Source organism: Nelumbo lutea, chromosome 4, assembly GCF_056320005.1.
Source record: "Nelumbo lutea isolate HS-2025 chromosome 4, American lotus-T2T, whole genome shotgun sequence".
Taxonomy (NCBI): Eukaryota; Viridiplantae; Streptophyta; class Magnoliopsida; order Proteales; family Nelumbonaceae; genus Nelumbo; species Nelumbo lutea.
The window spans coordinates 6,165,118-6,309,296 of record NC_142687.1 but is presented as its reverse complement, the minus strand read 5'-3'; the positions used below and the strand labels follow the sequence as shown (position 1 = coordinate 6,309,296).

Genomic DNA, 144,179 nt, shown 5'->3' with positions numbered 1-144,179 from the left:
ATGCTGATCTTCTCCTTCTGGACCTTGTTTTTTTCTTTATTTCTATATTTCTATCTCTCCTCTCTTCTGATGATGAAAGTGAGACTTAGACAAATGTTGGTAAGGAACTAAGGATGGGGTTCAATAAAGAAGAAATCAAGTAACGGAGAAGGGCATGACGTAGAAGAAAGATGCAAAACAAAAGAAGAACGTAGTGGTGGCGACTGTGCGTCCTTGGAATAGGTGATAACAGTAACGACGGTACAAGGGAAACCCTAGATCTTCGAATTTGATTTAAGGTTAAAACGGGTACTTTAGCCTTTCTATTAATATTTTAACAGTGATAGTAATTTTTTGAAATAGTAGGGGTATCACCAGTCAATTTTTGAACAATAAGGGTACACTTAGTCAATTAGCTAAACTATAAGGGTAGTTTAAGTAATTTACCCTTAATTTTAATGGGATGGGGACGGGGAGTGAAATCTTTGCCCTCATCCAATAACAACATTAATATATTAAATATTTTAAAATATTATCTCTCTCTCTCTCTCTCTCTCTCTCTATATATATATATAAAGCAATCTTTTAATTAAAAATAAAAAATAATTTGGAAAATCCATCACCATCAAAGATTGAGGATTGGGGTTCGTTTCTCTCCCCAACAAATGATCAGGGTTGTAGACGAGGAATTGCTTTATAAATCTATTATTTGTATTGCGCATATATGTATGTCCACTCTTCCCAAACTAAGCATTAGGCTGTGTTAGTTACTATTATTGCTCCTATGTGAAATATTTTAGGTTGATTAATACAAATTGATGAAAAATATGTATTGTTACGTCATATATGAGTCATTTCATCTAAAAAATGCAAGTTGAACTGATCATTGGCATTTATAGTTGAAACCCCAAATTATACTAGACAATGCAATAGCTTAATTTTTTTTTGTCTCAATTTTGTTCAAGAAAAACTTTGTTGGGACAAATATTTATTAAGGGGCTATTTGACAAATCTTTCTACGTAGATCTTTCAACAACCCAATAGACGAGAAGACACGGTAAGCTTTTGGGGTCTTGTTTTAAAAATCAGATCTGTTTTGTAACTGTCATGGTCTACCAGGCTGTTAAAAAGCATACGAGAAGGCCATTTTCAGCGTGGAAAGACCAAAAAGTTCAGTTTAAACATCTCAATTTTTGTCTTTTTTGGTCTTTCCGCATGCTTGTTTTTGGGTCTTTCGGTCTATTTGATACGAAATGGAAAAAGGTCCATTTTTAGTTTTATAAGCTTCTTAGAGACCAACATATATGCCAAACACCACCTATATGGTCCAATATGAGTCCATTACAAGTGGACCAAGTCCAATATGAGTCCATTACAAATGGACCAAGTCCAATCCAATCCAATGAATACTCCGCACCATTTTGGACTTGTCCAATTCAATGCCTGAACTGTCTAATATGTTTGATTTGGTTTTAATTTATATTTATTCCAATCCAAACCCGGTTCATTGACTCCTGGTATTTTTATCTTTTAACAATGGACCAAATATTAGTTGAATTCAACCCATCCAATATAAATCCATTACAGATGAACCAGGTCCAATCCAATCCAATAAATATACTTTGGACCATTAAATCTATACTGATTCAATTCAATATGTACTATTCATGAACCAGACACTGCAACAACATGACACGCTTGTTTGTCACAAGAACAATCCTTTGGTTGGGCACAGGGAAATGGTCTTCATAGTAATCTGACCAAGCAAATTTTGAAGGCTCCTTGAAAATTTCTGTGCAACCAAAATGTCTACTTTCTTCTGCTAGGAACAGGATCATCTGTCCGGTTGCTTCTCGCTCTTAATACTCCCTAATTATACCATCTGTATGTGGCCCGAGGATTTCTAATTCTTTCGAAGGTGGCCTTATTACTTAAGAGTTAAGACCTCTGAACATCTAGAACAACTTCACCAATTCCGTCTACTGTCAATGAGAAAAATCTAATGCCCCACTCACTGGCAGTACTACAAATCCTACAAAAGCTCGTCCAAGACCACGGGCGATCCCTAGAAGACCATACTGTCGGGCACTCTCCACAGGTTTTGTCACAACACCAGACACTCCAAAAGCTACGCCTTGTGCTAGAGCTTCAGTTCCTTGAGGAATTCCATCACTTACCCCAGTGATTCTCCTTGATGGCACCTGCTTTGAACGTAACTGCAGGAACTGTCCATCTGTCGAGAGTTCAGCAAATCCTTTACTCAGAGAAACCAATGTTGACCTTGTCATATACCAAGGACATCTACTGAGAGTATCAAATGTAAAGGATTATGGGTCAAATCTCTCCAGATACGTTTCACAATATATAGCAGGAATAACAGAACTTTTCCTCATAAATCTGTTGTTGTGCATGACCTTCCTCGGATGAACCTGGATTTTGAATGCATTTTCGACAGAAGACAATATGGGGCTCCAAACACCTAGAACCCCGTGGGGCCTCTGAGTTGGTGCTGTCTCCAGTGACAACTTTAACCTTACTTCTGAAACATCTATTAGGTCTACTCTTATCTCTGGATTAATTCCGGTGATGCTAGAGGTTTTGGGGATCCTATCCATCTGAAGATTATTATAGAAATCCACAAAGGTCTAAATAATTGGTTCGTGAATAATGCTAATCTTCCAACACTTTTCAGTTACCCGTATATAAACATATGGGTAGAATTGGGTGCCATCACTGCTCTGGTTCCTCATTGTAATAGTTGTTTTGAAAACTGGATGATGCATTTCAGTTGCCTGTTCAGGTACCAAAAGTTCAGGCATCAACGTTAGAGGGAGCTGGTTGTCAAGCTGCAAATGACCAATAATGATCTTGAACCAGCTGGTAGTCCCACCAGGCCACCATCATAACCAGTTGAATATATGAAATAAAAACTCTCTCCAAATATAGATACAAAAGCTCTCATAGTCGGTAGTCTATTACAGAAACCCCAACAGTTCCCAATTCAATTATAATTTCTATAGGTGTAATATTGCTCTCCTCTGTTCTCTGAGTGCCCCAATTTCCAGAGGATGCTAAGGTTTTACTTTCATCAGGTGAACTTGATGACTTGTCATTATTGAACCTAACAACCTTGATATTACCCAAGATCTGAAACTTTACTCCTGGTGTCGACGTGTTGTTTCATGTATGGAATATTCAACAATCTTATCCAAATTGAACTTATGGACAGTAATGTTATACCCACTGTTGATTTCAGCATCAATAAATCTTGAAACATATGGATCCTCCCAAGACAAATTTGTAGTTGACAGGTGTTCTAACTGGATCCAGGCGTCATCATCAAAGCCAGATTGCCGAATTCTGATCATCTTGCTCATTGTTCGGTTCTCAATCCTTATAGGGCCACTTGTGGATCCTAAATGGAATACAACTACAAATCGTGATCCCTCTTCATAGCCTCGAATTTCAATCCTTATAAGGCTCAGTTTGGAAGGAGTATAAACACAAATATATATTGTATAAAATAATATAAAATACAAAGTTTTGCACTTTATATATCTGTATTTGTACTCCTTCCAAATGGAGCCTAAAAACCTCCTTGCACCAATTTCTTTGTTAATTTTTCTCGTAAGCAGTCTTTTTTAATTTTTATTCAATTAAATTAATGTTGTATACACGCGGCCCAAGCCTAAGTGTCTCAACGTTGGCAACCAGTGAGGCAGTCACCCAAGCTGCCACATGTAAAATACCATGAGAAAGCGTGAAGAGACGATGAGATGGGCCTCCAATCTCCATCTGAGAGAGATTCTAGATGTAAGCGAGACAGTATGGTCACTGTAGTAAAGCCATAGTCTAAGTGTAGTCAAAGTAGACTTAGACTGCAGCTTTTTCCCGCTGAGGCGACAAGAGAACAATTGTGATCTTGATTATCGTAATGTATATCCTCATCTCCATTTTTAGATTGAAGCCTAGAAGATAGAGCTTTCCCTCAATAATACGAGTCCTCGAGTTCAATAAGAATCCGCCAAGTGGCTACATCAAAGCCATCGTACCCTAAATTGCTTTGATTAATCCTACCAAGGCTGCTGGACGAAGCTAGTACATGTCACAAGCGTCATCTCTAGTGTCAATGAGAGGCGGGGGAAAAAAGAAGAGAAGCATCAAAACAAGGAGGCATTATTCCTGAAGTGTGTTAGGTTTCTCGTTTTAAGCGGACGGAACCTTTAAGACATACCAAAAGAGAAATCTGACCCATTAAACAATGTTGATAGATGGATTATGGGAGAAGTTTTATTTTATTTTATTTTATTTTACTGAGCAAAACCCGACTCCAAGGAAATCACATTGCCTTAAATTGGTTGAAAAGAAAAGGATCCAACATCCAAGAGACAAGGTACGGGGAACGAGAATTTTCCATTTTGGTGGTAGTTTTTTTTTATTGAAATAAAAGATAAGATACCGAATTAAAGGTCCGTTTCACGCCAATGACAATTGGCGTCAGTTGCTGGTACATCTGTACGAATCGCCCGCGTGTTTATTTTGGATTAAAAGTATTATCTTGTGTTAGTTTCTTTCAGACTAGGAGACTGCGAGAGAGAGAGAGAGGGAGAGTCTTTTGTGGTGACTGTGACTGTTCCATTTCATACTTTCATTCTACTATTTATATAATACGATTTAATGGGGTGCAGCCGTGCAGGATCCATGCGCCCTGCAATAAAAATGTTGGGATTTTTTTTTTAATATAGGGAATATGTTACTATGTTAGAGAGAGATATTATTTAGTAGTCTATATCACTCAAACAGGAATACGATGGGCCCATATTATTTAGGGTCAACTGCTGAAGGTGGATTGTAATAGGCTGATGATATACTCTTCTGGGCCTTATTGAGGGCCTAAGATAATTTCCCTTTCGTAACTCTACTGCAGTTTAAAAACCATTAGGCTCAGTTTTGAAAAAGTAGAAATATAAATATGTACAATATAAGTATATACAAAATAATATAAATTATAAGGTTTTACATTCTAGATATTTGTATTTATACTCTTTTCAAATTTAGCCTTAATTGCATCATCAGTCCATCACCTTGCCACAGGCCCATCGGATTCATGCCCATGCATAAAGTGTAATTTGGGATGACGGTTGGGCCAACCTTATCCCATACGCAACAATCCAATCGTGTTCCGACCAACGTCAAAACCAGTACCTAAAAAATTCAAATGGGGTGGGGTTTGGTCAACTTTGGCGTGAAAGGGTTAAACATTTGATCTACACTGATAAAAAGATAGAAACTTGCAACATCCGGTGTGTGCAGAAAATTTGGATCTACACTAAATTGATCACAACCGAGAGGTCAGTTGTTGGTAATGGAACTTTCTGAGCTACAGAACGAGGGGTAGCGCATCCCCAATACTCACAGCCACCCTAACCTGGGTGAAGGCTGGAATTAATCTTTAAGTCCCACCGCTAAAACCAGGAATAGACCTTACTGGTCTTCTGTATAAATGGGAGTGATGGCAAATACAGGCCGCCTTGGATTGCTCAATATTCATGGCTTCATGCGCCCTGCAGCAAAGGCACTCAGTTCCGACAACGAAACTTAAAGTTAAAAGGCCACTTCATTAATTCATCAAGTGGATCTGCTACAAATACGTGTACAACGGGCTGGGTAACCATTCAAGAGTGAACTCACAAGTGATGGGATGCACACAAGATGTCAAGGGCATGTTAGACGCTGTTTACAGTCCTTAACGCTATCAACTGCAGCCAATCTAGACTCCACTCAGATCTCTTCGGGTTCAGCCCCATCATGGCTGAGCTCCCTAACCATGTCCAGCCTCCATAGCCATCGCATCAAAATCAATCTCTTGATACCTGGGTAAGTGGGTATTAAACATCTCTTTCACCTATTAGGTTTCTCCACCGCCCCCCCCCCCCCCCGCACCTTGTTTCTCTTGGCCTCCTTACATTCAGAATTCTGAAGGCCTGATTCAAAGTTCGATTCTTGGGCTAAAACCAGCCGACTGAAATTAATCATCTTGGTTCTTGTGTATTTTGTGTGTGTTAGCGTGTAGTCTAGTTTAATCTATCAATTCCACAACTGAAAATTTCCAATTAAACAGTTTAGGCCCCGTCTTAAGACACTTTCCATTTGATGTTGCTGAACGGTAACGCTTATTGCTGTCTTTTAGTTGTTAAAATAATTGAATAATAAAATTTTCTAGGATATTAGTCTACAAACTTCAGTTTCAGCCATTAAGTGGATGTTTGGCATCAATGCCGTTTTCTGAAAAAACAGCACCACGCAAACACTACATCAGAGAAAGCGGTACTTTAAACAAATGTTGCTCTAAATCACGCTTTGAAAATCGGAAAAGTGTGGTTTGGAACAACACCAAATTCAATGTTTTCTGAGAAAACGGCATATTACTGCCAGCAGTGCAATGGCGTTGCATCAATGTAGCATCATCCTGGACGTTGGATAATATAGATCAATGTCTGAAACGTTGCGACCAGCACTATTACCAAATAAAACCAATGCTATTTTCTCAGAAAACGCCTATGCAACAGCACCAATTCCAAACAAAAAATAAATGCTCATAACTCCACATGCCCAGCACCATTTTTATGAGAAAACGGTGCAATGTTCCCAGCACTGATGGGTTCGATGCCAAACACCTAATAAGAAGTTAACAGCCTCAAAATCTTATTCACAAAGGCAATGTTTGGTTTGAAGGAAAAAGTAGGGAAAGGAAGGAAAAGACAGGGAAATCTATACAAGGTTTGTAAAGACTTTTCTACCTTTTCCCTACCTTTTCCTTCAAACCAAACACTGCCTAAAAGATAAAACAATAAGCTTTTCAGCTCAACATTTTCATCTGTTTTCAAATGGCCCCATAGTAGTTACTATTTGAAAATTGAGGTTTCGGCATCCGGTAACTTTCCTTGTACTCAATGCTGGATAGACTCCAGATACAGTTGACCATAAAACTCTTAGTGTTCATTTGGTTAATATAGTCAGAACCAGAATCAGAATCATAGTCCCTCAGGAATCAGAATCAGAATGGTTCATTCTCATAGTATGATTCAATCAAATCAACTAAAATCGGATTTCATTCCCAAGGGAGGGAGAGGGAATAGCCATTCACTCAAGTGGGAGAAGTCATTCCACCAGGAATAGGAATGAGATCTGACTATGTTCAACCAAAGAGTTAGAACCGGAATTGCCCATTCTGGATTCCGATTCTAGACCCCTATTCCGACGAACCAAATGGACCGTTCGTTTTTTTATCATATCCCGTATCTCAGCTGCTATCAGACACCGGTAGGGCAACCCATCCTCCTATGGCGGAGGCAATCATGAAAATAAACTCTCCAGTGACCAGTTGATGTTCTTTCTCATTTTGAAGCACTGCTGTTCTGAACAAGAAAGCTACGCGACCAACACGTCTACCTATATTTACCAACAAAAAAAATGTCTTCCTACACTAAACCCACCAAAATGTTGCCATGTTGACAATCAAATTATAAATAGGATATTTAATCCAACATGACAGCCACTTGAACATGAAAAATTCAGGAAACAAGATGATAAATATATATTTCTTAACTACGGATTATTAAATGCTACATTTGGAGTTGATGTACAAGGGAAAGGGAAACCTGGTCCACCAAGCAAAAGGTTCAAAATCAGATACTCTTTTGGATGCTCTTCTTGGAGTTGTTCTTTCGACGGGTCTTTACAAGGGCTCTTTCCAAATCCTGAATAACCAAAACAAGTTTGACAGAAGCTCAATATAACATAACCATTAGTTTTTACATAGGTGCAAGTGATACTGCCACACAATGCTACAACTTGTGTGGACTGAAAAGGTCCACCTTGTCAGCCACTCAGTTGGACTCGTCTTTTATTCAAAATATTAACTCCATCTGACTCTGCAGACTTCATAGATCTCAGAAATACCTTGTGAGAGGTTGTGGTTGTAAAACGAGTCCAGATCTTCTAGTGACAAACAACGGTAGGCACAAAATGCAGACTTGTAAAATATGTACATATTATTTGAAATCCTATAAAATGCATATAGGACAAGATTTGGACGGCTGAGTAAGCTTCTAGGCATAGCTGGCCTGTGACCTCATCCTCACCCAGCTGGTGCAAAGCTTACACCTTAACAACACATACTGCCAAGTGTCTGGATAAACTGATAGCATCATAAAACAGCACAAGCCAACCATAGCTCACTCATGAAATGGTGAGAGGAAATTACAGACAATTTCAAGATACCATTCCTTTTCTTTCCTTCCTTTTTTTTTTGGCTGGAAGATTTGCAGCCTTCATGTGACCAGGTGGGGTGGGGCTTTGTTGAGTATGTCAGAAAATTAAAAGGATTTGATTCCACCAAAGAAAAAAGGTTTTCTGAAATTGCATATTGTGCTCTTTTGGAGAGAGAGAGAGAGAGAGAGAGAGAGAGATTTTGGCAACAGGAACACCAAATGGTATGATGTTTTGTAAGAAGTATATGTTGAACCCTATAAAAAATATTATAAATCTTAGTATTATTACACAAGTCATTTGCATGATGGTCAACTACTGCTTGGATTCTGATACTGTTAGTGCATGTGCTAACCGGTTGAATCATACACCAAGGCAAAAATAACTTCAGCTTCAACTGCTCATGTTCTCAACTTTAATAGACATTTTGCTCTATATTATCATTCTAGCCTTGCTCAACAAAACCTAGAGCAGAAGCCAGATCCAGTGGCAGACATTTCATGGCTAAATCAGATGGATATTAGCCATTTACACCTTGAGACCAAATGTAGTTAATAGATGCCCTAGACAGATGAATCACTCACCTAGGCAATACTTCAACTCAATTGCTCAGATTCTTAACATGTAATGGGCATTTCCGGTGTTTTCATCTGGTATGAATTTTATCATTTTAACCTTGCTCTACCCACAGTGCTGGCCTATCTTCACCCATTAACATATAAACTTTCAACCAGCTTGCCCACAATGCCCAGCCCTTACGCTGATCAGATCCTTAACATGTAATGGGCATTTCCAGTGTTTTCATCTGGTATGAATTTTATCATTCTAACCTTGCTCTACCCACAGTGCTGGCCTATCTTCACCCATTAACATATAAACTTTCAACCAGCTTGCCCACAATGCCCAGCCCTTACGCTGCATCCTACTTCCTACCTTTTCTTTCATGTTCATGCATAACATAGCATGAAAATTATAGACAGGGGGTTTAGTTTTGCAGTCTAAACCTAAGTTACCAGATTGTATGGTAGAGTGGAAGCAAATTATTGGAGCATCAAATTTGATCTCCAAATACAGCTTACATTAATATATTGTATAGAATCAGTGTTTTAAAAGGTGTGGGAGGCGTACGCCTGGAGGCGCACCGCACACCCCCAAAACGCCCTGAGGTGTACACGCCTTAGGTGCAAAGAGGCATACACCTTTTTCATGAGGTGTGCTAGAGGCATATGCCTCATGCACCTTGCGCACACAAAAAAACCAAAAAAAAAAAAAGGAAAGAGGAAAGAGGAAGAGGAACATAAGAGTTACACAAGTGTGTACATGTATAATTTCCAATTTTATATTGCAACATGAATAAAGGAGAGCATTAAAGAAAAATCTGCAGCAACCAGCATGTCAGGGTGTTTGTCTCTCTCCTTGCATTTTAATGACATTCTGTATAAATCCAATTTCCTTTTTTATGGCATTTCCACCCTAAAATACAAATTGTAGTTAGTTCAGAAATGTTTCCACATCACAGTACTTCTGGTGACTACAGTCTAAACTCTATTGTTTGTTGACCATGAAGATTTTTTTGTTCCTTTAGGTTTTATTCAGTTGCATTAAGCTGCTTATTTACCAGACCTGTAGTTGGTGGGTTAGACGATGTTAGTAGTGACTTTAGGGTGAGGACAACGCAGAGTTGCACATAAGACCCATTGGCCATACCATGAAGAACCTACAGTTCCACAGGGTCAAAACTGCACCTCCCCTTTGGAAATGATGTTGAATTATCATCTCAATTACCAGATCAAAAACAAGGTCAAAGGTTCAGATGTTGGCCAAGCCCAACCCCCCCCCCAAAAAAAAAGAATATTGGGGTAAGCAATGGGTATTATTTAATACATGACGTATGTTGGCAGTGGAAGAGTGAAGGCAATACTCTACTCCATTTTCATGTACAAGGGATCTTATCACTCAGACTTACAAGGACCTTCCTTCAATTATATGGCTCCAGAAAGCTTAATCTTCAGAATCATTCCTGAGAGAAATCTGACACAAGATGCCTCTCTACCATGAAAATGCCTTAAATTTATACCCTTGCAGAACTTTAACCAAAAATGGCACTCTAGCACTCTAGGTCCTGGAACCCTTTCTTTTCACCAATTATCGGGCTTTGCTGATGATTTGGCGGTCACTAGAGTCAGAAAACTTTCAAACAAATAATTTTTACCTAATGTCACAAGAGGCCTCTCTACCATGAAAATGTCAACCCTTGCAGAATTTTAACAAAGAACAGCACTAAAACTCTAAGCTCCAGAACCCTTTCTTTTCACTGATTGTCAGGCTTTAATGATAATTTGGCAGTTACTACAGTCAGCAAACTTTCAAACGATCTCAGTGCCAAAAATGCATAGTGCACAATTTTTAAGAAGCAAGAGAGACTGCAAAGTCCTTCCTTCTAGATCCCTCCCCTAGAGTGCTTTGATCAACTTGTGTTAACAACCACATGTTACCCACCTAGGTAAATTTTAAAAAAACGACTTCCCACAATAATATTTTACTTACCCATCGCAAAAAAGTAAATAAATAAATGCTTTACTTGAAAAGCAATCTAGCACACTTTTTTTTCTTCTCAAGCCTCCTTGTGTGGGATCTATTTGTTCAGATAGGTAGTGTGTACTCACTAATGTGCCTATTTAGCTCTTGCAAGTTTACCCCTATTCCCCCTTTTGAAGAAACCTCAGCATATAAAAGAAGAGGAACAAGAAAACCTTCCAACGGAAAAAGAAATGTCTTAAACCTCCACACAACTAGGGGGAACAGCTGAAGTGGCTGAACTGAATGACTTAGTACTTTATCTTTAATAATAATTAAATATTCAAATTTACGGTAATCAACCCAACTTTAGTTTCATCAATTGAGGAGTTCACAATCTCCTTAATAACTTATTCACTATAAGACAAAGCAATAAGCCATGCAGTTCAGCCACTTCAGCTGTTATCAAATAGCCCCTAAGTTATCCCATTTCTCTGCATCCATAGATCAGTACAACCTTCGTTGAGCAAAACATGGAACTGATCAAGGCATCCTTCTACCCTAAAGCAGAGGTTCCTAAAACCTCATAACCCCAGTATCCCGTATAGTGTCTACACACATGATCATAAACCTTGTCTTCAAGGTACAATCCATGGTGTAAGTTAATCTTCTTTGATCCTTGGGATAAGTTTCTTGGACACAATATCATAAATCAGGTCCCTTTACAAGGTTTTCTAATCAAGTTGTACTCCTATAGTATCAATATGAATATGAAGAAAAGCTTAGGATCTCCAATTACTGCATGTAGATTGTCCCTTTTACAAGGCCGGTCAAAAGAATTACCCCCTTTATAACGGCCTAAAGTTTCTTTACAATGTTTGATACAAGTTGTACTGCTACCTTATATCTATTGTCTTATATTCTTATTGATGGAATAATAAGATCTTCAAGGTATTACCACTGGCTGCTATTTTATATACATGATTAATTTATAATATTCCCATATCAACTAAACAAAAAAAAAAAAAGCCTTTTAAGGTAAGCTCTGACGTTTTTATGGGTTCAGAATGAAAAGCTGACTGAATTTCAAACTAAAACACTAACCTGATTGGGTCCCTTTGGGGATATTTCTGTTGTCCAAAGGCTTTCCAAATTGTAGTAAGCTCTTGCTTTCTCATCGAGGGCATGAACTATAACCGTGCCTAAAGAAAACCAATAGCAAGAAGAGCGTGGCTCATGGTTATTGGTAAGTCAAGGAATAAAGCAGCAACTGAAAACTAAAAACAATTGGCTGCTGCTCAAGATGTGGTTTTCCAAGTGCATTACAAACCAGAATCGATGACAATCCATTTTCCTCCTTCACGCCCTTCTACACTGGGCAACAGCAACCGCTGAGCACCTTTCTGCTTCTGCTTCGTCTATTCACCAAAAACAGAGTTGCTTATTTAGCATTAATGAATAACGTAAAGTACTAGTTTTATGAGTTCGAATTTGGGATGAAGAAAACATATTCCGTGTGAGTGGATCTGTATAAATAGAAGCGAGACACTGAACCATGTGTGCTGCATTTAGGGTTACGATCAAACCAGCAAACCTGCCTTGTAAACGAGGGCTTCGGCGATGTTCCTCACGTGCCAGGTTGACCTACCGGTCGCAATCACCATGAAATCAGTCCAATCGCAGTGCTGTCGAACGGGAATCACCTTCACGTCGTCTGCCTTTACGTCGCTGAGAACCTTCTCCACCTCTTGCAGGTCCAGAAACCCTTGATTATTCTCCGAGGACGAGGATAGGGAACGATGGGTGCCCCATAACCCTAACTTCCGTGGCCGCAAAGCATGGAAGGAAGAACGAGCTTGAGATCTCAAAGCCGCCAACATATCACACATTCACACGTTCAATCTCGAGGAAATGCTATTGCTCCCTTAGTCCTATACTGGATTCCGCAGTGACTCCATATTCCATGACGAAAGGGAATGGAACGCAACAGTCTGAGACGAATCGGAATTTGCTCCTCACAAATCGCACCTCGCACCGACCTCACAGTTCTACGGGAAATATTTCCCATTAATAAAAAGTACGGGAGATATTCTCGATGTACGACTGGGACTCGTTGTGAGGTTGGTGATACAGAACCGTCAAACAGGTATTGTCGGTTGTATGGTCCGACCCGAAAATGCCGCTTCCTTCGGGTCAGCAGATCCTCTCTCCCCTTCCGTAGCCGCGCTGTTTCAAAGAGACCTGATTCATTGGACTGGATATCACATTGTTAACAAAAAAAATTTTGGCTTTGTGTCGTCCAAAGGACACGGGATCGAGTGAAAGGTGGGGCAAGGCAATCATTCTGCTGTTTAAATGGCCCTTGATGGCTGGTGATCCGAGTCTGATTCGGATCGGATCCATCCGGTTATTATGTTATATGCCGAATTTGGATTTAATCTCAATCATCTTGTTATTTGAAATGACCAAATAATTTAAAAATTTTTAACAAAACTTAATCATGTTTAACTTATAATATATATAATATTAAACTTAACAATTATAAAATTTATATAATTATTTATAATTATATTATATATAATAAAATAATATTTTTTATTAAATACCAAATATTAATAATATTAATAATAATTTTTATTAGACTCAAATTTTAACCGAATCGGGTGGGATTAAATTGCATCCCATATGATTATTAATTAAATGCAATCTGTAACTTCCAAATTCAGAACAATCGAATCAGGTATGGATTTTCAGAGTCCATTGACAGCCATTAACATGGATCTTCTTTGTTCGCTCTAAAGGGCATCTTGAACAACATCCAACGGGCTACCAGATGCATTGGGCAAATCCATTATCGTAATGGTCTCCACCATGCCTAATTCCGTGGCCCATAAACTGCGTACCAGACTAACAGGCCCAGCTTAGCCTCAATTTTTCTGGCGCGAGAGTTTATCAACATGCTTCCATGCCATATGCTATGATTCATGAAGGTTGTATATCCCCCTTAATTTATTTTCATATATCTGTTTTACAGTAATAAAGTTTCCTTTAATAAAAAAACAGTGCATTGGGTAAAAAATAAATTGAAAATTAATTGTATGAAATTTGAACCTGTGACAGTTAGTGCTATGTTTTACACAATATAATTGATTTTATTTTAAAAAATAAAAGCTACTGCCACATTAACAAAAACAATATGTAGCAGTTGTTTTTGTTTTCAAAAACAAAACCAATTGCATTGTCGAACACCCTTTAGTTTAAACATTTTTCAAATCATATATATAATCAGGTTTTATTTAATCAGATAGGGATCAATTCATATTATAAGTGGGTTGAATTCAGACCACCATTAATGCGATTGATTTCAAACTCAAATGCTGATGATCAAATATTTTGCAGTCCTAATATGAACTCTATGCTGAAGCAATTGGGTAAGATGATAGGGGGTGTCAATGAGCCTGGTGAATAGGGATATCAATTTTTTGCATTCCCACTGGGCACCTGATTTTTATGGCTCGATGGGGCTGGAATGGGGATTGTTTTGACAAGGTGGGGACAGAGATGAGGATTAATAGGGATCACCGACTGGAATATATATATATATATATATCAAAATAAATTTAAAATATTATTTATATTTTAATATTTTATTTTATTTTAAGTAAATTAATACTACTTTACAAATTTAGGAGATTTGGATCCGAACTCATCTCCATCTGGGATTGGGGATGGAGGACAACTTTTATCCCACCGTGGATCAGGTCTGGAATGGGGAGATTTTTTCAAAATCAGGAATCGATGATGAGAATATGATCCCCACTCTGAACCTACCCCATTTTCATTCCAATCGGTGAACTGAATTAAATCGACTCTGATGGATTAGGTGACTGGTTGCAATTGGGTCACCAGGCTCATACATTTCAGTTGTTCCGAAACGTTTAATGTCCAAATCAACCATATTCTAGAAAAGACACCCCCTGATATGTATATTTCTTATGATATACCCACAACATTATCATTATTAAGATTCTATTAAAATTGAAATTGATCTATACTTTTAACTTATAGTTTAACATTTTTTTTTGGTATTACGTATTATACATCACAGTTAAATTAAGGATTGGGATTAGAACAGGATGTACATGAAAACTATTAATCTTTACCATGGAGAGAGAGAGCCTACAATTACATGGGTTTGATTTCATGTTTTGATATTTGAAGGAATGCCAAGTAACTATATCATATCATGGGTCATTTTCCATTTTTTAGTTTGTTATTATATACCCTATAACATCTAGTTTAGAATTGGTTTAACATATCATATCCATATATAATATATTGGTTTGGGAGCAGGTCTATTGTGACTCAGATTAAATGAGATCTAGCCTGTTAACAGCACTGTATTGGGGACACATGACAATTTAACACTATGGTCACTATAACTTTCCATTTGTCCTATATTTTGTGTCATGCGGAGGAAGCTCTAAATTAAATAAGGATGTTTTTTTTTTTTTTTTCCAACAGCCTAAAAGTTTCTCTCACAGTCCAACCCCTGAGATGTAAACCTAGGGTGTTTCATTCTGTCGATTCAGTTCAGTTTGAAAATCGAACCTAAGTACCTAACCGATATTTTGATAAGGCCATTTCCATTTAACTTAATTGAGCTGAATTCAAATCGGTTTGGTTTGATATTAAATTACTTATTTAAATTAACTAAAATATAACATAGGCTATATTAAGATTTATAATTAAAAAACATATTAATATTAATGTATTTTGATTAATTTGATTTTCAGTTTAATTGAGAGATTTTCTCAAACCAAACCCAACCAAAGAATAAATAAATAAGTAAACCTAACCAAATTGCTGATTTAGGCTGCATTTGGCATTCCTTATTTTAAGGATTAATCTATTTTTTTAGTTAAAAATGCTCCTATAAATACTGAGTTTTTCACTGCAATAAAAAATGATAAATCTTTAAGATAGGGAATGCCAAATGCAGCTTTATTCAATTTGGTTTTTCATTCAGTAACCAAATTTGAACACCTGTACCCAAACTTAACTAAATAGTAAATCATGCTCATCATGCTTTTTTAAGGTTTTACTAGTGGGGAGTGGGGACTTGTGCAATGCATGGGATTTGTTAAGTGAAACAAAACAATCCAAACAAATAAGAGTATACAATTGTTTTATATTATTTTACTTTTAAATAATTAATAATTATTTATATTTTATATACTACTTTTAATAGGCTTTTACAATACAAAAATAACATTAGTTATTTTCATCTATGGTTATTCATCAAATTTTAAACAAACCAAATTATATATATATATATATATATATATATATATATATAATTGTGATTTTATATCATGAATTTATTTTTTAAAATTTATTTTGTTAATATATCCACTATAATTTTTTATTTAAATTTGATTTTTAAGTTTAAATATTTTGAACCGAACAACCAAACCGAAAATTGATCCAAATCGATACAACCTGAACTACCCAGTTTTCGCTAATGGTCAATCGGTTTTGGGTGACTAACTCTTTAACCTAACCAGGTCAATTTGGTTGGCCAAACAACGTGTAAACAAACTGAACCAACCAGTGAACACTCATAGTTTCATCAAAATTAATAGTCTAGCCTCTAATAAATAACAATATTTGAATATCCAATACTTATTGAAAATTTATAATGAAAATAGACAATTATTGAAAATATATTGATAATGAAAATACAATAAAAAACTAATTAAAATACAATAAAGACTAAAATATAAATTAAATTAGTCAATAAATAGTGTAATATCAATAAATTATAACAAAAATACAATAAGTACAATAAATTTAAATTTAAAAGTTAAATAATGGTAGTTTAATCTCCAGTAATTATTGATATATTTATCACAAAAAACAATAAATTACCCTATCAAGGCAGGGTGGGGACCACAATCCCTGTCCCTGCCTTTGCCCTGTCAAAACAATCCCCGTCCCCCGCCCCCATCAGGTCGGGGAAGTCAGGTCCCTCTTGGGGATGGGGAAAATTGCCATCCCTAAAGATGTGTTCTAGTAAATGACCCTAATAGATACACATAAGAGGATACCATTGTTTTATATTTTAAACTTTTAAAATAATTAATAATAATTCATATTTTATATACTACTTTATAATAAAAATTTTATAATACAAAGATAATGATAATTGATTTCAGTTAGGTTTATTCATCAAACTGATGAAACTGACCAACTCGATTAACTTGACTTGAGTTGGTAAGTTTTCCAGTATTTTAAGTTGGTTTTGGTTCAAAATTTTCCTAATTTGACCAAGTTGGATCAGTTTCACTTTGTCTATTTGTAAATGACCAAAATCGGATGACTTAACGATGGATATATATTAATATTTTATATTTTAATATGGAAAAGTGGGAAATTTCCCATATTTAATAGTATAAAATGTTTTATATCATAAATATAATTTGTAAATCTATTTTTTAACTATTGCACTATAATTTTTAAGTGGGTTGTGATGAAGGAAGATTTGGCCCGACCTCACAGTTATGTGACACGTGGCAAAAACAACAGCTCGGCAAAAAAGCAAGCCTAAGGCGTGAACACCAAGGGGACACCACTGGACCAAAATCCTTATTGGGGGCCCGAACTCACCCTTGGCCCAAAACCATAAAGTAATCCGAACTGGCCAACCTTGTAACAGTTCGGGATATACCTCGCCGAACTGGCCAACCTTGCAACAGTTTGGGATATACCTCGCCGAACTGGCCTGCCTTGTAACAGTTCGGGATATACCTCGCCGAACTGGCCTGCCTTGTAACAGTTCGGGATATACCTCGCCGAACTGGCCTGCCTTGTAATAGTTCGGGATACACCTCGCCGAACTGGCTTGCCTTGTAACAGTTCGGGATACACCTCGCCGAACTGACCTGCCCTATAGATACCTCCGAACTCAAGACTTCACCTCGCTCACCACTCTGCATCACCTTCTGGGCACCAAAACCAAACAAGTCGTACAATGCCTGACACTGAGGAAGTCCGTGCCCGAGGGCACCGCACCTGACTGACTTGGGATCTAACGCTTGGCGGCCGCACTCTAAACAACCACCTGCCACCGCCACTGACACCGCCATCTCCAGTTAGAGAGACGGTTAGGCAGTGACGGTTCTGTCCCAATAGAAAGGACGACGACCGAATTGACAAACGCAAGGGTAATCATACCCGACCTGACAAGGGCCTCGGAGCGAGTGCGCAAAGTGATTATAAGAGCCCCCTGCCCCCAACAAACAAGGTATGCAAACTTTGCGCTATCTGGTTTTGTCTTGCTTTTGAAGAATTCTAACTTAAGCTTCGGAGCCGTTACACTGGGTTCCCCCCGGAGCTTCCTCATCTCCTCCATTTCAGGTTCCCTGCTATTCAGTTCAGAAGCAAGGTCGTTGACAGCTAGGGTCAGCCGGATCGCGCATCATCAATTGGCGCCGTCTGTGGGAACGCTTCAAAAAGCCTCCCTCCAAGCTTCCATACCCCCTTTTCTTCAAAAAACCCAACACTCATGGCCTCCTCTAGCAACGCCGGACGTGGCACGGAGACAAACACCACCGGGGAACAACTTCAAGTCCCCGTGGTGTGCGTTGGATAGTTCACCATCCCCCTTTCGGTGGATGGGATCCCCAGCTTGAATGCGCCACAAGCAGTGGCGCCCGTAAACCTTCATGCCACAAGCATCCCCTTTCCTCCCCCTATTGAGACAACCTTTACTGAACCAACTGTCGTCCCCCTGGCAGCCAGCCAAAACCGGTTGGACGACCTGATGCAGTGCATGCGGGCAATGCAAGCCCAAATGCAACAGTTCCAGCAGCACCAGCTTCACCAGCACCAAGTGTTGCACAACATCTCCCAGTATCACTATCAACAGTAGTTCCCCCAACTGTCACTGAACCAACCACTACTTCCACCTCGCCACCCCGCTCCGAGGCCCGTCAAGGCCTCCCCGCAGGATGGACGCCCCCACCAAGGAAAGGCCTCCCGCCTCGCAGCTCGCAGGCGGGTCGGGAACCTCGCCCGCGAGATCGGCGCCTCGGCGCTCCAAGCCCGAGTTCCCGCTCACGGAAAACCGATTCGGCGCCCTGGCAGCAGACTACCAGCATTCCGGGCCCATCGAGCTCGGCAACACGGAGGCTAGCAGCGCCAGTACAAGGCCCACTCAACAACGAAGGCACCGGTGAAGTCGCCGAACCGCCACCCGTGTCTTGTCAGAGCTTAGAGGCAAAGAAGAGACGAGCTCGAACGAGGTAGGAGCTGCCCCAATTTTCTCGGTTCCTTCCCCCCTCGCATCAGAACTCCTGGCGGTCCCCTTACCCAAAAATTTCAAGCTCCCACCTCTGGACAAGTACGACGGGTCCTTCGACCCCAATGACCACGTTGATGCTTTCTAGTCCCAAATGCACCTCGCCAGGGCCAGCGAATCGTGCATGTGCATAGCCTTCACCACCACCCTTAGGGGGGTAGCCCGCACTTGGTACAGGAACCTGGCCCCCGGGTCGATAAAGTGTTGGGCCCAGTTCGTACATGTCTTCACCGCACACTTTGTCACCAGCCAATGGTGCCCCAGAACAGAGGAAAGCATCTTCGGAGTAGTCCAAAGGGAAGGAGAATCCATTCGGGGCTACATCAAGCGATTCAATGAAGCATGCTTACAGATACCACGGTTGGACCCCGCGGTGCAGCTCGCGGCGGCCAAAAGAGGGGTAACGCACAAAGAATTCAAATGGCACATGGTAGCTAATCAGCCCGCAACCGTGGCCGAATTCCTCAAGCTCGCAGACAAGTTCATGAAGACAAAGGAAGAAATCAACCAACGAAACGAAGGCAGGAACGAGAAAAGAAAGAGGGAAGGTGAGCTCTCCAACCCAGTCGACAGGAAAAACCCGGCCCGGGAGCCGAAGCCGAACTAGTCGTTCCGAGCTCCCCTAGAAGTTCGGACAGATTACATGCCGTTAAACACAAGGTGGACCGAGATCTTAATGACGATCAAGGACGCCCCATACGTGAAGTGGTCACCTCGCCTAAAGGGAAATCCGAACGAGAGAAATAAGAATTTGTATTGTAGTTTCCATAGAGACCATGGTCATAGTACCGAGCAGTGTAATAATCTCCGGGACAAGATAGAGGGGCTCATCCGTCGCGGATACTTGAGAAACTTTGTACAGCACAACAATAATAACAATAAGGCAGGTCGGCAAGGGGAGCACGAAAAGGATGCCCCCGAGTCTAGCAGCAGACCTGCCGAACCGTTGCAGCAATAGCCTCCAGAAGAGAGGCCAGTTTGGGGAACCATCCGTGTAATTGTGGGAGGTTCAGTGGTAGCAGGGTGTACCTCGGAACCCCCCAAAGAGACCAAAGACTGAAGAACCAATCTTCTTCACGGAGGGCGACGCGCGAGGGGTCCGCTACCCCCATGATGATGCGCTTGTCATTAAACTAAGGATCAGCGACTTCGAGGTCAGATGCGTACTCGTAGATTCGGGCAGCTCAGCGGGCATCCTCTTCAAATCAGCGTTTGACCAGCTACAGTTACAGAGGAGCGAGCTGAAGCCCGCGAACACTCCCCTGGTGGGTTTCAGCAGAGAGGAAGTCAGGCCCATCGGAAAAATAACAGTACTTGTGGAAGTCGGCACATGGCCTTGTGCGGTCAAACTCAACCAAGATTTCCTGGTGGTCGCGACACCCTCCCCATACAATGCCATAATAGGGTGGCCGATCATGCATATCCTACGGGCGGTGGTCTCCACCTACTATTTGGCCATGAAGTTCCCTACGAACTTCGGTGTGGGAGTAGCGCGGGGCAACCAGCTCGAGTCCCGCAAGTGCTATGTTTCCGCCCTGAAGGGAAAAACCAAGGAGGCCGACGACCTCAAACTAGAGTGGCCTGCGGAGCAAGGTGAGGAACGAGCTTCGCTCACAGAGGAAATGGTCACAATCCCGACTTCAGCTACGGACCCAGCTCGCACACTTCAGATCGGAACTTCCGTCGAGGAACCCCTACGAACCGAACTGGTGAGTTTTTTACTTCAAAATTTAGATATTTTTGCCTGGTCCACGGCTGACATGCCCGGCATTAGCTCCGGCCTGATAACTCACAAACTTAATACTGACCCTGTAGGCAGACCCGTTAGACAGAAGAAACGCAACTTAGCCCCAGAACACTGGAGGGCGGTTGGCGAGGAGGTCGAGAAGCTCCTCGCAGCAAACTTCATAAGGGAAGTCCATTACCCGAGCTGGGTGGCTACATTGTCAATCGGCGTGGTATTGAGGCCAACCCGGACAAGGTAAAAGCCATTCTAGATATGAGACCACCTCGGAAAGTAAAAGAAGTTAAGAGGCTAAACGGCCGCATAGCCGCTCTAAGCCGCTTCATGTCCAAATCAACAGACTGCTGCCTACCTTTCTTCAAAGCAATCAAAGGCAAAGGGTTCGAGTGGACCCAGGACTGCCAGCTCGCGTTTGACGAGCTAAAAGGTTACCTCGCTAGTGTGCCGACCTTAGCCCAGCCCGAGGAGGGCGAGGTCTTAGAACTGTACCTCTCGGCAAGCAACGAGGTGGTCAGTTCGGTACTAATAAAAAAAACAGACTGGGTCCAACGACCCATCTATTATGTTAGTACAATTTTCCAGGGAGCAGAGACAAGGTACCCGTAGATAGAAAAGCTAGCATACGCACTGGTGACAACAGCTCGGAAACTCCGCCCATACTTCCAGGCTCACACCGTCATCGTCCTGACTGACAAACCTCTGAGACAAGTTTTACTCAAACCCGAGGTTTTCGGTTAACTGACGAAATGGGCCATCGAACTCAGTGAGTACGACCTCCAGTACAAGCCAAGAACTGCTATTAAGGCCCAAGCTTTGGTAGATTTTATCGCCGAGTGCACATTCAGCCACGAAGCCCTACAGGTCGAGCCCGAGGTCCCCAGTTCGGGCGAACCCGGAGCTCCCGAGACAATTGAGTCTGAACCCCGTGAAGTAGCAGCCAGTGTGCCATCTCTCATGGTCAGGCAAAACGCGAACTGGGATGAGGAGCCCTGGATCCTTCACGTGGATGGTTCCTCGAACCAGCAAGGCAGCGGGGCTGGAATAGTCTTATGCGGCCCGGGCGACACAAAATTAGAATACGCACTATGCTTTGAGTTCGCGGCATTCAACAACGAGGCAGAGTACGAAGCACTGATAGCTGGGCTAGACCTAGCGCAAAAGGTAAAGGCAAAGCAGTTGGTCATCTGCAGCGATTCCCAGCTCGTGGTCAACCAAGCTACGAGCGAGTATGAAGCACGCGAGCCCTCCATGATCGCATATTTGGCGAAAGTAAAAGAGGCCCTGCTCTACTTCCAGTCACACTTCATCAGGCAAATCCCAAGGTCAGAGAACACTGAGGCCAACGCTCTGTCCCGGTTAGCCAGCACAAGTCACAACAACATGAGAACCGTGTACATAGAGGACTTACCTCGGCCTAGTATTCTCGGGGGGGCAGAGGAGGTCGCTCCCGTCCTGGAAGTAGAGCCGAGCAGGATCGACCCACTCGCGAGCTTCTTGATAGACGGAACCCTCCCTACAGAACGCAATGCGGCCAAGAGGGTGCAGCGCCAGACAACCAAATGCGTCATAATAGACGAATGGTTATACCGACGGTCCTACACGTTCCCCTACTTGCGTTGTCTGCGACTTGCCGAAGCCGAGTTCATACTCCGCGACACTCATGAAGGCCTGTGCGGCGGACACTTGGGGAGCAGAGCACTCACCCAAAAAGAACTTCGACAAGGATACTACTGGCCAACGATGAAGGCAGAAGCTGTCGAGCTCGTCAGAAAATGCGACAAGTGTCAGAAGTACGCCAATATCCACCATCAACCTGCCTCCGACCTCAAATACCTCACCAGCCCATGGCCCTTTGCACAATGGGGCATCGACCTCCTGGGGCCATTCCCACCAGCAACAGGTGGAAGAAAATTCCTAGTCGTTGCAGTAGATTACTTTACGAAGTGGATAGAAGCCGAACCTCTGGCAACTGTTATGGCCTGAAACATACAAAACTTCTTTTGGAAGAACATAGTATGTCGCTTTGGGTTACCTCGGGTACTAATTTCTGACAACGGCAAGCAGTTCGAGGATATCAAGTTGCAAGAGTGGTGCCAGAACATGGGGATTCAGCAAAACTTCACACCAGTCGCGCACCTGCAGGCAAATGGTCAGGCGGAAGTAATGAACAGAGCCATCCTACGCGGACTGAAAGCACGTCTGGATCGAGCTAAGGGATTGTGGGCCGAAGAGCTACCAAGTGTCTTGTGGGCTCACCGAACTACAGAAAAAACCGACATGGGAGAAACCCCCTTCAACCTCACCTACGCCATTAAAGCAGTGATCCCGGCGGAAATCGAAGTACCAACATTGCGACTAGAAACATACGACGATCGGACAAACGGAGATGAGTTACGTACCAACCTTGACCTATTGGACGAGGTAAGGGACCTCGCGCACATCCGGACAGCGGCATACCAGCAGCAGGTAGCTCGCTACTACAATGCCAGAGTAAAGCAACGAAGCTTCCGAGTCGGTGACCTGGTCCTTCCGAGCGCTCGGGGGGGCATACGAACTCGAAACCTTGGAAGGCAAACAAGTACCTCGAGCATGGAACATCGTGAATTTAAGGCGATACTTCCTATAAACTGCCAAGCGAAGTGGACGAAATCAGGTCCTATGGGCCACGATGTAGAGCCAAGAGGAACCTCGGCGTAAACAAGCAAAGAAAAGTCGGGCATATTATCAACTCGGCAAAAAATCAGTTCGCCGCAAAAGCCTTCACGGCAAAACAGGTCACGGAAGTATAATAACCCGGACAAGAAAGTGGCATATTCATGTCGACAAAGAATCAGTTCGGGGAAAAGGAACACGGGCAAAAAGATTATCTATTCCATTGCAAGAAACAAGAGTACATTGGCCATCAGAAGGGACTTAAAAAAATCTTTACATGCTCAGAGCTACTTCTTCGCCATCAGAAAGCACTTCAACAACACCCGAAGGCCCTGCCTCTCCTTCAGAGTCCGGCTCGCCATTGGCAGCATTGGCCATCTCCTGAGTTATACGCGAAGTGGATATGGCACTAACATCGAGGTTGGGGTACGTGTTCCGGATCATCCACCTGCTCAGTTTGAACCTCGTTCTGTAAGAATCCACCATCAGATCGTCAAAATGCGGAGAGGCAATGTAGTCTTCAACGGCCTTCTTCTTGGCGTCTTCAATGCCTTGGAAAAAATCTGTGTTTTCTCCCTGATGTCCTCCTGAAGAAATTCGACTTGATGCTGCAAATCCAACTTCAAGTTCGCCATGTGCTTGACAACTACCCCCATGGCCTCGGCGTCACGCTGAGACCTTGCCTGCCTGGTCATTGCGACGCGAGCAGCATCTTCGGCAGCATAAGCAGCCGCCTCAACAGCTCGGGTGTTAGACAGTTTTGTATGCCCTTAGCTTCAATCAAAATTGATGTACTTTATGAGTTTATTGTAAATGAATAAAAGTACATATTTGATTCATGTTCCCTTGGTATGTTTCTGTGTATTACCCTTAAACTGGACACTTATTGAGACTCGTGTTAGTTTTGAATGCTCACAGCCAGTGGGTCGGTCTGGGGAGACCTATCGTGACAAGGCTGACACTGTGGTGCCACCAAGTCGGTTGGGGTGGCTTGTCTCAGCTACCGGGGTGAGACCCTAAGCACATACAGTGTGGGATTAATTGAATCTTTGAACTGGACCAAATTTCTAGTATTGCCCTGGACCTTGGAGATTGATGGGCAAAACTGGAAAGTTACACCCGACCCCTAGACTCGATTATGATACTGCACTAGGTGTCGGATCGGGCTGTCTTTGATGTACCAATCAGTGAGATCCTTAGCGGGAGTCAAAACCTGGGTATGTTGGGAGAATCCGAGAATTCATCTGAGTGGGTTATCATAGTGACAGGATCAGCCCCTTTGTCGGACAAAGGTAATGATCGGGGATGCACTCTCACCGTTGGAAACCAAGACTGCCGGCAGCCGATTTCAACCGTTGAAATTTGTTTTTGCGAAGTATATTTTAATTCCCGGGATTATCATAGTGACAGGATCAGCCCATTATGGTTTCTAAAATGTTTGCAAAAGGGTTTTAATTCCCGGGATCCATATAAGTGGAGAGTGCAACACTGTTCCTTGCAGTCGAGGGAGAGGTCATCTCTTGTCGGGCAGTGTAAGATCATTATGGGCTGAGAGGTTAAGTGTAAGACCATTGAGGATAATACCTGATGGGCTAATCTTGCATCTGCCCACAGTCCCTGGGTGTTACAAGGTGGCTTGGCCCAGGGACCACTTAGGGTAAGTATTGGGCCCATAGAGCCCATTTGATGGGTTTCAGGGGGTGCACTGTCTTTAACAGTGTATTCGACCAGGCCTTGTAACAAAGACTGGGCCGAACCCATGTGGTTGATGTGTAGATCAATGCTTGGGTCCCACGCCATACAAGGAAGCCCAACTGGGCAGCATTTAGGAAGGTTAAGTGAGCACATAAGCTTAATGGGCCTAAAGCCCATTTTGAACTGGGCTATTAATTTAGTTAATTAAATGGGCGAATTCTGAGATAGATTAGCAGTTAGGATAGGGTCTTAATCCTATCCACTCAGAGAGTCCAGATCTGAATGTGATTCAGATCTAGAAACCTCCTAATAAGATTAGGATAAAGCTAATCTAATCTGCAGATAAGATAAGGGTTTATCCTTATCATTAGAAGAGAAGGCTGATCCAAATATGATTTGAATAAGCACCTCCTAATGGGATTAGGAGCTGATCTTTTCAAGTTAACAAAAGGAAGGAGGGGGCGGCAGCCTTGAGAGAGAGACCAAAAAACACATCAGATCCTCTTTAGTGCTGAAATCAAGAAGAGAGAATTCTGCACCCTGCGAATACTCTCTTGCCGCCTCCCTGCTCTTGCCGCCCTGTTTGCCAGTTCGATCTCCAGCTGTGGGAGAAGTCAAGATTGGATCTTGACATCAGTTCTTTGAGAAAGGACTGAAAAGGGAAGCTGTGCTCACGTTCCATCCTACTATTTCTTGTGAAGGACAGAGTTTTTGGGAAGAACACTGCTGATTCTGCTCCATCCTGCACTGCGCCATCTTCAGTGGGAGCAGTCTTTGGATCCTTCCTTGGGCGTGAACACCTTCGTTGGGAGATATTGCTTCTCCGTATCAGGTATCATTCTCTCCCATTCCTTTTGGTTCAGATCTGGTTCAGTTTAAGGTTCAAGATTTGTCGTTGAAAATATGATTTTCTAAATAGGGAATGTGATTCCCAGTTGAAGGGAGAGAAAAATTTTTGAAATTCGCCCCTTATTCCGCAATCTTTGGGCGTCCATGTTATGGATCTCTCAACCCTTCAGGGCGGCAGCCTCAGCAGCTCGCACCTGTCGCGAGCTCCTCTCCACTTGGGCTGCTAAGGCATGAATTGAAGAATTCACCTACTAAAAGAAACAAGTGAGCAATAACAGCAAAAGCGACAGAAAATGAAAAAGGTAGACAGAATCTGACTTACCACCATAGCATGTGTTACGGCGCGGCAGGCGACCTGATTCAAAGGAAGTTCGGTCCATGCCGCGATCTCCTTAGGGAAAGTAGCCTCCCTACTCTTCTAAAGAGCGTAGTTCGGCGTTAACACGCTCCTGAACTCCCCTTGAGCTCCCGAACCCGAGGGCCCAGCCCGCGTATGAGCGGACCCAGAGTGAGCAGGAGCACTTGAGTATGCAGGAGCGCCCGTATAAGTGGTCTCAGCGTAAGGCGCCCTGGCAGCTTCATGCATCGGTGGAGTCACTTCGGGCTCCCTGGGTAGATCCTCCAGCGTGTGGTCTGGAACTTGAGGCTCCTCATCTGGGGGTAGCTCGGTACGAGTTCGCTTGGCAACCCATTTCCTCCTCTTCATACCTTGGAACAGACGCCCCCACGAGTTCTCTCCGCGTCCATCACACCTGCAGAAATGAGTTCGACATCAGAAAAAATGAAGGAACAAAGCAAGCAAGAAACCGCATAACTAGAAACCTACCCAAACTCAGGCCGGTCGCAATAAACTTGGCCTCCGTTAAGTAGTAATGACACTTTAAACCTTGTCGTGCCCTTTGCTGGAGGCCCTTCACCGTCTCTTTATCGAGAGTAACACCTGAATCAGGAGCGGCCTCACCCCACCCGGTCTGAAAGGGTCATCCTTGTGCACTTCGCACACCGAAGTAGTCCCGCTACCACGCCGAGACCTTATTAGGAAGATCGTGCAGAAGCTTAAAGCCCGGGTGAGGAGAAAGGTAATACGCCCGTCTTCCCCCAGGAAGAGAACCCGCCTGTCTCTTGAACATGAAGATGGAGGAGAATATCTCTAAGTCTAAGGGGAAATTCTGCTCGCAAAAAAGGGAAACTGTCCCCACCAGGTTCCGAATGGAGTTGGCCAATGGTGACACCGAAGTGGTTTATGACTTCGACGAGAAGGGGTTGGAAAGGAAGTCGCAACCCCGCAGTGAGCTGCTCTCGAAAAATCATAATCTCATCAGGACCGTGTTCCCAAGGAAAGCTACCCGAAGGAATAAAATATGTATACCCCCCAGGAAGATTGTAAGACATAAGTATAGATTGAAGCCTCTTAGGCGTCATGGTCGAGGGACCAAACCTGTCTAGCATCCGACCTCGGCAAGAGGTAGACGCCAAACTGCCCGAAGCGGCTCGGCCTACTGGTTCATAGTCCCCGAGTTCTACCTCAGGATCACTTAGACAGTCGGGGGATATGGCTCGGTTTGTAGAACCTACGTCAGTCCTACTTGAAGAGTCGTTTGAGCTATCAAAGCTAGACATTGAGGAAAAGAGGTGGATTCCGGAAGGTACTCATCGAAAGAAAGTTTTGAAGGCTCCGGAGACGGGAACAAGCCAAAAAACCTTGGAGGCTATGTAACCAGCCTAGACGCGAGCTGAAAAAACTTGGACACGAGCTGAAATGTTGGACGCGAGTTCAGTAGGCAAACCGCAAGTGTCAAATCGACTAGGGTCCCCCACTATTTATAGCTATAGTAACCAAGAATCGACCGTGCAGATCAAAGATGATCCAACGGCCCACATTTGCGCTGACCGCACATTCCATGAGGTCGAGACGTGATTGGCGCACGTCTTTCCGAAAAGAGCGAAACGTCAGCGCACGCCTTCTTGAAACTGACATCGCGCCGACTGCGCCGCACGTCTCTCTGACAGCCGCCCGCGCACGTATAGCAGTGGCATGCTTTTTTCAAGTTTGAATGACCCGCTGTCACGTCCCAATGGCGTGAATTTTTGAAATTTAAAACGCGCGCTGTCACAACCATCAACATTTATGAGTAGTAGGCACGTTTCCCGCCTTCTCGGAAACCGAAGAACCCTGGCAAAAGTAACTCACGCAGCCAAGATTCGAAGGACGGGACAAATCCACCTACCACCTCGCGAAACTCCCCGCACCAGGGCAAGACCCTTGGCACGAGGAGTGGGGGGCAATTGATGAAGGAAGATTTGGCCCGACCTCATAGTTATGCGACACGTGGCAAAAACAACAACTCGGCAAAAAAGCAAGCCTAAGGCGTGAACACCAAGGGGACACCAGTGGATCGAACTCCCTACTGGGGACCCGAACTCACCCTCGGCCCAAAACCATAAAGTAATCCAAACTGGCCAACCTTGTAACAGTTCGGGATATACCTCACCGAACTGGCCAACCTTGCAACAGTTCGGGATATACCTCGCCGAACTGGCCTACCTTGTAACAGTTCGGGATATACCTCGCCGAACTGGCCTGCCTTGTAATAGTTTGGGATACACCTCGCCGAACTGGCCTGCCTTGTAACAGTTCGGGATACACCTCACTGTACTGACCTGCCCTATTGATGAGACCAAAACGAACCCTAATTTTATCCCCTAATATTCACTCTTTTACATTTATTTAGCACTTAAATGGACTCATTACCCTTGTATTTCGATTCATGGCAATAAAGAAGGCAATTGGAAGAAAACAGGGCAAATCGGGTGATTTTGCACAGTTTCGGCGACAGTTAGTAATCTGGGCCTAACTCTCAATTCTGGACACCTAATTAGACAATTCAAGAAGCATTAGAATGATGAAAGGAAGGCCCACAACTTTTATGTTTTGGGTTTTGACAGATTCGGCCCGCATCGAGTATGAAAACGAGCCCAAAATCGGAGCAAGTTCGCAGCCAGACCCATTTCACAACTTAAGCCCAACTCGCAGAAGTACCTTGAAGCAACCCAACTCGAATTCAAGAGTTAAGAGTCCGAATTTCGAATGTAATCTCCAAGGAGAGAGTTTTATCAGATCTAGAGTCTTGAATGTAATACTAGAGAGATAAGAAGATTGAGATTAGAGCATTAGATAAGAGATAGGATATGATTAGTTCAAGATAAGATCAAAACTCCCTAAGGATAAGATGATCTCCTAGAAGGAGTTGGAAAACAGCCATCTCCTTTGGCTATATAAAGAGGGGGGCGAACCAGCTCTAGCAATCACTCAATCATTCAGCAATCAAGCATCAAGCAACTCAAGAAGATCAGTTCGGCCATGGAGAAGCAAAGCATGGAGATTGCGCAGATCATGAGCAGCTAAGCTTCTTTTTCTGGTTCAAGGGGGGAGGTTCGATTGTGTCATTGTGAGGTTCTGTAGTTAATTTATTTTCTTGCTTTTTAATTCAAGTATTCATTGATTCTTGCGCACATTTTTATTGGATGTTAATGTTAATTAGTCTGACAAACTGAATTAATGTTGATTTTCCTACTGCTATCCATGATTTCGGTGATCTGTAATTGTCACAAATAATGGTACAAGTAGCAATTAGGTTGTTATCTTTTTGGGTCAATTGTTCATGAGAGCCTTTGACCAATGTTTTAACATGGCTCAACCTAAAAGAATCGATGGAACAAAATTCAGTAATTGCAGCTATCTCAATTATTGTTATTTTGGTTTAACTGTTTTCACAAATCTTAATGCTATCATTGTTTAACATGGAACGCTATCGTACCCAGTTGAGTGGTGATAAGTGTTGATCGAATGCTGGGTTTGGTCAACTGAATTAGGAAAACACAAGGTTTATTATGGCTATCCTAATAAATCTAAGGTTAAATGCTTGAATTGCAAGAATGCTGAATTGTACCTAGGATCGATGGCCAATCGATTCAACCCGAACCCTTGAACCAGAATTCAGTAAGACTAATTTTCTCTTGTTTGCTTAGTTTGTTATTCTTTTAATTTTAGTTATTTAATTTTCCCACACAATTACTTTATCCATTCAGCTAAGAAATTACTGATTTGCTCCCTGTGGGATTCGACCTAGAACCACTTTTACTGCAAATATTTTATTATGGGACTAGTAATAATTTTGAGGGCTTCGACAAACCCGTCACCTATAGATACCTCCGAACTCAAGACTTTGCCTCGCTCACCACTCTGCATCACCTTATGGGCACCAAAACCAAACAAGTCGTACCATGCCTGACACTGAGGAAATCCGTGCCCTAGGGCGCCGCACCTGACTGACTTGGGATCTGACGCTTGGCGGCCGCACTCTAAACAACCACCTGCCACCGCCACTGACACCACCATCTCCAGTTAGAGAGACGGTTAGGCAGTGACGGTTCTGTCGCAACAGAAAGGACGACGACCGAATTGACAAACGCAAGGGTAATCATACCCGACCTGATAAGGGCCTCGGAGTGAGTGCGCGAAGTGATTATAAGAGCCCCCTGCCCCCAACAAACAAGGTATGCAAACTTTGCGCTATCTGGTTTTATCTTGCTTTTGAAGAATTCTAACTTAAACTTCGGAGCCGTTACACCGGGTTCCCCCCGGAGCTTCCTCATCTCCTCCATTTCAGGTTCCTGCTATTCAGTTCATAAGCAAGGTCGTTGACAGCTAAGACCGGCCGGATCGCGCATCATCAGGTTGGTTTTCACAAAATGTCAGTCGGTTTCAGCTAACCAACTCCCTAACCTGACCAGGTCAAATTGGTTAGCCAAATAGCCTATGACCGAATCGAACCAACTTATGAACACTCATAATTTCTACTAAATTAATAGTTTCATCTCTGATAAATAACAATAGTTCAATCTTCAATAATTATTGAAAATTTATAGTGAAAATGCACAATTATTGAAAATATATTGATAATGAAAAATATAATAATTATAGGAATTACATAAATACAATAAGTACTAAAAATATATTAACTTAGTCAATAAATAGTATAATCTCAAATAATAGTTTAATATCTAATAAATACTAATCAATAACTTATAACAAAAATACAATAAGTACAATAAATTAAATTTAAAATTTTTTAATAATTATTGAAAATTTTTAGTTAAATAACAAAACAAAATAAATTTATACATAATCATTACAAATACTTTTATCACAAAAAACAATAAATAATTAATGAAATACAATAAATATTAATTTTAGTATATGTAATTATATAATAAATACCTATTAAGAGTTTAAAATTATTATTAATAAATATCATTTTTTTGAAAGTTATTTTCTTAAATTATTACTTTATATAAGTGAAATTAATTATTTACAATTAATATTAATTTTTAATATATTTTAAAGTTATTATATCATTTTGTTAGAATATTTAAATAATTCTTAAATTTTTTAATCCAAATTTTCTTTAGATGGATTTAGATAAAAAGTAGGGGAGAGGATAAATAGGAATTAGAGATAGTTTATGAGAGAAAGTCTCTACTAAATTGGAGATAATTTTGGAGATAAATAGAAATTAGAGATAATTTAAAAGATAAATATGAATTAGAGATAATTTTGGAAAAAGTTGAGGATAGTGGGGGAGGTAGCTAGTGGTGGCAATTGGGTGGGGTGGGTTGGGTTTGGTTTGGGTTGAGTTTCAACCCAACCCATTTAACCCACCAACCCGTTAATGACCCAATTATATAAAATTAAATGGGTTGGGTTCAACCCAAACCCGCTTTAACCCAATCCAACCTGTCCAAACCCATTAATCTTATATTTATGTAATTAAAGCAAAAAATAAGTCATTTTTAACAAATAAGTTAGTCATAGTTTAGTGGTAATAGTAGTTGTTATTTATACAAGTGGTGAATGTTCAAATCACATGACATGTTATTTTTATACAAGCAACGAAGCCATTTAACTATGTTGGGGTTTTAGATTTGACAAAAAACATAGGTTCAAATCGGTCAAACCAACTTGAACTATCTAATTGGAATGTCTTCGAAGTAATCGCATGAAGTTCAAGAGTGGTTGAATCGTTTAGATCCAGATCAGTCCGGTTGGACTAGACCCTGACCGAACCGGTTCAGTCCGGTCGGACAAAACCGATTGGACTAGATCCCGACAAGACCGGTTTAGTTTGATTGGGCTAGACCCCGACTTGGCCGGTCCAATCTAGTTGGACTAGACTGGACTGGTTCAGTCAAATGTTGGATTGACTTGGGTTGGATCATATCAGGTTTGTGCATAGGTTTGGGCCCAAACCGATTGGCCTAAAGTGGGTCAAAGGAAGTAAATCAGACCAGGTTGGATTTGGGTCGTGTTGTACAGATATGGGCCAAACTGGACGATCCAAACTGGGCAAAGCAAGTAGGGCGGTTTAGGGTTTAGACCCCATCCGGTCTGATCCGTTTAGGATTCGATTCGACCCGGATCAGCTTGTGCCGGATCGAGTCGGGCTGCGTGACTAATGGTTGGATCCAAACCGGGCAAAGCAAGTGGTATCAAGCCACATTGTCTGAGGTCTATTTCGGATTCGGGTCACCCCAGATTGGTATATGTTGGATTAGGTAAAACCGTGTTGAACTGGTCCGGACTTGGGTCAAATTTATTTGGATTTATGTTGGGTAGGGCTGTTCATAAGAAGGTCGAACCCGACCAAACCGACCAATCCGGACTGACCCAACCCGAGTCGGCTGGGTTTTCATCAGCACCAATCGGTTTCAGGTTGTACAAATTCATAAATCGATGGTTTGGGTCGGTTTCGGTTTTCTTGTGTGAAAACCGAAACCGACTCGAACCGAACCGACTTAGTTCCTACTTAACTAAAAACTGAAATATATGAAAATATATATTCCAATATCTATATTTAAAAAATATATATTATGAAATATGTCTGATATATATTTCCATAAAACATATATTCCAATATATTTTTATGTATATTTTTGTTTATATATATATAATACATATTTCATTTTTAAATATATTTCTAGAAAACTAGGTGGTCATGGGGGGCATGGATGAACTTAGAGCCGAAACCAACCCAAACCGACCCAACCCGACTCAAACCGACCAGGTCGGTTTTGCTTAACACTGGGTTGGTTTCGGTTTCCATCTCAGGTAACCCGACCAGGTCGGGTCGGTTGGAAAAACCTCAGTAAACCAACCTAACCCAACTAGTGAACAACCCTAATGTTGGGTGAAGTGTGTTGATTAAGACAAAATTAAATTTAGTCAATAATTAATAGAAAATTAATGCATTAATTATAAATTATTTAATTCAAATGAAGAAAATACAAAAAAAGCCAAGGAATTAATACTAATGTCTGTAATGGTTATCTACAACCCAACCCAACCCATTTAAATGGGAAGATTGGGTGACGGGTTGATCACACAACCTGCCAAGTAAATGGGCAGTTAGATACTAGGTGGGTTGGGTGGGTTCGGCTGATTGGGTGAAAAATTTCCATTCATAGAGATAGTTTAAGAGAAATTTTAGGAGAATAAATTATTTAGTTTATTAGGAAAATACATCTCATTGATTCTTTAAAAATGATATGAAATAAAAAAATAAAAAATTCAAAAGAAAAAAATTTCTTGACCTCTTTATTATATAAAATCTCTCTAGACCTTCTTCAAATAAGACCCTCATCATTTAATCTACCAATAAAAAAAAATGTCTCGTTGTCATACATGGCTGAACCGAAGCTAGCCAGCTAGCTATAAATAGGTCAATTAAGATATGGTATTTGAGTCCAAGCATTCATGCTAGCTGGATTGTCAAATACCAACCCCTAGCTAAAAATGTCTAACCTTACTATTGCGTGTCGTTATTGCCCTTAAAAGACAAAGTGTTAATATTTCTAAATACAATATATTTTGTATACATTTGATTGACTGATACCACAATAAGAGAGAGGTAGGGGTGATTAGATTAGGCGTCTGTTTGGCAATGATGCTGTTGCTTCAGAAAACTGTGATACATCAATATTATATCGGAAAAAATGGTATTCTAGAAAAGTACTGAAAATAGACATATAACACTAGTACCAAAAGAAAGTATTAATATTGGAAAACAACAACTTTTCCAAATAGAAAAAATATATTATTTTTTCAAGAAATGATATTTTCAACCCACACACCAATAACACCATTTTCTAATATATGTATCTGCAACATTTGCAGAAAATATTATATCTGCAGCATCAATACCAAACATATATTAGATGAGATAAGCTTCCAGCCTTCTAAGCTCGTTAACCTTGCATTCAAAACAAAGTTTATAATACAGGCTTGGAAGTATCAGTGTTATTTCCCTTTCATAACATTTGGTATTTGTTGCTTCAAAGATGAAGGATGCAATCTAATTTCAATCTTTTAGTCCAAGCACATGGGCCATCGTATATTGATTTATAAAGCTGGACACTTAAACGACGGGACCCACAACTTTCTGTTGGTGGTAGTCCCTACTTCTTATAAAAAACCTGGCTTGATCCACAATCAAGAGAATTTAATCTCCTTTGGCGACGGATTAAAGCTGATCGCTACGTCCATTCTAAATTATGCTTCTGTTAGAGGGAAAGAGAGAGATGACGAATTGGGTCGAGTCATACAGCGAAAAGGTATAAAATCGTAGCCCCACTTGAGTTTGGCCGATTTGGAGGTGAGCGGTGAGCCCATCCGACTCTGAAAAAAGAGGTTTGGTGTGTGGGTCGTGTCAACGCTTGCCATCCTTACAAGTATATCGCATTAGACATTGGAACTTCTCGCCCTATTTTAATACAATATGATAAGAATATTTAGGAATCCAAGTGTGAAGGAACGTTATCTTTATTCATATTGAGGCGTGCGTTCACCGTTAGATTTGGATCGGATGGAAGAAGGCAATCTTCACGATGTAACCCAAATCCATACTTTTAATTTCTTGTTTCTTTTTTTCTTTTTTTTTTCGTTTTCGAAAGGGAGAGAAAACAGCAGTCAGCAGGGCATGATTCGCTCGTGCAACTAATGTAAGTTCTTAGAGATAATTTCCTGATTCAGTTTGTCCCCACATGTTCCCCTCTTTGGCGATTACGGACTTACACAGTTAGGGTCAGCTAGCTGCTATATGGCTGGAAATTTTGATTCATCCCAATCTATCCCGTCGCTCATCCATTCCGTAGTTGTTTCAATTCAACTTTCTATTAACGCTAGGTGGATAAAGCAAAAACAGGTTCAAAGAATAAAGTGGATGCATTACGTGGTTGTAATGTAATGCCTACCAAAGTGTTCTTTTAGAAGCACCTAACAGAGTTGATGTATGAATTTTAAGTGACTTGGCGATGTGACAACGGTCGAGTCTTAGTTTCCACCTACTTTAGACACTGAACTCAAGATTATCATCAATGAGTTTGGTGATGTAAATATAATTCCAACCTGTCATCAAATCCTATCTCCATTGAATAATGACTTGGTTGGTATGCATAAAACTAAACCAATTCCAGTGAGCTTACAAGGAAGCAACTTGGGCTGGGTCAGCCCAAATTAGAGATGTAAAACCGTAAACAAGTCAAACCCACTCATGAATTATTTGAGCTCAGTTCCTTAAATAGCAGATAATGGTGTTGGAGTTGAATTCGAAGTAAGTTAAATAATTAGACAAGTCAAGTTGCAGCGGCTTGCAAGTATGGTCAGGAGTATAATAAAATATTATTTTTAATATATTTTATTTGTAATATAAATAAATATTTTTTTGATATTATAATTTATATTCAAATTGGCTCGATTAGCCTAATACTCAAGTCGACTTGGCTCGAATACACCCTTGGGACAACCCTTAAAAAAATGAAAAGAAAAAGAATTTGAGATAGAAAAAGATAGGTTGGGTTAGGATTAAAAAATAAAAATCTAACTTAATTTTGACTAAAGTTTAGATATTAGCAAATGCAACCCAATCAAAACCTAACAAGTGACATCTCTTTGTCTATGTATAAATATGTATGTATGCATGCATTAACAATTTTAAATTTGAAGGAAAAAAATCTAATATGGTATAATTAATTAGTATGATACTCCCAAAATAATATAACTTTGCCCCTCTTATACAAGATGGTGCTAAATCATTGAACCTCAATCTATCAAATTTAAGCGTAAAAAGCATGAATATTTTATCAGAAATTAAGTAAAAAATAAACAAAATGGAATTCAAGCATATCAAAAAAAATAAAAGTTAAATTGAGTTAGGACTGCCCTCATCACTATTAACCTTGTACCTATAAGTTATAAACCATTGTTATAACATTTTAGGGTCCATTTGGTTTGTAGTTGGAGTGAGAATAGAAATGGAAATTGAATCAGTTGAATGAGATTTCACTCTCAAAGGAGAAGGGGGAACTGACCATTCCTCAAATAATGGAAATGCCTGCTATTCCTCCAAAAATGAGTATGGAATTCTGATTCTGCTTAATTAAACAGTTAAAATTGGAATGATCCATTAAAATTATAATTTCAGATCGATAATCCCGTAAACCAAACAGGGCCTACATTATACAAAATTTCATTATAATAATGGTAGATTTTACATAACACAATCATAACTACATGGCGCGTTTATATAAACCAATAAAAATAAAAAAATTATGAGAGTGGAAATATAAATTTCCCTAAACCTGCTTGTATTATCCACGTGGACATTACAGTTATATCATCAAATATCATACCACCGAAACGAATTAGGCTTTGGAATCCAACGCTCCTCATCTCTCGATATGCACGTTCATGTAGTCGTATCATTTCACGTGTACAAAAGGAGAAAAAAGGGAGACTTTCGCATCCGCCGATGATCAACTGATACTCAACATCTTATCTGTAGCCTTACCATTCTTTCCTCTTTCCCTCCATCAAAACTCGAGAGAGGGGAAAAGATAGTTTATCCAATCAGATGGTGAGGTGTACCACCATCTTTATTGCTCCCAGCACCACATTATCATTCCAGCGTCAGGATCCAAAAAGGAGCACTTCACCGCCTCACCCTCACGTGTAAAAGCGAAAACGCAGGGGGAAAGAACAGACATATATAAAGAGAGAGAAAGCGAGAGGGGGAGAGAGCTTACTCAGTTCTCTCCGGTCTCCTCCAGTAAAAGTCAGCTCAGGTGGTTCGGACTCCATCAATCCCGAGCCTTATTACCAAGTACCAAGAAAACACACAAGCATAATTACAACTCTTACCGTTAATAAACAAAGTTTTTGATAACTATCGTCATTACACAATAGAATCTCAGTGGCATTTGTGTAAATTTCTGCTTAAATTATCGGACAAACTAAAGAAAAAAACGGAAAAAGGGGAGAAAAAAAATACTATCGCACAGCAGAGAAGCTGGGAGAGAATGAAAGCTTGCTCTAGAGGAAACCAGCAAGTCTCAAAAGGCCAGTTGTTCTGACACAAGTTCGTTCTTTCTTTATTTATCTGGTCTATGGGAGGAGAATTCTTTTAAAAATTAGGGTTTTTTGCAACTTCTTCCATTTCCTCTCTCCGATCTAATTGTTGTTGCTTATCCATCAATTCACCAAATGCTGTAGATCCGAGTATTTGAATCTGCATTTTCCGCGTAATAGACTAATAGTTGAGAGCTTGGATTATTTCTGCTAGAAATACAGTCGAAATTCGGGATCTTAATTAATCGTACAGGACGAGATGGAGAATATGTTCAATGATCTTTGACTTCTGCAGCGGTAAGTCGACGAGACCGCCGGTGCTTTCAGGAAGAAAAACCGTTGTCGAGCTATCTCTAGACACGCTCTCAGTCAGTATTTCTGGTTTTTCTGGGTTTCAGAAGAATTGTGAGATAATGCGCCTGCATTTACGGTTTTACATTATGGAGTTTCAAGGTTTCGAGTCTATGTGCAAGCAACTGCTGCTGTTTTCTTTTTCTTCACTAAATTGGATTGCAATTTGACGTTTAAGAGGTTGTTGAATTTAGATATAGTAGGGTTTGTCTTCACGCTGTGAGGCGGTATTGGGATCTCTGCGGGCGAAATTCTAGGGTTTTCTTAATGCGGAGCTAGCAGGAGCTAGGGTTTTGTTACAGCAACGAAGGTACGTAATTATTTGCTCCTTAGAGCTTACTACCCGGCATTATTGTTCTGCGGCTTCTGCCTTTCCAACCCAAGCAAGAGGGAAGTTTCGTATCGTTATTTTCCCACCGAGACTCAGGCTTTGGTTCCATTTGACAAAATGGAACCTTGCGATCCTTGAGAGAAAAAAGAGAAACGCATTGAGTTCATTTTGCCAACCATGCTTGCAAGGAAGTACGCTATTTTGCGGTTGGATGTTTTTAATTGGTGGACTGTACGAGGATACTATCGAGGTCACTCAAAGAGGAATTAATAATTAGGAAATTTCCGAACGGATTTTATCCTAATCCGTGCTTTTATCATCTATTCTACTTTATCTGTAAGAAGGGTTGTGCTCTAAGCTAAGACGAATTTGAGCAGGATGTGCATGAACCGGGATTTGATATTTTGTATTATGGAAAAGTCAGATTGGAGCATTTCTGTCTAAGTTTGGGTGGTGAAAATGCCTCCTTCTCCAGCATTGAGATTCTCTCCTGGAAGGGAGCTCAGAGCAGAGACTCACAAGCGAGGACGCAGCTTTGAGAGCGGATTATTTCTGAGGGAAAAGGATGACGACCTTGCTCTGTTCACTGAGATGCAAGCCAGAGAAAGGGACAATTTTTTGCTTCAGTCATCTGATGATCTTGATGAATCCTTGTGTAATTTCAGCACCTAACCTCCATCTTAGTTTCAGTTTTTGGCCCATCTATTTAGTATGAATTCTCTAGTTGGTTTAAGGACAGATTTAATATCGTGTGTTTATTCTTATTCTGGATTTATTTTTAACAGCAACAAAATTGAGATCCTTCTCAGATTTCAAGCTAGGAATCTCAATTCCAGCTCGAGGAGAGAGCAGTGACCTCCTTAATGCAGATGGTGATAAAAATGACTATGACTGGTAGGTTGTGCTCCCCTACTTTGATTTTTGCTTTTTTAATCAAGAAACATCATCATAATTGAATTCTTGTCCACTTATCAAAAAAAAAAAAAAAACATGAATCTTGTTTTACCATTCCATTTTGTTAAGTGCCATAGCTATTGTTTTTAATCCTTTTAATCATATTGTTAATTTGCCTTCTCTTATAAAATATTTCACAAAACTTGGCTGTGGTTCCCAATTCAACAGAGCAGAAAGAAGAGAATTGTACCCAATATTTTTTAAGTTATATCTGGAATTGTGTGCTGGCAATCTTCCACAATTTTGTTTGAACTCACTATTCGTGGTACTGATGTGATTTTTGGTGTTATTGATTGAACTATAGGCTATTAACTCCTCCAGATACTCCTCTTTTTCCTTCATTGGATGATGAGACGCCTCCACCAGTTAATCTTGCCTCGAGGGGCAGACCACGAAGTCAGCCCATTACCATATCAAGATCATCCACGGTGCGCTGTTAAATGTCTTAACTTGAAAACATTCACACCTTCCCCCTTCTCTTGTTTATGTCCTTGAAAGTTATATTTCCAAATTATTTTTTTGATAAATATTTCCAAATTAAATTTCTTTATTAGTTTTCTGTTGATCTTGATGATATATGTCTCCTTGCAGATGGAGAAGAGTTACAAGAGCAATAGAAGTAGTGCAAGCCCTAATCGGTTAAGCCCATCACCTCGGTCTGGAAGTGGCACATTTCAGTCAAGAGGAAGGCCTTCTTCAGCTCCTCATTCTAGTCCAACTCCTCTTCTACGGCCAACTACACCATCGCAAAGACCATCCACTCCCCCAAATAAGCCATCAACGGCTGCTCCAAGGTCTTCAACTCCCACTCCCCGGAGGTCTTCAACTCCCACTCCCCGGAGGTCTTCAACTCCTACTCCCGGGAGGATGAGCACAGGATCAAGTGGTAATATGGTTTCATCCGGGAGAAGGGGAACCTCCCCTGTAAAGTCTAGTCGTGGGAGTTCTGCCTCACCAAAACTACGGGTGTGGCAATCAAATATGCCAGGTTTCTCCACGGATGCACCTCCAAATCTTCGAACTTCTCTAGCCGACCGGCCAGCATCATATGTGAGAGGATCTTCTCCAGCATCTAGGAATGGGAGGGATGGATCGTTGAAGCTTGGAAGGCAATCAATGTCACCAACAGCTTCAAGAAGTATAAGTTCATCACATAGTCATGATCGGGATAGACTCTGCTTGCAGAGTAAGGGTTCTGTGGCATCATCTGGTGATGATGATATAGACTCTCTGCACTCTGTCCCTCTGAGTATCTCTGACCACTCAACTGTTAAGAAGGTTGGGACCTTTCCAAGTAGCAGAGCTCTGGCATTTTCAAATAAGCCTGCCAGAACAGTTTCCTCGAGTTCTGTGCCAAAAAGATCATTTGATTCTGCACTTCGGCAAATGGTATTTTTCTTCTCTACTAACAGAGCTTTATGCTAACTTTTTGTTTTCAATTACAGGAATATTTCCCTTCTCAGTATGATTAAGTTAATTTAATTTGGGCTCTAATTTTATGCATCCTTTTTCCTTTTAAAATTATTAAAATTAAGCTCAATTCAATATATGTTGGGAAAGGAACAAGGTAACCCATACAAGTCAAATGTTATGTATATTTCTGGGCTATTGATTTCTGAATGCTCTATTTATTTATCAGCTAAGTTTGGTCAACTTCCTAATGCAAGAATAATTAAGGGTAGTTCAGTGCTTTATCAAGTATAGGTCCTGTAGCTTAGTGTTTTCTCTTTGAACTTCAAAAATCTGGGAAAGTCCGCATTTTTACTGCATGCATGTAAATATGGTTTGGCATTCTGTTACCAATAATATGCTTCACTTAAGCCTTTTCTTTTTCTTATTCTTTTTGTTTGTTTTCTACTTGGTTTGTGATAGAAGTTTGATGCTTGTTGCGATACAACCTACTGTTTTGACTGAATATTATTGGCCACAAAACTTTATTTGCAGAGTGGAATCTTTAATGAAATCAAAGAAACACCAACATAGGATTACTTAGATATAGAAAATTATATTTTTGCCTCACATTCGACAATTTTAAGTTATAATGCAGAATCTTTGAAAAATTATGTAATGTTTTACTCCAAGTTAATTTTGTCAGCTACTGGTGCCATTCTGGTCCTTCTTTCCATTTTTGGAAGAGGTCATGTATATTTCAGTTTTTTAATGCAATTTTTTATATTGTTACTGATCCAAAAAAGAAAAATGTAGGATCATCGGAAAAGTCCTCAAAATATGTTCAGGCCACTCTTATCCAGTGTTCCCAGTACCACTTTCTATATCGGGAAATCAAACAATGCAAGTCGACCTATGATCTCTAGAAACTCTTCGGTCACAACTAGTAGTAATGCAAGCTCTGAACAAGGTGCAAGTATTGTACATGATACTGAGGGTAGTGACCATGAGCAGGATGAGATGACAAGTGAATGTGGAAAATCCCCGTATCCCGATGACCAAGATGAAGTATTTATCTTTGATAAGGTGGATGAGGTAAAAGAAGATGTTGAACATGGGACCCATGATGGAAGAATTGTTGATTTTGATAGAGGTACTTCTATTGGAGTTGAGTCAGGTGAATCTGAAACTTTTAGCAGTCTTAATGCTGATATTGCAGTTGCCCCAACTGTTTCTGGACCTTTTTATGCAGAAATTGACCCCACAAAAGTTTATTTTGAAGAAAATTTGGTATCATGTTCTATCTGTGGAAACAAATTTCACTGCATTGAGCCTATGGAGGTGAAAGATGATCATTGTCCAGATTGCCGTGAGAGGGCTATATCTCTCACTCTGGCTGTTACAGAGAGCACAAAATTTGTGTCTCAGAACAGCACAGTTCACTCTGAGATGAATTTGGAAGAAAATAATTTCTTAAATGAAGTTAGATCTAAGATGGAAGTATCTGAATTGCCAGAAAGTCCTAGCAGGAGAGAAGCCATGGCTGTTCAGAGTGAAAAGAATGTTGTGCAAGATGAGAGTTGCAATATTTATCAATCTCAAAGTTTATTGCAAGGTAATTCTCTTCCAGGATCAGTTGTGGAGGAAGGGAAGCAGCATTCTGTGGATCAGGAAGTGGTTGGTCAGACAACAGGTGCTTTCAGTCAATCTAACAATGACACTGCAGACCAGCAATTGCAGCATTTTAATGATCATCTAGAAATGGTTGGCCAGACAACAGTTGGTTTCAACCAATCTAACAGTGACATTGCAGACCAGCAATTGCAGCATCCTAATAACCATCCAAGCTTAAAATTTGATGTTTCAGAAGGTGCAGGTATCTCTGTACTTTTGAAAAGCTCAAGTAGTAGTAAGTGGCCTGTTGTTCAAGGGAGGACTTTCTCTGCTACCAGCATACCTTATGATGATCCCTCATATGCAAGGGAGAGTGGCAATAGTATGAGAAGCTCAATTGGGCATGGAAGTGCTTCAGCATCTTCATCTGTTGATTGGAGTTCTTCCAGACAGACAGAGGCTCGTGTGCATAGGCAGCTAAGTGGCAGGAAAACTGACTTGGAGAATTCAAGGCATGATTTGAACACAAAATCTCAAAGCACTGGATCTTCTTCCTCTGGAATCTCAAACCATGTACATCAAATTGTTGCCAAGGGAACAGGTGAAGAAAGTTTTGATGCGTCTGGTGGAAATATGGAATGGAAGGCTTTGGAGGGGATGAAACTGGTTGCTAATGAGGAATGTATAGCTTCACAAGTTGCTGAACTGGTTGTTGTGGATTCATCTTTTATCAAACCAGCTGTTTTTGAAGACATTATGATCAAGGGCACAGAGAGTTGCAGAACAGACAATCCTTCTGTCTCAGAATTATCAAGCCATAGATTAAGCATTCAATTAGAGGACGCTTCATTAGCAACATTTCCAACTGATGAGGACTGTGTTTCATCTGGGATTGCTGAGGACTTCCCAAACAAAACAAGGGGTGTCTCAGAGATAGATGTACAAGCTCACACTCTAGAATCCTCCTTCAGAGAGGAAAATGATAACAGTGTCTGTGGCTTTGATGATCCTGGTCATGACTCTTCAGTAAGCAAATCTGGAGAATTAGAAAACGGCCACGAGTGTACTCCTGGTCCACAAAATGATTATGCCCGCTCCTCAAATGCAAAGAATATCATGGATGAATTCTTGGAGTCCTCAGTTCTTGTAAACCCAGATGAGGATAAATCCAATATCTCTGATCATGGTCATGGAATTCTTGGTATGTCTTTCCTACATGATGAACCTTTTCCTATTTTGTTTTCTCTTAATTAATTTGGTATCTCTATCTTGCTGTGCTGTTTTATTTTTCTGAATAAACCAGGATGCAAGGTTCAAAGTATGGGAAACACAAGGTGTATCAGAAAGACAATTTTAAGAGACGTATTGGGATACACTTTGGATACACATGGATGCGGATGAAAAATCAAGATATGCATGGATACACTAGGAAACTCAAATAAATCTTAATAATTATATTTATAACAATAAGTAAAAGTTTTATATAACTATAAATAAGTTATTTAAACATAGAGAACCATACTTTAATGGTTTATATAAAGTGTGAGATATTGGGATACAATTAGTAACTGTTGAAAAATGATGGAAGAACTAAAATGTCAATGTATATACCTTAGTTTTCAGAAAACCAATATAATTTATCTTAATCATTATTAATATATAAATTTTAATAATTAATTTTAGCATTTATTGACAAACATCTGCTAAGAAAAGAGAAAGTTTTACCTGAGAATAAAACTCATGATTATGACAAGCAAATGGGGCATGCCTTAGTGGTGGACGTATGACTGTTACATTCTACTAATCAAGGTTCAAATCTTCTTATTGCTGAAATTTATAGTTTTTAAAAGTGCTTTAAGGAGTAATTACCGAAATTAGTAAGAGAGAGTGATTAATGGCTTGTAGTTAAGGATTAATTACCTAAATTAATGAGAGAGAGTATTAATGGCTTGTAATTAAGGATTAATTTCCTAAACTAATGAGAGAATGATTAATGGCTTGTAGTTGAGGAGTAATTATTGAAATTAGCGAGAGAGAGAGAGAGAGAGAGAGAGAGAGAGAAACGAAATTAATAATAGGAATTCAAGTTCAAATTTGAAAACATGGAACCAACTGATACACTTGTAGTATCGGCTGATACAGATCCAAAATGATCCAATATGGGCCTGTATTGGCCTGATACACACAAAAAATAGCGAAACATGTGAGTTCTACATGTTCCGTGTATCAGACCTCGTTGGGACGGTATTTATTGGGCCGTATCAGCCCAATACATACACCCCCACAAAAAAAGGAAGAAAAAAAAGAAGAAAAAGAAACTATAAGTTTTAGCTGTAAAAGGTGCCTATTACATATATTAATATAACTACATATATGTAATAATTAATGCCATGGAAGTTTGATGAAATGTTAGAATTTCAGATAACTTTGTTTCATTTGGCACTTTGAAGCATTGAAATTTAGTGGAAAAAGCTAGTTACACAATCAGGTTGCACTTGATCTTTTAAGGAGCTCAGGCTGACATGTGAGAAAATATTATGCAAGGACGTCCAATGCAAACTGAATTCATCTTCCACAGTTTTATATTTTCTCATTAAAGATTGACTTTGCTTGAATTGAAAGGGGCAGTTGAATGCATTGACCTCACCTTTTTCATTTCCAGTTTGGTATTAGGATGCTACCCCTGCCCTTATCCATGCCCCTCTTTTGTATTCCAGTTTTGTGCACAATTCTCTTATTTGTTTCTCACCAAGTTGCAAACAATCATTACAAAGTCTTTTGTGCTTCAGTAGTGTTTGAGAAATAATGGTGTATTTCTACATTCATGAAGTCATTCTACTGTCATCTTTTCACCAAGTTGCAAACAATCATTACAGAAGTCTCTTATCTTAACATCCAAGAGTGTGGGTTCATCAGGTCCCCCTAGGGTAAGGGTTTTGATAACAAAGAGATCCAGTATAGCCTTGGGTTTACCTGATTGCCATATTTTCTGATTATTTAACTAAAGAATACATTTATGGGCTGCAGGTATAATTGAATTAAAATAATATGGACTATAAAATGTATTATGTGGTATGTCCTGGGTGGTGGGTTGAAGGGTTCAACATCCATAAAATTTCATAAAGCTAGTTGGTTATACTGGCATGATCATAATGTTTATGGGTTTTGGAAATACATTAGCCTAATTTGCTTGCACATAGATGTACCTGTTTCCCACTTGTTATTGAAAAATAAAATAGTATGCATATTTAATTTCTTGCACAAAATAAATTATTTATTTTGCATAACAGGAAGATTTAGTTTTGGTATTTTTGTCTATTGGAAGGACATTACGCAATGTTGGTCTCAGCTATCTGAGGTCTTGGGAGGGGTAGACTGGATATAGATCTAACCTTTGGCATTTATTTTGCGCAAGGGGTCACTCTCAGACTCAAATCCATATTCTCACTATTGTCAAATGGTAAAATCCTCAGGCTGACAATAGTGAGAATATGGATTTGAGTCTAGATGCATTGAAATTATCCACTTAATCGATAGAAAATTACCTTTCTCTTTTTTTAAATTAGAGATGAAAGTTTTTTTATGTCTATTAAATCACTCCATATGTTATATGCGGGGAAAAGGGAAAAGGCCATATGTTATATTCATGTTTTGTGAAGATGGTTTTTTGGGTGGTAGCAGTAGTGGTAGGTTGATATCTTTCTTTGGGTCCATAGGTCAGCAAACAGCATGGCTGACTCATATCGTAATTGACAAGTATGGGGTATGTAGCAGTAGCTAGGATAACAAAAGGGGTCAATCTTCACTACATAGCATTCTTTTATTATTATCGTCAATAAAATTTCCAATGTTAATGACAAAAAAGATGGTTTTTAGGATACTTCACAAGAGCTTAGATAAGCTATTAACTGGTTATTGTTAATTGCATAAATGTAACCTGCCTCATAATATAGGATTCTGGAAATGACCAAAAAATTTTGAACCAGATTGTGAAAAAAATTGGTTAAGGATATAGTATTTCATTATTTCATTAGTCAGTGAAGAGTAATCTGTTGTCATGCCACTGAAGGTTTTGAAAAGACAGGAAGAAACAGATGAATAAGAAAAGACAACGCAAAGGGCAGAAAGGGACTTGAGTTTAGTTATTTTGATAGTTCCTTGCCTCATACTTAAATGGTCAATGGTAGAGCAGAACATAAAAACAAGATTCATGCAGTCAACCTCATATAGGTGGGTCAGGATTCATAAGGCAGACAGTGACGTTGATAATGATGATAACATCAGGTGTAATACCTGGAACAGCGTAGGAAATTGTTACAGCCAATTTTTCATATTGAAGAAACTTCCTGTGGGATTTGATTGTACAGGATCACCCTTTCCTAACGTTGATCTTTCCCAAAAAAATCACTGTGAATATCCTTCTTGGGCATCTTGAGCTGTCCTCCATAAATGAGATCCATTATGCATTTGATATTGATATCTAGGACTCAGCCTATGCAGGTGCTGGACTTGGACCTCAATCTGCTAAGTTTGCCATTAACAATTAAATAGTCCAATTCTCTGGTTGGGGAAAGGGAAAGGAAAAGGCCTCCTCCCTCCACCTATGCTGTTCTATGGTGTCCTATTTTGATTTTGAAATCACTGTGGTTAAGTGCATTCTCCCTCTCCTATAAAAAGGTCATTACCCAGTTTTGATCCCAACTATCTGGGGTCTTAAGAGGGGTGGACTGGACATAGACCTAGCGTTTTTTTTCTTTCTTTATTGGTAAAAAGTTGCTGCTTTCATACTCAAACTCATCTTCTCACACTTGTCAGTCCAAGATTTTACCATCAAACCAGTAGAAAGGTGCTGAAATAAAGATCTATAACAGAAAAGAATATTTCTTGAAGAAGAAGAGAAGAAAGGAGAAAAGGAAGAGAAGAGATTTGAGAGAGAAGAGAGCAATAGCTCAATAATGCTGGCCGCCCTCTTCACTATTATTTATAGTCTAAAATAATAGAGTGCAAAGACCAATATGCCCTTATAGGGCGGCTAAAACATAAAACAGCATAAAACAATTAAAATAACTGCTCAAAAAGGACCCAACAAGAGTGATGTGGTCCCCACTTCCTATCTAAACAATAAATAATAAAAAACTACCACTATAGACTACACAATTTGTCTAAAACCTCAACAACATCAAGGCCCCTTGTGTGTGTATGTATATATAATGCCAATACTTAGCTTCATGTCCTGACCACCATGTTAAAAACCAAATCCATTTATTTTCCTCTTTCCCCACTCTCTTGCTCTCTCGCATGTGCATTTGCATCTCTCCTCTCTCTCTCTCTCTCTCCCTCTATCTATCTATCTATCTATATGGATAGAGAGACAGAGAGGGGGGGGGGATAAATAGATAGATATGTAATTGATATACGCGTGCATGTATCCATCTGTTTACCCACATGTATACATGCATATGTACATGCACATACATAATATGTGCTTGATCAATGCTCCAATACTGTGAAGTTTCTCAAATTTGGCATTTTCTGCCTTGAGTCCACTTCAGCTCTATTTCATGATCTGGTCATATAAGGTTAGATCAAATGCAGAGATGGGAGTGAATAAGAACTAACATAGATGATGCATGGCTTGGTGTAATTCAAGAGTTTTGATTATGAAAGGGTAAGTTGAAATTACTTCAACTATCTATGATATTGGAGATGACATTGAAGGAATGCTGGGTGTGGCAACATCTTTTTATTACCAGTAATGCATCTTTGCAGCAACTTGAGGGAATAAGAGATGCACACTGGTATTGTTATAGTTAAAATTTTACACCAGTGGTAGCATCCACAATTTGACCTGCCAAGAAGGCACTCTTGCTCCAATAAAGGGGTTGGTGAAAGGCAACCATTAGGAAGCAAGCCATTTAAGTTGTTTCAAAATCTAATGGTTAACTTTGAAGTTTGGAATAATGGAATAGTTGATAAGTTAAGGAAGCTTAAAGGGGCTTTTATAAGTTTCTACTTTTAGGAGGAATAGCTTCAAGAGTTTTTTTTTTTTTTCCTGGGGAAAAAACAATTTGCATGTTAGGATGGAATAGGAAATCAAGGGAAATGATAAAGGTAAAGGTTGATCTTGGAATTCTTAACAAGAGACGGATTAAAATTTCTTGTCGTTTCTATCCATGAAAAACAGCAAGTACAATGATGAAGGCATAAAAGGGCAATTACAATGATGGACATAGTCATTTCTCTCTTGTTAATACAGGAAGGAGAAGTCATTTCTGATTGTATTGAAGGATTTCCATCAATCTGGTATATAGGTTTATAATTCAACCGTTACCATTGAAATTGAGTTGTGCATAACTGATTGATTTCCCGGACATGCTAATATGGTCTTCATATTAAAATAAAAATTAAGTATATTGGGTTCCCCTCTGTAGACCAATAGATGCTTAACTGATGCCTGTGCAGGGAAATTCCTCCAATTGATGATCTTGCATTCAATGTATCCATAACAAAGAATGTGAAGATCAGATAAGCAAGCATCTATTTTCCCGTATCTTTTGTCAATCCCTTTTCCTTCACAAATCAAATTGTCTCATATAACTGCATCCCTTTTCAGTATTGGATGTTGATTTTGGATTTTATGGTAGCTCCCACCCCTTTGCGTGAGCTGTTCACTGACCCCTTTGGATTTGCTTTCTACCCATTAAACCATTAATTAACCCAAGTGATTTAAATAAGCTTTTCTATTTGAACTCTTGAGCCATGTTGTATTTCCTATTGCAGCTTCATAGTTTGTTTGTACTTTTTATTACCATTGCAATATTGATTTGGCTATAGGATCTTTCATATGGAGAGAGAGGTTATATAAATATATTGCTTGACGGATCCTTTACTTTTGACAGAAGAATCGACTGTCACAGTGGAGGGCCAAGGAGGACATAAAACAAGAAGTCTCACATTGGAAGAAGCAACCGACACCATACTATTCTGCAGCTCTATCGTTCATGATCTGGCTTATCGGGCTGCAACTATCGCAATGGAAAAGGAGGACAATGTTCCTCTAGAGGGTTCCCGCCCAACTGTCACCATCTTGGGAAAATCCAGTTCTGGCGGGAAAGATCCTCGTGGTAGGACTGGTAACAAACGCACACCAAAATCTCAGAAAGCCAGACAGAGGCGGGTGGAATCTGACATTCAGACCCCATCAGCCAAAGTTGAAATTGATGTCAAAGCCCATGAATCCTGGGCGCATGACGAAGGGGCTCAGAACAAGGTTGACAGCACAAAGCCTCCAAAGCTAGAATCCAAGTGCAACTGTGCAGTGATGTAAGGGATTAACCATCTGTTGCGTGCGGTGAGGTGGGGGGAACTAAGCAACTATTTCTTCCCCTTCCCCTCTCTCTAATTTCCATCCTCGGGCATATCCAAGGATGCTGAGTGTTTGTATTTTATAGGTTTTTACGTTTTGCAGGGCAGATCATGTAGGATGCCCTTTCAATTTCAGTTCGTTCCATTTATTTGTAAGAAACACCACGTCATGTTGGTGACATAATCTTGTAAAGTTTTTGTTGTCTTTGGGGTGATATCACGAGAGGAATAGAGGTTTGTTTTTTATCATATCACCAGATTCTTTTTGGTCCCTCATGATTCTTTCAATTTTTCTTAAGAGAGTAACATGGCGACTGGTTCTTAATTGTTTTGAGAGTAACATGGAAACTAGGTCATTCATTTAGAATTAGCGTTGAGGGTTGTTCTAGAACATCATTTTTTTAGAAAAGTATACTGCACCTCACTGTATAATTCTGAAATCCACTATTAACTTATAACAATTCAAAATGTCAAACACCCCCACCTTAAATAAGGATGGCAAATTTTTCCATTTCTTCAATCTCTGTGGAGATTTGCCTTGAATGGGGTAGGGATGGGGATGTTTCTCCCCCCTCCTTACAGGGACGGGGATGGGGGAATTTTCATTCCCGTTAGTGGGGACGGGGAGAGCACTCCCCGCCCCACGGGGATCCCGATCCCTGCCCCTTGGGATCCCACAAATATATATATATATATATATTTAAAATATGGTTGAATATGTTTGAATCTTTTCTAATAGGATTGTAAATTTTAATTATATATATATTTTTTATTTTTTTAAATAAAAAAACAAAATAATTAACATTATAAAAAATCACGAGGAATGGGGATCCTTGTGGGGACGGGGATGGAGATAACCTTGTCCTCGTTAGTAGGGATAGGGATGGGGATGGGGATTTTTGTGGGACAGGGATGGGGAGAGGCTCTCTGTCCCTGCCTTGCCCCGTTGCCATTTCTAACCTTAAACACCACCTGTCCGTGTTTGATATCAATTCCAAGTTGGCACCTACTCTAATTGTACAATGGGGTTAATAATTTTGGCGATGGACTGAACAATTATTCTTCTTTTTTTTCTTTGTTTATTTTTGAAATTATCATATCAACAAAAAAAAATTTTGAAATGTATTTTTGAATTGAGTAAGGTTTAACCAGGCTGTGTAACCAATGATAAGGTCCATGTCAATATTAAATACATGGAGCCACAATGGGGCCCACAAGTTTCAGTTTTGTTTCAAAATAATTTATGTTTTTAAATCATCAAAATAATGGTTTTTAAAAGGGTAAAGAACACTTAATACATACCCTGAATGGGGTAGGGATGGGGATGATTCTCCCCCCTCCTTATAGGGACGGGGATGGGGAAATTTTCATTCCCAATAGTGGGGACGGGGAGAGCACTCCCCGCCCCACGGGGATCCCGATCCCTGCCCCTTGGGATCCCACGAATATATATATATTTTAAATATGGTTGAATATGTTTGAATTTTTTCTAATAGGATTGTAAATTTTAATTATATATTTTTTATTTTTTTAAATAAAAAAACAAAATAATTAACATTATAAAAAATCACGAAGAATGGGGATCCTTGTGGGGACGGGGATGGAGATAACCTTGTCCCCGTTAGTAGGGATAAGGATGGGGATGGGGATTTTTGAAAGATAGGGATGGGGAGAGGCTCTCTGTCCCTTCCCTGCCCCATTGCCATTCCTAACCTTAAACACCGGACTGAACAATTATTCTTCTTATTTTTCTTTGTTTATTTTTGAAATTATCATATCAACAAAAAGAAAAATTTGAAATGTATTCTTGAATTGAGTAAGGTTTAACCGTTCAACGAGCTGTGTAACCAATGATAAGGTCCATGTCAATATTAAATACACGGAGCCCACAAGTTCGGTTCTGTTTCAAAATAATTTATGTTTTTAAAACATCAAAATAACGGTTTTTAAAAGGGTAAACAACACTTAATACATACCCCTGAGGTTTCTAAATGGACTTGTATACTGGGATCTGCTCCTTACATGGGCGCCTCACAGGCACATCCACCGTGCATTAGGAATGTCTATGAGATGTTTCCAATGCATGATAGAATGTGCGTGTGAGGCATCTGTGAGGCGCCGGTGTGTGGAGCAGATCCGGTCTTTGTATACTGATCCATTGGATTTAAATAGGTTAGTCAAGCGTTACATTGCCATTGGAAATATCTCCTCTATCTTTATAGCGAGATATTCCCAATGCACGGCTGTAAGGACTGTTATAACTGGTTGTTGACCCTGCGTTGGGACCAGATCCGAACTCATCTGTTCTATCAGATACATGCTTTCAGCGTTAAAATCAATTGCTTATGTCGCGCTGGAGTTTCAACTTTCAAACGAGACATTGCCAAACAACCCCTGTATCAAAAATATATAAAAATCTTCATGCACAATATTTGGCGGGAAAAGCTTCACGCCGCGCTCTTGGTACCTCCCATCTCTCCCCAGAACAACGATGGAATCCGATTCGGACTCCGATGGTTCTCACATCTCTGCAACTCCGCCTAGAGGAGATCCAAAAGCTTCACAAGCTCATCATCTTTCTCCTCTCAAAAAATCTACTATTAATCGGCACGGGATTTCGTCTTGCACAAACTCTATTTCAAGACAGAAGCCCGTCTCCTCAAGGCAGAAACCCCTGAAAACCAAAGCCAAAACCAAAACCGAAGCTGAAACTAAAACTAAAGAACCTGATGATGATCCGCTACCAAGGGTTTTCCCTTCCGCTGATTTCTCAACGCTGCCCGGTGTACCTATTCAGATTCGTCGCCCTTCTGATCGAGACCTGGGTCCCTCGGCGTCCAATTCCACGGAAACTCTTCGGCAAGGTCATTTTGCAAATTGGGCAACTTTCTCTTTCTCGAAGATGCGACGGGTCAATATAGAAACTACCGAAGAAGATGAAGTGCAGCCTTCTCTATCAATTTCACGGCCTGAGACTGGAAACAATGGTGATCGCAATGAGCGTGGGGAGAGCTCTGCTGAAGCCGTTCCTTTGGACATTAATAACGAATCTGCTCATCTCAGTAATTCTACTAAATCTTTAAGAAAACATCCTAATTCTATAGGAGGCAATGTACCACTACCTCTGAAACGGCGGAAATGCGGTGGCGAAGGGAATTTTGTCAGACTTAATATAAACGGCCGCGGGCGCAAGTTCACCAGCAAGGGAGGGAAAAGACGGATATCAAATTACTCCACGAATCGGAGATATTGTTCGAGAAGTAAGAGAAAACCCAGAAAAGAAAGCGAAGCTGAAGTGGATGGGCTTTATGACGAAGGTGGTTTAGTTTCGGAGACTCTAAGACAGAAGCAGGAGCAGTGCAAGCACGGGCGGTTCAGTTACGAATTAATTGAACAAGCCGTCTCAGATGCTCGAGATGAACCATCGGATGAGAACCTTAGGAAGCTGTTGAAGCTAACCTATGGTTATAATTCCTTCCGCGAGGGACAGCTGGAGGCAATCAAGCAGGTGATTGCAGGTCAATCAACAATGCTGGTTTTGCCAACTGGGGCCGGAAAATCACTGTGCTATCAGTTGCCCGCACTGATTTTACCTGGGTTAACTCTTGTTGTGAGTCCACTGGTAGCTTTGATGGTCGATCAACTAAAGCAGTTACCTTCAATGGTTCAGGGTTCCCTCCTATGTAGCAGTCAGGTGGTTGGCAAATCATTGCTTCTCCCCTTGTTACTATCTAATGCTGGTCTTTGAAGATGTTTGTATTGATACTGCATTTTTGTTTCAGTCAAGTGAAGTGACTTCTGAAACACTACAGCAGCTTCGGGAAGGACGCATTAAGGTTGTATGTGCACTTTGTGTATAGGAGCACATAATAGGACGACATGTCTTATAATTTTCATGTAATTGGACACAAGTTTCTAGGTTGCCTTTCAATGCAGTTACGCTCTCATAGAGTTTATATGTGCTTGTCTTGATTTGTGTTCTAGATAAACTCAGAAATGGACAAGGTTTTAATGATGATATCTGATTTTTTTCATCCCTGGCAATTACAACCAATTGTTAATGTAACGTGTTTTATGTATCAGGTTCTTTTTGTTTCTCCTGAGAGGTTTCTAAATGCAGAATTTGTATCAATTTTTGGGACTACTCTACTTGTATCACTTGTGGTGGTAGATGAAGCTCACTGCATTTCTGAGTGGTGAGTGGTTGCGTGGTTGCGTTACTTCTTTGACTTTTTTCTTTCATGTCTTTTAGTTTTGAATTTGTCAAACGTTTTAGTCTGGAGGAATTTTCCTTGTAGTTTTAACCATGGAAGATGCTAGCATCACAGTCCTGGCTGTCATGGGCCAAGATGTAACACCCTATAACCTCTTGTATTTGCACAAAAATTTCTATTCGTGATTTGTCTCTTGTGGTTTGGCATTTCCATGACAGAGAAGGCCTGTGATATTATTGCTCTTTGCCAACAGTAATTCTCTTTTGCACATTTTCTTGCTTAAGCTTATCATGTTTTTGGAACAAATTAATAGGTCTCATAATTTTCGACCATCATATCTGAGGCTTAGGGCGTCATTACTTCAAGCCAAGCTCAGTGTTAAGTGCATTCTTGCAATGACTGCAACAGCAACTTGTAAAACTTTGCATGCTGTTATGAGTGCTCTAGAAATTCCTCCAACCAGTCTCATTCAGACATCTGAGATAAGAGAAAATTTACAGTTGTCCATAACTTTGAGTGGAAATAGGCAAGTAGCTTTATTTTTATTAGTTTATTGTTGAAGTTCACTTATTTATTCAATTGCACCACTTTGGTGCTTGATTAATTTATTGATGATTGTCATTAAGTTAAACTTTGTAGGATGAAAGATTTGATGATGTTGATAAAGTCTGCTCCTCTGGCCGAAGTTCGGAGTATCATTATCTACTGTAAATTTCAGGTTTGCCTAGAACTAAGCTCAGTTGATTGGGATTGTGCAAGAGAGATTATGGTGGAGAGGGAAGGGTAGATTTACCATTTTCAAGAGATAATAATAAAAAACTGCACTTTCTAGTTAAGTAGTTAAGCCTTAGTGCCAAGGATAAAATGGAAATACCATAGTCCAGAACCTGTATGATTACCAAAAAACTGGTCAGACAGCAAGGCGGGGGTAAACTTCCTGCTCACTGATTTGTCTGCTTTCCAGATACTACTTAAATATCTTTTAATGATGTTTTTTTTGCTAATTATATCTATTGATGGTCTGAGACAATGGAATATTTACCTTTCCAAATTGCTTATGTACGAGTTTTGAATATTTTGTAGCATAAACGTTTGAATGCTTTGTAACACTAAGAGAAGACATAGCATAAATTTAAATAAAAAAAGGCACACATGTGCATTTTTTTTAATTATTAGGTAGCTGTAGGGCTAACTTCTGTCCGTGTATTCTTTCTTTTCTTTTTTTGGCAGTCTGAAACTGATCTACTTAGTAAACACCTTTGTGACAACAATATCTCTGCTAAGGTTAGAATTTCATTTTGAAGCTGCATGTTGTATTCAATTTATTGCTTACTTTTATTGGATGCACAATAGTTCTTGTTCTGGATAGTTAAATGATATGAAGTGAGTTCATTGCTCTGCAGAGCTACCACAGTGGTATCTCAGCAAAGGAGAGGATCTGTACACAAGAAATGTTCTGTTCCAACAAAATAAGAGTTGTAAGGACTAATGACATTATTTCAGCTATTAATTGGGAGATTTTTCTACATAATTGAACACAAATTACTAGTGTGATTGCATATCTCCTCTGTGTGTATGTTTATTCTAATTATATTTTCCTTGTCTCCTTTGATGATGGTAGGTTGTGGCAACTGTGGCATTTGGAATGGGGCTTGACAAGGGTGATGTAGGAGCTGTATGAACAAACCATGCTTATTATTTAATTTTGTCAGAATCATTTGTCATGCTAACTCTTGAATAAATCTTAGGGTGCCACCCAGGTATATCTGAAGCCAATAATCGTCATACCAGTACTGGTTGAGTTTCAAATTGATTGCCATACCGATAATTTTCAAATTGATTTCTGACATTGCAGTGACTCCAGGCCAATAATGTTGTAAAAGTTGCCTTTCAATAAAAATGTTGTGACGGTTGCATGTTTTTTTTTTGATAAATCACCTCATTAGCATTACTTTTAGGAAATACATGTTCTTGACAAATAAGTGATTTCCCAAACCCCTCAAAATTGCCGATTCTTGAGGAAACAATTTTGATAAATCGATTTCTCCAACCAAACATGCACTCAATGGTTCCAACCTTGGATCATCTATGTATGAATTTATGCCTGTCAGTGATACATGTTCCTTTGGATTCTCGTCTGAAGAGCAATGCTAAAGATTATAGATCCATCTTGCAGAAAATAGCTGGAATATTGTGCGGTGGGGCTTACAGACAGGGGACCCACCTATACTATGTGTGCCTGTCAGTGATACATATTCTTGCTAAAGCTCAGCCTCATTCCTTGAGGCTTGCCTATACTATGAAAAGATGGTTCATATCATTGGCAATGAATTATCTATTATCAACTGACTATTTATTAATAATTTTCCCTTGTTTCTTTAAAAAGTTTTCTTTTTCATTGTCTATCAACATGAAACGGTGAAATTGTATAGGTGATCATTCAGGTGGACCCTTTGAATCTGGTTTATGGATCACAGTTCATATTAAAGATGTGGATAATATTCATGGACTATTCTTGATACCATAGCTCAACTGATGTACATTCATGTATAATAGTATGTTTATGCATATTTGTTTTTGGATGGATTATGTTTATGCATATGTTGTGTTTGATCTCTCTGTTTAATAATTCACTATCACATATATTTGCATTTGATAACCTATAAAAAAATTGAATTGTGGCATTCAGTGCATTATTATATGTAGCAAGAATATTCCAGTTTTTTGAACTGTGCTTTTACTTCGCAGGTCATTCATTATAGCTTGCCAGAAAGTGTGGAAGAATATGTTCAGGTGATTATAATAGTAATATCCAAAGCATTGGGAATTCCGGTTTGTGCTTTTGCTTGGATACAATACAAACTTAATTTCAAATCAAAGCGAAGATTACAACTTACAAGAACAAAGAGAAAAGTACAAAACATGTATGCACAATAGCCCTGAAAACCCAGAAAACTGGTTGAGATTGAACATTGAAGCCTTGAGAATGGGTAATCTCATTCTTATTTTCCATCCTTTTTTTGTTAAGGATCCTTCTAGAAGAAACAATTATAACAGGAGGAAAGAGACCACTATGTTGTTAGTGTTATATGTTAATTTAACAGAACCTACCCATAGGCATTATTCTTGTTTTCCATCCTTGTAACCAGATGAGATAGGTTAGCTAAGGAACAATAATGGTAGAGTTATGCGGCAACACTGAATTTCTGAAATGCTATGAGGGAAATGCAAGAGTTAGGAAGGGGGAGGAATTATTAACTGTAATTAGGTCCATAGATCAGCCATCTGGTTGGATGATGCATTATCAAGACAAGGGATTAATGGATATCAGCTATTTTGGGGACAGCTAAGTGACAATCAGTTGTAATGGAGTAGTAAGTAAAAGAGGTTGGACTAAGGCAACAGGGGCTTGCCTAATGTCGAGGGACTAAAGGTTTTATATATGCTACACTACAATCTTTTTCATTTCTAATAAAATTTTAGTTATCTATAAAAAATGAGATATTTATGCTTTATAGATGACAATACCATTTGAAGTTGATTGAGGATGAGAGGTTGCCTCCAAGAGCTTTCTATCCTACTTGATTCCATGTGTCTATGTATGATAAGAAGAAAGTTCTGATTTCAGTTCTGGTGCAAACTTCAGAAACCCATTGGAATGGCATTCACAAATTAAATCAGGAAAACATTGTGGAAAATTCTAAAAAAATGGAAATCTAGAATAAAACTTTTTTTGGATGACTAACAGTCTAGAACAAAACATTAGGGAATTGAATAATATTCATTGAGGATAAACTTCCATTTAATGTCTAGGGCTATAAACAAGTCAGATTCGTAGCACTAACCCTATCCAGATTTGATATGATTACGTGGTTATCATATCCAGGTTGATCTGAATCATCTGATTATGTCTGGTTGGATTCTGATTTGGTCAGGCTCAGTTTTTTTTTTTTTTTTTAAAGGTAAGATAAAATTGCATTTATATAGTAAAAAAATCTACAACTGTGATAGTTCACTGTATAAAAAGGTTCTGTACATATGAACACCCTTAAGAGCCCCCAAAAAAGAGTCAACATTAAAAAAAGAAGATAATGATCATCCTTGAAGGAGTTCAGATTTGCTACCAACAATATGCTTTCAACATGTCCCAACTGGCCACTGCAGCCGCACATTGGGAACATCTCCCCATAAATGACAAGGGAGATGTTCCCAATGTACAGTTGCAGTGGCCTGTTGGGAGCGTTTTGTTGATAGCAGATCCCTGCCTTCTTTGAAGTGCGGATTGATGCTCAACAATTCTCTTAGGCTTCCAATGATCTGATTTATTGGCACCTATTCTTGATTTATTTTTCCTCAATAAGTAAATGAATTCTAGAATGAAACAATTAATAGAAAACATAACCAAATATTTTTGAATTCAGATATTCTTTCAGGGGAGTGGTTTGGGAACATCCCATTTTTGATAAAGGGGGCACACCCCTAATCAGTGGTAACACAGTTCAAGTTTTAAAAGACAAAGAGGCCTCTTTGTATTGATGTTGATCATTACAAAAAGTGGTTTCTTTTTCATTTCTCTAAGGTTGTGCCTGGTTTTTTCAAAAATGGGATATGCCCAATTTTTTTTACTTCATATTATATTTACTGTTTATATTTGAGTGCTATTATTGAACCATTGCTTGGTTTAATGGTAAAATCTCGGGCTGATAAGTATGAGAATGTGGGTTGAAGTCCGAGAGCATCCACTTTGTGCAAAAAAGTGACAAAGCTTGGGTCCGTACCCAGACTTCCCCTCTCAAAACCCCAGATTGGGACCAACTCGGATAATGACCTTTTAAGTACTATTAACAAAGCAAAAAAAAAAAAAAAATCTATAAAAGAGAAATACCAACTCCAAGCAGAAAATAATCTGAAGATAGTAAGAACAAGAGCACCGAATCGATATTAAAGCATGTAGTCCAAACAATGAGTGTGGCAAAAATGTGAATGTTGAGATGGATGAGTGGGAAACTAGAAAGGATGGTATTCAAAGGAACCTAAGAGTAACTCCAATAGGTAATAAAATGAGGGAAATTATACTAAGATGGTTTGGGTTACGTACAGAGAAGACCATCTATGACACCAATAAGAATAAGTGATCTGTTACAAGCTGAAGGGGTAGATGAGCCAGGGGCAGACCAAAAAGGACATGGGTTGAAGTAGTAAGAAATGATTTATGGGCCCATAATTTAACAATGGATGTAGCACTAAATAGAGCAAAATGGAAGAACAGGATTCCTGTAGTCAACCCATATGATAATGATGATGACAGGACATGTAAAATAGTTAGCCTTCCTTGTACTGTGATTTTCATACGGTTAATTATATTGTGTAATATTTAGACATTCTTAAAACTATTTTTAGCAAAAACTAAAATCCTTTGGTTTTTTTTCTTTTTTTCCCCTTGCCGAGAAGAACATTTCTGATTTCTCCTATTTGCCTTTAACCTAAGACTTTGTTATGTTTGTATTCTAAGAAGGTTTCTTTTGGGTGCTTCCTTTCTAGTATCGTTCTCTCTTTGTATTGTACTATTTCACAAAAAAAAAAAAAAATAAATAAATAAAAAGAACAAGAAATGAGGTACTTTTAGAAATTTATAACCAGGTTAATAGTAACAGATTATATGTATTAATGTAGGAGATTGGACGTGCTGGACGGGATGGAAGGTTGTCCTATTGTCATCTCCTTTTTGATGAAACAACTTATTTCAAGCTACGCAGTCTTTTATACAGGTGCTAATTTTTTTCTCAGCTTCTCTTTGTATGATTACTAGTATCTTTCACTCCATTTCATTCTCTTTTTTGTTTGTTTGTTTTGTGTGTAAAATGTGTATAACCTGCTTACTATCATATGTTGTCAGTGATGGTGTAGATGAATATGCAGTAAACAGATTCCTATCTCAAGTTTTCAGCAGCAACATGGGTTCTACTGGAAAAGTTTGCTCCTTGGTCAAAGAATCTGCATCCAGGAAATTTGACATGAAAGAAGAGGTTTCTTTGCTTGTGCCCTATACAGCTACACTTGTATTAATGATTCAGTATAACTAATCCCTCTGGTATTCTTCCTTTGATCCATTGGATGCTTTATCTACACATGCTATGGTCCTTTGCAAATAGTCATGCCATCTGTAAATCCTAACTGCAGAGCCTACTAGCTCTTTCTCAGCTCTCCACAAACAAGTTAAAGAAGTCAGTCTCAAGGAACAAAAACCCCTTTTGGTGGTCCCAACTTAACTGCTTATAAAAAACTAGGTTAATTACCTGAGCATCAAGGACACAGCTTCCTTGAAGTCAAGCCTTTTGTCCATATTGATATGTTGTGTGCTGCAGGTGGGGTCTTATTGTCTGGTTAAATGTCATATAGATTGTATCAGCAGGTGATTTTGGTGTTTGCATAAACAATTGAGAGTGAATCTAGGATATCCCCTTTACCTGTCTCTGAAATGGCGTTTAATGTGCTTGTTTTATGTGAAATACTTGCATTAGTGGTAGAAAGAATAATCAATAGTTATGCATGTTTTCTAACCAAGAAAAGGTTATTGCATAATATTTTTATTGTTCTAAATTGGGTTTTCTTTGGCATGTATTGATATGTGAACAAGGCATTTTATTGATTGACTGGGTGGCAGGTTATGCTGACACTTCTAACATACCTGGAGTTGGGTGAAGTACAGTACTTGAACCTACTTCCACAGCTAAACGTGACCTGCACTTTGTATTTCCATAAAGTGAGTAATCTTTGCAAATTTATTCTGTTGATCTTATATGCTTAAATGTCACTATTGTTCTTTATGCCTTGTAGTTTCTGGGACATAAGTTTTAGGGTTTTACTGGTAACTGCAATCAAGGTATGGTGTGATGGCAAGAAATTGTAGATTGCATTGTCACGTGAATCTGCTATTGATATGGTTCACTTCAGTTACTCATAGTATTGCATGGGGATCGGGTCTGTCACCACCTATTTTTTTTCAGTATACCTGATATGGCCACCAATGGTCCAGTGTCAAAGTCTTTATTTTACCTACTTAATGTGTTAAGATTGTAGAAATTTGTGATGCTGCAGACATCTCCAGATTTGCTTGCTGTCAAGGATATATTGGTTGCAGCGATTCTGAAGAAGTGGGTGTATATTTTCAACTTTTTAATTCAATGGCATGAATAAATACATGTACTTGCACTTGTAAAGTTAACATATAACTCAATGATGTTTTTCAGGTCTGAAACCAAACAGGGGCATTATATTTTTGACATGCCTACTGTGGCAAATAGCACTGGGATGACAGTAGCCAACCTCTCAAATCATTTGCAAAAATTGAAGGTATGGTGGATCAAGTACCAGCCATGCATGAATAACTGTGATGATTTATCTATTTGCCACCTTATCTTTTGTAAATGGTGTCTTCCATATTTCTTTCACATGTTGATGATGTGCTTTCATCATCTTGCAATGCAAGAGCAATATTTTACTATGTTTTGGGTGGAGGATTGTTGGATTGGAGAGAAGTAGGAGCTTTAATAGCAAGACCAAGCGATATATTGCACTTGAGCTAGAGCTTGGTTCTAAGTGGTTAGCTTAAAAAATGAACCAAAATCACAGATACTGATTATTATAGAAGTGAATTCCTACAAATTTACATGGCTGAGGTACATGCCATGTCAGTTAGGTACTTCAAGTGACAATGCTGATATTGAAATTTGTCAAAGATAACAATTGGCAGCTGAGTAAGACTTGGACAAAACATACCACCATAAGTTTTCCAGGTCTATCTGATAGTGTGTATAATCAACTTCATTTAATCAAAAGTTTTTATAGGAATTGAAATATCGGAAAAGGGGATGAACCTGCAATCTCTGTTATTGCCAGGAGTTGGTAGATAATTGCAACTTGCAAGAGTTTATAAAATGTTGGACTGGAAATCTTTGATCATCAACTTCTGATATATTTTCATTGCATGGAATGTGGTTTATTTGTTATTATCAAGTTGGGGATTCAAAATTGGGAGGTCTGGCAACTGTTTTGTTTGGAGATTATCTGATATTGTGGAATCCCCAAGCCCAATTATTTATTTCAAAATTTCAAATATGTGGAGAATATCCATTGTACTTTTTTTTGTTTCTTTGTGCTTTTCTTAAAGTTCCGTTTAATATTGCTACATGTTAGATCTCATTATCAATGTAAATGCTGCTTCATATGTCTGCTTTGAGGGTTCTGCAGTTCTTTTTTCATATTATTCCTTTTATGAAGTAATTGGAATGTGCAAATTATGACAATTAGTTTGTTGCTGTTTTCCGTTTCATGTTTAATTGTATCAGTGTTAATTTGTATAAATAAATGATTTCATTAGTCATTACTGTTGTAGTTGACTCATGCTGTGTATTTCTATTTCGTGGGAAAAAACTTAGTCCAGTGGAGAAATAACATATGAGTTGAAGGACCCAGCCTTTTGCTATACAATTTTGAAGAATCCAGGAGATTATTGTTCCCTTGCTGCACAACTCACAAAATGGCTATCAGAGGTTGAAAATTGTAAGGTGATCAGTTTTAACACTCTTAATCCAAAGTGTGGTTTTATTGACTAACAGGGATAAACTTTTGTTTTAATATTTTTTAGTTAAATTATATTTTACTACAACAAGGACTACAAATGAATGACTTAAATGTTAATGTTGTATGTATATACACATTTTTAATGGTGATTTATTGACATTGGGTTTTGATTCCCTGCTATAGGATGCTACAACTGTTTAAGTGTTGCCTAAAATGGAGATATGAGATATTAGTGAAATGTTAAGCATACAAATTTGATTTCTCTTGTGTGTGACAAATGCATCATACACCATAAAGCTGGAAGATTGTGCCATATTGCATGGGTCCAAAACTGTCAGTACAAGTGGCTCTCACATACAATATTCAATACTTTTGGTGTAAGATGGATTTGTAAGGCTTAGAAAGGAAAATATTAGAATTAATTTCATTTTTCTAGACAATGCGTCTTAGGATTTGGCCCATGCAATGCAACTAGTATGTCCTTATGGGACAAAGTTTTTCTTCACTAGAAACTGAATATAGGGTCCACTTTTAAATTTTTGCACTATTTATTCACCAGGCTATCTATTGGATGGACAATGTATAAATGTTCAACATCTTGGTGTTTTAACCTTGCTTTTTCTGTTTGGATGGCTAAGATGCATCTCTCCTCTAAAATTTTCCTTATGCCAGTCACACAACACAACAGATGTACCTTTCACCTTGATCTAATTCTATGCGATGTATCCCCTTCAATTTCTCGTTCTTATGGATGATTGGTTCATGCCTTCATGGTATAGTAAACGGTTTGGGGTATCTCATGATCATTAGTTTTTAACTGTGCCAACATTTTTGCCACTATTTTTACTGAAATTGTAATACATGTATTTCTTCAGGATACCATTAAGTCTTCAAGATACCATTACTGAAATTGTAATATTCCCTCTTGGGGAGCTTCAGGGGGGATAATTTGAAGGGATGAGAGATCCATCATATGGATAGTCGAACCTTGCAGGTAGGTAGGGCAAAGTTTCAAAAAATTCTCTCCCATGTGGGAATCACATTCACTGTTTTAGAAAATCTACATTTTCAATGATCAATCTTGAACTTAAACCGAAACAGATCTGAAACCAAAAGGTGGGAGAGGGATATATCTGATACAGAGTAGCAGTAACTCCCAATGAAGGTGTTCACGCCCAAAGAAATCTCCAAAGACTGTTCCTACTGAAGATGACACAGTATAGGGTGGAGCAGAATCAACAGTGTTCTTTCCAATAACCGAATCCTTCAGCAAGAACTCGATGGAGGCTGTGAGTACGACTTTAGATCAGTCTTTTTCCAAAGACTGATATCAATAACATTTCTTGATCGCTCCTACAAGAATGGAGATCGAACTGGCAATGGCGGTAGCAGGAGGAGGGTGCAAGAGTAGAAGATTGCGCAGTCTTATTGTAGCTGTCTTCTCTCTTTCTGTGATCTGAAATCTGATATGATGTTTGGGGTTTTGAGATGTTCTGAATGGTTTGCCCCCTCCTCCTTTTATAGACTTAAAGAGATCAGCTCCTAATCCCATTAGGAGTTTCCTGATTCAAATCCTTATTTGAATTTGAACTTTTTAAGTGATAAGGATAAATCCTTATCTTATCTGCAGATTAGGTAAGCTCTCCTAATCTCATTAGGAGGTTTCCAGATCCAAATCTCTATTTGGATCTAGACTCTCTGAGTGGATAGGGATAGCTCCCTATCCTATCTACTGATCCAAATCCCATATTCGCCCTTGTTTAACTAATCATATTAGACCAGTTCGAAACGGGCTTTAGGTCCAATAAGTCCATGTGCTCAGTAACCCTCCAAACTACTGCCCAGTTGGGCTTCTTTGTATGGCGTGGGACGCAAACATTGATCTACACATCAGCCACATGGGTTCAGCCCAGCGTTTGTTACAAAGCCTGGCCGAATACACTGTTATGGACAGTGAACCCCTGAGCCCATCACCATGGACTCTTAATGGGCCCAACACTTACACTAAGTGGTCCCTGGGCCAAGCCACTTTATAAAAACCCAAGGACTGTGGGCAGATGCAAGATTAGCCCATCAGGTATTACCTCAATGGTCTTACACTTAACCTCTCAGCCCATAATGATCAAACATTGCCCGACAAGAGAGGACCTCTCCCTCGACTGCAAGGAACAGTGCTGCACTCTCTACTCACATGGATCCCGGGAATTAAAACCTTTTGCAAACATTTTGAAACCGTAATATATATATGTATATCTTTATATAAATGTATTTTGTAAAAACAAATTTCAACGATTGAAATCGTTGCCGACAGCTTTGGTTTCCATCAGAGAGTGCATCCCCGATCATTACCTTTGTCCGACAAAGGGGCTGGTCCTGTCACTATGATCACCCACTCAGATGAATTCTCGGACTGTCCCAACATACCTAGGTTTTGACCCCCTCTAAGGATCTCACTGATTGGCATATCAAAGACAGCCCAATCTGACACCTAGTGCAGTATAATAATCGAGTCTAGGGGTCAGGTGTAACAATCTAGTTTTGCCCATTAATCACCAAGGTCCAGGGCAATACTAAAATTCTGGTCCGGTTCAGGGTTTCAAGTAAACCTACACTGCATGTACCTCGGGTCTCACCCTGGCAGCTGAGACAGGCTACCCCAACCAACTTGGCGGCACATCAGTGTCGGCTTTAGCAAGATAAATCTCCCCAGACTTATCCAACGACTGTGAACATTTTAAACTAACACGAGTCTCATGTGTGTCCAGTTAAGGGTATTACACAGAAAACACACCATAATAACATGAATCAAATATGTACTTTATTCATTTACAATAAATGTCATAATGTACATTATTTCGATTAGAGCTAAGGGCATATACCGTATAACAGCTCCCACTTGCACTTAGGTCCAATCTGGTATAAGCCGGAGTCCCATACTTTCCACGTGTTTCTCAAACACTTTCTATGTAAATGGCTTAGTCAATGGGTCTGCGACATTCTCCGTTGATGCTATCTTCTAAATCAGGACGTCCCCTCTTCCAATTATCTCCCACAGTACATGGTACTTCATCTCGATGTGCTTCGATTTCGAGTGGGCTCGTGGCTCTTTAGTGAGCTATCATCGAATACCAGATAAAACTCTTTTGTCTTTCGAAGGTACTTAAGTATGTTTTTCACAGTAGCCCAGTGCTCCTGCCCTGGGTTGGCCTAGAATCTGCTTACCACACTCACTGCTTGAGCAATGTCAGGACGAGTGAACAACATGGCATACATGATGCTCCCTACGGCTGAGGCATAGGGAACGTCCTTCATGCCCTCAATCTCCTCGGGAGTCTTCGGAGACATCCCCTTGGAGAGAGTGACTTCGTGGCTGAAAGGAACATTTCTTTTTTTGGAGTTCTCCATGCTGTATCTCTTGACTATTTTGTCAATGTAAGCAGATTGGGATAATCGTATTATCCGCTTCGATCTATCTCTATAGAGTCGAAGACCCAATATATAGGAGGCTTCTTCAAGATCTTTCATGGAGAATTGCTGTGAAAGCCATACTTTCATCGTAGTCAACATTCCTACATCATTCCCAATGAGCAGAATGTCATCTACATACAAAACCAAGAACGTAACCTTATCCCCACTGGATTTCCTATAAACACAGGGCTCGTTCGGGTTCTGCTCAAAGTCAAACTTTTTGACAATAGAGTCAAACCGGATGTTCCAACTCCTAGAAGCTTACTTAAGTCCATATATGAATCTATTTAATTTACATACCATTTGTTCTTGACCTGCAACTATGAAACCTAGCGGTTGCTGTATATAGATATATTCACTAAGATCTCCATTCAGGAATGTAGTTTTGACATCCATTTGCCAAATCTCGTAGTCATGGTATGCTGTTACAACTAGCAGGATCCTAATGGATTTAAGCATGGCCACTGGCGAAAAAGTTTCCTCATAATCGATGCCCTCTTTCTGAGTATACCCTTTCGCCACCAGACGAGCTTTGTAGGTCTCAACCTTACCATCAGGGCCCTTCTTCTTCTTATAGATCCATTTGCAACCAATTGCTTTTACCCCGGGAGCCGGATCTACTAGAGTCTAGACTCCATTGGTCTCCATTGAGTCCATCTCAGCTCTCATGGCATGTACCCACTTTAAGGAATTTATGTCCAACGTAGTTTCCGTATAAGTCACGGGATCTTCCTCACTGGTCGTAGCTTCCACCAGGTAACTATCCTGGTCATAGTCGAAACGGACTGGAGGCCTGGATACCCGGGTAGATCTTCTATGTTGGTCACTACTTGGAACTTGTGGGACACCTCCCACTGACCCTGAGATCTCTTCATCAAGAACAACTTCCTGACGATTATTGTTTAGGATATAGTCTTCCTCCAAGAAATGGACATTTCGGCTACAGAACACCTTCTGTTCACCTGGGTCATAGCGTAGGTAACCCACAGAGCCCTTGGGGTAGCCTGCGAATAGGCAACGACTGGTCTTGGATTCCAATTTGTTTGCACTCGTTCTTTTAACGTGTGCCGGACAACCCCAAATCTTCAAGTGTTTGATACTTGGTTTCTTTCCGGTTCAAAGTTCATATGGAGTATTCGGAACCGATTTGGTTGGAACCCGATTCAACACGTATATCGTAGTCTCCAATGCGTAACCCCAAAAGGATGTGGGTAACTCTGAGTGCACGAGAAGTGACCGAACCATATCCAATAAGGTCCTATTCCTCCTCTCTGAAACACCGTTAAGCTGTGGTGTAGCAGGAGCTAACTGTGATACTATCTCGTTGACCTTCAAGTAGTCCCTGAATTCGTCAGAGAGATACTCACCACCTCGATCCGATCGAAGGGTTTTAATTTCTCTCCCTAACTGTTTCTTGACCTCTTTGAACTTTTCAGATGACTCAGACTTGTCTCATTAGGTACATGTAACCATACCGAGAATAATCATCAGTGAATGTAATAAAATACACATGCTGGTTACGAGTCCTAACACTTGGGGGACCACATACATCAATATGTATAAGGTAAAGCGTGCCTGTACATATTCCAGGCTTACCGTTAAATGGCCGTTTCGTCATCTTACCCTGAAGGCAAGGCTCACAAGTGGGAAGATCTTCTATAGTTAGAAAATCCAAAGGACCATCATTTACCAACCTTGTGATATGACCAATGTTGATATGGCCAAATCGGTAATGCCACAGGCACGTGGGCTTAATTGTATCACAGATTCTTTTCTTGGGGATATCAATCGACGTAGTTGCGACTATGTTAGTTTCCAGAGAAGGATGGAGAACATAGAGACCATTCTCAAGTTCTCTGTATGCGATGAATTTGATATTTCTTTTAATAGTAATCGTATTACCAAAAATAATAGAATATCCATCCACACACAATTTTGAAACAGAAATCAAGTTTCTTCTCAAATTTTGTACATAAAGACAACCTTTCAGTACAATTATTCATTCTCTGAAAATTAACTCTATGGTTCCTATAGCCGTATTTGCAACACTTGCAGAAGTCCCCAAGTAAAGAGTTACTTTTCCGTCACTCAGTCTTCTGCTTATCCTGAACCCCTGTAGTGAGTTACACGTATGAGTCGATGCCCCAGAGTCAATACACCAGGAAGCAGAAGTTACCAACAAATTGGTTTCTATGACACAGGATTCGAAATTACCTTTTTTGGATTCCAGGTACCGAGGACAATTCCTCTTCTAGTGGCCGGTCTGTTTGTAGAAGTGACAAGCATCTGATGCTCTATCCTTCTTCTGCTTCTTGGACTTGGTGGCTTTCTTCTGGGGCTTCTTCTTTGCCTTCCTCTTTTTCTTGCCTGACTTGCTAGCTTCAACAAGTATAGCAATAGGCTCATCCTTCTTAATCAGTTCCTCGGCCCTTTGCAACATATTGCTGAGTTCCTGAATGCTGGCATTCAGCTTGTTCATGTTGTAATTCATGATGAACGGATTGAAGGAGGCAAAGAATTCAGGATGGCGTCTACCTTAGTGACATGGTCCAACCCGGATCCAAGAGCCTCAAATTCATTGATATACCCCATCATCCGAAGACAATGGTAATGAACCTGCTGGTCCTTGGACATTTGCACGGTCATGAACTGTTTCAGGACCTTTTGCCAAGTAGAATGATTATGCTCTTCATACATTGTCTTTAGACTGGCCAATATGTCCTTGGCCATCTCGATCTGATCGAACTGTCTCTGTATCAGATTGTCCAGGGAGGCAATGATATAGCACCGGGCCAGAGATTTTTTCTCTTCTCACTCTTGGTAGTCCCTCCTAAGGGCCTCAGAAGCCCTATCACCCGAACGCTCCCGGGTAGGGTTTTTAGCCACCTTGTCCAACTTCTCAAAAGTCAGGACCAACATAAGGTTACGGTACCGGTCAGAATAGTTTGGTTCTTTAAGTTTGTTGTCATCCAACAACTTTGCAAATTGTCCGTTTGCCATTTCTGGTAAAAAGCAAACATTAGTCCACAACCTAATTTGATTCATGTTGTTTACATAGATATGGCTTTTAATCTATATTCCATTTCCATTTGTTCATCTCGAAGATTTCCCTCCTATCTTAGTGATGGTGATTGCGAATTGTCTATGGAAATGTGGGAAATCACATAGGATGCATGGAGCCAACTGTTTCAGCTGCATAACCCCACCACCTTTCTGTGAAGGATCATATCCACTCATCGTATGAGCTTTCCCTTTAGCCTCTATCAGACAAAGTTCATTGTCATTTTAGGTTAAACCTTTCTGTCCAGTGAGTGCTCACCCATCATATTCGTGAACGCCAAGGTACCGTGAGAGAGTCTTCCATTTTAGGATAGGCCCCTCCCACATCGGTCTATGACGCCTCTATCATCTTATGAAACATTACGACAAATCCGACAGCAAATGGATAGCCCAATTTTATGGTGCATTTCCTCATTACTGAAGGACCCATCTTCATGCTAATGATGGAAGGCCTTTAGAGAGTTTATCGTATGAATCTCCCTATCACATGCACTCATATTTCAGGAGGGACAAAAGTTACACCCTAGTTTAATTTAGGTCAAACCAAAGTGGCTCCTCTTGACAGTATGGTCGGCCAGAAATAAGAGGAAGAGAAGAGAAGAGAAGAGAGGAGGGAAGAAAGAAGGGTTTTGCAATGTAACAGTGCTGGCGGCACCAACCTTTATTTTAATATATATAGGGTGGCAGAAATAACAAGGGAAAAGACCCTTGTGCCCTTGAGTACAATAATAGACATAACAAAAAGAAAAAAACGAAATAAAAAACACTTTAATTAGCCAAACAGGCCCTAACATCAACAACTAAATTATTTTAACATTATTTTAACACTCCCCCTCAAGTTGGAGCATAGATGTCAATCATGCCCAACTTGTCACACAAATCTTTGTGCCGTACATGATGGAGACCTTTGGTGAAGATATCTGCAAGTTGTTCTTCTGAGCTGACATATGGTGTACACACTTCTCCACTTTCAAGTTTCTCTCTAATAAAATGCTTGTCCACTTCAATGTGTTTCGTTCTATCATGCAGAACTGGATTAGCAGCAATATTGATGGTAGCCTTATTGTCGCAGTAGAGTGACATAGGATTGCTTACTACGAAACCCAGTTCACCTAATAGATTTCTTATCCACATGATTTCCGCAACCCCATGAGCCATTGCTCTATACTCTGCTTCAGCATTGGATCTAGCCACCATACTCTGTTTTTTGCTTCTCCATGTGACAAGGTTTCCTCCTACAAAGGCACAATACCCACTGGTAGACTTTCGGTCATTGACTGCTCCTGCCCAATCTGCATCAGTATATACTTCCACTTTTAAGTGACTGTGTTTCTAGAACAACAAACCAACTCCAGGAAACTTCTTGAGATATCTCAAGATCCTCTCTGTAGCCTCAAAGTGAGTTGTCTTAGGGCTGTGCATGAATTGACTAAGGACACCCACTGCATAGGCAATATCTGGCCTGGTCATAGACAAATACAAAAGTCTCCCCGCGAGTCTCTGGAACATCTTTACATCTTTCAAAAACTCTCCCTAACTGTCTCCCAGATGGTGATTAGGTTCAATAGGTGAATCAAATGGTTTTACCCCCAACTTGCCTATATCTTCTAGTAGATCTAGTACATACTTCCGTTGGGAAATAAAGATGCTTTTGTGACAGTAGGCAACTTCAATTCCAAGGAAGTATCTTAGGGGGCCTAGATCCTTCACCTCAAATTTAGTGGCTAAGAATTTTTTCAGTCTCCGGGTTTCAGCCTCCCAATCTCCTGTGACCACTATGTCATCCACATACACAATAAGGGTTGCAATTTTACCTTCACCTCTTTTTACAAATAGAATATGATTTGACTGGCATTGTTTGAACCCCATTTGTTGAACTGCTAAATGAAACTTATTGAACCAAGCCTGAGGTGATTGTTTCAACCCGTATAGAGATTTTTTTAATCTGCACACCTTTTGTTCATTGCTTTTGGCACAAAACCCTGGGGGTTGGGTCATGTACAATTTCTCTTCCAAGTCACCATTCAAGAAAGCATTTTTGATGTCCAATTGGTGAAGATCCCAGTCAAGATTTGCTGGCAAGGAAAGAAGAATCCTGATAGAGTTCATCTTGGCTACCGGGGCAAAAGTCTCTGCATAGTCCACTCCATATACCTGTGTGAAGCTTCTTGCTACCAGTCTAGCCTTGTACCTTTCAATAGTTCCATCAGCCTTGTGTTTCACTGTGAACACCCACTTGCACCCCACTGGTTCCTTCCCTTCAGGAAGGTCTACCAACTCCAAGTGCCATTTTTGTGTAAAGCATCAATTTCTTCCTGCATTGCATCTGTTCATTCAGGTTTTGACAAAGCTTCTGCCATAGTCTTAGGAACGGGGGCACTATCCACAAAAGAGAGAAAGGCACGGTATGAAGGCGAAACATGCTCATAGGACACAAAATTAGAGATAGGATGATTAGTGGTACAAGACCTAACACCCTTCCTCTTAGCAATAGGAATATTAAGATCATTGGTGACAAGTGAATCAACATTTAAAGGAGTAGATATATCAATGGGAGCAAGTGTACCTGGCTGATGAGACGGATCTGCCTCGGGTGAATCCGATGATGTTGGTTGCATAGTGTCAGGCTCCACGGCTCTTAAACTCTGTTGGCTCTTATGGCGACGATGAAAAACCCGAAATGGAGGAGGATCGGGTAAAGGAGGTAGTTGAATTTGAGTCGTCGCCTGTTTCTCCTCAACCCTACTCTCCCCCTGAGGAGAAACCGAGAAAAAGGGTTGATTCTCAAAGAATGAGACATCAATGGAGACATAGTACTTGCGAGCAATGGGATCATAGCAACGATACCCTTTTTGAGATAAAGGGTAACCAAGAAAAACATAAGGAATAACCCGATGATCAAGCTTACCACGAGTAGGGGACAGGTTATGGACAAAACAACGACACCCAAAAACACGCATCGGAATAGTGGACAGCGGGGCTGTAGGGAACAAGAGCTGATGTGGGGCCTTATACTCTAGTAGCCGAGAGGGCATGCGATTGATGATATATGTCGCACACAAGAATGCATCCATCCAGAACTGTTTTGGTACATTCATATGAATCAACAAGCCATGAGCGACTTCGAGAAGGTGACGGTTCTTCCGTTCAACCACACCATTTTGTTGGGGTGTCCTAGCACAAGAGCTTTGTTGAAGTGACCCACTCAAAGCAAAAGAACTTCGTGAGATCACTATGGAAATATTCCTTCACATTGTCCGACTGGAAGATATGGATTTCCGTTTGGAACTGAGTGAACACCATGTGTTGAAAATCTTTCACAATTTGTGGCACTTCATCTTGAGATCGCATAGGGTAAACCCAAGTGTATCTAGAATAATCATCAATCAAGGTAATGAAGTACTTATAGCCAGTCGCAGTAGGTAGAGTAACAGGGCCCCAAACATCAGAATAAACAATATGAAATGGAAATTCAGATCTTTTATTTCGTAAAGGTAAAGTACTTCTACAATGCTTACTCAACTGACAAGTTTGACACTGTAACTGACTCACTGAAAAGGACTCAAACAATTTTGGAAACATAACTTTTAACGACTCAAAATAAAGATGACCTAAACGACAATGCCATAAATAGGCTTGACTCTCACTTGACGAACTTGTGGACTCTGTCGCCACTAGACTAGCATTATTCTCCAACACGTAGAGACCATCCACCATGCTTCCTCTACCAATCGTCTTCCCCGAGGTCAAATCCTGAAACACACATGAAGACGGAAAAAAGTGACTGAGCAGTTCAAGGAGTGAGTCAGACTACTAATAGACAACAAATTAATATGTAATTTTGAAACGTGCAATACATTAGGAAGAGTAAGGCCAAGTGGGAGAGGTATGGTGCCTCAACCAACTATGATAGAAAAAGAACCATCAGCCAGTCTTACTTTATCTCTCCCAGAGAGAAGGTTATATGTTTGAAACAAATTAGACTTATCGGTCATGTGATTTGAGGCTCCAGAGTCAATAATCCAAGGAGAATCAGTAGTATGAGATGACACATGGAAGGCTGTGGCATTACCTGATGTAGAGGGAGTAGGCCCAGAATCCATCTGGCAGAGAGTCTTGCCATACAATTCCAAATGTTTACGGAAGGAGTTGATAATATCTTCCTTAGGGTCAGAACTGGGATGCCTCTCTTGAGTTACTGAAGGACTAGTCTCTGTCGATGCCATATTAGCTGAGTTATACCTTTTTTGATTCTGCTGGCCTGGTTTCTTGCCCTGATAAGGTGCTGACTTCTTACCCAAATCCTGTGCCCATTTAGGTTTTCCATGGAGATCCCAACATGTATCTTTCGTGTGTCGTGTCTTCTGGCAGTGAGTACACCAAAGCTTGTTCTTATCATCTGATTTTTTCTGAGTGTCACCCTTTTTAAAACCACCTCCGACATTTGTATTTGAATTTCCCCGAAAAGCTAGGGCAATTGACTCCCCTTCTACACCATTCATCACACTTCTTCTGCTTTCTTCTGACTGCACCAAGGCATACACCTCTTGAACTGATGGCAAGTCTTTACTACCCAAGATCTGCACCCTGATGGACTCATACGACGGATTCAGCCCTAGGAGGAAGGCAAACACTCATTGCTGAGATACAAGTGATTTATAGGCCTTTGCATCTTCATCACACTTCCAATTCACATTCTGATAGTGATCAAGTTCTTTCCATATTGACGTCAAATCAGAATAGTACATCGACAGACTCCTCTCCCCCTGTTTGCAAGTAGAGGATTTAGCTTGCAGTTGATATATCTTGGCATAGTGTCTCTGCTCTAAATAGGTGGATTTCGCTTGTTCCCATATCTCACAAGTAGTTTCAGCCCACATAGAAGTCTTCCTTGTGGCAGCATTGAAACCAAGAGCCAAGACATTACCATACTGTTCTCTTGGTTCCACCTATCATGCTCAGCACTTCCATACTTCGGTTCCTTCACTCTCCCATTGATGTATCGTATTTTCCCCCTAGCAGTGATGTAGAGTTTTATTCTCCTTGACCACTCAAGGTAATTCAGACCATCAAAGGGAATAACAGCCATGGGGAAGCTCATATCCATTCCCCCACTCACTCCATTGTGGCTCCCTGAAATCTCTGAAGTAGCAGGTTGAGCACAAAACAATGCTCCACTCAGTTCACACCCACACACTTGGGTTTAACAACCAGGTTGAGCACAAACAGTACCAAATTCCGGACAAAACAGAGGTAATATTCGGCAGATTTCAGACCTGTATAGTTTTAACAGTCCCAACCTACCAGAATTCTAGAATGTCTAACAACCACTAATAAGCAGGAGAGATCCTTCTTACTTATAGTCAAATCAAACCATTAAGAAGACAGGTCATCCTTGACCTACAGTTGTCTTAACACATGAACAAGATCACACGATCCAAAAAAAACATGGGGTACATAGGTTCGATAGCATTCAGCTGCCCAGACTCATAGGGTTTTCACTAGGCACATGACCAAGGAGAGTAAAGAAGAGAAAAACAGGGAGAACTGTACCAGTTGTAGCTGTTTTTTTAGTCCAGAATCAGATTTCTGTTCCGCCCAGGTTCTGCTAGTCTGTTCGATCTACTCTCTTTAATTAGTATTCCCGCTCTGATACCATCTTGATAGTATGGCCGGCCAGAAATAAGAGGAAGAGAAGAGAAGAGAAGAGAAGAGGAGAAGAAGAGAAGAGAAGAAAGGAGGGAAGAAACAAGGGTTTTGCAATGTAACAGTATTGGCGGCGCCAACCTTTATTTTAATATATATAGGGCGGCATAAATAACAAGGGAAAAGACCCTTGTGCCCTTGAGTACAATAACATACATAACAGAAAGAAAAAACGAAATAAAAAACACTTTAATTAGCCAAATAGGCCCTAACATCAACAACTAAATTATTTTAACAGCTCCCACTGACTTTCATAAAGCCAGATTTAGGTGGGCCCTAAACGGCTAGGGTTCCGCACGAATTCTCTTAGGGGAGGTGTGGGGCCCACCATGAAGGGAGATCATCCAATGACCTTTAGGACACCATGGCAATGATGTGCATTCAGCCATGGTGTGCGCAAGAGCCACTATCGTATTGGCATGGGCCAAGTACTTATGGCCCATGAACGTTGCACATCGCACATCCATACATCACATGCAAGGATAGAATTGATCCAGTCAATTAAGATCTGTAAAGCCCATTATTAAAGCCCATTTTAATCCATAATATTACTGATTAATATTATCTAGGTATATGGGCTGAATAGGCTTAAGCAGTTCGGCCCATATAGCTTTTCTGCAATTAGTGGGCTTTAGTAGTTTTAACTCTTTAAAACTGGGCCTTATAGGTGTGGGCCGAATTAAATCTCATAATTAATTATCAACCCCTTGACCCAAAAGTGGGAAATTAGGGCTGACATCGGCCTCCATCGAACCACAGATTCGGTCCAACCAGTTTGGACCAATTTGGTTTGAAGGGGTCTAGGGTTTGATTTTTAATTAAAGAATTAATTCAAGAAAAACGATCTGAAATTAAATTTACTGATTAAAGAATAAACAAGAATCAGTAACAGGGCTGTTCGCACATCTCAAAACCTACAAAACAGATGTTAGATCACAGTTTGCAGTTTCATAAACTGCAAATCACAGATAGCGATTTCTCCATCTACGAAATCTCCTCCTACACGCCCAACTTTGATCTTGAAATAAAATAAATAGAAAAACCCTAATTTTCTATTAATATTACATCATGTTGAATTCCTATACATAGTCTAGAAATTAAAAAAAATTAATTATAGACCAAAATTAATAGAACTGCAAAATCGCAGATATCCTGCGCCAATAAAGAATTCGATCTCCTTTGTACGAACAACCCATAAATCAAGAACATTATACAGAACAATTCTAAATAAATTTCAGATTGATAAAGAATTAATTTCAGATCATTCGCCCTTGATCTGGGAAACAATTTCCCAGAAAAACCACAATCTGCGCAAATCGTGTAGAACGCCTTCTGCCCATTTGCGCAGGTTTAGATCTGATTTATTTTGGTTCAAGATTTGAACAATGGCTCTGATACCACTGGAGGGATGAGAGATCCATCATATGGTTAGCCGAACCCTACAGGTAGGTAGGGCGAATTTTCAAAAAATTTTCTCTCTCCTATGTGGGAATCACATTCCCTGTTTTAGAAAATCTGCATTTTTAAGGATCAATCTTGAACCTAAACCGAACCAGATCTGAAACCAAAAGGTGGGAGAGGGATATACCTGATACAGAGTAGCAATAACTCCCAATCAAAGTGTTCACGCCCAAAGAAATCTCCAAAGATTGCTCCCACTGAAGATGACACAGTGTAGGGTGGAGCAGAATCATCAGTGTTCTTTCCAAGAACCGAATCCTTCAGCAAGAACTCGATGGAGGCAGCAATAGGAGGGTGCAAGAGCAAAACATGGCGCAGTCTTACTGTAGTTGTCTTCTCTCTTTCTATGATCTGAAATTTGATCTGATGTTTGGGGTTTTGAGATGTTCTGAATGGTTCACCCCCTCCTTTTATAGACATAAAGAGATCAGCTCCTAATCCCATTAGGAGTTTCCTGATTCAAATCCTTATTTGAATTTGAACTCTTTAAGTGATAAGGATAAATCCTTATCTTATCTGCAGATTAGGTAAGCTCTCCTAATCTCATTAGGAGGTTTCCAGATCCAAATCTCTATTTGGATCTAGACTCTCTGAGTGGATAGGGATAGCTCCCTATCCTATCTACTGATCCAAATCCCATATTCGCCCTTGTTTAACTAATCATATTAGACCAGTTCAAAACGGGCTTTAGGTCCAATAAGTCCATGTGCTCAGTAACCCTCCAAACTACTGCCCAGTTGGGCTTCTTTGTATGGCGTGGGACGCAAACATTGATCTACACATCAGCCACATGGGTTTAGCCCAGCCTTTGTTACAAAGCCTGGCCGAATACACTGTTATGGACAGTGAACCCCTGAGCCCATCACCATGGACTCTTAATGGGCCCAACACTTACACTAAGTGGTCCCTGGGCCAAGCCACTTTATAAAAACCCAAGGACTGTGGGCAGATGCAAGATTAGCCCATCAGGTATTACCTCAATGGTCTTACACTTAACCTCTCAGTCCATAATGATCAAACATTGCCCGACAAGAGAGGACCTCTCCCTCGACTGCAAGGAACAGTGCTGCACTCTCTACTCACATGGATCCCGGGAATTAAAACCTTTTGCAAACATTTTGAAACCGCAATATATATATGTATATCTTTATATAAATGTATTTTGCAAAAACAAATTTCAACGATTGAAATCGTTGCCGACAGCTTTGGTTTCCATCAGAGAGTGCATCCCCGATCATTACCTTTGTCCGACAAAGGGGCTGGTCCTGTCACTATGATCACCCACTCAGATGAATTCTCGGACTGTCCCAACATACCTAAGTTTTGACCCCCTCTAAGGATCTCACTGATTGGCATATCAAAGACAGCCCAATCTGACACCTAGTGCAGTATAATAATCGAGTCTAGGGGTCAGGTGTAACAATCTAGTTTTGCCCATTAATCACCAAGGTCCAGGGCAATACTAAAATTCTGGTCCGGTTCAGGGTTTCAAGTAAACCTACACTGCATGTACCTCGGGTCTCACCTTGGCAGCTGAGACAGGCTACCCCAACCAACTTGGCGGCACATCAGTGTCGGCTTTAGCAAGATAAATCTCCCCAGACTTATCCAACGACTGTGAACATTTTAAACTAACACGAGTCTCATGTGTGTCCAGTTAAGGGTATTACACAGAAAACACACCATAATAACATGAATCAAATATGTACTTTATTCATTTACAATAAATGTAATAATGTACATCATTCCAATTGGAGCTAAGGGCATACGCTGTCTAACATAATTACCTTGTGGAAAGAAGATGTGGTAGAAGTAGTTGAGGAATTAGTAGGTAACTTCCTTGTCTCTGAAATTCAAAATGGTGGAGGGTGATTTTACTTGGTTCTAAACAATGTGTCTGTGCCCAATAATTATAGAGAGGAATGAATTGTGGGAGGAGTTGTATGGCATTCAAGGGTTATGGGAAGGTCCTTGGTGCTTAGGTGGAGATTTCAATGTTATTTGGTTCACAATAAAGTCAAATAACCCTCATCAATCCCTCACTATTAGCATGAGGAAATTCAATGATTTTATTAACTCTTGTGAGCTGAAGGAGATTCCTCTTTTGCAAGCCAATTTTACCTGGTACAACTTTCAAGAAAACCCAACATGTTCGAAGCTAGATAGATTCTTGTTTAATGAAGCCTGGGAGAATCAATGGAGGGGGTTGATGGCTAAAGGGTTACCTAGAGTTTCTTCGGATCACTACCCTATTCAGTTAGGAGAGGAACCATTAGACTCTGGACCTAGACCCTTTAGATTTGAGAATATGTGGCTGACTCACCTAGACTTTGTAAAAAATATTGAGAGCTGGTGGAGTGAAGAGCTAAGGGGGGTGAAGTGGAAAGGAGTTAGTTTTCATAGAAAACTAAGAAACTTGAGGATAAAATTGAAAGCCTGGAACAGGGACCATTTTGGGAGGTTATAGGATTTAAAATCTTCCTTGGTGACTCAGATTGAAGAATTGGACAAAAAGGAATACCAAAGGACTATGAATGCATAGGAACAGGAGTTGAGATGGAATTTAAAGAAGGAATTAGAAGAGGTCCTGTTGCAAGAAGAGATTTCATGGAGGCAAGAATCAAGGTTTAAATGGATCAAGGAAGGAGATGGGAACACAATTTTTTTCATGCAATGGCCAATGGGAGAAGGAGGAAAAATTTCGTAGCACAACTTGAGATTGATGGAGAGGAAATCTCCTCTCAAGAAGAGATAGCTAGATGCCTTGTAGATCATTTTAAGCCAATTCTAAGAAGACCTGTTGATTGTAGGGTGGAAGTGGATGGTCTAGACTAGCTACATCTTTCTGAGAGGGAGAGGGTGGCTGGAAAGAAATTTTGAGGAGGAAGAGATCAGACAAGTAGTTTTCCTAATGGATAGATCTAAGGCTCCTGGGCTAGATGGATTCACAATGGCCTTTTATCAAGACTGTTGGGACATAGTTAAAAATGATTTATTTGAGGTCTTCAAGGAGTTTGAGGATAATCATGTTGTTAGCCCTGGAGTCAATGCTACTTTTGTATCTCTTGCTCCCAAGAAGGCTGTTGCTAAGCATCCTAAGGACTTCAGACCAATTAGTTTGGTGACTAGTGTTTACAAAATTTTGTCTAAGGTCTTATCCTTGAGGATTAAAGTGGTACTTCCCTCTCTACTTAGTCAAGCTCAAGGTACGTTTGTACAAGGCATACAAATAGTATATTAGATTTTGATAGCTAATGAATGTGTGGAGGAGATGAAGAGATCAGGTAAGAAGGGCTTTGTTTGCAAATTGGATCTTGAAAAAGCCTACGATATGGTGGACTGGAGCTTCTTCTTAGAGGTGCTAAGTAAGTGTGGATTTGGGAAAAGATGGTGCAAGTGGATCAAGGGTTGTCTCACTTCTTGCCATTATTCTATCCTTGTCAATGGAGTAGTTAAGGATTTCTTCCCAACTTATAGAGGCCTAAGACAAGGTGATCCACTCTCCCCCTTTTTATTCACTCTTGTTGCTGATGTGTTAAGTAGATTGATATCAAAAGCAGACAGGGAGGAGGTTGTGAGTGGTTGGAGAATAGGAAGAAATAGTGTGCCTGTGACTCACCTTCAGTTTACAGATGATATTATAATCTTTTGTGAAGGAAGCGATTTGAGGAAGGTTGGGAATCTGAAGAATTTAATTAATTTTTTTGAAAAGGCCTCAAATCTAAAAATCAACTTTGAAAAAAGTTGTGCGGTGAGAGTCAATATGGATGCTCAAGAAATAGATGCTATTGCAGGTTGCTTAGAGTGCTCCACCTCTTCCTGACCCTTAACTTATCTAAGTTTTCCTCTAGGAGCTAACCCAAAGGAAAGCCGCTTTTGGATCCCTATTGTGGAAAAGTTTGGAAAGAAGTTGGCAAGCTGGAAAAAGAATTATATCTCTACGGGGGTAGAGTGACTTTAATCAAATCCACACTTACTAATTTGCTGGTCTACTTTTTGTCTGTCTTTAAGATTCTTGCTAGGGAAGCTAAGAGGTTAGAGAAAATGATGAGGGACTTCTTGTGGGGCTAGGGCAAGAGAAGAATGATCATTTGGTTAGATGGGAGATAGTTAGTCGAAGTAAGGAGAAAGGAGGATTAGGAATAGGAAATATCACTTTCAAGAATGTAGCCCTTCTAGGTAAGTGGTTGTGGAGGTGACCTTTAGAGAGGGAGAGGTTATGGCATGAAGTGGTGGCAAGTATCCATGGTTATTCTAGAAATGGTTGGGATGCAGGGGTATCTAGATGGGCAACTCTCACAACACCTTGGAAGGCAATTCATGGCATCCTCCCATAGTTCCTACGCTTTGTAAGGTATGATGCTTGCTTTGGGACTCGTGTTATTTTTTGGGAAGACACTTGGGTGGGAAATTTTCCCCTTAAGGACCTGTTCCCTTCTCTCTTCTCTATTTCCCTTTATAAAAAGAACCTATGTCTTCCTTTCTTTTGCCCCTGTATACCCCTTTGTCGACAAATTGGGACCTCAGATTCCGTAGAGGGTTGAGGGATGAGGAATCCTTATCAGTTTCTGAGCTCCTATTGTTACTTGATTCTGCTTGCCTGGACCCACTAAATCTTGATAGGAGGATTTGGACTTTGACTCCGAAAGGGCTGTTTACTTGTGCATCTTTCTTTAATTCCCTCTGCTCCAGTTCTTCTCCTCGGGCTTTCCCAGTTAAGGAAGTTTGGTCTAGGCCTATTCCCCCAAAAATTGTTGTATTTTGTTGGGAAGTTTACTTGGGTAAAATCAATACGCTGGATAACTTGCAGAAGAAAAGACATTTTTTGTGTTTATCTCCTAACCGGTGTATTTTGTGCAAAGCGCAGAATAAGGACTGTTACCACTTATTGATTTTTTGTCCTTTTGCTGCAGCCATTTGGAATTAGGTATTTGATTTGTTTGAGTGCAGGTAGAACTTGCCATTGAGGTAAATTTGCTGTTTTCCCCTTCTACCTTTGTGTGGACCACAAGAAGAGGGAGAGTCATGTTGAAGTGTGTAAGAGCAGCTCTCCTTTGGACTATTTGGGAAGAGAGAAATTCTAGAATTTTTCAGGAGAAGGAAAGAAGCATCCTTGAGGTCAAGGAGTGTATTGTTACAAGGACTATTTTGTGGCTGAAATCTTTAAAGCTCTTTGAAGATTATTCCTTTGAGGATTTAATGAGGAATTGGTCTGCAGTTGCCCTCACTTCCTCTAGGAAGCCTGTCGATGGAGGGTTTTATTAAGCTGAACTTTGACGGAAGTAGTCAGGGTAACCCAGGACCGTCTGGGATTGGTGGTGTACTGAGAGATGAGAACAGAAGCATCATTGCCTTTTTTCGGGACCGGTGGGAATAGGAGACTCTGTGAGGGCTGAACTCCTAGCTGCGGCACAGGGGGTACAGATTGCCTATCAACTCGGAGTGCAAAACTTAATAATTGAAGGAGACGCCAAGGTGGTAGTAGGATGGTTGGCTGACCCGGGTACTGTCACTTGGAACTTTAAGGATATTTTAGAAAAGGTTAAATGGATATTCAGGGGCATGACAGTTAGAGTTCAGTGGCTGGGTAGATCGGCTAATGCCTGGCTGATTGTCTTTCTTAAACAAGGGGCTACTCTGGTTTCATTGTAATTTTCTTTTTCCTTTGTTATGTTCTTTAACTAAAGGGTTGATGGTTTCTTCCATCTCCCCTCTTTAAAGGGGAGGTAGCATCTCGTGCTTCTCCCTAAGTTGTACTATCTTTGACTTTGATTTAATAAATCTGAATATTCACTGATAAAAAAAACAATGATCCAAGCACCCCTAAAAGGTGGATGGCCATGACCTTAAAAGATCTCAAGGCCTTTCCTACCTTCATTTTCCTCAGGGCTTCTTTGATTCGTAAAACCCTAATTCTATGAATATATCTATGTTATCTTAATCTCAATAGAGCTTCCATGACCTTCAAAATTTGTGCTGTAAACATATTTTTTATTTAGTCATATTTGAAAATAACTTAACTAGCAAAAAAATAAAAATAACTTCTTGATGGGGATCAACTTAAGGTGTATCAAAAGAGAACCAAAGTTGCTCCTATGCTTATTTGGCATCATTACGACGATGTGGGGCCCACTTGGGATCTGGGCTAGTAGTGGATCAACTTAGGAAAATCCTAGAGTCTTCAATCCACCTTAAGATGCTCTTTGTGTGGTTGAGTTTGCTGCTGGACAGGACTTATTTGATTTTCTTACATTTTTTTATAGCAAGCGTATTTTTGTAATTTTGCATGTTGGTGGGTATGTTTTGGGACAGGTCTGAGCCTAGTAATTTCCCTTTGTTTTGGCTCTATGTTTGTGATTGTTTGGGGCAAGCTTAGTCTAAATTAGCTTTTTTTTTTTTTTATAAGTGACTTGTTGGACAAGCTAACTTTTGGGGAAGTTTCTTCCTTTGGAAGCTTCTTTCTTATTAAGCTTGTAAGGCTCATTTGAAGAATAGTTTTTGGCTAATGAACAGAGAAAGTTTCTCTACAGAATTTGGTGTGATTGCCCTTACCCTTAGGTCTGATTGTCTAGGGTTTTTCTCTTATTCCCATCTCTTCTCTTCTCTTCTTTCTTTTGTTAGCTCTTTGTTTCTATGCTACACATCTAGGCCTCACTTTAGTTTCTGTGCTACACAAGGCACGAGAAATAGCACAAGGGTATTTTTGTGTCCAAGGTGCAAGACACAAATTAAAAAAAATAAATAATAATATTAATTAAAAGATACCAATTTAAATTTTAAAAGAAACTGAATTTTTTAAAAGCCTATTTGTTCAAATTAAAATACATTAACATTATTTTGATAAGTAAGCAAGATTTCATTAATAGAAAGAATAATTCATTTACAAGCTTTCCATGGAAAGGCACGAGCTGCGTCCTCTCCTAACTACAAGAATGATTCAAAAAGATAGAAAACAGATTCAAACTACAGTTGGGCCCAATACAATCGTTCCCTGTTTGTCCCTTGCTTTGCAAGACCATCAGCCATAGCATTTACTGATCTCCCCACCCATTGTATTCTCACAACAAGACTCCTTGTCAGCCAATTGAACTTTTTAATTCATTCTTAAAGCACCATACTATAGAGTCTGGGTTTTGTAGCCAGCCCACTACCACCTTGGAGTCCCCTTCTATTAGCAGCTGTTCCACACCTATCTGAATTGCTAGTTGTACACCCTGGATAGCAGCTAGGAGTTCTGCCCTAGTAGAGGTTCTAACTCCTAGGGGATCTGAATAATGAGAACCACATTACCATTCTTATTCCTCAGCACCCCTCCCACCCCTGAGGGGCTTGGATTACCAACACAACTGCCATCAAAATTCAGCTTTAAGAATCTTTCAGGAGGATATTTACTATAGCCTTTAAAGATGAACAGTTTTCCACTGCAAACCAATTCCTCCAAATATCATTAAATGAGAATTGGTGGAATATGTCCAGTGATTTTATCCACAAGATCACCCTATTTAGAATGCACTCCTTCAGCTGTTCTAGGCTTATCTCCTTCCCTTAGATGATTCTGGCATTTCTCTCTTCCTACACTGCCCAAATAAGTGTTGCTACACCTCTGCATAATTCTTCCTCTTCTATGATGCCAAGGGAAGAAAGAAGGATAAAAAATAAAACTTACATCAGCTGGCCTAAGCAACCTGCACCTAAACAATGAGAAGATCCACTCCCATAACTCTGCAGTAAAGGAACAAGATATTGGTAAATGGTGACAATCCTTACCATGAGACTTGCAACGAATACACCAAGTAGGTGAGAGATAGAGAAAAGGCCTTCTCTTTTGTAGAATATCCAAGTGTTTATTTTCCCATAATACACCTCCCAACAAAAAGCCATAACATTAGAGAGGATAGGCCTGCACCATATTTCCTTAACACGAAAAGGTTGGTTGGGGGAGATTGAGTAAGGGACTTAAAAAATGAAGCACAAGAGAAAGACCCATTCGGCCAGGGTGTCCAAATCTGTTTATCAGGTTCAGAAGGGTCCAAACAAACTTTATCAAGTAAGCTTAGCAAATTTGTTAGACACTCAATTTCCTCTTCCCTTAAACCTCTATGGAACCCAAAATCCCAGTTAGGTACCAATGGATTTGCCAAAGGGGAGAAAAATTTTGAAACAAATTCATTTTTATACTGTGAGACAGAGAATAAAGAAGGGAAGAGGTCCTTCAACGAAACCTCTCCAACCCAAGTATCCTCCCAGAAGAAGACAAAGTTACCATCACAAATATCATACCTGACAAAATTGAGAAACTGAGGAAGAATACCATGAATTGCTTTCCACAGTGTTTCCAAACCCAATAAGTCCATGCCAGGGTCTTAAATTCTTAACCTGTATATAAAAGGATTAGTTTGTAATTATAGTTGTAGTTCTTACCTTCTGAAGAATATCTTGCATCAAGGATGAGAGATTATTAGCAGAAGGCGCCAGGGGGGGTGTTCTACTCAGCCTTGACTTGCATTAATTATAGTTCTTACCTTCTGAAAAATATCTTGCATTAATTTTAGTTGTAGTTCTTACCCTCTTTTGCTAGTTTTTTTGTCCTTCTTAATGCAAGATATTTTCTCAAAAGATAAGAATTACAATTAAATTAAAAAAAAATATTTTATATATAGGTTAAAATTTTGAGACCTTGGCATGGACTTATTTCGGTTTGCCTCAAGGAGCTTGGTTGGGAGTCCAGGGGCAGAGCACCTCCATCTAGCCTCTATGCTTAAAATTTCAAAAAGTGCAAAACTAAGGCAAGGCACGACATGCCTAGGCACACCAATCCCACACCTTTTCAAAAGGGTTGTGCATGGGCCTTGGTGAAGCACATGACTTCAAATGCAGCTCACATGTGTGCCTAGGTGTGTCTGAGGCACACCTTTCGATGCAGTTAAGAATAACAAGGAAATAGGTAATAGAACAGACCTTATTAGAGGATAATGGTTACTAAGTCCATCCCTTAGCAATTTATTTTGCATTCAGTCTTTACTTTTAATAATTTAATTTGAGAGTTTATCCACATGGACCTTTTCTAAATGATTTATGTGCTGCTCTTGAATAGGTAAGGAAATTAGATTCTATGTTCAATGCTGCAACCTTTGCCTCAAAACTGTGCCCCAAAATGGATGGTTGCTCTGGATCTCTGCATACTGCATGCTTGCAGAGGAGGATTTTTTATTATTTCAGCAGAGATGATGACGGAAGTTCCAATATTGCAAATAACATGGGCCATGGAAGGTTGAGACAATTCTTTATATTCTTTATTTTTTATGACTCATACACTGACAGGGAAATGTAGAACCTAAACCTGATTACCACATATTTTCCCATTGAGAGTCAAACTTGTTTTGGAATGTAAAATTAAGCTAACACTTTGTCTGGATGGGAGGTTCTGGAGAAATTCACTCATCTGCCTCAACTCTGCACATGGAATATATGTTAGGAGCAAGGATAGCAGTTTTACACACTTGGCTAACCTAACTGAATTTTTGTGGGTTTGTGGTGGTTAACCCCAATTGACTCCATGCCTAGTTGTTTGCTTGTTTCTTAACCTGCCACTCGCCCCCTTCCTCAAAGAAGGAAAAATAACAGAATTCAAGTGCAAATCAGAAGCCCACATGATAAGGGAATAATACTAGAAGTGCTATCCTATTATTGCATTTGCAACATATCACACCATCAACATCCCTTTGTTGAGCTTACAACACTATAGTATCTTTCTTTACCATGTGACTTTCATATAGTAACATTTGTGAAGAAAAAAAAAAAAGAAAAAAAGGGTATCTTTCTTTTTCAAACAAGAAAACTGGCTAATCTCTTCAAAAGTGTCTGTTTGGGTTTGCTTTGGCTAATCCCTGACCAGCTTAAATCTGGCATAAGATCATCACCTAGTATTCCCTTTATGAAACCAACTTGGATTTGATCAGACCTCACATAGTGCACGGCAACCCCAGGACCGGGATACTTGGAAGTTGATGTGCGTGGACTAAGGAGATGCTTTAAGTAGAGCAGCTCACTTGGGTAAATTTTGGTCTAGGAGATTTAGCCAGGATCCATATGCCATGTGTTATCCTCCCATCTTGACACAAGAACTTCCTTGTTATAGGCACTTTAAATTTTTAATGATTGTACTGATGCAATTGTTATTCTATTTGCAGCCCATTCTTGCGAGCGGATATAAAGGTGAAGTTTAATTACTGCTTTTTTTTAACATTCAAACACAAGGAACTCCGCATTCAGGGTGTTAAGTCTTATTTTGAAATTGTTCCTTTTCTTGGTGACACAGGTGTTTCTGCAGAGCAGTTCACATGAAAAATTCACACCGAGAGCAGTTGCAAGGATAATGCATGGCATTGCAAGCCCAGCATATCCTTCTACTACTTGGTCCAGAACTCATTTCTGGTATCTTCTAACTAAATTTGTTTTCATTTTTAAGTACATAGGGTGAACTTTTATTTCTACATCTTGTCATCTTGGAGAGAAGCTAAGAAGCTATATAGAAGGGATATACAGTTTTACTGTCTATTCACCATTCAACTTAGAAACAATACTGGGATACCTTGGAACATCCACTATCAAAATGACCTACCCCATTTACTGATTGAAGCAGGATTTTGGACCTCTTGTGATGAATCCAACATGGGAATCAAAACCAAGAGTTGGATGGATTACTTCTGGAGTTCATCATTCTCTTGCCAACTTTCCAAATAGATGCAATAGATTGGATGGATGGGCAGTGTTATCAGAGTGTCAACTAGTCATTAACTAGTCAACCAACTAGTCAATTAGCAATGAAAAAGCTGAGACATCTTAGGTTGGAGTTGTATCCTTTGTTTTATTGGTCTTTAAGTGGTAAGGTGAAATTTGTAAAGTTTTGTGTGATTAGTTTGTTTGGGAGGGCAGAGGTTATGGGTCTGGCTTTGCTTGGGTCAGTTGCCTAGGACAGCTAAGCATCAACTATGTTGTCTAGTCAGTTAACAACTAATCAACCACAAAGTCATTCTAAAGCTTTATTTGTTTGCTTGTATCTCTAATTATTTAGAATAATATAGAATATATCTGCATTTTGTTATATTCATGCTGTTGTATTAAATATTTGTGATGGAACATGATTAGATGATGGTAAATAAGATAGATAGAAGGCAGTGGAGTTCTTTTTAAGTTTTCTTCCAATCAATGGTTATTGATAGGGAATTGCCAAAAACAAAAGACACATTGAATAATCAAAGTTGCTCTCTTAACTTTGGAAACTTTTTCTTTGTTAGAAAAACAAAGTTCCAAACAAAGACTAAACTAAATGTTGGTTGTCATTCTTTTCTTTCATAAAATGTAGCTTATATAAACTTATTTCTGAGATTGCATTAAAATCTTTTATTTTTTGATAGGAAATGGTAACTTTCATTAATATAGATTAAGAGAGTACATAGGTCCAGTTCCCAGAAGAAAGGAAACTGATCCCCCAGAATATTTCATTTTGCAATTCAGCCCAAAACAATTTACCCCTACTGGTCACTTGTTTGGCTAGTGTATCAACCAAACCATTTGTGATCTTCTTACCCATCTAACAGTTGCACCTCACTCCCTTGATATGCTTTCTAATCTCCCTCATGACCTGCCTGTGGATCCAAATTCCCATGCCACCTGTTTGTACCCACCCTATCACCAGTTTGGAGTCCCTCTCCACTTCTTTTTGTTGGGGGTCCAGTTGTTTCACCAATCTCACCCCTTGGAGGAGAGGTAGAACTTCAGCTCTTAGAGAATCACCCTCTCCTATTAGCCCTGAATATAATGCCACCACTCTTCTCTATCTCTTATTATTCCACCAATGCCAGATGGACCTGGGTTACCAAAAGGGCTCCCATCAAAGCTTAGCTTCAGTTTTTTGACTTACCAAAAGAGCTCCCATCAACTAGTCAGTGCTTGTGCCTAGACACTAATTAGTCATCACAACAATTAAAGGGGGCTAAACAACTAGTCATTGCTACGCTGCATTGATGACACTGGTATGAGATGGATTTTTGGGTAGGATCAGTGGGGTTGCACCCTTGGCAATGGTTGCAGTGCAACTTTTTTGAGTGCATGTAAATTACACTTCTATGAGTTCAACTTTGTCGATGACTAATTATAGTAGGCAAGATAGCAACTTAAAATAATCTTTTACATGCAGCCATATCTATTTTCATGACTGTTTAATTTTGATTTCCAAAACTGGAAAAATCATACCTCCTTTTAATGGTTTGTGATGTGATGCTATTTTCTTTTGACAGGGGAAGGTATATGCACATAGACTTCCCAGCTGTAATGGAAGCAGCAAAGATGGAGCTCATGAATTTTGTCGGGAAGGATGTACTATAAACAAGGTGTACTGTAATCTTCTGCAGCAACAAATTAGGAGAGTGATTGTACTTGAGGTGCTAATTTGTAATGGTTTGCAAGGACTGGGAAGAAGGGTCACTACTCAGTAGCCAATGTAAAGTGGTGGCCCCTCCCGTTTTTTCAAATATAATGTTTAATTTCTATGTGAAAATGTGAAGAAAATAATTAGAGTTTATGTAGCCCCAAAAAATATTCTTTTTTCCTTCTTATTTGCTGAGTAGTGGCCTGGATACACGTGGTTATATTAAAACAAGTACAGTGATGGATCAAGTCTGAATCAATTTCTTGTGATTTGGTTTTTGAGAGATGGACCGTCCTTTGTTTTAAGTTGGGGACGGTTGGTGTGGTGGCTTATTTTAATGTTTCAAGTGGAGCCATCGGAAAGTGCTGCATAGTGCACACACAAAAAGAATGTCTTGATCTTCTGCAGCTCCTGATTTGTCTATGTGGGAGTGGGACATTCATTCTGTGACTCTGTCAAAGGGTGTATTTGATTTGATGGTTGCAAAGTCGCATAGAAAGGAGGTGAGGAGTGGAGGATCATCTCAGGTTGCGTTGCAGTTGTTTGTCTATGTAATGCAATGCATGGATTAGGTTTACTTTAAGCTCAGTTTGGAAGGAGTACAAATACAAATTTGAAAGTGCGAAACACTGCATTTTTTATTATTCTGTATGTATTTGCACTGCACATATTTGTATTTGTACTCCTTCAAACTGAGCCATACTGAATCAAATGCTTCAAAAGTTGCACTGGTCATTTCTCATGTAATCGTGGGAAAATCTATGACGTTCAGATGGTGAAGGAAAATGATAAATGCTTGGATGAAAAAGCACAAAGTCTTCTTATGAATTAAAAAAATAATAATAATAAATTGATAATGATAGGAATCATGTGGTTTTTATAGGATGTATCGTGCTAATGGACGGGATCACCGATCACGTCCAAGAGGCGAAGATAAGTAGATAACAATGGAGTAGGTGGAATATTGCTTGCTTCCAATAAACTTACTTGGGTTTACACAAGGTTTTTAAAAATCGACCCAAAATCAGAACTGTTTCCGCCACTGATTTTTAGGTTAATGGTTCGACCATTTAATTTAAATGAACAATTCATTTTAATTTAAAATTAAAAAATTAAAAGATTAAAATAAAAAATGACCAAAAATTATTGAGCAGATCAATGGTTTGATTGTCTAGATCAATATATTATTAACTAAATCAAACGGTTTTTAATTAAAGACTAGATAAGGGTAAAATAAAACCAATTGACCAGATGGTTTTCAAGCTGAATGGTCTAACAGTCCGGTCAATTGCGATTCAAAAACACTCGATGTACATACAAGGCTACAAGCTCCCAGATGCAATCGAAGAGGGGGCCTCCCTTCAATTCAATATTTAACATGTTCTTCTCGGCCATGCTCATGTAAAACCATGTATATATCGTCATATTCATCAATGGCTTGGAGTTTAGACATAAACTGTTCAACTTCACCATTCTATAATGAATCCAGAATCTAGATGTTTCCCCTCCCTCCCCTTGTATTCCTCCATATATATATATATATGGAATTTGACTTAGGGGTATCCCGTAGCCATATACGGTACCATATCTATTATATCTCTAGTTCTCTACTCTATTCCATTCCTTCACGACGAATTATCCATCCATTCCTTGGTGGGCTGTTGAATTGAATCGACCATGATGGTGATGGTGTGTAGCCAGACGGCACGACTCATCGGCTTCTCCTCTTCTCCGTTCATGTTTCAATTTACTAGAACACCCTCGCTCTGAATCCTTTTTACCAGGACGTTGGTTGGATCGTGGGGTTTCTTGTGGTAAATTGAACTTTGGTTGCGTGTAGCCTACGCGAGTCTTGCTAGCATTCTCCCTTGGCATAAAACTTATATATAAATATAGGGTGGGGGGTAAGGGGTCGGCATATTCTAGTGATCCATGAACGAATGAAGGCATATTCACTGATGTGTGCCAACTGTCCAACGAGGGAAAGAATACTTAAAAATTAGTATGATTTATGAATGAATAAAGCGGTAAGAACCTGAAAGAGAGAATAAGCGTCTTGCGTGGAGCAAGGGGCGAACTGAGAACTGAGAACTGAGAGAAGGGACGAGACAAACAAGAGAAAAGTCCGTTTATTGTTGTTTTCAAGTAAACGGGAGCTTTCTTGCTTGCTTTCTGCCCTTGGAACTACAACGGACCTTCGTTGCCCACCGATAGCCTTGTAGATCTTCTTCACACAACCATGTCTCTTAGTTAATCTTCGTTTTTCCTCTCTCTCTCTCTCTCTCTGCGTTTGTACAAGTAAGAGATCACAACGAGATTGCTGAAGAAAAGGAAGGAATAAACAAGCAAGATCGAACAAGAAAGCAGAGAAAAATACAACATAGACGGAATTAGATTGATAAGGATTACTGATTTGAGCTTCGACAACGACAAATAGAGCATGGATGACATAACAGCTTCATTAGTCTCGCTTCTCCAAAATACTGTCCCCTCTCCTCCTCCATCTTCTTATTCCTCCTCCTCCTCCACTGTTTTTACCAATTACCCTTTCATTTCTGCCATCATTGCCTTCGCTTTCGCGCAATCCAGCAAGTTCTTCATGACCTGGTACTCTCTCTCGCTCTCTCATTCTTGTTTTGATGCTCAGCTTGACGAAGAAATTGGTATCCTTTTACCACGAGTTGTTGATGTAATATTCAGATGATGTTAGGCGTTGAAATTTTAGTTTTTCACAATTCTTAGTTTCCCACTTTTCTTTGCACCAACTCGCTTTACATTTGCTTAGTTTATTTTTTCTGTAGAAAATTGTCAGTATTTTATGGAACAGAGAGTTCAGAATTCATTGGAAATTTCTTCTTATACTTGCTATTTGATACTTTGTGTCTTTAATAGGATTAAAAGCATAATGTAGTGCTTCCTTATAATGTTTGGATAGGGTTGGTCTATGCTGTCCTCATTAGGGATGCACTGATCGTGGTATATTGACGCAACTTCTAAATTTGCTCCTGCGTAGACATGGTTTATACTCATGGCTGTATCTCTGTCGTGAAAGTGTGTCTTTAGATGAAGATTGGACAAGTATTTCGTACAAGTTGCTAATCTCTCTGTGCACTGTTACCACATCCATATTAGAATTAATCGAGTTTTATAAATATAATGTTAGCCACTGTTGAAAGTGATCATCCCATTGACAACTCCCATGAGGTCGACAAGTAAGCTATTCTGTTCTATTTCATTTTCTTTTTTTTTTTCTTTTTTTTCTTTTTTAATAATTATCTAGTTAAATATTGCTTTTCTAAGTTTAGAATTGATCGAGGACAGAGGACACCATCGGTGGAATTGTTCTTGGTTCAGGTTCTTAGGTGTAAGGACCTTCATAGTTAATTTCAATGACTTGCAAAGTTTATGGTGGTGAATTCTACCTAAATTGTGAATGTAAAGATGCAATAAACGAAAATAAAAACCAAAATCTTCTGTAGTTTGTAACTTTTGTTTCCTACAAAATAAGAGGTGTGCCACTTTGCAAAGGAGAACCAGATAAACATTCAATAGCTTTTGAATTTTACAGGTTGATTGTTAGTCTTGTTTCATACCTAAATTTATTGAATGAAAGCATTGTGCATGTTACTTGAATGTAATTTACATCTTATATGCTTATTAAAAAATTTACATCTTATATGCATTTGCATGCGTCAGTGCTATGTTCTAGCTATCTCTCCTTTGCCTTCTTATATCAGTATGTGTAAATAAATTTCTCCTAAGAGTTATGAACTTTCATTAGATCTTCAGGTACAAGGAGAGACGATGGGATGCTAAGCAGCTCATAAGTTCTGGTGGGATGCCATCATCGCATTCTGCAACAGTCACTGCTCTTGCTATTGCTATTGGATTCCAAGATGGATTTGGAGGATCAGTGTTTGCAATTGCAATGATCTTAGCATGTGTGGTATGGCCTTTACTCTGTCTAGAGGAGATATTTTAATTTTCAAAAACAAAAAAGTGTATCATCCATTATATAAACTGAGGCTTACTAGATTACTTATTTGTTTATTATCTAGTTTACTTGTTACTGCAACTTAATGCCAGCTGTTTTTTTCCTGATTCGTGATAAATTCTGTACTACAAGTTACCTCTTTGCTTTCCAATTTAGTTCCATTTCCACCATAATGCATTATAGACTAGTTTTCTATTTTTGCATTCCTGGAAAATAAGTCATTTGGCCTTTTCCATTATGAGCAATAGTTGTTAAGAAGTCCCATATTTCATGCATGGTGGAGCAACTACCAAGTTTTAGATCTCAGTTTTTGCATCAATTTTGGAAAAGGCCAAATTGTAATGAAAGATTGAAATTCTTCTACATTTTCCTGTACCCTACTTAATTGAACTTGGTAATCGTTTTCAAAATTGACCAGAATTGAAATATTGTCCCAAGATTTCTGAAATTCTAATTCCAAGTGCACCTAATTTAATACATTGGTTGAACTCAATAATTTATAAAATACTCTTTTTTAATTGAGTCGCAGTTCTGGTCCTTGAACAATCTAATTTATAAAATTCTTAAGGCTTACTCTTCACAGTTAAATGAGCCAACCTCCTTTGCTCTGCATTATATCTTTTTAATTTGTATATTCCGCATAGTATTTTTTCCCTGTACCATAAAGTTGCTGAAAAGGGCAAAAAAAAGTACTGTGTACCAACCATGTAACATGTGCAGTGCAGCATAATCATTGCATATTATGGTTTTCATATTTTTTACTCCATTACTGCAGTCCATTGGAGCTACTGTACAAATATCTTTGTGCTCCATGCCTATAGTTCATTGGTATTCCTTGGCTGTATACTCTGCATTGAGAGAATGAGAATTGCTTTCTTGGATAAAAGTTGATCAAGTAACTTTTAAATATGTTGACCTTTTTACATTTTTGGGGGGTGATATGATTCTTTCCACGTATTATTATTGTGCTCATTTGAGATGTTAACAAATTAACAACATCCTTATGGTAATCTTTTAATAGGCCATGTTCTTAGTGCCTAACCAATTGAGGCTTCATATGTAAGTCATTTTTTGGCAGGTGATGCATGATGCATTTGGTGTTAGATTGCATGCTGGGCGCCAAGCTGAGGTATGATACTTCACTAGTTTCAGGCAATGTGTAGATGCATGAATACAACTTAGTTTCTGATAGGACCAACGTGTTCCCCACTTTGAGCGTGAGGTGAGCTCCAGAAAAATTGAGAGAGAAGAGAGATTGGGTAAATTTCTTCTTGTTTCCATCCTTCCCCTGCACCTTCTACTTATAACAGAGCCTCAACCAGATTTGGTTACAACTAACAAAAAAGCCAAAAGATATTAAACTCCTAACAGACTATAACAAACTTATAACAGACCACTAAGAGATTATTCTCTGAATCGTGCAGGTTTGATGATTGCTCTCTTGGGTCGTTGAAATATTGACTGACCAGCCGCTGAATTCTTATTAGTTTCTTTTTTATTTTAATTGGGACTTGGTGCCTTGTTACTGTATAAACTCTGGAATGTAACTCCAGGATGTATGGATTAATATGTTGTCATCATATTCAAACTGGGTATCCTGCAGGTGCTGAACCAAATTGTATTTGAACTTCCAGCTGAACATCCTCTGGCAGAAACCAGACCATTGCGTGAACTTCTTGGTCATACTCCCTCTCAGGTTTGATTGAAAAAAAACTATTTTTTGTAGCATCAACCTGTTTTGATTTTGTCACTATTTGAAAAAAAATATATCATGTAGTTATACTGTTATATAGACCATAGGGTATCCTAATGCAGTTGTGCCTGTCTAGCATTATGCATTTGTTTTAAGTAGTACTAGACTCCATCTTCAAAACCATGTGATAAATGGTAAAGATTTTCCTTTTGAGCATATCTCATCTTTGTCTCTGTGTGAACTTTTTTATTCAAGCTATAAAGCTATGCTCTTGCTCCAGGTCTACAATGAAGTGTATAGAAAGCAATTGGTATTTCATGAACTTTTCCTAAAAAGGGGAAATTTGAAAGACTTGTAATCATTAAAGTTAACTTTCTCATCATGATATTCTCAAAAGGATGATAAATGATTGTACCTAAAATATAAAGTGATTGCAGGTGTAATTCGAGCTGTCACTTTGCATACTGCATATTAGCATGATGAATATTAGAAGTTACAAAACTAGTTTTGAAAAAATGAGTACATAATTCTATACCATCTCTAAAAATATCAGCAATACATGATTACTTTATTTTGCAGATGCAAACTACCATTGAATACTTCCCCCCCAGAAAAAACAGAACATAACAAACATATCCTGTAAACACTACATATTATTATTGCTATGCAACAACAGAAGAGCCTAATATTTCCAAATTTACATATTATTGCAGGTTATTGTTGGTGCATTGCTGGGATTTGTCACAGCAGTTATTGCTCACTTGATCAGGAAAGCCACCACTCAAGCTTGACATGGATGCCAGGGGGCAAACCTTGGTCACCGTTTTCTCTGTAATTCTGCCATAAGTACTTTGGATCCTACTATTCTGAACTGTTGGTTTCCATTGTATTACATTATGTGAAAATGCATTTAGTTGATTGTCATGGCTTGCTGGAATGAAAATATTTTCTGTTTACCAATGACTTGTAGCAACAAGACTTGTGCCAGTTTGAATTGGAGAATCCTGACCACCATGATATCATTTACTGTATTTTCATCTTTAGGAGATGAACATTGCTTTTTACTGTTTTCATTTTATTTCTTTTCTATCTTAGTGGCCTTTTGGTATCAAATCGTTTTGGAACCCACAGTCTTCAGCTTGAGCTTGAGAAATGACATTAGTTCAGTATATACATAATTGCCATACAGCGAGAAAAAAAGAGATGATGGTCTGTAGCCTTATTGGCCTGGTATTGCATCTTAAAATATCCTGATTTCCCTCAAGTAACATATTGGTCAAGGGCCTTTGGAAGATAAAACATATGTTTGCAATGTACCTGCAGTTTGTCATGCATGACCAAACCAAATATCGATGCAACCATGCCAGAAATTATTCTGTCCATGCTTTCCATCTTACATTTGCGAAGAATATTCACAATTTTCTTTCTGTTAGACTCTTCAGTTGAATAAAGGTCATTTGTGGGCTAACTAGGTAAAAAGCCTCCTGTATCCAGCGTTGTGGATCCAAATTGCATTGGTATAGTGGTATTGCACCATCCCATTTTGTACAGGTATCATACACAGTTTTTGAGTTGGTTCTTTGAAATAATAGCCCTGTTTCTGTGCCCTTTCTGTCACACGGATGGATATGTCCTGGTTATTACAGAATTTTGTTTCTAGGAGTTGTAGAATTAGTGTTAACAATATGATCTAAACCAAGTCTTTAAATTAGATTCTGTGCACATCGTGGCCTAACAGTTTACTGTTGCATACATTCAGGACAGGGAGAATTGTTCAAATGGTTCTTGGCTATTCTTTTTACAACCCTATAGATAGAGAGTAACATGTGAATTTAGATCACTGATGATACCATACAAACAATTAAAGTTATTATTACAGGTAGTATGATTGACTACTGTGACACAAGACATACCTGAAGATGATGATCACAACAGAAGATAATAACAGCAAACACTGAAATATGAGGAATATTATAAACATAGGCTTCTAGATAGTTTTGTGTTCAGAGCATTAGAGAGACCTCAAGATCATATAGCCATTGTTTTGGATAATTTGATCACCAAACAATAGACCCTAATAGGCTTCTCTACATGATGAGATTTTAGAGCCTAGGGGATCCGTTAGGGTGATGGATGACAATATGGTTATATGCATCTAACGTCAGGAATTCATCCAGGGTAGGAGCTGTGCATTGCCGATTGAAGATCTTACAAGCTTCCTTGTACTTGCCGTGCTTGAACTTTTCCTCACCTACCTCTTTCTCAATCTTGGCCATTTCTTCTTCTACCACCCTAGCAAAGAGGTCCAAGCTCACCTTCACCCCAAGCCCGTCTCCGTCCAAAACTACCCCATACTTCAACCATTGCCAATTCTGAACTCTGCTAATCTCAGCAGTGGCAGCATCCTCCATGAGGTTGTAAAGAGGCACTGACCCGGTTCCGGTGAGCCATGCTGCTAGGTATTGGATTCCAACTCGGGTATTCAGTCGGAGGCCTTCCATTGTCCGGACACCACTGGGTCTTTGTAAGAGGTCTTCTTCAGTCACAATGGCTGCATCCTCTCGCTTCATGGTTTCTATCTGGTTGGGAGTGGCACCCATGTAATTTGTGAAGACTTCCATGATGACGGAGATGAGACCAGGGTGGGCTGCCCAGGTCCCATCATGGCCTGCCCGTACTTCTCTTAGTTTGTCTTTTCTCACCAACTCCAACGCTGCCTCATTCGCCACTGGATCATCTCTGATTGGAATTTGAGCTGCCTGTTAAAGATTTATGGATGGAGCTGTCACAACTAATTAATCTTTTGTGTATTTACATATACATAACTACTAGAGTACTAGGATAAAAATACCCCACTCCCACATACCATTCCGCCCATGGCGTGCACACCACGTCTATGGCAAGTGTGAATGAGAAGATCAGAGTAGCTTCTCATAAAGTGCCGAGTCATTCCAACCTGAACCCGGTCTGGGAGCAAGCGATCAGGGTGAGCCTGGAAAGTCTTGACATAGCTGAAAATGTAGTCCCATCTTCCACAATTCAAACCAATTGAGTGATCCCTTAGCTCATAGAGAATTTCATCCATTTGAAAAACAACTGGCAGAGTCTCAATGAGAACTGTAGCCCTAATGCTTCCACTGCCTAGCCCTGCCATTGTCTCTGCCCTTTCAAACACAGAATTCCATATGCGGGCTTCCCTGCCGATCACATTACTTCCATTGTTGGTACAGTGATGTCTCCATGGCAATGAATGAATTGATTATCAATGTTTTAAAAACCGACTGAAACCGGAACCTGGCCACCGGTTTCCATGTTGATGATGGTCATTCTGACAAAAAAAATTAAAATAAAAAATGACTAAAAACCATTGAATAGGTTGACCGTTTCATTGCCCAGATCAACGGATTGTTGACCAATTCAATAGTTTTTGGTCAAGAATTAGGTTTAAGGTAAAATGGAACTAGTTGCCTGGACGGTTCTCAGGCTATACGGTCTAACCATCCAGTTCAACAGCCATTCCAAAACACTCTTAATTATTGTATAAAGCTAATATTAGAAGTGAAGCTACTAACCTCGCATGCTCCATTTTTGGGAGATAGAAGAAAGGGCCATAGCCTGCACCTCGTGTCCGGCGGAAGGTGGCATGATTATGGTAAAAGTAGAGGCCAAAGTCCACCAGGCAGCCAGTTCCAGGTTCACCGTCTACGAGAATGTGGGCCTCAGGCAGGTGCCACCCTCTAGGGCGGACAAAGAGTTTGGCCGTGTGAGGATGATTGAGTTTGTAAAGCCTGTTTCTCGCCTGGTCATAGAAGGTTATGGTCCCATCTACTGCGTCCTTCAAGTTAACTTGACCCCTCATAAGCTTCTCCCATGTCGGCGAAAGTGAATCTTCAAAGTCGGCCTGTGAAAACAATATAAAGACACATCAGGAAGAGTTATTTTTTGTAGAACATTGAAAATTTTGACTGTTTGGGAGCTAATTGCTACACGTTTCCATCGTTGTTGTGTGTAAAAGAATAATTAGACTTTACAGTCAATAATTCTCTTTTTAGTCAAAAAGACCGTTAAGTAGTAGGGGGTGTTCACGGCATGGTTTTCAAAACCGGAATGGACGGTCGGACTGAAAAAATCGGGAACTGGTCAGGTGACCTGTTTTATTTTTCCTCAAAATCGAATTTTTGCCAAAAAACACTGATTTGGTAGTAAACCGTTGATCCAAGTGGTTGAACCATTCAAACCATTCAACGATTTTGACCTTCTTTTTAATTTTTTATTTTATTATCAGAATGGACTGACCATTCAATTCAAATAATCAGACCGTTCAACCTGGGAACCGGACCCCTAACCGGTTTGTTGTCCAAATTGGTTTCAAAAGCCTTGGTTCACGGTATGTTTGATTTGATTTGAAAAACATCTCATATCAAATTAATAAGTTAAGGTTTGAGATTTTATCAAAAAGAAATTTAATGTTGGAGAAATTCTCTAACCAAGCCATCTTAGTATAGATATAAAATCAGATCAAACAGTTCTATTATCATTTGATCCTATTTTTAATACAATTATAACCATTATATTGAGTTTGACCCAATTAGAAAGACCAAATAATGTGCATATCCACATAAATAACAAATATGATTTAAATATCAAATTAAAAGAAAAATTAATAATTTAAAAATTAAAACATACAACAATATACATCTATATTGTTTGGATACATATGTACCGCCAATTTCCATTTGGTTGGATGAGTGGTCTGGAGCATATAGAACACCAGCCAATAGTAAGTAAAGTGAGTGGGGTAAGGGGTACAGCAGGCTACACACGGTAGTGGATTGTACATTAGCCAATTACACAGATTGATGACGTGTTTATTTCTGATTGGATTTTATAGATCCAAGGTCCTTTGGGGGACTATGATGTAAACATGTGTCATCTAATATTTTTCGGGCATCGTTGCAGTGGTCAACCAATTTAAAATTGCATTACACACATGAGAAATTGAGAATTGAGAGTTTGAGATGCATGCATGCACACGTTATCGTGCATGAGATGAATGTAGTTAGTATGTATGCTATCGTGATTCGTGAATGAGATGCTTTGCTTGGTAATATAAAAGGAAATAAAAAACTAACGTGACCCTGTCCGCCCTCACCATGAACACTTTGGCTCCGGAGTTGAGGGCATTGATAATCATCTTTCGTTCCACAGGCCCGGTGATCTCCACCCTCCGATCGGCGACGGCCGGCGGTACCGACGCACATACCCACTCCCCTTCCCGTATGCACCTCGTCGCCGGATCAAAACCAGGCAAACATCCTGCGTTGTACTTCCTTTGTGCCTCCTTGCGGCACTCTAAGGCGTACTTGATGTGGCTTCGAAACTCCCTCTGTAATTCTGCTACAAATTGCAACGCATCCTTAGTCAGGATCTTCGCGAACTCCTCATCGTATCGACCTCTGACGTCCACACCATTCGGTACATCGTAGTAGTTCAACGACGTTGTGCGAGAGTAGGGCGCCACGTTCGTCATCGTATATTAATTTTTAATAATATAAATAATCTCGACGTAGTTGTTTTCAGTTGTGGTGAGACTTGAGAGAGGCTGCTGCAAGCGAGAGAGAGAGATGAGGGAGGGGGAGATTTATAGGATATAGGGGGAAGGGAAGACAAGTGTGATATTGGTACTGGATAGACACAGACTGTGTCAGCGTCACGATAATTGGGAAAAAGAGTTGGTTCTTATCTATCTATCTATCTAAAGGTGTCGGATGGGAATGGCGAGAACTGAGAAAGAGAAGGATAATTAGATAACTCAGTTTCTTTGTTTGAAGTTTGTGCCTTCCTCGGGTTGCGTATTTGTTCCAGATAGGACGAGCGGTAGATACGTGGCAACACCTCACACTGCTGGCCTGAATAGATCTAGAGTTTTCAATAATGAAGTTGTATAATATGTATATATCACATATTCGGTCACCTGTTTTGCTGGGGTGAGATATCAATGGATTAGGAAACTTTTAGGCATTAATGGTGAACGAGGTTATCTCTCAGGCTGTTTTCTGGAAAACATTTACCCTGAAATTATATTTATTATGTTTTTTTATTTTTTTAATTAAATAAAATAATGATTGTTATAATCATAAAAAATTATTATTAAAAAAATATTTTTATCTTATTAAAAGATTGACACTTTTTTCTATATAGAATAACTTTTTTTGATCTTCATATAAATCTGAAAAAAAAATCATGGTTTTTAGATCAATTCTTAACCATAGGAGATGATTAAGTAATTTGGAATGCAGACCGATTCATTTCGATCACAAACTGTTAGATCTAGGGCTAAATCTCACCTCATGGATCAATTCTCATGCATCAATTCACGCCATACTGGATTGAATGATGATCACATCGATCACAAACTGTTAAATCTAGGGTTAAATCACACTTCATGGATCAATTCTCATGCATCAATTCACGCCACTAAATTCAAGCACATCACATAAGATGACCACAGTACCAAATACCCTCTACTGCCCTACATCTACCATCGGACCCAGCGGTTAGAAATCTTATGTAATTGCAAATTAAAAGGCTTCTGAAGTAGAATGATAGGACTTGTATTGAGGCCTTATTTTTCATTTCTCTGCTCCCCGACATTTCATGATTTCATCTGTCTCTCATGACGACGGATCCTCTCCAAGTACAAAAACTAAGGACCAATAGTTTTCAATCTTGAAAGTTAAACATATTATTGTGTTGCTCCAAGACTTGTACCGTCAATGTTGCTGCCACCCCATGAACTAGAATAGCTAACTAAGACGTGGGTCAGTTGCTACGTTAGCTGGCTTGTTCTAACAGAGATGCGGATTCAATTCCCATTATTATGGACTTTGTGGAGGGGACTATTAGTGTGGTGCTGTGTTATTCAAGGGCCGTTCATAAGAAAAAGAAAAAAAAAATCTATAATAGGCAAAAATGAATAACATGAGATTGTTTGGATACAAAATTCTTGCCATGGGCTAGATTTTTTTTAGAATGAAAAATCAGCCCTATAGCACAAAACTGAGTAGTTTGCATTATGAAAAATAATGCCCCATCTTGCTCATTTTCATTCTTTGAGAAAATTCTACCTATAAAACCGTTGCCATAGATGTTTACTTTAGAGAAATCACTTTTATGAAAGTGCTTTTATAAAAGCACTTATAAAAGTACTTTTACATTAAAGCACTTTTATGAAAGCACTTTATAAAAGTAATTTTATGAAAGCACTTTAATAAAAAACACTTTTATAAAAGTACATTTATAAAGCATTTTACAAAAGCACTTTTATAGAAGTACTTTTACAAAAAATACTTATATAAAAGCACTTTTAAGAAAGTATTTTTACAAAACATCTATACCAACTCGTAAACATTGAATGTTGGAGACCTAGGCTAGCAATTTATGAATACCAGCATTTTTTTAAATAAAAATGAGCAACATAGGACACTTGTTAGTTTGAAAAGAATTCATTTTTAGGAAAAAAGTGTTTGCTTCATAGCAATATTTTCTCATTCTGCTTATTTTTACCCATTCTTATCCATTTTAAAATTTCATCTTTGAGTAAGAATGAGAAAGAGTGAGAATTGAACCAAACATGGCATAAAGTAATTTTTAATGGCTTTACAAGGTCTAGCTAGGGAATGATGATAGTAGATGCAGTTATGTTCTTGTTGAGCAAGGTCTCTTTGGTTTGATTTAGAGGTGTAAAATGGGTTGTGTCGGCCCGTGGACTGTCCTAGGCCATGCCGCTCTCCCCAGGGATAATTTGGGCGGTTGGCCCGACATGGCTCAAGCCTGTGTGGGCCCATGCCGTGCCGCGGGCCTAGGCCGAGTGGGCTATAGGCCATGCCATAGGCTTGGCCCCTGTCAGGCTAGGCCACAAGTCAGGCCTTAGGCATGGGCCAAACTGAGTCGAACTATTTTTTTGTTTTTTTTTTTTTTGCTTTTTTTGCTTTTTTTTATATTTTTATTTCTTTACTAAGTAAAACTAAAATATAACTTTCTTTGGGAACTGTTTGAAAAAATAAGAAATCTAACAAAGAAATGAAAAAAATACTTAACCAAATAAGAAGTCAAAGAGACAAAGACTCAAATAACAAATTGGAAGAAAAATAGAAATTTTATTTCATTTAAATTTGAATGGTACAAAGCATACAATGTTTGGATGAATGAAATATGAAAATTAGAAAATGGAATAAATTAATAAAGGGGTAAATTACAAAGACCCTCCATGTATTATGGGGTCAGTGACAAAGTCCCTTTGTACTTTTTTTTGCGACAAAGACCCCCTTGGCCGTTAGGTCAGATGACGAAAAGCGTTAAATTATCCAAATACCTTACTAAACTTTTTCTATTTTCTTTTTCTTTCCCTTTTTCTCTTAAAATCTATTTAACCTAGGAAATGGATATTTGGTCCTACAGAGTGGTTTTGTTTGTTTTGATTGCTGGTTATTTTCCCTTCCTACAGAGTGATCATGTACAAGAAGATTTACAAGGGTGAGTTCTAGTGCCCTTGTTGGTTCACCCCAAAGCTTATTTGGCTTCTTTCTCGTCTCTAGTTAAGTCTTCTAATTCATCCTTTTTCCCATCTTCATCATAAAAGGGGTCCCCTTTATTCTGTTAATGTTCTCCATTTAATGTTTCAAAATCATTGTTTTTATTGTAGCCATTTCACCTAACTCCAATGGAAAAGACAATGAACAGTATAAAAAGGGTAGCTTGGACATTTAAAAAACGTTAAGCAGTCAAGTGAAAAATTTTTCGAAGTTAACTGACAGAACATTAACGGAAGGGGGTCTTTGTTTAACGGCTAAAGTTTAGGGGGGTCTTTGTCGCAAAAAAAAAAAGTAAAAGGGGGACTTTGTCATTGACCCCATAGTACAAGGAGGGTCTTTGTAACTTACCCTTAATAAAATATAAAAAATACAATATAGTTACAAATTGAAAATAAAAAACTACGTTATTAAAAAAATATCAAATAAATTGAATAAAAATAAAACAAAATTTACAATAATTTGAAAAAATGCTATACAACTATTGAGTATACAAAAAATATTGACTTCATCATTTTCTCCTATTGTTCTTGACTTTGATCATCTATTTCAGGTGAAACATCAAGTGTAGTGCCATGCCCTCCTTTGTCTCGTAATCTATATTCAGCATCCAACCAATCTTTAAAGCATATGCACATCTCTAGACTTTCATCATTCATACAGTTTCTCTTGTCGTCCAACACCCTAGTACCCTGTACTAAAACAAGACTCTGATTGAACTGTAGACACCAAAGGGGTTAGTAGATCATGTGCCATGGCGGTAAAAACTATATAATTTTTTGCATGTTCACTCCACCAAGCTAAAATATTAAAACTATTTGTTCCCTCTGAGGTGAAAGAAGAATCACCTAAAGTAGAAAAAATTGCTTTTATTAAAAATTAGGTTTAGTAAATGAACTTGTTGTTGAGGCAGTGGATTTTTGCCTCTTACTTATTAAATAAAAAAGCTTTTCTCTTCCACTACTGCACTGAAGTTCAAAAGTGGAAGATGTAGATGTATAAGTTGTAGAATTTTTATTATTCCTTGTTACTTCAAATTCATATAAAACTATACATTTCAAATAATAAACTATTAATTTCTTCTTTTTTATTTTATAATTTTAATATTCATATTTTCACAATATATTTCAACTAAAATATCTAAACCATCTTTTCTAATCCTATGATCTAATATTGTAGCTAAGCAATTAAGAGGATAAATGTTTTCCTAATATTTTTAAATTTATTTTCCATTATTTAAACAATACTTTTAAATTGTGGATTCTTTCTATATTTTGTAAAACAATCACTAATCATCATTAATTGATAAGCTAAATTACAACTAGTTAGATAATAAATACTCAATAATTCATTAGTTGCATCATAATTTTTTTTAAAATCTCTTATGTAAATTTCCATTTCCCAATCTTCCTCAAATATAATATCAATAGGCATTTTTGCATTATAAAAATCACTAAGAATTTGTTTGTGAGAAATACAACTTTCTAACAGAGAATAGGTAGAATTCCATCTATGTTTAACATCTAATATAAAATTTTTATATTTTAAACCATAATTTTGACAAAAATATTAAATTCTTGTTTTCTTGCTTCAAGACTTTTAAAATATATATAATACAATTTCTAATTTTAGAAATATGAGTGAAATAATATTTAAAACATCTTGGATACATAAATTTAAGATGTGACATGCACATATGATATAAAATAATTTACCATTTAAACATGGTTTTAATTGAGATTTTAAAATATTTATTGATGAATCATTATTATTAGCATTATCAAAACTAATAGAAAATAATTTATTATCAATTCCATAAGCATGTAAAGTATTTAAAATACTTGCAGCAATAGTTGGGCCAATATGTGACCATACAAGCCTAGTAAAACTTGAAATTCTTTTATTTAAAAGTCAATTTTCATCAATAGAATGACTGGTAACACAAATATAACTTATGTTAAATTTAAAGGTTCAAATATCAAAAGTAATTACAACTTTAGAATTAAGATTTGATAACATATAAATTAAAATTTGTTTATATGAATAAAAAAAATTAAAGCATCTGATCTAATAGTATTCCTAAAATCTTTTTAAAATTGTGGATTTACAGAATTGTGTAACCATTTTTCAAGTTTAGTATCTTCAACTAACAAAAATGGTTGTTCATCATGTATAATGTATTTTGCTAATTCTTGCCTTTTTTTTTTTTTGAGAATATTTAAAAATACCAACCCCCTCCACCCAATTTGTGTTTGTGTTGTTTCTCTCCCATCTTCTTCTTCTTTCTCATGGGTGAACAAATGTATGCCCAAATGGCTAGTATCACCCTTCTATAATAGCTAAAGTTTTTCCTACATTTTTTGGCAAACAACTCTTTTTCCCTTTCCTTGAACCTCCTCTACTTTAAAGATTTTCCAATCGAGCTAATCAACTTAGTGGCCTTCTTTTTCTTTCTCCTAGTATCAGTACTAAGGGTGGAAGTTTCGTCAATATCAATAGCATCCATATCGGTGCTAACACTACCATGTTGCAACTAAATATTGTCAACATTGAACATGTTGGGGAATTGGTTTCAAGAGGAGCCTACCATTTTTTTAAATTCTAAAAAATAAAAATTAATTTAATTGCACTTACCCGAATTGTCGGTTCAGAATCCCAACTTGATTTCAATGGTTGAAGCCTTTCAACTCCAAGAGTCCAAGCTTCCCAAATTGCTAACTTGAGATACTTGAGCTATTGAGCAAGCCTTCTTCTTGTTGAAACTTCGATAAAGTTGAGAATCAGAGAATGTATGAGAGATTTAGAGATTAAAACTTGAGAGTATGAAAGCTAGAGAAGAGATTAAGAGAATCGTTGAATTTGTATGATGAGAATGGTGGAGGATATGATTATTTATAGGAATTTAAAGTAATTCAATTGCCCAAAATACCCTAAAAATAATCATTTTTTAGTTGTTGGGAGGGGTATTTTGGTCATTGTAAAGTTATTTATCGCTTTACCCAAAATGCCCTCCCCTAAACTAGCTGTTATATAGCTATTGGGGGCATTTGTGTCGTTCTTTCTCCCACCAAAACCAAAATACATAAATACCCCCTATATAGTTGTTAGGGGTATTTTTGTTAAAAATTCAAAAGGCTGAGGCAGGCCGAGCATGGCCCACTACGGGCTCATGGGCGTTACAGCACGCACAATCGTGTCGTGCAATGCTAGCCCATGGACCTAAAACCCCAGGCCTAGCATAGCCCACATACTGTCGTGTTGTGTCGTGTCGTGTCGAGCCAAGTCGATCCAAATTACCTATAACACATTATTCTTGTTTCTCAGCCAAATTATGTATGCAAACATTCTCTTTACAAATAGGAATGAAATGCAAAGGTAGGTTTACAAAAGTTACTAGCATGAATGCAATGATGTTTTAGCAAAATCTAGAATTTTGTTGCCTATCAAAAAACAATATGAAATGTTGTAATATTCACCGTTATTATATTACAAGGCTAAAGTTAGCTTTCTTAAACATACTCCTCTAATGTTCTACAAACGTTCTAAATTTTCAGAAAAAAATCCAATCAGATAATCGATATTATCCAAGATGATGCATTAAAAATATAGAAATAAAAATCAAGAAAAATAAATGCACCAGGTGCTCACAGTTTAGAGCCTAAAATTTCCTCCTCAGCAACTCCTATCATTGTTGTAGCATAAGCCATTTGAGTCAATTTCTTTTGGTTTAGTTGTTTGGCAACGGAATTAAGATTCTGACAAAAATAAGCAGGAATAAGAGGTATCTGAAGATCAAAGTAAATTCTCTCACACATTTAGGATTGAAAGACATGTAGTGGCTAGGGGTGAGCAAAAAAAAATCAAAAAACTGAACCAATCGAAAAAATTGACCAAAACCGAACCAAAAAATTGGTTAACCGAACTGATCAGTTCAGTTTTGGCTAACCATTTAAAAAAACTGGCGGTTAACCGAACCGACCGATATATATAATATGTTTTTTTCTTGCAAATCTAATAAAAAAGTTCAACAGTCTGAGAGTGTTTAGACTGCTGAACCGAGACTTTTTGGTAGGCTAGCGAATAGCCTGTCTAACAGATTGACACCCGCGCCTCTCTCTCTCTCTCTCTCTCTCTCTCTCTCTCTCTCTCTCTCTCTCTCTCTCCCAGTTCTGAGTTCTCTTCTTCATTCTTCCCCAAAGGACCGACGGCCTTCGGCACTCTGCCCTCCGACCGAATCACCGACAGCCTCCGACACCTGTGATCCCTCCTGCTTCCACAACAGCCTGTCTGACACCCGCCGCGCCTTTCCCTTTTCCCTCTCTCTCTCTCTCTCTCTCTCTCTCTCTCTCTGGCTCTCACTCTCTCAGACTTCCACTCTCCCAATTCTCTTCTTCATTCTTCTCCAACGGACCGACGGCCTTCGACGCTTCGCCCTTCGACCGAATCACCGACAGCCTCCGACACTACAATCCCTCTTGCTTCGGCGACAATCTCTCAAACTCCCACTCTCCCTGTCTCTGATTCCTAGTTAAATGAATGCATCAGTTCAGTTTCGGTTCGATTAAATACAAAAACCGAAAAAATTGATTTGATCCAAAAAATCACCCCACGGTTCGATGTGGACACCCCTAACTAGTGGCTCACATTACAAGTAACTTCATTCCAAAATATAGGATATCAATGGATCAGGTCAAAGGCAACAATTACCCCAGATCTGTTATAATACATCAAGTCCAATACATGGAATGGCAGCTGATTCAATACCCAACCAGGAAGAAAGTGTAGGTTCACAGTTTACCTCATACTTGGCCATTTGAAATAAAAGAGTAATGAGACTTGGATTCATGTAAATGGAAAATTAGAAAAGCAAATTTTCAATATTACTATTTTATCATCATCGAATATAGAATTATTATCATTAATTATTATTACTGTTTTACCGGATCCAAATATCAAAACCCACAATGTGAGACGTATAGGTATAGCTTCCTAAATGAGACAAGGTATTATAGATAATCAGGTGAGAGGTCAGTGAATAAATGAATAAAAAAAAGAGAGAAAAGACACATGAGACCGGTATATCCCAATAGGAGAAATATCATGCATAGGATATGATTCATGGATCAGAACCCACACCAAAGTGCCACGGTGCCACCAGCAGTCCTGCGGAGATGTCTTGATCAGAAACAAGCTATAAAATCGCAGCAAAAAGAAAAGAAACTATAAAATCATAACTCATGCTATTGGACAAATAAGACAAACTTGTTAGCAAATTAAGGAAATTAAAAGAAAAAGGAAGGTGAGCAAACTATTTGAAACGATGATGATCCATCTGATCAGGTAATCTGATAACGGGAGGCAGCCAAGCCTGACAGACAATATTGACCCAGATTACCCTCAGCAGGACCAATCGTTTGTTACACTTAGAAGGTAAGGAGAGAGAGAGATTTTAACAAATTTATTGTATGACATTCTTGTACTATAAATATCCAACAGGAAAACCCAGAGACATTGTGTTATTTGAAAATTGCTAAAATTTCATATTTCATAGTCACTCCAATAAGCCAAAAGTAACCAAAATTGGATGATAATCCATTAAATATATTATCTTATATTCAGCAGTAAGGATCAAAGAATGAAGAAAATCTAGATAAAATGTTCAGTAATCGGTAAAATTTCATATTTCATAGTCACTCCAATAAGCCAAAAGTAACCAAAATTGGATGATAATCCATTAAATATATTATCTTATATTCAGCAGTAAGGATCAAAGAATGAAGAAAATCTAGATAAAATGTTCAGTAATCGGTAAATCCAGGACCATCAAGCAGAAGAGCTCAATCTGTTGCATCCGTACTCTTATGCAGCAACATAAGAAAGATAGCTTCTTGGTATCTTGGTGCAAAATCTGCCATCAGTATCACCAGTACCTTTCTATACATGAGTTCTTTTAATTGCTAATACTAAAGAAAAGACCTTCTCCATCTCCAAAACATGATCACCAAGGACTTCTGACTTTGCCCGCCAGGCAATGTGTTCATCAGGCCTAACCAAAATGGCTCCTCTGTCAGTCACCTTACAGATTCTCCACCATGAAAGTGAAGATGATGACCTCCGAACTTCCTCAACATCTATATAATTCGTGTTGGGTATTAATGCAGCTCCACTTCCATCCATTTTCTCAGCAACACGATGCGGCCAAATGACACACACCTTGAGAGAAACTTTGAATTCCTCCGCCACCTTGAAGGCCGCTCTAGCAAGATCATAGGATTGCTTCTTTGGTGCTACAATGAGAAGGAACTCAATTTTATTTCCAGATACCAGATCCAATGTAGAAAATGTCTCCTGCAAAGATAAAAGATGACTAGATGAAAAGAGAGAAGAATAAAAGAAAACTACCACAATAAGGTCTAAAGTACCAATACTGAGGACCCCATTTTAGACATAGTATAAAGAAAAACATGGTCCACTCATGTAGGACCATCATTTTATGGATCATGATTAGGTGATATCACAAGTAAAATAACAGATGGGATGGTCATAACCACCTTGATCCGTAAATCACACACTGATGTGCATTGCATCAGACTTCATATTAGTAGTACCTGCCCCGGGAGACCCCAATATTTCTATGTACAAGTCAAAGTAAACAGACCTTGTCTGATAACTTCTGCAACACTTTCACAGTCATATGTGGCAGCCGTGACCCTGGCTCTGCAGATGGAATAAAGTTCCTCCGAAGACCAGTAGGTGTTTCTTCCGGTGCATTTGGTACCTTATCACTGTCAGGAACAAGTGCTCCTTGGAGGTACCTAATATCAATATGGAAGTTAAGAAAGTCAATTCATTTAAACTGAACCAGTGTTCATAAGCTATCACAATCTCAAGGAAAGTTTTCAGACTTCTGGAAAGCCACAAAATTTAACCATCAATTGTGGTGGAATTCTGAGCTAGGTTGAACAAACCATAGGGGCTGTTAAGCTGTTTGATGATGACTGAATTGGATGAATTGAATGGCTTATTGCTTTGTCTTTTAGTAGAAATCAACCAAGCATGCCATTCAACCATTTAAGAAGCTTACACCCTACTTAATGGTTTACTCACTAAAAAACAAAGCACTAAGTTATTCAGTCCAACCACTTCAGCCGATTAAACCTTCTTAAAACCATATCTTATTGCTTTTGCAACTTGGATCCATATATGTTGGACTAATCAAAGTCAGTTTGGTCAGGATTTTTTTTATAGGAAATGGTAACTTTCATTAGATAAAACCAGAAGAACAACTGTAACCTTCTAAAGTGAAAGGTGGCCCCTGAACAAAAAATAACTTACAACATTTCCCAAAACAAAACCTCCCGATTCACCCCTTGTTTGCTAGGTTGTCAGTTAAAGCATTTGCTGACCTCCTAGACCAATAAACTTGTGCACCCAGCTCCCTTGTGAGGCTCAATAATTCCCTTACAGGTTGTCTAAGGGACCATGTTCCCAAACTTTTGATTGCAGCCAACCTACTACTAATTTTGAATCTCCCTCCACTTCTAACTGTTGAAAGCCCAATTGCCTGGCCCATCTGAGCCCCTGGAGGAGAGCCAACACTTCAGCTCTAAGCAATTCCCCCAAACCTATTGGACCAGAATACATAGCTAGGATTTTTCCTTCAGCATCTCTAAACACACCCCCTATTCCAGAAGGTCCAGGGTTCCTAAGAGAGCTGCCATCAAAATTCAGTCCAATGTACTGCCTTGATGGTGATCCCTTCAATAACTTCAGGAGCTGATTTTTCTTTCCCTTGGAAAATCCTATTATTTCTCTCTTCCCACACTGCCCACAAGATAGCTGCCCTCGTTCTCCATATCACCCTTCCTTTCTTCTTTGGTTGTCGGAAAAATCTAGGGTCAGTTTGGTCAGGATAGTAAGCAAGTTAGGAGAAAAATCTAGGTTTATGGAAATTAAGGGCCGCTTTGGTTCACGGGAATATGGGTCTGGAATCAGAATCAGAATGGGTTATTCCAATTCTAACTGTTTGGTTGGGCGGAATCAGAATGCCATTGCTATTTCTGCTGGAATGGCATTCCCCCATTTGAGGGAATGGCCATTCCCTCCCCCTCCCTTAGGAATGAAATCCCATTCCAGCTTATTCCAAATCTGGTTCTGGTTCCTGTCTGAACCAAACAGACTATGGGAATAAACCATTCCGATTCTGATTCCAAGGGATTTTGATTCCAATTCTGAATGCAAACCAAGCAGACCCTAAGTTAAACAGCATAAAATATGGACTATCACAAGAGAACATTTTTATTGATCTGAATCACAAATGATACCTGAAACCAAGATCCTCAGTAGGAAACTGAAGCTGAAGGCTCTTTCCTTCATCAAATATTCGCTGTAGTTTAACAAGCCTTGAAGATCCAAGAGGACTTCTTTCACTCAAAATATATTCTGAGAGTTGTGCACGACCAATCGTGAAAATCCCATTTAAAAGTGCTCTTTGTAGTCCAGAGGGTAAAATAGAACCAACTTCACTATTAATTATTTGATGTACTGTTAAACCAGCATAAAAGCACAGATTATATATTATGTGACGGATGCAAGAAAAACCTAGCCAGAACCAGAATACAGTCCTACAGATTACATGAGAAACTGAAAGTCTGAAATCAAAGATATAAATAGTTCTAGTCCACCTTTGTTTGCAACAGTTGGGTCAAGACCAAGTGCCGAAGGAACTGACATGGCAGCTTTAAAGTTCTGAACACTAAGTGCTGTATTGAAAATGGTGATCTGAAAGCAATAAGAGATGGGTGTAAAGGACCCCTATATATTTGGAAAAGTATCAATATTACAATAACACGAAAGTTGCATAGGAAAAAAAGGAAGCTATACCGGCCTACGTTCCATTTCATAAGTGCGAAGAATTGAAGGGGGAGCTATACCCTTTACTAGACAAGCTATTTTCCAGGCAAGGTTATGAGCATCTTGAATGCCAGTGTTCATTCCTGCATCAATCAAAGTGATTTTTTTATGAGAGAGAGAGAGAGAGAGAGAGAATTTCCCGTCCACCAAAACAGAAGAATAGTCTAGTTACAATAGATCAGTAAAGATATGCTCTGTGTACTTGTGCCCATAAGTGGCATGCATCCACAAGATGAAAAGATGCACCATTCTATGCTTCCAATAAGATCATACCCACTGGATTATCCACCAATATTCTCACTTGACCAATCCTAGCAGTCTATGGGTGAAGGATTGACTTTTCCAGAAATCATCCCTGATGCAGTCTCTTTTATTTTGCAACCTTCTGAGTAAACCAAGTATCTTTGTACTCATACCAATAGCATCAATAGAAAATGCTCATTTGCAAAACAGAAATGGTCTAGAGCATAGAAACATGTACAATAAATAGATTACGGAGAAGGAAGAAGTGATGATTTGGACTTAATTGATTTCCGAAGTGTTTGAAACTAGAACCCAAGAAGTCCTTCAAAATAAAAGAACAAAGAAAATAGTATCTTCTTAACCTCTCCAATCACAATGCGATGTGGGGGTAGTGGTAGGAAAGAAACAAAAATGCATCTAAAATCAAGCCATCACCCCTTGCTGCTATCAATACAGGAAGTTTGGTCCCCACCGGCACAACAAAGGGTAAAACTGAACTTTGATGGAAGCTCTATAGGTAATCCAGGCCCATCTGGTATAGGAGGTGTTTTCAGAGATAATGAAGGCAAGATAATGGCTTTGTTTTCAGGTCCAATAGGAATTGGAGATTCCTTAAGAGCGGAAATCTTGGCACTACATCAAGGTGTAAAACTGGCCAAACAGTTGGGGCTACAGCAGATTGAGATGGAGGGAGACTCCAAATTGGTAATTGGGTGGATGCAATCAGGGCAGCTGGGAATTTGGCAATATAGACAGCTGATAAGGGAAATTCTTAGCATAACAAGGGAGGTGGGTGTTTGGTTCAAGTGGGTAAGGACATCAGCAAATGGTTTTGCTGACGCCCTAGCAAAACAAGGGACTGCAAGGGAGTCTTTTTTGGGCAGTGCTGTAATGTTTGATGTTTATTGGATCAACCTTTTCTAATAAGGGTTGAATTCTGTATTTCAGGTTAATTTATCTCTAATGAAAGTTATCGTTTCTGATAAAAAGAAATCCTTTATTGGACACTGGATTTAAAAAAAAAAAAACACTCACAGGAATCAGCCCTCTACCACTAGACCTAACACGGTTGCTGCCCTTAGTTGTATTGGCTCCAACTCCAGCCCATTTGAAAACAATGATCCTCATATTCATTAGGAGCACATTGGATAGTTCCAAAGTCACAGTCCAGACAAGTAGGACTTGCAGGATATTCCATGGAACAACATGATCTGGGTGTTCAGCAGCCTGATAAGCAAGGGTGAATTAATAATAACAAAAGAGTGCATTTTTTTGGATCGAGGATAGCCAAAGAGAGGGGATTTTCCCTTGAAGATTGAAGGGGACCAAGCTTTAATTTGAGGAAAGGGTCCTGGCAAGGGCCTCTTGGAGGATTGCACAATTGCTAAAACAAGATCATATTGACACCATCATCTAAATCCAAGATCAGGTCGATAGAGTAAACTGAATACTCCTATAGATAGATGAGCAAAATCAAGGGTGCCACACACTAACATGTATAGCAATTATAGCTAATCCAGCTAGGATGATGACTTATTTCCTGCGGATTTTGCCTCTTTACAATTTTAACAAAATACATGTCACCTGATTTCTTTTCTTTTCTTAGTGCCTATTTATTTTATTTCTCACATTTCAAGTGTATGAGATAGACTGGAAGGTTATGGCAGTAATTTCAATTTTTTGGATGATTAGTCCATATCCCCTTCATGTGTTCCATTAATTCCAGAGAACTAGGGACAACCGAAACCTTCCAAGCGGAGTATTCCTCACTGGGTGATACCTAACTTGCTTGTCTTTTTTTCCTTTTTTAACAGAACTGATAGCTATTTCCAGGTGAGAAGAAACAATTTGTCAATCAGGAACAGGAAAAAAAAAGAATATGGTGAAGGGAAATGGGCTTCCCAATATTGACATGAAAGAAATGTCACTCACCAAAACCACCAGCTGGAGGAAAACGATGAGCCGCATCACCAGCAAGTATTATTCGGTTGCCACCAGAAACAAACTCCTCAGCAACTTCAGCATGCATCACCCATGGCTTTATATCAACCACATCTATGTCAACAAGATTTTGGCCCACCAATTTGAGAATTAGTTCCTTGCATACCTACAACAGGATGGGTAGTCATGTGTGAAATGGAAACCTGCCAGATTATTAGTTATGTCTAGAGTGATTACATAAGTGCCACAATTACTGCAAAGGTGGGAAAATATTTTTCCCAGCCTCTTATCCTAATCAAATTATTTGTCCTTCATATGTTCTCATGAAAATGAAATCACAAAAGAATAGAACACTAGTACAATGTTGCATAAGTATTTCGCAAGGAATAGGTATACCTCGAAACTGAAGTCCTTGATGTTTTGCTGAGGAGGATAGAAGGGTACCTGTGGAAAAAAGCAAGCATAACAATCATTAGTTAAGAACAGGACGTATCAAGGCACTGTCAATGAAATCATGGCAATTCTATAGTCAGTCTGGGTATTGTAGTACCTGCAACACAAATTCACCTTGGTTGAGATCATGTGCAACAAGAACACCTATAGCATCTGTATTGAATATGAAGAACAGCATCCCTGGTCTATCATGAAGTAGGTAGTGCCCAAGGTTTTGGCTAAAGAAATGGATACTGACAAGGTTCTGCAAGTCTCTTTCACCTCTCATTTCTATCCCCATGAGCTTTCTCACTGTGCTGCCAGCACCATCAGAACCAATGAGGATAGTACAGTTGATATTTCTCTCAATCTTCTTCCCTTCTTTGACAAAGCAAGCACCCACTGTAATACAACTATCATTGTATTTGATAGATATGCATTCATGCCCCATTAATATCTTCCCTGCCCTGAGGATCCCATAGTCAATGGTTTCTAACCCATCACTATCATAAACACAAAAACCAAGTTTCTCCAGCTGCTTAACTAGTAACCTCGTTAGTTTGTACTGTGAGAAATGTGCAACAGAAACAGGACTAACTACCTGTTCAAAGTCTGTAAAGAAGAAAATGTTAGAGTGAACCTCTTGATGTTCAATCTTAGCAGAAAATAGAGTATGCTATTATAATGTAGGTCGTAGGGATGATTCTGAGGATTCTAAACTAATATATTCACTGGTAAATATGAATATGGGGCACATGCAAGGGAAACTCTTACCAGAATCTAACTTAAATTAATGAATGCAACTGTCATTATCAGTTTTCTGAAATAGTCAAAAGAAGAATAAGGAATGGACCAGACGCAAAGTCAGTCATCAAATGCCTCACCAATTACTCAATGATCCCTTGGACAATAATTGCACAGTTCATGCCAAAGTCTTATATGGCATGCAACATGTATCAAATAGCCCTGTTCCAATATGTTAAGGCACACCGTACTATGTGCCTTTAGGAACAATCATGGGTAACCTGGCTTTTAAGATTAACTGAAACCATTTAGTTTCCATACCTTCAGGTTGCATATGGTCCACTGATCCAAGAATAGAACCAGAGAGAGAGGTGCAGTATATGAACTTTCTCCACAAATCAACAGGTGGTTGCAATCTTTGGATCTCCTCTGCCAGACCATCCAATTTGCGGAACACCTGACAAAGAGTTTTAAATTATAACAGGATTATACAACTAAACAAAGGTTTACTTCTGATAGGAAAACCAGTTATATTCCTTCCTTAAATAACCTCCATTGATCGGTTGTTTATAAAGTGGGCTTGTGGATGCTGAGAAAAGGTCTTGTTTTTCTCCAAAATGGCACATTTGACTCCTAGAAAAGAAAAGAAAACTTTCTGCTATTAGTTCTGCCACCTTGGAAAGAAAAATAAGACAAAAAATAAAGCACATTATATATTCAATAGTAGAAAAGCAAGAAAAACTTGAGTACTGCCATTTTTTCCAAAAGAAAAAAGAATGGGGAAAGAAAGGGTCAAAAAAATCTAATGAAAAGAATTGAGCGCATCTATCTGAGAGAACTTTGCACATGCAGATACAAGTTGGGAGTACATACAAGAGAGACCATCCGGTCTACTAAGAGATAGTAATGTTCAGGTTGGAGTGCATCAAATTGGGAGTACACACACATACATCATTCTAGGGATCCAATAAACATCACCCGGCCAACCCCAGGCCCTGTAGGAAATAGCATTCTTCAGTTCCAAATATATTTTGAACGTGCAAATTCTAAGGCAAGAATGGTCTCAGTTCCCAAATATAATTCAAATAGCTAATCAGTGAGTTGGACAAGGCACTAGCACATTTCTATGAGTTCATTAAGATGGCTATAATGTACAAAGGTCCACTTGTGTCTTCCCATCAATAAGGGTGGGGGAAGTTTCCATGTTTATCTGACCGGCATTGGTCCTCCACAACACCAAGCTCAAATAATCAAGTGTCTGAACATTCAATAAGTTTCGTGAATAGTTTGACAAGAATCAACACTCCCCTCTCCCCCCACTTTGTTCATTCCGATGAATGCAAACAGTAACGTCCAGTTGGGTAACAGTAGAAACGCGCACGCGGTGTTTGGCCCCATTCCCACCCCACAACAAGAAAGCTTAGACATATTATCTAAATGAAACTTTCTAATCAGATAGTTTTTGTCTATGAAGAGAAGGCAGATGATAATGAAGACAGAAGCTCAGGATTGTGCAATGTCCAAAATCAAATATTTCATTTCATAATCAGCATAGCCGGTCGTTTGAGCTTATTGGGGTTAAAATGCAGCAAAGCATGTAAAACGGTGGAACGTTGCGTCGTGCCATAAAAAAATGTTGTTATTCTATTGACCATTTTGGATTTTTCGCGTGGAGGAAATTTGATAAGGAAGACGAAAACATGGAATTTGCAAGCGGAAATTAGATATCAAACAGAAAGAGGCACGGAGAAGCACTAAACCACTAATGAAATTAGCCGATTTCAAATTTTGATCAATCCCAACAGAAATAAAATAAAATAAAATAAACACTTAGAGATACCTAATTTGGTGAGGAGAATGGAGAGAACAAGACCAACAGGACCTGCACCCACGATCAAAACTGGCAAAACTTCACTGTCGCCATTGATGTTCTTATTCAAGTCCGACAAATTTCTTCTGGTCACATGCTCATATGGGCAGATTCTGGTTCTGGTCCTGAAGCTGTAGAACCCATATAACCTCCCGAAAGATCTCAAAATGGCCATGGCGCAAGGAGAAAAGCTTTCAGAGAACGGCCATTGAGTTTGAAAGAACCCAGAGTTTCAGATAAATGAAAGTATCCATGAGTGGAGTTCCTTCATCTGTCGCTCGTTGACTCTTTTTTATGTCCCAGACAGAGTTGTATGAAGGGAAAACTACATAGCTTCTGCCTTCTTGGTCAATACACCCAGGAAATAGGGGTGCAAGTCGGGTCGGATTAGGTCGGGTTGGTTAGGGTTGGCTCAAGTTTATTCAATTATAACATCATTATAATGAACTTGTTTATTTATTTTTATACATTTACCATACATGTCTGAGTTGAAAATAATTAGTTATTTTTAATTTTTTTTGTCATTTTAAGCACAATAAATTGCATTCGGATTAAATCCAAATTCGACTCAATCCCAAGATAATGGATCGGATGTGAATGCAGCAGATCTGATCTGATTACAGCCTTATGAGTGGGATGATGCCTGACAGTGGTTAATTAGTTGGAATTTCAAGGGGAGATGGAACTTGGAAGCCACGCTAAGACCAAACCCCAAAATTCAAATGCTGATGATGACACAAGCTTAATTGATCCTACAGTCCTACTTTCCAAAGGAGAGAGATCATTCTAGTAGTGGTGAGAGGGGGAGAAGATGAAAGCTTGGATCCTGCAAATATGATCCAAGATGAAGAGGAGACAAAAAAAAATATGGATTGTAGTGAGTCACCGTGGCAAATCAGTTAAGTCTGCTGAAGATTCAGCATCAGGTATTCGATGGTTTTGTATAAGAGACATGGGAACAAAGATTTATTAGTTGAGACTTGAGACAGCTAATGGACCTCATTCTCTTCAAAAAATCACCTATCCACATACATTTTCATTTGATCTATTATCATTTCTAATTAGCATTTCATTCGCTTAAATTAGATCATCTCCTATTTTGAATAAGTTAGGGCCCATTTGGCATGTCTTTCTATATGGTTTTTCAGTTGTTTACAAGTCGAGAAGACTGAAAATCGGTCTATTCCCGTTTGGCACGCGAAAGATCTAGCCGCCAAAAGATGAAGTGCCAAAAAGACACGAAAAACCCATTTTGGACAGATTTCGATAAGCTCCAAATGAAGCTTCTCGCATCTCTGGCGCAGAAAGACCCGAAATGATGCACGGAAATACACACGTATGCCAAACAGTCTTCGGCCTGCCCAGATCTTATGTCAAAAGCTCAATGCGTCTTTTGACCACCAGAGCTACAAGAAGACTTTCTAAAAAAGACTTACCAAACAGGCCCTTAGTTGTGCTAGTTGATTATTCCTTTCTCTTTCACTCTCACAAACACACATGTGCATCTATTGGGAATCCGAATCCGGATCTCTTATCCACACTGACAGACCTACCCACTATATTGGGGTCAGCCCACAATATCTCCCGTAGTGTATTACGAACATCTCTTCATGATAAGTAAGGGAAATGTTCCCAATGCATGCTGAAACATGCATGTGAGGCACTTGTGGGGTGCCAATGTGATCTCCATATTTATATATCGTTATTTATGGGAAGATGTTCCCAATGTAGAGATGTAGTGTCCTTGGATTGGCGTGGGTAGGAGATCTGAGCTCATCTGTTATATCAAAGTCCCCCTTCTCCCACTCCACCCCATTGTTGGCCTTGTGAATGACGAAACTGAGGCTAGCAATCTTGACCCCACCCAACCCACCCATTCTAGTAGTGGGTCAATATGGGTCGAATGATCCATTGGGGTTAGGGGAAAAGGATCAGGGTGGAATTGGGGTTAAGGATTACCCATTTGGGTTATTAATTAATTAAAGCTATACTCTCTCTCTCTCTTTCTCTCCCTCTCTCTCTCTCTAGGTTTGTAAAAGAGGGTCGAATGACCCTTTAGGGTTGTAAAAGAGGCTTCGAAACAAGTTATGCCCATCTGCCGTTGAACAAAGTGCAACAGCGACTAAAGCGCAAAGAACACTAGCAACCAGAGTGTAGATTTCATCTACTGTTGAATGAAACAAGCCATGCCTCTCTCCCCCCTTTCATTCTTATCTCCTCATTGCGTCATATTCCTCCCTTCCTCCTTGATTCAACGAACCAGAGAAAATCGGTATTTTTCTTCTTCTTCTTCTTCTCTTCTCTCTATCTCCGTCTCTGTCTATTCTTTTCCTCCTCAATGTCTCCACCTTCTCTTTGACATTCATCTCCACCCAAGGACCACCAAATACTGAATGAAGCAAAGACGTCGAAGCTCTCAAAATGCAGCTAATATTTTGAAACCTATGTTATTTTTCTACAAAATTTGTTTATTTTTCTATAATTTCTATATTTTATTCTCTACATTTTTCTGTATTTTTATCATTTATTTGCATTTCCATGCTTTCCTATAATTTATTGTGTTTTTTTTTTTGCATTTTTTTGTTTTTATACAATTTTTTATATTTTTCAAGTTTTTTCGTCTCCAGTTTTCTTGGTTTTTTGTATTTTTAGTGTTTTAGTATAATTTTCAATGTTTTTTATAATCTCTATTTTTTCTGCAATATTCTTTTTTTCAACAATCTATATCTTTTTTGTATTTTCTATTATTTATTTGAATTTATTTGTGTTTTTTTCATAATTTTTGTTATTTCCTACAAATTTTGTTTTCTGAAATCTTTTCATTTTTTTAATTTTCCATATTTTTTAAATTTATGTTCTTTATTTGAATTGTATACTTTCGTTTAGTTTTTTATTATTTTTATAATATTTGCGATTTCTGGTGTTTTACATGAAATATATATTTGTCATTTTTTGTGTATTTATGTATTTTATAATTGAAAAAAATGTTGATCTTTTTGTTATCTTTTTTCATGTATTTTTAGTTAAAATGTATATTTTACAGTTTTTTTGTAATTTTCTGCATAATTTTGCATTTTTTAATTATCATGCAAATTTCTTGTATTTTCTACATTTTTTTGATGTTTTGCATGAAATATATATTTTTTCATTTTTGTGTTTTTTTATGATTTTATTTTTCTAAATTGGATCTTTTATGTTTTTTGGTTGGAAAATGAAATATATATAGTTCTATATTTTTATTTAATTAGAATAAAATAAATTTAATTGGAATCAAGGGTCAAATGGGTGGGTTAGGGTAGAGTGGGTTGTAACCCTCTTTGACCCACCCATTTGCCACCCCTAGATGGGATTGGAAGCAGATAAGGAATTCACCTATGGATTTTTTTTTTTTTTCCATAAAATGGCATCATACTAGAACTCGCATTCTCATGTTTGTGACTAATCTTAGCATTTTCAAATAATATATGCATGTAAATGCATGTGCAGAAGGAGAGGTAGATAAAGAGTCGGGTGAAGATAAAGTAGAATGAGCATTTGCAAGAAAAATAAATGGATTGGATTTCTTGCATGGTAGTTTAAACATGAGATTAAAGCAAGTATCGGCATTATACAATAAGTGCACATTAAATTTATGGCGTATCTATAAATAAAGTGACTTTTCTTTTAAAGCTCTTAAGAATGGTGGTGGAGTCAGGAATTTTCTCTTGGGGGCTAAGATAAATAAATAAATAAATATATATATATATATATATGAGATGGAGTAGAAGAGGTAAGGTTTGGAGAAAAAATGACTTGAGAATATTTTGATATATTACACATTTTTATACTTCGGTTCGATTTTACATGAGTTTGGAAAAAGTATAATTTTACCCCGTAAATCGGTGTAAAACTCCACTTTGAATTCTCTTTACATCGACAATTGATGTAAAATATACATCAAAATTATCCATGTAAAACTCATCAGCTTCTATAGTCGTTTGCTTCCTTGCTTCTTTATCGAATATCTGTTACAAGATACCTTCTCTTCCACTCTCTCTCTCTCTCACTCAATCTCTCTCTCTCTCTCTCACTCTATATTCTCTTTCTTGCAGATTCGAAGGTCTATTTATACAAAACACATTGTGCATCATCATTCCTATCTCGCGACAAACATGGTATAAACACTATTCCGACCAAATGTTGCCAATCCATCTTAGATCTGTTGACAAATAGTCTAAATAGACGTTCAACATTTGGTGATACTTTATCAATCTTATAATGTTTGGATTGTAATGCTCGATATGACTTGAACATCACTCTGCCTCTTCGTCCCCTCGGAGTTTCAAACATTCTGTTCATTATCCATTTCGAGCATTACATTCCCAAAACTAGTTTTCCATCTATGATAAATAATTCCATCTAATTTACACCTTAGACAACCAAACATGGGCGGTGTAAATTTGCAAAATCAATTGGTCCCAATCTCCATCAATCATTAAACTGGTTCACATTTTCCATCGTGTAAAATTTGCAAAATCAACCAGGCCCAATTTCCTTTATTTTTTTCTGCTTGGGTATTACTCCTAGTTGTACCTCCAATGTTATCTCTAAGGATAGTTCTTTTTTTCCCCAATCTTTGCAAACCAAAATTAATTGGTGAAATGGAATTGCCCCTTAAGGCTATGTTTGGTTTGAAGAAAAATGTAAGAAAAAGTAAGGAAACCTTTACAACCCTTGTATTGGTTTTTCTGTCTTTTCCTTCCTTTCCCTTTCCTATAGACATAGCCCTAGGTCCTAAGGGGAGGGGGGGGATCTGACTTATAACGAATGGTTTTTCTACATGTGGAAGATCGTCTTTGTTCTTCTTTATCATTTGTTACGAGAAAAGTGATAGAAAAACCCTAATTATTTGTTTCGCAAGTTAAACTTCAATGCCCTATTAGAGGTGCAACTTGAGTGGGCTAGCATAGATCTATTTTTTTTTCATGGTGGGACCAAGCCTTTTATGCTTGATCCAATTGTTCTCAATCTTAGTCCAAATCAAACCACATCCAAATATGCACCAAGGTTTAAATGGTATTGATTTAAAGGCTACCAATAGGTACAATACTAAGTTGGGGGATTTTGCTAATATCCATCATAACAAACATGTTTATAAGTGAGAAACTGAAAAGAAAAATAAAGAGTATCAAGCAATTGACATGCAAACAATGCTCATTTTTTTGGTATAGTCGTATCAATATTTTGAATCTTGTTATACTTGTTACACTTACACACATGTATAAATATAGATATAGATAGATAAGTGCTTACATATTTGCATATAAATGCATACATACATTAATACATATATTTATGTTGTTTAGATGTAAAATGATTTACTAGTGAACTATGTATGAGCCCATCATGAATGTCAAATTTTAATACAAGTTAGGCCCGGGTTAGATGGATTGAGGTAAAGGCTTGGGCCTTAAGCAATTCTTAGGGATGGGCTGGATCGATCTTAAACTTGACTCAACCCACCTGAACCTCTATGCCATACGCTATTGCTAGTTTGCTACCAATCAATTGGCATCATAAAAGGTGATGGAGGTAGAAGTGACATGCAATAGAATTCAAACACGTGGCAACCCCAATAGCACCTACACCTTCACCTGTGAACTTCCATCTAGGTCAACCGATGCCACATCGGCCGTCGAGGTCCCACCTTATTCTAGCACAGCTCGCTTTGGGAGAGCTGGTCTCATATTGGCTGATCGGGCCTCTGCTCTAATTGAATCGTTGAGCTGCTAAGGGTAAATATGCAACTCAGTGTATGATCCGATTTGTATGCGTGAGAAAGCAAAGTTGTATCAGAAGAAGCACCCCTAGCTTTACCACGTGTATGCAGAAGTTGTTACCCGGCGGCCTCGCTTATAACATTATCATCATTGTGCATGGCTGCCCTATCAATTAGTGGGCGGGCTTCCTCCACGCATGAATAACGTGGCACATGAGTCACCTGTATGTGTTCCACTTTAGTTATAGGTGTCCTGTCTAGCTTTCAGGTATCCGTTTAGCACGAGTGTTCAAAGTCTATTTAAAGGTTATTTCCCCATTTATAATACACTTTTAGCCTCATTATTATCAGCTTTAGCACCTCGAACAACTTGGCCCATTTTAACTTGTTCATCTGATATCACCCCAAGCCATTTGACCTCATTTTTTTCTTGCAAGTACTTTGTCGACCTTTGGGTTGCCTCCAAGTCACACCACGTGTATTGATTTAGATTGATTCTTATGAGAAGGGATAACCAATCAACTACTATGCATTGGGGTTTTGATCGGTGAATTTTGTTTTGGTACCAAAACCCATGCAACATCAGAGAAATTGTTTTTTTTTTCCCGGATAAATTAGAAAGACCCCCTTGTACTGTAGCGTCATTAACAATTACCAGAGGCTCAGTTTAGAAGGAGTATAAATGCAAATTTGTAGTGTGTAAATTTTGTATGTATTTATACTCTACAAATTTGCATTTGTACTCCTTCCAAATTGAGCCGAATGGATTTTCATTTGTGACAAAAGACCCCTTAGACTTTCACTTGCGAAAATATACATTAAGTCGAACTATACAATGTGTTTAAAATTTAAAACTATCCATCATAAACTTTCCTTATTTTGTTTTTATCATCATTTTCTCTTAAACCACAGTTGACCCAAAAAACACATCTAATTTTTTCGAACAAAACCAGCTAAAATAGCAATAATTATCTCACTAACATAGAAAAAATATATTTTTTTTAATTACTGTTTTGTTTTCACTAACATGAAATGCCTTTCTTCATCATTTTTTGGTTGGTAAAATGTCTTTCTTCATCTTAAGATATACAAATTTATCCACACCTTTTTTTTTCCTAATAAACCAAGAAAACCAAATAAAACCTTAAATTTATATATATTAGAAAGAAAATCTCTACCATTTTACATGAACGTTGAAATCAACAAAAATTTTGCAAAGATCTATTAGAGCAATTGAGAGGACTTCAACATTATATTTAGAAAACCAATCGAATTGTAAGTTGTTCAAGAAATGGCTAATTTAGGGATTTAAAAAATTTTAAACAGCCAAACTATAATCTTATTTAAAGATAACTTACATAATTCTAACAGAAGGGGTGTTTTATAGCAAAGTGAAAATTCAAGGGCATCTTTTATCGCATATGAATGTTAAGGGCAATTGTCACTCACGATCCCATATTACAGAGGTATTTGTAATTTATCCTTGCCTTTTATCTACATGTTAAGAGACCGGATCTGTTTCCACAATATGCACATCCCACTATGTACATTATGATTTAGAAAGAATTCGGCTTCTGTTAGGGTAAATTGGTGATCGCACATTTCGAAGAACCCCTTGCAACTTGCAAAGTAATAGCTCCTATGAAATAAATCATAGATATTCCCAACTCAAGGTTGTAAAGGCTATTAGAACGAGATTTGCCCTATCAAAGCGGGAATCGTACGGGAAACATTTTCCGTACTTGATTACTTGTATATCGGTGTGAGGTGCGTTGGGTAGGGAGGAAATCCCAATTTACAAGAGTTATTCACGTGGACCAACCAAAATCCAATGAACCTTGAATCCATCACTATTCATCAAAATAATATATCTATCGCAATGAAAGAGAAAATATTTTCGCGTATAGAAGGGTATCTAAACAGTCTCCTTCGTTGCGACTTCGCTTCTTAGTGACGATTGTTTATTTCGTTCGACGGAGCGGCGCCGCCCTTTCTCTCTCTCTCTCTCTCTCCCTCTGTCTATCTCATTCGTCGGTAAGACTCCTAAGCTTATAATTTCGACTGTAGTTCCAAACCGGAGGTCCGGAGGAGAAGAGACCTAGGGTTTATTTTTTTCTATCGGCGTATCTCTATTAAACTTTCGATTTCTAGGGTTTCGCTCCTTCTCGATCTCCGTTTCTTCTATATGCGATTCGGTCACAAAATATTTTTCTTCATATCTTCATATTTTGAATTTGTTGTTGCTCTTAATCGAAATATTGCATGCTTGATTGTTTGAATTACGGTGTTTCGAGTCGATTCCCGTTAACCTAGGGTTTCTAAGTTGGAAAGAAGAAGATCAAGTGGCACTGTCGCCCCCAGGGTTCTGATTAGGGCTTTATTCTTGATTATTTTGGGTTTTACTCTGCGGAACTAGGAGTCTCCCTTGCCTTGCATCTTGTTGCTAATTTTGACTCAAGACACAATTCGAGTATATGGCGGCAGGAAGACATGGCGGCTATCGTGATAATGAATTCAGAGAACGCGAGTCAGATCTCGAGGTTTCCAGGAGAAGGGAATTTTATTATTCCAAGGAAGAATACGATCGCTATCGCAGTCGAGACCTTGAACGAGGTAAAGAGCGGGATGCCAGAGATAGGATTAGGGTTAGACAGAAGGATATTAAGGAGAGAGAGGTGACAAATGGTGGCTACCATTCTTCTTCCAGCACGAGCAATTCAGGAAGCAGTGATAGTGGCCGCAGGCGAGGTGGGTATCCCGGTAGAATGGCAGAACGTGAACCAGGTGAGCTATCGAGTGGAAGTGGATCTGATGGTGCCATCGCTTCTGAATCACGGGTTAAAGATTCTGAAGTTTCAAAACGTGAAAATGGAGCGAGCTCATCCCCTAGTAAGAAAAGGAAGTTCTCTCCAATTGTATGGGACAGAGAAGATAGGGATGTGAGCAATATGCCTAAAAATAGAATTGCTTCAACAAGCACAACGCTTCCTCCTCCTCCATTGCCTAAACATTTTCGCCAGTCACCAAATGTTATTCCAGATGGAGGTATACAGATTTCTCCTGCCAAACCTAACCAACTTGAGAACAAGCTGTCATCACCGGTCAAAGCCATGATAGCACCGGGGTCAGTAGGTTCTGCTGAATCTGAGTCTCCAGCAGGTATATCCTCCTCATCGCCACAGGTGCAGCAGTGGAGCAATGATCAAGAACCACGGCAGCTGGAAGAAGAGGACTTTGTTCCAACGAGGAATATATCGGCCTCACGATGGGCAGATGAGATTAATTCTCCCAGGGATGAGGGTGAAATTTCTGATGATGAAGACTTGCTTAAAGGGAGGAAGAAGAATATTCTACCTGGATCAGTGGATACTAGATTAAACACTAAAACATTAACTCCAGAACATGGGAAACTTGCAAGAGAAGGATCTGAAGGAGCTCGCACTAGATCTTCTGAATCAGATGGAGTAGGCCATGCAAGACTCGCCATTGGTGATGAAAACCCTGAAATGGAGTTGGACAAGAATGATATTATGGAGGTTGATGAGGATTCTGATAACAAGAGTACTAGTGTTCACCACTCGGATACAGATTCTGATAGGGAGAATGATTACCGTAGGACACCAGAGCCTGTTGTACCACCCCAGAGAAATATAAACATGCTGCAGGGATGTAGAAGTGTTGATGAATTTGAGAGACTCAACAAGATAGATGAAGGTACTTATGGTGTTGTTTATAGGGCCAGAGATAAGAAGACAAGAGAGATTGTAGCTTTGAAAAAGGTGAAGATGGAGAAAGAAAGAGAAGGTTTTCCTTTAACCTCTCTTAGGGAAATAAATATTCTCCTATCATTTCATCACCCATCAATTGTGGATGTCAAGGAAGTAGTTGTGGGGAGTAACCTTGACAGTATTTTCATGGTTATGGAGTATATGGAACATGACCTCAAAGGACTGATGGAGACCATGAAACAGCCTTTCAGTCAAAGTGAAGTTAAATGTCTAATGCTACAGCTTTTAGAGGGTGTCAAGTACCTGCATGATAATTGGGTGCTTCATAGGGATTTGAAGACTTCAAATCTTCTTTTGAACAATCGTGGTGAGTTGAAGATCTGTGATTTTGGGTTGTCCCGCCAGTATGGTAGTCCGTTGAAACCCTATACTCATTTGGTGGTTACTCTATGGTACAGGTGAGTGCTACATTGTATGTGTACAATGTCAGATTTGATTGTGATGATGTTGGCTTTCTGTTTTTCTTTTAAGCTAGCTGGTTTTCAGTGATACTGCATTTTACCTCATCTTTTTGCCATAATGTCTTGATGTCTGTTTAATGATCAAAGCTTAGGAATTTATCACAGGGAGCTGTAAGTTACTTTACAATTTGTGTTACAGTTACTTTTTAGGGTTTCTTTGTTTGTGTTTTCTTGGTCTTTAATTGATGTCTTCCTAATTGAACTTTTGTTTTCCATTCTATGAATTTGTTCTTCAGTGTTATTTTTCTATGGTCCTTGTGTCTATATTAAATGTTATCATTTTGAGTTTATTTCCTGTCATCTGGGTCTTTAGTTGCACTGTTTAAATCATACTTTTGAGTTATATGAGTATGGAGGATTGGCCATTTCACTGCTTTGTTTAAATTCAATGCTTGCGTATTTGTCCATACTATGAATCTTATTCCAGTTATGTTACTTATTCTGGTTAACTTGTTGTTACCCTCTTCTGGTTAGAGATATCATATATATATATATATATATATATATACATTTAACTCAACCCGTGTAGTTAGTTTTGGATTGCAGTAGACGTGGATCTTATTTTTATACCACTGCTGTTTTTTTAATAGGTTTTTTTAGATCCATTTTTGCCCATTTCAACTTTTCTGTGATTGATTTTATCACTTGTTCTTCATTTTCTAGTTTCATAATTGACATCTTTATTTTTCTTATATGTTTGTCCTGTAGAAAAGCTCAATTAATTATAATGTGATGCTTTTTTATTTTTTTCCCCGCAGGGCGCCCGAACTACTATTAGGGGCAAAACAATATTCAACAGCAATTGACATGTGGTCATTGGGTTGTATTATGGCTGAACTTCTATCTAAAGAGCCACTATTTAATGGGAAGTCTGAATTTGACCAGCTTGACAAGGTATTTGCTCTTCCTCTTAACTTTTGCAACTTTTCTCTTTCTTCTTTGTTGCCGAAGGGATTGGATTTGATGATAATTTCTGAATGGCAGATTTTTAGAACCCTTGGCACACCTAATGAAACTATATGGCCGGGATTTTCAAAGTTGCCTGGAGTTAAGGTTAACTTCGTTAAACATCAGTGAGTAACTCCTACCATATCTTGTTTTTAATCTAGTAGGTGGTGACATCTAATGTTTTTATTCTTGTCACTTTTCCCAGGCTTCCAGCTTTCAGTGATTCTGGTCTGGCTTGGTGGCTTGCCTCGGTTGCACTTTTCCATTAAGCAACATAATTTATGTTTATAGTAACAATTGACCTGTTTCTTTCAGGTACAATCTACTTCGCAAGAAATTTCCAGCCACATCTTTCACTGGGTCTCCAATTCTATCTGATTCTGGGTTTGACTTGTTGAACAAACTTCTAACTTACGACCCTGAGAAGGTATTTCTTTTTATTAAATATATTGCAGAAAGATTGCATCTTGACTCTATTTTTTCCCAGGTTTGTACTCATCAAGTCATGCTGTTACTTCATGCAGAGGATAACTGCAGAAGCTGCTCTTAATCATGAGTGGTTCCGTGAAGTTCCTCTCCCTAAATCAAAGGACTTCATGCCAACATTTCCTGCTCAGCACGCTCAGGATAGGTAATTTAGCCTATAGTTTGGAAAAAATTATATGCATCATGATTTATGTTTTGTTTTTTTTTTTGGGTCTAATTGTCACATTCTTGGGTTATCTTGATGTGATTAGGCGTCTACGAAGAATAATGAAAAGCCCTGACCCACTAGAAGAACAACGAAGAAAGGAGTTGCAGCAAGGGGAATTAGGCACTGGTGGCTTGTTTTGCTGAAGAAATAATTGGGTGTACAACGACATTCGGACCCCAATTCTCAGGTTTTAACTTGCATTTCACAGTTGGTGTATGCAGTTGAGGTGAGAGACATGTATTGCATGTGAAGTTGCGAAACCTCTGTTTGTGAGGTGATCATTGATGCTGTTGTTTAGCAGGCACCCCTGATGAATTGGGTGGAGAAATATATTCTTTTCTTTTTCCCGTCAGACCAAATTGTCGCAGGGTATTTTTTTGGTCCTCGAGCATTGATGATCATAAAAGGTGCATCCTGTGGCCTGCTTGGATCGCAAGGTGTGGCATAATGGCCTTTCTTTTTCAGTTTCACTTGAAACTTATGTATGTAACATATTTTCCTTTGGTACATTGTAAACGATGCTCCAAAAATCTGGTTTTAAATACCATGATAGAATGGATTTAGTGCCTATTATAAGTGTTGTTTCTTTTAATCTTGACATTGTGTTTGCAAGAGACGATTGGTTTGAAGCGGAGGGATGTTCCTTTTCATACCTGAAGAAATTGACCAAAAACATTCCACTTCAAAAGGTAATTTACTATTTTGACATCTGTGGAATGTAAGCAAAAAATAGAATTTTGCTTTGCACACTGTGAACATGATAGGCCATTCATAATTGCAAATGTCACAGTGACTTGCTTGGTTTTGGGTGGAACGAATTTTTATTGAATTTGATAATTTCACCATAATTGCGAATGTCACAGTGAATTGCTTGGTTTTGGGTGGAACTATTTTGACACCTGTGCAATGTAAGCAAACAATGGAATTTTGCTTTCACACAGTGAACATGATAGACTTTAAATAATTGCAAATGTCACAGTCACTTGCTTGGTTTTGGGTAGAACTAATTTTTATTGAATTTGATAATTTGGTCATGATAAACACTAAATGAAATATGATTCATTTGAGTTTAAGCATCCACTCCACATGGAGGAACTTTGTCACCATTTTTAACTTCATTACTAATTAGGCCATTACCTAAGGATGTTAAATGCAGCCCCTTTTGTGCAACTATTCTATTATTTGTAAACAACAAGATGTGATTAGAATATTTCTGGCAAAATATTGGAGAATTGTGCCTATTACTGAACATAGTTATTTACCCTGACGTGCCTTTCAAAAGTTAAGATTGCATGCTTATATGTAAGTAACTCACACCCTAACAACATAATTAAAAGAAGGCTAAGCTAGTGTGACTAATACCACAAATATTGGTTCCATCGATAGCTAATAGGTTTCTCTTTTCTGTTTTCATTCCAACAATGATTTGGTTTGTAATAGAGGCTTTTATATCCTAGATTCCTAGTCATAATTAATGGTCAATAGATTCATTATAAAGAACTTTTTCTGCCATCTATTGAATTAGGTGGCACAAAGAGCCTGCTCTTGTATGATTTTATATACATTCGCAGTTGCGGCTTGCTGGAGAAAAGTGTGAAACTTTGCTGGTTACTAACCTGAGCGACAATCATGTATTTGATCAACAATAAAAGAAAAATAATGTTCCATTCCTTAAAGCCATAGTTGTCAAGGCATAAAGGCGAGGTTGGATACTAGAGGAGCATCCAGTTGCCTTGGTGTTGCATGGGTAATGGTTGTTTTTTGTTAAAAAACATCAAAATTACTGGGTTGTTTTCTTAACTGAAGTGGCAAACAGCAAGCATGAGAATTAAAAAATAACAATGATTTTTTCACTGAAGAACACTAAAAGTTCACATCAAGGCATAGTAAATCATCACAGCTTGAGAATAAATACTTCACCAATTCAAGCTTCTAACTTCAACATATCACATAAAGGACCATCCCTCCATTTTATCATATAGTTTTTTGCCTTTCTTTTATGAATATTTATTTACTATAAAAAGTGCCTTGACTATGCTTGAAGCTCTTTTTTGCTGCAAACCTATGATCTTTTCATCTGTATACTACCACCACCTTTCCAATTGTTTCATCGCTTGGCAAGTTTTTTGTCCTGATAAAGAATGTACTATGGCTCTTCATGTGAATACTGTTCCATCAGTTCCATGCTTCATGGCACCCAGTACCTTTATTAGGTTGCCATTTGGTTTGAAGAACTGATTCTTGATAAATTTTACAATCTGAACTGTTGTAATGTGTTTCTTGATTTATTGATATTGATAAAAGATGCGTTTCTTGCTTAGTCTGTACATGTGGTGTTTAGCAAGTTCAAGATTTCAGCGGCTTAGTACTTTTGTGATGGTTATCTGCAAATGTTACTGCAGTATCAGAGCAAGCAGGTTGAGGAAGATTTCTATCATTCAGTTCTTTATAGAACTTCAGTTGTGTTTTGGTACTGCAGAATTGATATTTTTTCAGATGTGGCTCAACTGAGGTACTGTACTAGCTTTGTTTCTTATTCCCAGTAGTGTTAGACTCCTATTCCCTTTAGTGATAATCTAAAATCTGTTTGGATTTTTGGGTTTATATAATCTGCTTTTTTGTGATAATTTCTGGGTTTATATGCTGATAAAAAAATTACTGGGGTGTATACAAGTATTTCCTTTTCTTTTAGATCCCGTCATTTCGAAATTAAAATAACAATACCTAAGAAGGTTAAGGTCCACCCACTTGTGTGTATAACAGTTGATAGCAGTTCAATGTTCTTCATATACTTACCTGTAAGATCATTTCTTATTCGTGCTTGTTTTCAAATCAATGATCTCTCTCTCTCTCTCTCTTTCTCTCTCAAATAAGGAGTATGATAAGGGTCAAAGAAGAATGTGAAGCCTTTAAATTATTTTGTCAAATGTACCACTGTAGTAAGGTGGATGGATCATGTTCATGCCTTGGCTGTAATTAGGTGTCTCCTAGACGACAAAAACAAATGAATAAATTTATACTTATTTTATAATGTATGAAAGTTGCATGCCAATTTAAACTATTGTACTTCGAATTTTGTTTGAAAATTATAAAAAGACAACTTACAAGTTACTTGTTTTCAGAGAAGAAACAAGATTCTTGAGTAGCCTGAGCCTCCCTGATTCAATGTAAAGCATATATCCACATAGGGAATAAGATACATTGTTGTTATCTCTACACACATCCCTGACTCAAAATGGGTTATACAGTTAAATTTATAGAGATGGCATACAAAGCTATTTGCCCCCACTAGATGATCCTATCTATACTGCCTGCATTGTTGGTTGCCCAGGCAGTGGGGCTCCAACATGCCTTATGGTTACCTGGTTGTTGCCTAGGTGACGCTTTTAGTACACTGGAGTCATTCTTACGATACATGAGGATACTCCTGAATTTTCTTTACATATTCTTCAAATGTCTCGAGGTTAGTCATGACACAGTCTAGGTCATGCTATATTTCTCTCTGCTTTCTTATTACTAGAGATAAGAGAGATGGTTGGGATTTGAGATGATTAGATTCATTTTATGGAATCAGTGTGTTGAAATTCTTAACATGACTCATTTGGATGCATAGCTTGAAATGCAAAATTTAACCTGTTAAAAGGGATAAAAAAATTCCTTTTATTTGGGTGTAGATGGGATATGCCAACAGAAGTAAGTACAATCTTTAACCCTTCTATGTTCTATTGGCCCCTTAAAAGAGGAAGGAAAATGTGGAAGTGTACATGAGCAGCCTTGTTATGGACAGTTTGGGAAGAAAGGAATGCCACGATCTTCCAGGAAAAGGGGAGAAGTAGTCAGGCCTTGAAGGACTGCATTTTGTATAGGGCAATACATTGGTTAAAGACTCTGTATTTGTCTGATCATTTCTCCTTTACTGACTGTTGGAGGGATCGGTTATCAGTAGAAAGTTGTTCCTCCTCAAAGATAAAGGTAATGACAAGCTGGGTCCCCCCTTCACAGTTATTTGAAGCTGAACTTCGATGGAAGTGGCCAGGGCAACCCAGGTCCCTCTGGTTTGGGAGGTGTGCTGAGGAATGAGGCTGGAGAGGCTGTCTTACTATACTCTGGCCCTTTAGGTGTTGGTAACTCTATTCGGGCAGAGCTGTTAGCTGCAATACAAGGAATAATTCTTGCAAAAGAAATGGGTGTGGAACAGCTTCTGGTTGAAGGGGACTCTAAGATAGTGGTGAACTGGTTAAATAATCTGGAGAATGTCATATGGGACTACAAGAATGAGATAAAGAAATTCAAATGGCTGACAAGGAATATGTCTGTAACAGTACAGTGGTTTGGGAGATTAGCAAATTCATTTGCTGATGTCTTGGCAAAACAAGGGACAAACATGGAAACATTGTTCTGGGTGCAACTGTAGTTTGTCTTTTTAACTGTATTGCACTTTTTGATGTAGTTTTTGTGTTTTCTGTATTGAGAGGCAGCACCTCGTGCATCTCTAAGGGGATTTTCATGTAACCGATCTTTGAATTAATGGAATATGACTCTTTGCTTATCAAAAAAAGGGATAAAAATATATATAAAAAAGAAAATAAAAATCTGGGAGCAACTCACCCTAGGAATTTTGTGATTTGTTTTAAGTCACTTTGGTGGCAAAAGAAACTCTTGGCTGAATGAGGATATAAGTCTTGTTTAAGGCCAGTGTTGTTGATTCTTTAAACTTTACTATTATTGTTTTCATCAAGTCTTCTTATTTGAGATTTTACAAGATGATTCTGCCAAGGGTGTTTTTTTGAGCTGTGGTGATTTTTGTAAATTGTAACTCGCTGTGGATGTGTTAAAGTTTATGCTTATTTTTATACTTTAGATTTTAAATATAACCTGCAAAAAACTAATTCATATTAATAGGAGTCTATGCTTATTTGAATACTTTAGATTTTAAATATAAATTGCAAAAAACGAATTCACATTACTAAGATACTATACTGATAAAAACCGTAAGATATTGTGATACTCTTGAAACATTAGAGATTTGCAATTTGTGGAATAAAATTGATTTATATTGATTTTTTTGTCACCCCCTTTGCCCTTTCTCTTCATTTTTTGGGTAAGCCTTTCCTTGTATTTGAGAATAAGAAAGTATGGCAGCTGTAGTGGAAGTAAATCTTGGTAACCAAAACTTGGCAGTGGAAGAGGAGATAGGGGTGAAGGAGGTGGATCCTTGTTTAGTGGGTGATGACTGTGGAGAATCAAGAAAAAGAGGCAAATTTACTATTCTGTCAGAAAGGCAAAAAAGGATAAAGCAACTATCATTTGGTTCATGTAACTTTGATTATTATTATTATTATTATTATTATTATTATTATTATTTACAATTGAAGGATTATCTTTATGTGGTAGGCCTGTTTAACCAGTTTAAAAGGGTTTATAAGAGGGAGGGTGAGAAGGACAATTTGCTGTAGCACAAGGTTGGAAGAACAACGCTTAATGGATCATCTAAAAAAAATCTTTGGATTGTGTGGTGTTGGGATCATCGATTTCAGAACATATTTTGAGGCCACCCATGATGATAGATGTTGAAGATGAAAGGAAATATTTGGAAGATAATGACGAATCTCCTGAGATGTATGTGAAAGATGTTGAGGTGAAGTGTGAGTATGACAAGTAGAGATGCAACTTGGGTGGACTGGGTTGGATTGGGGGTCAACCTAGGACCAACCCTAAGTTTTGAACCTCGGGCTTGTGCCTAGACCAACTGGAGGTCAAACCTGAGGTGTTTGTAGGGGTTATATATATTGGTTTTTTGTGGCACTTTTTTTCTGGTGATTTCTTATCACCTTTGTGCTTTCATTTTTATTTTTATTATAAAAGAGAACAAGAGTATGTTTTTTTTTTTTTGATGAATAAAGAACAAGAGTATGTTGCTAGGCCTGTAAATGGATTGGACTTTGATTGGATGTATATAAATCTGAGTTTAATTTGATATTGAAATGTTGTCATCCAAATTCAATCTGAAATTCGATAGGATGCATGGAAAATTAGTTTCAAATTTGAATTTGAACGGATACATTGGATTTTGGATTTCATCTGAGATCATTGGAATAAAAAAGAAGTGTAGTGGAAGAACGGAGTCTCTCTTGTTGGTTTAGTCATCCAAGTTGCTAGTTCTTGTGTTCTGTAATGAAATTGGCACTAGATAGTAAGTAATTTACCACAAATGGAATTTACCACAAATGGAAAACATGATCAGAGAAAAAAGAAACTCATGGAATAAAATTGGCACTAGATAAACGGAACAAAAAACTGAACAAATATCCAAAACAAAGGCAAAAAAAATCCAACACAAAAGAGCAAAAAAGGAATAGAGTTAAAGAGGGTAGCAATGAACAAAGCCAAAAAATTACCGAAATAAGGTTTTTGCGGCATTCAAAGTTTGGAGATTGTAAGCTTAACCTTTCCAAGTTCAGAAGACAGCAAGGTAGAATAGGAGGGGAGATATGAAGGCAGATTGCAAATGCCAGATAAAGAGACTCTGAGACCTTCATTGCTTCATTTTCACCGCTCACCTTTACCTGAGAATGGGATTGTGGGGGAGATAACAGTAAGGAGTGAGATCTTTAGGCTGTTGGTATGTGTCGAGATCTTCGAGCAACAGGCGTTAAGATCTTGGTAGCAAGAGAAGCTCGGTCAGGGTTTAACTTTTGGGGATAATTTGGAGTCATTTACCGTTTAAATCATAAATTGTTGATAATACACATTGTCGGGGTCAGATTTTATCAGATCACATTGGGCCATAGGGGTACGTCCGAATTCTATCTGATTAACTATTGGATGAAAATTGCCCCATCCAAGTTTTATCTGTTTACATTTATAATCTGCCCAAGTCTGACATAATTGGATCAGGTCGCAGAGTTTCAGGTGCCGTTGGCATGCCCAAGTGTTGCTAAGCACCAAAAAGTAGGATGATGTCAAAGGAATCTCTTGGGGATGGTTTTTTGTCGTTATTAGAATTGGAGCCATTGGGCTGATATCTTGTATTTTGAAATTTTGATTGATGTCTTTGATGTTCTGTTCTATTTTGTGTTTAGTTGTTTGGTGATCTCTCATCACCCCTGGACTTTTATCAATCATTTTTTTTATTTAGTATTGATCAATTTTTTTTTTTTATTACCAAAAAAAGGGGATGTGAAGCTTGGAGCCCCCAAGAAAAAACAGTGTGCAGCTGTAGTTTTTAGATGGGGGAACTAACAAAAATAAAAAAGTGGGAAGTGAACACAGTTAGCTAGGCAAATAAAAACCTATGTTACTCAATATGGCAAGGACGTAGAATTTACACTAAAATTTGAAGTTTCCATACATGATGTGGCGTCCTTGTACAGGCATCAGGGTAATGCAATCTAATATCTATGGTATTAAACACTTTCTGGCATGACTATTTGTTTGGAAGTTTAGCATATCTGTCCAACTGCATTCTATCTGAGCAAGCTTTCACTAGGTGGGAAATTTGACTGTCAACCAGCTGTTTTGGCAATTGCTGGTCTAAGTGCAGTAGCACACCTGTTGAGAGAAACAGGCGAAGAAGCAAGAGCTAAATAGAGAGAACAGAACAATAATAAAATCATCAATGGGTTAATTGCAGTTTCTTCAGATTGAACAAACTTGAGAATTTAGAAATAATAAATTAGAAAACAAGAACAGACTCTGCTGATAAAAAAAGAACAGGTTCTCTTGACCCAAACTTTTATGCCACTATATTTCCAGAAAAATCCTTTAAAAGCTTACATGACTTTAAACTTCACTTGAAGCTCATGAATCTTCAAAAATAAACATCTCATTACAAGTATGTCTGAAATTATATCAAACATGTTAGCTAGAAATAGATGGTGCACTAGATCAAATGGTACAGCAATATCTTACACCTCTTTCGTAGGTTGAACCTCCTAGGCCAATAGCAATCCGTGCAAGCAATTGTTCTTAGTCACCATCTATGTCAATACGTTCAAATCTGACAGAAGAATTCTGCTGACAGAATGGTGGATAGCGTAGTCTGGACGGAAGTTGTGAATAGGAGGGAATTGGGATGGGGTAGTGCAGGGCCAGGGGCATTAAATGTAATCCTAGTTGGTTTCTGATTTCGATTTTGTCAGCTTTTAGCTGCCTACTTGTTACCCAGGTGCAAGTTGGGTACCTGATTTGAAGATTGTTTTGGTAAACCAGCAGGTGAGAAAAACAACCAAAACAGGCGAAGCCACCACAAGACGAAGGAAACAAAAAAACCAGAAACTATAAGATACCACACATAGAAACAAGAAAAAACAAGCACAAACTAAAAACAAAACAAAACTAACTAAACACTTTCTTCAGATATGCTATAAAATCCAATCTGCTAGCCAGCTTGGACAAACATTGATCCAACAGCCTTCTTGTTGAAGGTCCTTTTGAGCCGCAGCATGAGCTGTCTGATTGGCACCTCTTCAAACCCAGGCAAACTGAGCAATTAAGTCCCTTGCCAGATAGAGGCAGTCTGAACCGGGGAACAGAATTCTCCATAACAAGGCAGATCCTGCTTTAAGAAACAGTTCACAAAGTTCTTACAGTCACATTCAGTCAAGATATTCTTAAAGTTCAACAGCTTTGCCAGCTTCAAACCCTCAAAAACAGCCAAAGATTCCATCTGAGCTGCAGAGCAACCAAAAAGGGCCATGCTTGACTGCTAAACACAAGCTCAACAAGTCACGACTCACGAGCCACCACCCCAATTGTGTAAGTTTTTATTTACAAAAGCCCCATCTACATTTATCTTTACCCACTTCTCTTGTGGGGGATACGAAAAAGAAACAGCTCCATCAACTCCATCAGAAGGGAGCTGTATTTGTGATGAAGTAGGATCCATCCTATGAAGCTCCAGCACCTTGTCTCGCTACCCTGTCAATGACCAGAGAAGGATTAGGAGAACTATCATTAAAAACAATATCATTTTGGTGAAGCCAGATATTCCTTAACATCAGGGCTGAATAAGCTTTCAGCTCCCTTTTTCTCTCTCCCTGAGAACTACAGAGCTTAAACCAAGATTTCAGCCATTCTTTGAAAGAGAGGAAGCCTGCCATTTGATGGAATTCAGAATCCTGACTACACACTCAGGATCCATTAAGATTTTCTTTTGAAATAAATTCTCTGACTGCTACTGCATTAACAGAACACTTCCATAAGAAACTCTATTTTTTTGGAGGGTGGCAGTAGGTCTATGGCAAACCTAATATTTTGTTTATACTTGATATTTGATAACCTGGGAATTATATTTGGGCACCGGGCCTGGAAATTGACTCATTTATAACATTGAGGCTGAGCTCTATAACATGAAATTCCGTGAGTGACATTCATAATTTTCGTTTTTGGAGAACATCCCCTTAAGCAGTAGCTGTAGCTTGTATTCTTCTATAGTATTTCACAATATAAAACTAGATTTTAACAACGTTAAGCAGCTGATAAAAAAAAGTCAAGCAAGAACAGGCTGAAATGAAATGTGGATATATTTGTTTTTCAATGAATAGGTGCAACTTCAAACTATTTGATATGGCCCCCATGTTTGTAGCAACTGAAAACCAGCACCACGGGGAAATCTTGGCTGTTTGAAAAAATCAGCGTGGGCTATGTGGGAGCTTCTTCCACATGATACGTTATCCCTCTCAGTCCCTTTCTTGTCATTTTGACTAAAAGAATATTGGGGATAAATATTCTTTTACCCTTCACTCGTGTTAATGTGTTACGCGCAGGAAGCTGCCAAACAGCCATGTCTGTGTTTTCCATACAACCCAAGATTTTATCCGCACCACTGATTTGGAAAAGTAATGAAATAATATTTCTCTATCACTGTTTAATTTTACCTTGTCTGTATTTTATATATCATCAGTCGCCACATGCTATCATGAATGCCAAAATAATCAAGCGTGCATGTGACGATCAGTTTATTTCTGTGTGTATTTCCTTTCGTGTGTTATGGTGTTTGTTGGATATAATATTTTTTCATTCTAGGGTGTTTGTTGGGTGGTTGTAACTACTTTTTAAATGTACACCAGCATGTCTAATCATTAACGTGTGTCAAACTTCTAAGTTTCTTTTCATTTGTTAAATGCCAAATCAAGCTTCAGGAACCCAAAAATTTAGATCATGGCTTGTTGGAGCTTGCCTTTGGGGCAATGACTACATAAGTCTTCCAACTTGTGTCTTGGATATTCTAGGCATATTTAGTTGGATGGTTGGATACCGGGGTTAATTTCTCTAGTATCCTGGAATAATCGTTCCTTGATTTTGCAGCAACACTTGTACCGTCTCCATAAAGTACTGTTGAATAGACTTGGGATTGATGGTTGGTTTGGATAAGAAAGGAAAATGGATGGGGACACGTAACATTTGTGATGTCGCAAAAGTGAGTGATGGACATGGGCCTTCAACCCCACGTTTGAAGGTTTTATTATATCGTGCAGTTCAGATGCTTTGCCGATGTGTGATCGAATTACTTTAGCAGGCATGTTTCTTCATTGGAATATGGCTTTTATGCCTAACCGTTGTACCTCTCATCGTTATGATTTCTTCTGAGAAATGATCATATCGAGTTTTGGTGATGAAAGAAATAAGCGAGAACAATAAGAGAGTCGGTTTCAACTTTTGCATTCTCTGGCCTCAGCCCAAAGAATTTATTTACTCGTGTACTGTCGATTTTCTGGTGCATTCTACAAGTCCGTCATTGATTTCTTATCAATTTAACCAAGTAAAAGCTAGAAGGCGGTAGAGTTCGGATTGGCCCATACAAAACCCGTTTTCTGGGAAGCTGGCCGTGGGCCTCCTGCATGGTAGTTTTTGCTTGCCGAGGATATTCAGTCCCCGTACCTGTTTGTGACGGGTTATATGTTAATCAATTTTGATGGGCGGCTGTGGCATTTGACCCTGGAACCCCTGTTTGAGAACATACCTGCTTGACTCTCTCCAGGTGAAACAGTGCAGAACTTAAATGTTGAAAGTTTGTTGAAGTAATCAACCAAACCATCCGTAGGCATGATAAAGTGTGCTATATGTTAATTTTCTGCTACTAAGTTTTTTTTTTTTTGGTCTATACGCTGGGATTTTTTAAGATTGATGCATTTTTGGATTAACCTTAGATGAAAGTAAATTACGAGTGGTCTGTATCTAGTATGAGAGAAAAGAGGCTACCGAACATGTGTTTGGGACCTTGGGCGTTTATTGAATTGGTGCTGCCACATACGTCACTTTAACATTTCTCCCATTATGTGGATCCGTACAGAGACTTGCAAAAACAAGCATTGATTTATGTGTGATTTATGTGTGTTTGCCAGTGGGGGGAACCTTCATTTTTAACACATCCTCCAATGGGTAGACGCATTCACTGTTTTGCTGATGTACCTAAGTGTCAATAAATGGGTTCATTATTGCTTTTCTTGATTTTGTAAATAAATCAAGTATCAAAGTTTAGTGAATAAATGCCACGGTTCCAAATATATACAAAATATTTATGGGAATAAGAGATGGTTAATGGTTTCCTGCATGGTGTTGTCGCATAGAGTTCCAGTTCCAGCACGTTGTTGATTTTTCAAAATCCGATTTGTGTTATGAAGAAGAAGCCGGTAATCTGATATTACTGCCCACTTGTGATCTGCTGTTTGCTTTTGTGTAACGGGCGCCTATGTGGGACAAAACTTTGGCTGTTTGGAGGCTGTTTTCTCATTATCTTGTACATGACTCGTTACCTATTTCAGGTCTTTCATCTTTTCCATTCTTATGGCTGTATTTGGTTGTAGTGCAAATAAATTTGCACTAATGCAAAATAATGGTAGTACAAATGATTTTTGTTTAAAATTTGTTTTTTTTTTCCAAGTTTTACCTATATTTTGTTTGGTTACAATACAAATGAAATAAAAGGCCCAAGAAAAAATAAAATTGCACTGTAACTGATCACAGCATAAGGCTCAGTGTGGAAATTGTAAATACAAATATTTACAGTGCAAATACATATATATAGAGTGCAAAACCTTGTATTGTGTAGATCCAAAATATAAGGCTTTACATTTTGCATATTTGTATTTGTACTCCTTCCAAATTGAGTGTGTCGTGCAGAAGGCTAACACTTGTGATTGTATGTGCCTTCCTTATCGTACCTCTATTTGATATGTTTTATTCTGAACTGAAAGGAATTGACCCCTACCTAGCCCAATTCCAGGCTTTAGGGTTTACCCTACCTAACTTGCTAAAGAATTGGCCTTGGAATTGAATTTGCTTTGAAATAATCATATAAATCCAGATATTTTGGTGGTGTGAATATTTGAACCCAAGTACTCGTAGTTAAAAAACATGTTCTTGATTTTTTATTTGATTTGTTTTTCTTCAAATTTGACATTTGAATGTGTATAATAAATAATAAAAAAGGTAATTGATGGAGCGCAATTCGGCCAGTCTTAGCTGTCAACAAACTCGCCTCTGGGCTAGAGCGTCCGGGAGCCTGAAACGGGAAAGATGGGAGAACTCCAGGGGGAACCCGGTGGGATAGCTCCGAAGCTCAAGTCAGTAATCTCTCAAAGGCGAAGTGTAGACCAGATAGCGCAAAGTTCACATACCTTGTTTGTTGGGGGCAGGGGGCTTTTATAATCACTTCGCGCACTTGCTTTGAGGCCCTTGTTAGGTCGGGTATGATTACCCTTGCGTCTGTCAATTCGGTCGTTGCCTTTTCTGTTGGGACGGAACCGTCTCTGCCTAACCATCTCTCCAACTGGAGATGGTAGTGTCAGGAGGCGGTGGCAGGTGGCCGTTTAGAGTGCGGCCGTCAGGCGTCAGATCCCAAGTCAGTCAAGTGCGGCGTCCTCAGGTAAAGACTTCCTCAGTGTCAGGCATAGTACGGTTCGTTTGGTTTTGGTGCCCTAAAGGTGATGTGGTGGAGTGGTGAGCGAGGCGAAGTCTTGAGTTCAGAGGTATGTATAGGGCAAGTCAGTTCGGCGAGGTGCATCCCGATCTGTTACAAGGCAGGCCAGTTCGGCGAGGTGCATCCTGAGCTGTTACAAGGCAGTCCAGTTCGGCGAGGGGTATCCCGAGCTGTTACAAGGTAGGCCAGTTCGGCGAGGTGCATCCCGAACTGTTACAAGGTAGACCAGTTCGGCGAGGGGTATCCCGAGCTGTTACAAGGCAGGCCAGTTCGGCGAGGGGTATCCCGAGCTGTTACAAGGCAGGCCAGTTCGGCGAGGTGCATCCCGAGATGTTACAAGGCAGGCCAGTTCAACGAGGGGTATCCCGAGGTGTTACAAGGCAGCTAGTTCGGATTACTTTATGGTTTGGGGCAAAGGTGAGTTCGGGCCCCTAGTAGGGAGTTCGTACCGCTGGTTTCTCCCCTTGGTGCTTGGGCCTTAGGCTTGCTTTTGTGCCGAGCTGTTGCTTTTGCCACGTTCGCATAACTGTGAGATCGGGCCAAATCTTCCTTCATCAATTGCCCCCCACTCCTCGCGCCAAGGGTCTTGCCCTGGTGCGGGGAGTTTTGCGAGGTGGTAGGTGGATTTGTCCCATTCTTCGAATCTTGACTGCGTGAGTTGCTTTTGTCAAGGTTCTTCGGTTCCGAGAAGGCGGGAAACGTGCCTACTGCTCATAAATGTTGACGGTCGTGACAGCGTGGGTTTTAATTTCAAAAAATTATGCCGTTGGAATGTGACAGCGGGTCATTTAAATTTGAAAAAAGCGCGCCACTGCCATTCTGAAGGGACGTGCGCTGGTGGTTTTTGTCAGTTGTAGGGAGACGTGCGGTGCGGTTAGTTTCAGAAAGATGTGTGCCGGTGCGACGTCGGTTTCAAAAGACGTGAGCTGACGTTTCGCTCTTTTCGGAAAGACGTGCGCCAATCACGTCTCGACCTCACGGGACGTGCGGTCAGCGCGAATGTGGGCCATCAGATCGTCTTTGATCTGCACGGTCGGTTCTTGGTTACTATAGCTATAAATAGTGGGGGACCCCAGTCGATTTGTCACTTCTACGGTTTGCCTATTGAGCACGCGTCCAACTTTTCAGCTCGCGTCCAAGTTTTTCAGCTCGCGTCCAAGTTTTTTCAGCTTGCGTCTAGGCTGGTTACTTAGCCTCCAAGGTTTTTTGGCTTGTTCCCGTCTCTAGAGACTTCAAAACTTTCTTCCGGTGAGTACCTTCCTGAATCCACCCATTTTCCTCGATGTTTAGCTTTGATAGCTCAGACGACTCTTCAAGTAGGACTGTTGTAGGTTCTACAAACTGAGCCGTATCCCCCGACTGCCTTAGTGATCCCGAGGTGGAACTTGAGGATGACTATGAACCTGTAGACTGAGCCGCTTCGGGCAGTTTGGCGTCTATCTCTCGCCGAGGTTAGATGCTAGATAGGTTTGGTCCCTCAACCATGACGCCCGAGGGGCTCTAATCTATACTCATGTCTTACAATTTGCTTGGGGGGTATACATATTTCATTCCCTCGGGTAGTTTTCCTTGGGAACACGGTCCTGACGAGATCGTGATTTTTCGAGAGCAGCTCGCCGCGGGGCTGCGACTACCTTTCCACCCCCTTTTAGTCAAAGTCATAAACCACTTTGGCGTTACCATTGGCCAGCTTCACCAAAACTCTATTCAGAACCTAGTGGGGACAGTCTCCCTTTTCTGCGAGAAGAATTCCCCTTTAGACTTGGAGATATTCTCCTCCATCTTGATGCTTAAGAGACAAGCGAGTTCTCTTCCTAGGGGAAGATGGGCGTATTACCTTTCTCCTCGCCCGGGCATTAAGCTTCTGCACGATCTTCCTAATAAGGTCTCGGCATGGAAGCGGGACTACTTCGACGTGCGAAGTGCGCAAGGATGGCCCTTTCAGACCGGGTGGGGTGAGGCCGCTCCTGATTCTGGTGTCACTCTCGACAAGGAGACGGTGAAGGGCCTCCGACAATGGGCACGATAAGGTTTAACGTGTCATGAGTACTTGACGGAGGCCAAGCTTATTGCGGCCGGCCTGAGTTCGGGTAGGTTTCTAGTTCTGCGATTTCTTGCTTGCTTTTTTCCTTCATTTTTTCTGATGTCGAACTCGTTTCTACAGTTGTGATGGATGCGGAGAAAACTCGAGGGGGGCGCCTGTTCTAGGGCATGAAGAGGAGGAAGCGGGTCGCCAAGCGAACTCGTGCCGAGCTGCCCCCGGATGAGGAACCTCAAGTTCCAGGCCACACGCCGGAGGATCTACCGAGGGAGCCCGAGGTGACTCCGCCGATGTATGAAACTACCGGGGAACCTTACGCTGAGACCACTCATACGGGTGCTCCTACATACTCCAGTGCTCATGCTCACTCTGGGTCCGCTCATACGCGAGCTGGGCCGTCGGGCTCGGGAGCTCAAGGGGAGTTCAAGAGCGTGTTGACGCCGAGCTATGCTCTTCAGAAGAGTAGGGAGGCTACTTTCCCCGAGGAGATCGCGGCGTGGACCGATCTTCCTTTGAATCAGGTCGCCTGCCGCGCCGTAACACACGCTATGGTGGTAAGTCAGATTTCGTCTGCCTTCATTTTCTATCGCTTTGCTGTTGTTGCTCACTTGTTCCTTTTGGTAGGTGAATTCTTCAATTCACGCCTTAGCATCCCAAGTGGAGAGGAGCTCGCGACAGGCGCGAGCTGCT

The 144,179-nt window shown here is 39.1% G+C and overlaps 7 protein-coding genes across 26 annotated transcripts; 4 read left to right on the top strand and 3 right to left on the bottom strand.

Annotated features, from left to right (window-relative positions):
- Nucleotides 1-7,480: 7,480 nt before the first annotated feature.
- On the bottom strand, nt 7,481-13,009 carry LOC148853603 (Lojap-related protein). Its single transcript, XM_088984766.1, has 4 exons — nt 12,366-13,009; nt 12,098-12,185; nt 11,872-11,969; nt 7,481-7,739 (listed from the first exon to the last, which is right to left on the bottom strand). The coding sequence occupies exons 1-4, from the start codon at nt 12,654-12,656 to the stop codon at nt 7,668-7,670; spliced, it is 549 nt and encodes a 182-aa protein (XP_088840892.1). The 5' UTR covers nt 12,657-13,009; the 3' UTR covers nt 7,481-7,667.
- Nucleotides 13,010-37,359: 24,350 nt separating this feature from the next.
- On the top strand, nt 37,360-49,783 carry LOC148853602 (uncharacterized). Its single transcript, XM_088941809.1, has 6 exons — nt 37,360-38,867; nt 38,998-39,106; nt 39,471-39,594; nt 39,758-40,555; nt 41,372-43,370; nt 49,069-49,783. The coding sequence occupies exons 1-6, from the start codon at nt 38,672-38,674 to the stop codon at nt 49,494-49,496; spliced, it is 3,654 nt and encodes a 1,217-aa protein (XP_088797935.1). The 5' UTR covers nt 37,360-38,671; the 3' UTR covers nt 49,497-49,783.
- Nucleotides 49,784-51,967: 2,184 nt separating this feature from the next.
- On the top strand, nt 51,968-88,642 carry LOC148853601 (DEAD/DEAH box RNA helicase family protein). Of its 2 annotated transcripts, none has more exons than XR_016112472.1 (19): nt 51,968-53,228; nt 53,317-53,370; nt 53,618-53,730; nt 54,062-54,274; nt 54,388-54,466; nt 54,979-55,032; nt 55,152-55,226; nt 55,370-55,423; nt 56,497-56,541; nt 59,422-59,516; nt 59,645-59,774; nt 60,413-60,511; nt 60,847-60,902; nt 60,999-61,101; nt 62,192-62,315; nt 85,121-85,296; nt 86,217-86,241; nt 86,345-86,460; nt 88,326-88,642. XR_016112472.1 is itself a non-coding variant. In XM_088982782.1 (19 exons), exons 1-19 carry the CDS (start codon nt 52,026-52,028, stop codon nt 88,411-88,413), a joined length of 2,907 nt encoding a protein of 968 aa, XP_088838908.1. In that variant the 5' UTR covers nt 51,968-52,025; the 3' UTR covers nt 88,414-88,642. The 2 variants fall into 2 exon arrangements, 1 of the variants encoding a protein (XP_088838908.1); XM_088982782.1 differs by having other exon boundaries at nt 62,187-62,315.
- A 1,217-nt stretch (nt 88,643-89,859) lies between these two features.
- On the top strand, nt 89,860-95,103 carry LOC148853600 (uncharacterized). Its single transcript, XM_088941651.1, has 5 exons — nt 89,860-91,063; nt 92,246-92,402; nt 93,529-93,579; nt 94,054-94,146; nt 94,857-95,103. The coding sequence occupies exons 1-5, from the start codon at nt 90,897-90,899 to the stop codon at nt 94,932-94,934; spliced, it is 546 nt and encodes a 181-aa protein (XP_088797777.1). The 5' UTR covers nt 89,860-90,896; the 3' UTR covers nt 94,935-95,103.
- Nucleotides 95,104-95,956: 853 nt separating this feature from the next.
- Nucleotides 95,957-99,763, bottom strand: MLS (malate synthase). Its single transcript, XM_088986117.1, has 4 exons — nt 99,296-99,763; nt 97,716-98,044; nt 97,010-97,340; nt 95,957-96,902 (listed from the first exon to the last, which is right to left on the bottom strand). The coding sequence occupies exons 1-4, from the start codon at nt 99,671-99,673 to the stop codon at nt 96,246-96,248; spliced, it is 1,695 nt and encodes a 564-aa protein (XP_088842243.1). The 5' UTR covers nt 99,674-99,763; the 3' UTR covers nt 95,957-96,245.
- An 8,629-nt stretch (nt 99,764-108,392) lies between these two features.
- EMB2421 (FAD/NAD(P)-binding oxidoreductase family protein) lies at nt 108,393-117,264 on the bottom strand. 3 transcript variants are annotated; one of them, XM_088941714.1, is made up of 12 exons: nt 116,848-116,984; nt 115,881-116,002; nt 115,558-115,640; nt 115,329-115,464; nt 114,382-114,875; nt 114,228-114,275; nt 113,823-113,997; nt 111,618-111,730; nt 111,419-111,515; nt 111,059-111,278; nt 109,393-109,549; nt 108,393-109,082 (listed from the first exon to the last, which is right to left on the bottom strand). In XM_088941714.1, the coding sequence occupies exons 3-12, from the start codon at nt 115,561-115,563 to the stop codon at nt 108,669-108,671; spliced, it is 1,860 nt and encodes a 619-aa protein (XP_088797840.1). In that variant the 5' UTR covers nt 115,564-115,640; nt 115,881-116,002; nt 116,848-116,984; the 3' UTR covers nt 108,393-108,668. The 3 variants fall into 3 exon arrangements, with proteins under 3 accessions (XP_088797840.1, XP_088797838.1, XP_088797839.1); XM_088941712.1 differs by lacking the exon at nt 115,881-116,002 and having other exon boundaries at nt 116,848-117,264; XM_088941713.1 differs by lacking the exon at nt 115,881-116,002 and having other exon boundaries at nt 111,059-111,176; nt 116,848-117,214.
- Nucleotides 117,265-124,530: 7,266 nt separating this feature from the next.
- On the top strand, nt 124,531-139,801 carry LOC148853597 (cyclin-dependent kinase G-2-like). 17 transcript variants are annotated; one of them, XR_016112624.1, is made up of 11 exons: nt 124,531-124,669; nt 125,120-126,821; nt 127,643-127,778; nt 127,869-127,957; nt 128,148-128,259; nt 128,357-128,463; nt 128,570-128,752; nt 128,828-128,963; nt 129,140-129,215; nt 130,929-131,038; nt 138,835-139,801. XR_016112624.1 is itself a non-coding variant. In XM_088983164.1 (7 exons), the coding sequence occupies exons 2-7, from the start codon at nt 125,401-125,403 to the stop codon at nt 128,667-128,669; spliced, it is 1,965 nt and encodes a 654-aa protein (XP_088839290.1). In that variant the 5' UTR covers nt 124,531-124,669; nt 125,120-125,400; the 3' UTR covers nt 128,670-129,096. The 17 variants fall into 17 exon arrangements, 2 of the variants coding, with proteins under 2 accessions (XP_088839290.1, XP_088839288.1); XR_016112614.1 differs by having other exon boundaries at nt 124,535-124,669; nt 125,052-126,821; XR_016112618.1 differs by adding an exon at nt 128,038-128,060 and having other exon boundaries at nt 124,540-124,669; nt 125,052-126,821; nt 128,570-128,963.
- Nucleotides 139,802-144,179: the final 4,378 nt, after the last annotated feature.

Coding starts and splice junctions, on each gene's coding strand:
- LOC148853603 (XM_088984766.1), bottom strand. CDS start 12,656: ATGTGTGATATGTTGGCGGCTTTGAGATCTCAAGCTCGTTCTTCCTTC. Junction 12,186..12,365: donor CCGAAGCCCTCGTTTACAAG/GCAGGTTTGCTG, acceptor TTTGGTGAATAG/ACGAAGCAGAAGCAGAAAGG. Junction 11,970..12,097: donor ATGGATTGTCATCGATTCTG/GTTTGTAATGCA, acceptor GGTTTTCTTTAG/GCACGGTTATAGTTCATGCC.
- LOC148853602 (XM_088941809.1), top strand. CDS start 38,672: ATGCCTCCTTCTCCAGCATTGAGATTCTCTCCTGGAAGGGAGCTCAGA. Junction 39,595..39,757: donor CCATATCAAGATCATCCACG/GTGCGCTGTTAA, acceptor GTCTCCTTGCAG/ATGGAGAAGAGTTACAAGAG. Junction 43,371..49,068: donor TCATGGTCATGGAATTCTTG/GTATGTCTTTCC, acceptor TACTTTTGACAG/AAGAATCGACTGTCACAGTG.
- LOC148853601 (XM_088982782.1), top strand. CDS start 52,026: ATGGAATCCGATTCGGACTCCGATGGTTCTCACATCTCTGCAACTCCG. Junction 56,542..59,421: donor GTGTGGAAGAATATGTTCAG/GTGATTATAATA, acceptor GTATTAATGTAG/GAGATTGGACGTGCTGGACG. Junction 59,775..60,412: donor AATTTGACATGAAAGAAGAG/GTTTCTTTGCTT, acceptor ACTGGGTGGCAG/GTTATGCTGACACTTCTAAC.
- LOC148853600 (XM_088941651.1), top strand. CDS start 90,897: ATGGATGACATAACAGCTTCATTAGTCTCGCTTCTCCAAAATACTGTC. Junction 92,403..93,528: donor CAATGATCTTAGCATGTGTG/GTATGGCCTTTA, acceptor ATTTTTTGGCAG/GTGATGCATGATGCATTTGG. Junction 94,147..94,856: donor TTGGTCATACTCCCTCTCAG/GTTTGATTGAAA, acceptor ATATTATTGCAG/GTTATTGTTGGTGCATTGCT.
- MLS (XM_088986117.1), bottom strand. CDS start 99,673: ATGACGAACGTGGCGCCCTACTCTCGCACAACGTCGTTGAACTACTAC. Junction 98,045..99,295: donor CCGGAGCCAAAGTGTTCATG/GTGAGGGCGGAC, acceptor TTGTTTTCACAG/GCCGACTTTGAAGATTCACT. Junction 97,341..97,715: donor CCAAAAATGGAGCATGCGAG/GTTAGTAGCTTC, acceptor TGTGATCGGCAG/GGAAGCCCGCATATGGAATT.
- EMB2421 (XM_088941712.1), bottom strand. CDS start 117,052: ATGGCCATTTTGAGATCTTTCGGGAGGTTATATGGGTTCTACAGCTTC. Junction 115,465..115,557: donor TAAACAACCGATCAATGGAG/GTTATTTAAGGA, acceptor ACTCTTTGTCAG/GTGTTCCGCAAATTGGATGG. Junction 111,731..113,822: donor TCCTCCAGCTGGTGGTTTTG/GTGAGTGACATT, acceptor TGATTGATGCAG/GAATGAACACTGGCATTCAA.
- LOC148853597 (XM_088983162.1), top strand. CDS start 125,110: ATGGCGGCAGGAAGACATGGCGGCTATCGTGATAATGAATTCAGAGAA. Junction 126,822..127,642: donor GTGGTTACTCTATGGTACAG/GTGAGTGCTACA, acceptor TTTTCCCCGCAG/GGCGCCCGAACTACTATTAG. Junction 127,779..127,868: donor AATTTGACCAGCTTGACAAG/GTATTTGCTCTT, acceptor TCTGAATGGCAG/ATTTTTAGAACCCTTGGCAC.